Below are 144,179 nucleotides of genomic sequence, written 5' to 3'. Positions count from 1 at the left end.
GAAGTCCATGTAGAGGGACTTCACATGTCCTCCATAATATTTTCTTCATCCTGAACAGAGCTTGTGCCATGTTGATCTGGGGCAAATGTCTTCCCCAAAAGGAGGTTCAAACCTATATCACCTTTGAATCCCAGCAGCACGTCTGTAGCCCAAACAACTCGCCTCTGTTGCACCTTTTCTGGTTTTAATTACAGGCTGAGAAAAGTTCATGTTTGATGTGGATGGGTGGTTAAGAAGTACAGAAGAAGAGAAGGAGGCAGGGGAAGGAAGGGCTTGCTGTCGGAACTGGGTGACCAGTCTATTTGATGTCTACCAGACATTCAGGCTCTGTCACTCAGGCCAATTCAGGCTCCTTTCAGAGGCAGTCAACTTCAAAGAGGGGAACCAGTCTGTCTCTTGCAGTGGTCTTGTCCAAGCTCAGACCACCAGGTAGAAAATGCAGAGTGAGGAAAGAAGAAAAGATGGGGTCCCAGATTGGATGGCATGAAACAAGGATAGCACTATACTTACCATGCCATGAATAGAAACTATAACTCAGAGGACCACTTGAAGCAGGGATGGTGTTGGGATCATGAAACCTTGCAAGTCAAAACCTTAATAAGATCACATGACAGCATGTAGCAAAGTTAGACCCTGACGGGACCTGATCCATCCTCTTGTGGACCATAATACTACATGCAGTGTTTCCTATATTAAGCCTCTTGGCATCAGTGTGTTCACACACTGTAAATATTATACCAGAACCTTAGTGGCTATATAAAATTGACTTTCCATTTTGAATCTCTGATGTACGCTGACATGGACGCTCTCAGTATTCCAGTCTCCTGCGCTTCCTTCCCTTTTACACTGAAGACAGACTTTGTGTGTCCTGCTGAAGAGGCTTTTTCAGAGGCAAACAGAAAGAGGGAAAAATAAAAGTACATCCTGTAAGAGTTCACCCCAGTGTGTAAAACTGTTCTAATTTAGTTTTTTATCTTAGAATTGTTTCAAGAAAGTTAAAGTGTTGCATTGACTTGGTAAATAATTGGTCAAATGTCCAACTTTTGAGTTTGCATTATTTTAAATAGTGGTCACTACATTCCATTCAAGCCTCCTGAGCTCTGAGATGGGTGTCTACACTGAGGTGAAAGGAAAGGATTTACAGTGGTTTGAAAAAGCAGTTGCCACCTTGCTTATTTGTTAATGTGCATCCACTTAACGTCTTCCAGTGGCTTTCTAGTATAATAATGTGTCATGTCCCAATGCAATTTGTTCGGCAGATTTTATTCCCTCCCCAAACACGAGGTCCAAATCCAGAACTCCTCTGAGCTGTTGTACATGAGAGATCAGCAACATGATTTCAAACTCACGACATGATGAGCGGAATCCTGTCAAAACGGAGCAGAATCTCAAATTCATGCTCCTAAAATCCGTCACTTCAAGATTCAAAGATTCAAAGTGTTTATTGTCATGTGTCACAAGAGAAAAGGCATTTCTTTGTGCAATGAAATTCTTTCTTTGCTGTCCACCCACAGATGCCGATTAATATATACAATAGAAATAGAACATATAAATACAAATAGTACAAAATAAATAGCTGAAGACAGAAAAGGAGACAAAATATGGAGATTTCAAACAGATGTTTGCAAAAGAGCTATAGTTTAATATGCTGGCTTAATATGTAAGATGACCAGACATGCAAAAAAATTATTATTACTGTTCAAAATGGGTCAGCTGTTCAAGAGTCTGATGGCAGTGGGGAAGAAGGAGTTAGTGAGACTTGATGTTCTGGATTTCACACTTCTAAACCTTCGTCTCGAGGGCACAAGTGTGAACAGTCCGTGTTGGACTCTGCGATGGTAGATGCTCTGCAGAGAGTGCAGCGGAGTTCTGATGATCTTCTCCGCGGTTGTTATCACTTTCTGCAGGCGTTTGCGGTCCATACCAGTAGTGCTGCCGTACCATGCAGTGATGCAGCTGGTCAGGGTGCTCTCCATAATGCAGCTGCAGAACCTGCTGAGGGTCTTGGCCGACATACCAAATTTCCTCAGCCTCCTCAGGAAATACAGCCGCTGCTGAGTCTTCTTGACCAGCTGTGTGGTGTTCAGTGTCCAGGTGAGGTCCTCAGAGATGTAGACGCCCAGGTACCTAAAGCTGCTCACCCTCTCCACTTCAAGGCCCCGGATAGACAGCGGTGGGTGAGGCCTCCTCTTCTTTCTTGTGTCCACTATCATCTCCTTTGTCTTCTCAGTGTTGAGGGTGAGGTTGTTGTGCTCACTCCATGACACCAGACCGGTCACCTCTCTCCTATAAGCTGCTTCGTCCCCTCCAGTGATGCGACTGATTGCTGCAGTGTCGTCCGCGAACTTCAAAATGATGTTGTCTTTGTTGGAGGCGACACAGTGGTGGGTGTACAAGGTGTAGAGGATGGGGCTGAGGACGCAACCTTGTGGGACGCCAGTGTTTGTAATAATGCTGGCTGAAGTCCTGTTGCTGATCCTGACAGACTGGGGCCATGAACCAAGAGAAAGGAAAGGAGGCTAAAACTGTGTTATCATGTCATAGTGTAATATAATGCTGTTGCCATCTCTCTGTTACACAAATGGTTTGCCTTGGTGTCTGTGCCCTGACACACCAGCTGCAGCATTATTGGCTGCCTAAAGCCAACGAACCTTTTTCAGAGAGCTTCAGAGTCCTGCATCAGGAGGCTGGAGTGGGTGAAGCTGACAGCAAAGAGAATGTGGTTTACAACATTTTAGTTTGCTTTTCGTTTTTTTCTTATTTGTTCCTATTTTTACTTCCTGGTTTAGACATCAAAAGCTATTTTGCTAGGTTCAGGAAAATATGATGGTTTGTGTTCAAATACAGACGTTTTTAACTGTCGCGGTGCATGTCGACAAATGAGGAGTTGGGAGTGACAGACTCGTCTCACAAATGTCACAACCTGGCGCATCACACTCTGTTGCCGAAGGACAATTTGTGCGTCAGTAAGCCCTTCCAGCAGCTCTCACAAGACGATGTTGACGCCTCAGGAAAAAGAACACACAGGCTGTACAGGAACAGGTATGTACCTGGAATTAAAGTATGGAAACAATCTTTTTGCTCATTAAAAAAACAAAACACCAACAATCTCTCTGCTCCACTCTAATTTTTTCAGAGATAACCAACAGGGCGTCCTTTGAGCACTGAACCAAAGCGTCTGAAATCACAACAAGATAGCGATGTCTTCTCTTCCGAGACGGAAACTCAGCACCCGCCAACCGGGCACAGCTACACCCCTGTTTTTTAGAACAAACTACCTACACAATGGGAACCTTCTTTGGATGAAAGGACAGGCGGGGTTGGGAGGGGAAGGGTGTGTTTAAGGATTGGGGGTGAAGGCAGGACAAGGGGATGACAGTGCTGCACCGAGTGTGTGTCAGTTTTGGGAGTTAAGCAGAATTCGGAGGCAAGTTGGAGTGATGGGAGGGGTTGACGGGGAGGTACCGCTGGGAGACAGAGCAGAGGCCTGTGCGTCCGACACTTTGAATGCAGATTATGTTACACTGTACACGGCTCCCCCTGAGTTCAGAGGGAGCGGGTCATTTATTTTGTGGATATTATGAATGTCGGGTTTGTGTTTGAGTCAAACCGAACGAGGAAGTTTTCGCTTGTTTCTCCACACAGGGGCTGAGGGGTGGGCTTTTATTTTTCTCATATGGAAACCATAGGATTAATCACTCTGTAATGTAAAGCCTCCTGCAGTAGAAGTGTTTACACTAGCAGAGAGCGTTTAAAGCAAAGTTTCGGTGTGAAAAACACTAATGATAGGAACTTAAAAGCAGGATAAAGTGCTACGTGTGCACAGTTACAGTGCAATGTACACAATCTGGGAATTACAGAGGGGTTAAAAGCTTTTTCTCAGCTGACCTGTTGATCACAGGTCAGCAATAATAACCCAAGGCAGACTTTGCTTGATGAGGGAGGAAGATAAAGCCTCACATGGCAAAAGTAAGGCCTGGGCCAACACAACACTAACATTATTGGCCCTTTTCTTCCTCTCTCCCTTTCCTTTGGCTAAACAATGTCTGCATTCATTTTTCCTTCTTTTCTTTTTAAGCAATAACGATATGAGCGAGCGCTGAGACACATTCCAAGCAGAGAAGGCATTTTTCCACTAGAAGCATCGCCGAAAGAAAATCAAAAGCTTGGATTTATCGGGGGAGATACGGTCACATTCCACGACGTCTGTGTGTGTTGTTTTAACGCGCAGGCAGTGGAGGAGACCGAGAGAGACTGCTTGTTGGTTTTGCATCGATGGTGCATATTAAATATTTTCAGAGCGACTACTTAGATTTAGAGGTCGAACGAAGGGGTTTGATCACTTTTAGTGGAGTGGCTATTTTAATAAACTGAGCAAACAGGAGTTGGACAAACCGGCCTTTGTGTGGAAACGGCGCGGTTGTGAAAAATGTTTAATAATAACTCCTGCGACAGGCTGAGAACAGAAATGTGTGAGAGCATTTTGGGTGTGTGTGCATACTTGTGTGGGAAAGTTATGTCCCCAAAACGCTCACTCTGTTTTGTTTTTGTTTGTTTTTTTGCTCTAATCCTTAACTTTTCCTACACTGCGAAGATTTTTTGCCTTCTTTAGTATTATAATCCTATTTTCCACCTCAGTGTGATTTCCTCCCGCAACAGTATTCTTAATTAAACTGGCTCTGAGTCGGGTGGGGGGATTAGCACATATCACTTTTAATGCCAGCAAAAGAAATGACTGCCATTAACGACATCACAGCACCATCTCAGCAAGTCCCATCATGCTTCAAATGTACACTCAGTGGTTCTCCTATTCTTTTTCCAGCTTCTCGGACCTGGAAGACTCTTTTTGCTATTTAATCACAGGCAGGTATTTGCAAGGGTCACTGCTCGCCATATATGATGGATCTCTTGCTACTAATAACACAGTGCCCATTCAACAACCCCTGGTGGGTTTAGGCCTGAGGGAATGGTGTGCGTGTGTGTAAAGATGGACAGCAAAGCTTTAATATAAAATACTTTTAGTCTGCTTCTATTAAACATTAAAAATTGTAGGAAGATTTCACATCCAAATGTTCAGGCATTTTCTTTTGTTTGTCACCCTGACCTCACGTTAGGGGGCCCTCTCCCATTTCATTTTGACACCTTTGACAGCTAGAGAAAAGTCTTATTAAAAGACTGGGAAGGGCAGGGAGAGAGCTGGGGGGAGACCCCCTGCTTGTTAGCCTGGGAAGGTACTTTTTCCCCTATGAAACAACCCCAGCTGACTCTGTCACTCAGGAGCAAGCGTTTCACAGGGAGGTGTATGTGTGCGATAAGTGGATAAAGAGGGAGATGGAGTGTCAGCTGTACGAGCCCATATTGAAAGTGGGAACTCCCTATGGAGGGACTGCACAGACACGCTCAGCAGGATGATCACTGACGCCCAAAGTCTCAAAGCAGACTGAAGGTGGTGGAGCTGGGGAGGCAGTGGAGGGACAAGTACGTGGGTCAAAGGTCATCAGGACCTCTGAGTTTAAGGGGAACAGAGGGGCCCTGTAAAATATCTCTGCACACTGGGGGTCGACAGACTTTTAAAGAAGTCTTTAAACAATATAATAATATTTATGCTAATAAAAACATTTACATGTTTTAATAGATTAATTACATTTTAATGAGCCTGTTTTTTCTGTTACATTGTCCTACTAAATGTCTCTTAATTTCTTAGAAAGAAATACAAAATGTAATTACATCTGCAACAAGAGCAAAAATCGAAACAAAGAAAAATAAAACATTAATTAAAAATGACCAAAACAACCTATTTGCTCACTTTCTCTTGTTTTGTTTTTTTTCACAGTGGCAGTTATCAGCAGAAATCTTCAGTAAGAAAAAAAATAAGAACCCTTTTCTCAACATATCCAAGGATCGTGAAAATAACGTAACTAATTAAAAATGTTTAAATGTTTACCACATATATATTCATAAAACTGTTGAACTACTTTCCAGACAATTTGATTAATGCTTTATTTTGTCTCTATATAATGTAATGTTTTACAATGAATTTCAACAAATTTATGCTGATTCATTAAAATCACATCTTTTCAGTAGGGATGGACAGATCACATCACTGTTAACTGATAAATCACAAAAACAGAAGGTGGTCAGTGGCCAATAGTTTTGTCACATCAACTTACTAAATATTCACAAAACATATCATGAGTCATAAGTAACAAACCAGTTTAAAACACTTATAACTGGTTTGTTATTTTTTTTAAAAAAGAAAATAAAGCAAAAATCTTCAAAAGAAACTGCTACATTTTTGTTCTCTCACATATCTGAACACAACAGCCACCATTTTTCCCCATATAAGCCAAAAAGGAAGTCATTGTTTTGTGATTAATGCCTCAATTCCTGTTTTTTGCTGATAAATTGGCAAAAAAAAACTCTCTGTATGCTGACTTAAAAGAGCTCAATTTCCCCCTCCTCTGGCACTCGAGAAAAATCTTCTCTAAAGACTCATTTGTAATGTTGAGCCAAACACGCTCTCTGGACCTTCTAAATATAGCATCCCCTTTGGTTCCTTACTGAATGTCTAACTCTAAACTTACAGTGCTGTGTAATACAACTCCACTCTTTTCAGTTGACATTGTCAGATGCGTTCGACATTATCTGCACAGTGTGGAGCGGCTGAGAGCCGAGGGTGGATCAGCACGCAGTCACGCATGTGTTACCAGTTTTAAACACTGTCAGACACAGACACATATGCTGCACTTCTCACCCAAAACCAAACGGCACTCTTGGTGTTTCATCCCGTGTAAATCGTTTCAACTGTGCAAACAGGTTGACCAATTATGAAAGCATGAATCTATCAGCTGTCAGTACACAGCAACTGAAGGGAATTATCGCTATGCTTTATCTGTCGTCAAGAGACAAACAGGCCCAAGAGTTGAGGAGCTGGGGATCCAATGTTCTCACAAACTAGCCCTTTATTGTTTTTAAAACCTTCTTAAACATCACATTAGCTGCTGACTCCAGTTATGGCCTCAAATATTGAACTATGGCTGGAAAAAATAACTCTGTAACTTCTGTCGGTGCTGTGCTTTTGGAAACTGAATTTCCCAGAGGAACCCACCCGAGGGATTAATAAAGTTTTATCTTATCTTATCTTATCTTATCTTAAATCACCAGTAATACTCTTTATTGACCTGTGGACGGTGGTGCGCCACGAAATCTGGATGCCCATTATTTTTTATTCAGTTTTATTTATATAGTACCAAATCACAACAACAGTTCCTCAATTTGCTTTCGTGCATATTAACAAATGCATTAATAATTGATGCATTACAGCCCTCTACCTTTGTGTTTTGGTTTACTTTTTTAATTTAAGAAAGAGATTTTCCTGTATTTTTAATTCAATTTCATACTCATGTCAGTTTGTCAGTTTGTCACAGTGAAAGAGACAACGTTCCTCCAAGATCATGGTGCTACATATAACAGACAATCAGCACAGGACTACATGAAGTGCAATGTGCAAACATTGCAACAAAAACAAAACAAAGAGACACGAGACAGTGCAGACACAACAGTGCAATAGAAATGTGCAAAAGACTCAGCATTGTGCAAAAAGCAACTTGGTGTTTAATGGTGTGCATAGGATTCACTTCTGTGGATGGATGCAACATGAGAGGAGGAGCTGGTATGGAGGTGGAGGGGTTTCAAAACAGCTTGCAATAACTGGCAGACTAAAGCAGTTTGAATAGTCTGCCCTGTATTAGATAGCTAATAATAGTAGTAGTAGTGTATCAGTTGAGCCATCGGGCAATGTCGGCTGGCATTGAGATCAGCTGATCTGCTAAGGCGTGGAAGGAAAATCGGTGAGATTTTAGGTCCACAGTGTGAGCCCTGTTGCACGCATACAGCAAAGCAGAAAAGTTAAACAAAATAAAATGACAAAGTGAAAAAAGGTTTGCTTGAAATCCATGCAAATGAACTAAAAATAAAAAAACAAAAAATATAACAAGTACTCAAGTATTCACAATCTTTGCATGACACTCAAAAATGGGCTCAGGTGGATCCTGTTTCTACTGATCATCTGTCAGATGAGTCCACCTGTGGGGAAGTCAGCTGATTTGGACATAATTTGGAAAGGCACACACCTGTCTATATAAGATCCCGCAGTTGTCAGTGCATGACAGAGCACAGACCAAGAAGTCCAAGGAATTGTCTGTAAACTTCCGAGGCAAGATTGATTGATCTGTGGAGGGGTACAGAAACATTTCTACAACATTGAAAGTCCCTGTGAACACAGTGGCCTCTATCACCTGTAAATGGAAGAACCACCAGGACACTTTCTATAGCTGTCAGACCAGAGAGGCTCTGTGACCATGAAAAAATTCTCTGGTCTGTTGAAACAAAGAAGGCTTTGGCCTGAAGGCCAAGCATCGTTCATGTAGGAAACTAAAGTAGCCAAAATCATCCTAACAGTGAAACAAACAGTAGGGATGTTTTTAGCAGCAGGAACTGTGAGACTAGTCCAAGTTGAAGGAAAGATGAATGCAGCAATGCACAAAGACATCTTTGATGATAAACAGTTCCAGAGCGCTCAAAGCCAAGATAACACAGGAGTGGCTTGGACTTGAACCTGATTGAACAACTCTGGAGAGATCTGTAAATGGCTCTGCACCAACACTCTCCACCCAATTTAATGGAGCTTGAAGGGTTCTAAGAAAAGTGGGAGAATCTGCCCTAAAATAGTTGTGCCAACCTCGTAGCATCATACTCAAAAAGACTTGAGGCTGTAATTTCTGCCAAAGGTGTTTCCAGAAGGTATTGAGTGAAGGGTCTGAATAGTCATGTATGTGCATATAGACACACCTCCCATGGCTTTTACTGTAATAGCAGTAGACCTTCTTTGTCTCTTGACATTATAAAATGCTTACGTGGGTGCATGCGCGTGTGTTTTACAGTAACAAGCCCACCACCATGCTAACTGACTTGACCTGTAGTTCCACACTATACTTATCCAAACTGTTGTGGGGTCAGTTCTTGTGCAACAGCCTAACCTCAAAGCTTTAAATAACCTTGCCTTCACCTTGCTGAATCAGCAGCATCTGTGATGTCTCACAAACAAAGAGGCTTTATCTCCAAATAGCAACCCACTCTTTGGGTTTTAGACATGTTTCCCAAAAGTCCTGACTCGTTTCCTCCTCCGTGTTAATAAAGTCCATTACCGGGCCAAACGTCCTCCTCAAATCGCAGACACACGCCCAAATCGCACACAGTCTTGAGCTTTTAGTGCCCCTTTGGTTGAAAGAAAACAGGAAGCATGGAGACGCTGGGATGGGAAGGGATGGCTCCCCTGTCTCTGGATGTTTTAGTTGGATTCCTGTTTGGCCCTAAAATAAGCTTCACTCACTTTTCTCAAGACCTGATTTCATATTTTCATTAGATTTTAGAAATCCAAAAATACAACACAATGGTTCAGGCTTTGGGATATGAGAGAGGCAGTTGAGTTCGTTCCTGCCATGTTTTTAGTATCCCTCCATCCCCTCCCTCCTCCCCCTCAAGGGGTACCTTGACTTGTTGCTGTGTATTCCCAAGAATCTGCCTCATGAATCCTCATGGCTTTTTTTTGTCCCCTGCCATTCTTGCTACTTCCTCTGTGAGTTGTATAAGCTGGCCTCTATGAACAAAACCTCCGCTGTGCTTTTTTAATTCACAGCAGTTGAATTATGCTACGGTTTCCACCTGTAGCCATGTTTTCCTCTCGTTCCCAGCTGATTTTTATCATCACAATGAGGACCACTGTGTCTGTCTCTGATCGGAACTCCACTCCTAGGCCAGCTGTCAACATTGTATATGTAAAGTGTAGTGAATACTGTGTTGACTCTAGTGCCCAGGATGTGTTTAACAGGCACACCAATGACAAAAACAAACCCCCTGAGAGAGTTTGAATTGGACAGAGTTGCACGTGCCAGCTACGTTCAGATCACGGAAAGTACAACAGAATGTAAAAAATGTATTGGCAACATTTAATACATTCAGTCAGAAATATGTTTTTAATGTGAAACCACTGGCCCTTTGGCATTTTTTCTCACTTAGGCTTTAAGCATGTACTGACAAGTGGGATTTACATCAAAATCTGAAAAGTAAAAATCAGACGGGGCAAGGGATAACTAAGGGAAAATAGAATTCAGCTCAGATGAATGAATATGATTTTTTATTTTAGTGAAAATAAATATGAGTCTTCTAACATTATTGTGAAAATGTTTTGTTTTTGTTTTTTTACTAAAATTCAGTCTATTTTTTCATGTTAATGATAAAATTAAAAACATAAATTGCCGTCTGTAGCTTTTTTTTTAGCTCCATTTTCCAGATAATGTTTGATAACCACTAACTAAAAGACAGCCTGATTTGAGAACTTGCACAACAAGCAGCAAGTTTATCTACAATCAGTGATATCAAAATAAAACATAATACAGGCTAAAATATCGTGTAACACCAGCTCCTGTATAATGAACATCATTTGGATCACTGCTCCCGTCAAAACTGAAAGCCCAACCACCCCATCCAGTGCTCACGCTGCTTTTGGATGAATGTAGCTTCATATTTGCATAAATTCTTCTTCTTTCAAAATATAATTTTGCTTTAAACAAGCCTGGTAGGTTTTAAAACAAATCACCACCACTGATGGTGAGCACAGCTGACGTAATTCGCCAAACCTATTCATGTTCTCCTCAATATGATTTGGGCTTTGTAATAACTTTTAAGTTTCAGCACCAGTTTTTAATACTTTGGGTTATGACAAAATATTTGCTAAGCTAATGAGCCCCAGCTTACTTTTTCTTTTTTGCTAATTAGCATTGATGTGCTAGCATCTGAAATTACAAATCCATCCATCCGTTCACCCTGGATAGATTCCCAGTTCATCACAGGCCAAACAGTACAAATTAACCACGCTAAAGATTGCATCTGCAAGTATTCAAATTTAATTTGTGAAGTCCTCAAAAAACAAAAATAAAGAGCTGAGAAGTACACTAAATTAATCATGCTGAAATATTTTTGGATCTGGTGGACAGAGTGAATGACGTTTCTGGTTTTTCTTGGGAAAGAAGACAGTATAAATCCATCTCACTGGGACACGAGGGGGACGAACAGCCTCGCACAGACTCCAGTTGTTTGCGTGTATAAACGAGACAAACAGGCCTGTGTTTTTTTTAATTGTACATCTCCAAAGAGCATGAATGGAAGACAGCCTCCTCTGTTAGCGTGGCGTGACCCTCCTCACGCCTTAAGAAAAGGAAGAGCATTCTTAAGAGAGGTTATGACCCCAGCATAGAAAAGACACAGTGGTGAATGTGCCACACTGTTAGCTAAAGCCCAGCTAAGAGTGAGCAAAGGAGGGGGGATAAGCTAGTCAGAGGAAGAAAAAAAGAAGGGATTGAAGACCAAGGAATATCTGTGGTCTCACTGAGCTACATGCCAAACCTTACTCCGGATACCAACCAGCCCAGGATGCCATGTTCCTTCACTCACTCTTACCCTTTCCCCCCGTTTTTTTAAAGGACAAACAGACCTATGGAAAAAAGGAATGTATTAATTAAAAGTGTCCAGATGCAGGTGTGTGAGAGGTCAGCCAGGATACCTCCACTTTGGATTTGAGGCCAGCATGCTAATGAACTTGGGCCTTCATGTTGTGTGGTTAGGGCTACATTCACTGAGAAAAAACACAGGATGGAAATACCCCATGTTAAAAACATGGGGAAGAAGCCGAGACAAAATTTAGAACAATAATGATATCTCCCATAACTCTCACTGAGCCAAGCTTAGAGCGTTTTATTTCTGATACTTGCCTGGCCCCAAATTGAAAATGACAGCATTGATCCGCAGTCATAAACTTGAAAGCAAGGATTCAGATTTGAGTTGAATTTCTTATATAGTGTAATTGCTTCATGTGTTTATCATTTCCTCTTGGAAAATTATTATTCAGCGGGACTAAAAGAGCCTGGGAAAATAGCCCCCCGCCCCCCGCCCCCCATAGTTATTGTCATTGCTGTTGAAGCAGAGTAGGAAGTGCACGAAGCCATTTTCTGTTATGATTGTCGAAAAGCTTCAGCAGCCTCAGCGCTGTGCAGCTCTTCTGTGACTGAGGCTCAGACATGTAATTAGGAAAGATCTGAGGAGTTGTGGTTTGGCCTGGCTTTAGCCACAGGACAGGGATGGCACTGAAAGAGATGAGAGGGTGTGTAGACAGAGACAAATGGAAAACTAGCAAATTTTAGTTAGGAGGTTTTGATTGTATCCTGCTGAGTTGCCAGCTTTTTCTAGGATATCCTCACAAGCTAGAAAAATCTTTATAACCAATATGCCTCCATCCGGCACGGAGCATTTAAATATTAGTTTAGTTTCGAAGGGGAGTCACTCATAGTCTCTGTATAATATACAGATGATATAATACCATGAGCATCACCCCAACCGGTCGCAGTAGATGGCCCCGCCCCTCCCTGAACCTGCTTCTGCAGGAGGTTTCTTCCTGTTAAAAGGGAGTTTTTCCTTCCCACTGTCGCCAAAGTGCTTGCTCATAGGGGGTCATATGATTGTTGGGTTTTTCTCTGTATCTATTATTGTACGATCTACTGTACAATATAAAGCGCCTTGAGGTGACTGCTGTTGTGACTTGGCGCTATATAAATAAAATTGAATTGAACTGAATTGGTTCAGCTGGTCTAAGTTTAAGATATTGGTATATTTAGAATAATTTTTGACGATAGACTGAAACATTTTCTCACTGTCTTCAACACCACCAAACTCATTTCCTAACACGAGGTTGCAGTGCAGGGGAACGGCCACTCTAAGGCTGTCTCTGCTTTCCCTAGCTTTTAACCAGCCCTTAAAGGAGTGTCAATAAAAATAGCTCCATTCAATTATAATAGTTTTCCCAGAATTACCCGACGTTATCAACATTATGTGAGTGAGCACATATGATCCTATTTATACTGCAAGAATGTTTAGCAAGTCAGTACAGGAGTAAGTATGCCCTCGTCCAACAGGTTGGGAAGAAGAAATGAAGATGGAGAGAGGGTGGTGGAAAGCACTGCTTCATTCTTGTGAATTGGAGAATGAGTAAAGATTCCAGTGACACTTGGCACAAACAAGACAAGTGCACAGGTGTGGCTAGCTTGCTCTTTGTATCTGTGTGAACACAGAAAGTGAAAGTGACCGCAGGGAGTTTATCTCCAACTTCTAGCATGAGGAGAAAGATCCCACCAGAACTTGGTAGAGAGCCAGAGGCCAGTCAAACAGTTATCTGCATTCCCTGGGAGCAATGGATGGCAGAGAGAAGGATTATCCACATGCAACCTATGCAGACATACTTGTGTGCAGTCCTTTAAAGAGCCGACACTACGTAGCCAGATGGGGACGATGCCGTGTGTACGTTAAATGCTGACTGGTTGAAAAGTGGGCCTGAACAGCAGAGTTCACAAAGAATTGGTAGATGCCTAAAGAAATATTTTAGATCAATAAAACCACATGAAAAGCACAGACAGTGGCTGAGGTGCACATTTTTTATAGTTTTATCACTTCTCTGTTTCACTTCAGCTCTTTGCATGCTGTAACCATAGACAGTGTAAAAAACTGAGATAGCTACCATGATGTCATCCATTGATTTCTCAGGGCCTGTCTTGAAGCCTTGAGATGCTTGGTTTCAAAAAACTAAACATGATGAGGAGAAGTGGGTCTGACTGTCAGAACAAGTCATCATCCAATGAGAATGACATAGATAATCGTCTTTTTTGAAACACAATATGACCAAGATTTGCACAGAAGACTGGCATTTTTCTTCAGTGTGATGAAAAATAGGGATACGCTCCAGCCCCCGAGACCCTGGACTGGATAAGTGGAGGAAAATGGATGGATGACAGAAAATGAGTAAGCCCAGAAACTCATCATGTGTACAGAGTTCAAGAGAGAAAGCCATATTCCCACAGACTAATTATGTTTAATTAGAATATGCTAGAGACCTGTATGCTGTTATTATATTTAAGGTTTTCTATCAAATACCATCTGCTGAGTTAAAAAAAATGAAATATGCAAATGTTTTATAGCTATATAATCTTCTTTATATCATGTTAGCTATACATAGAGTTTTTTGTGAACTTGTATATTTCTATTGTAGCTGATCAGGTATAATGCAAAGTTTTCCTGTTATTGAATTCTTTGAGCAACTTGTCTTTCATATTGCACCACCCAGTGGCAGCAGGGCTCTCTTGACTCAGGTACACTTGTTAATAGGGTGTTGAGTTCTGTTAAGTGCAAAGAAAGTGGATGAAGCCAAAGCCAGCTCAGTTAGCACCATGGTTCAGAGCTCACCGTGCCGTTCATTCCACCTCTTTGGGAAAGAATTAGGACATTTTTTTCCGCACGTTGTTCAGTAAATCACACATTTTTGGTGTACTTAAAGTAAGCCCCCCGGCCCCGGCAAGCAGTATTCATTTATAACAGCAGGGTGGTGGAAAAGCGTTAGCCGTGTTTATACATTTCAGCTAAAGGAATAACATAAATCCTTAAGTAAACCTAATCTGTCTGTGATTGTAAACAGTCTGTCGCAGTAATGGCCCCAGGAACAAATGAGGACCTCATGGCGGGGCCTCAAGTAAAAGCCCTCCACATACCAAACCCGTTATCCATCCCTCCCTCCCTGTCTTGCATTTTACCACTTTCCATTTAAAACGTGCATCATACTCAGCATATATGTCTATTTTAAGAGGGAGGAGATGTTAGAAACTTCCTGCCGCTGCTTTAAACTCTTGGGGCACTGATTATGAAAATGGTAGGGCAATGCAGGGCCAACCCCTACTCTGTCTATCTCCATGGGAGGCTGGGGGGGGGGGGGGGGGCTCTGACACCAAAGCAGGCCAAGCCAGGATCTGTGCACGAGATAAGACAGGCAACAGGAAGGAGACAACCCAGAACCCCGTGCTCCCTGACGTGACAGAGCCACTATTCATTTTTCAGGAAGAAAGAAAGAAAAACAGCATCAACAATATCAGATGCAGCATAGAAGAGGAGAAGGGGGATAAAACGAGGAGAAGCAGGCGCCTAATGGGCAACTTAGGGAAAAAAAACATGTCTCTGTTTGTGTTGGCTTGCTAGAAACCGTTATTAACAAATAATTTAAAAATCACCATTTTTTTTCCAAGTCACCGAATAATCACACAATATGTCTCCACAAATTAAAGTTGCTGTGGCGTTAATGGCTCCGGGCTTCAGCCAGTTCCACAGGATAAAGAAATGCACTGGCGCCACAGCAGTCCAAACACTTGTTGTTGTCACTACACACATAAATCACTTCTTTCTCTTCATCGCTTCACAGGAGCTGTGAACAATAGCAGGTAAACAGAGATGACGTTGGAAGAAGAGCCTGTTAGCTCAGTGCTGTCCTCTCCCACACACATTCCTAACAGCCCGTGTGTGGAGTAAAGGTGCAGATAAACAGCCACGGTGCCCTATGTCAGCAAAACAAACATGCCAGGCAGAACAGGGGAGACAATTAGGATCACACACACACACACACACACACACACACACACACACACACACACACACACATGCAAATGAAAGAAACTGCTACATTTGTGTGTCAGAGAGCACGCAGAAAGCCCAAAGCAAGAAAAGACCCATGAATGTCATATACAGTGGCTTGCAAAAGTATTCGGCACCCTTGAACTTTCCCACATTGTGTCACATTACAGCCACAAACATGAATCAATTTTATTGGAATTTCACGTGAAAGACCAAAACAAAGTGGTGTACACGTGAGAAGTGGAACGAAAATCATACATGAGTCCAAACATAAACTGCTGTTCACAAACGCTGTCCATCTAATCTGACTGAGCTGGAGCTGTTTTACAAAGAAGAATGGGCAAAGATTTCAGTCTCTGGATGTGCAAAGCTGGTAGAGACAGACCCTAAAAGACTGGCAGCTGTAATTGCAGCAAAAGGTGGTTCTACAAAGTATTGACTCAGGGGGCTGAATAATTATGCACACCCCACTGTTCAGTTATTTATTTGTAAAAAATGTTTGGAATCATGTATGATTTTCGTTCCACTTCTCACATGTACACCACTTTGTTTTGGTCTTTCACGCAGAATTCCAATAAAATTGATTCATGTTTGTGGCTGTAATGTGACAAAATGTGGAAAAGTTCAAGGGGGCCGAATACTTTTGCAAGCCGCTGTAGCTGACTCACTGCTGGGTTGTGGAGATTTTAATGAAATGTTCATTCAACCATGTTTGCACACAAATGAGTTCACTTCAGCGATTTTGGTAAACGACACTGTGCAGACTGCATTATGTCATAGGTGACAACTTAAATCAGGGCTGTCGAACTCATTTGACATGCGGTGCCACAAACAGACTGCTTTGATCTTACGTTGGCCAGTCCAGTGAAAATACATAATAAATGTGTAGAATTACAGAAAATGTTTCTGTTGGTTCATTGTCGGAATGATAAAATATGTTTTCATTAATTCAAAGAAAATGTTTGTGTATCAAGTGTAAATTTATAAAGCAGATTTTGAATAAACAGGAACTTTCTGTCATTTAATTGTTCATCTATTACTTGATTGCGTTGGTGCAGTATGAATGGCAAATTATCAATACAGCTGTAAAACCTATCCTAACCTAATCCGTACACTCCTGCACATTTTCTAGAGCTGTCCAGTGGGCCAGATTGGAGTCTTTGTCTGGCCGATTCTGGTCCATGGGCCTTCTGTTTGACACCCCTGACCTAAATAAATACTGTTGCACCGTTCACTCCTTTGAGCTCAGCTAACAGAGCGCACTGGTTAGATAAAGGCTTCACTATAGCTTAATATTAAGGAGACATTTCAATTTCTGTCGTCACTGCTGCTAAATTGCTTTGATGTGAGTTTCTAATTTTGCAGCTTCACATATTTAAGTCATCAACAAGCTTTTATTATGCAGCAGAAGAAATGAGGTCTACATTCCATCACATTGCAAAACCTCTTAACTTAGAATTAAATATTTTAAGATTTTTATTTCCAGAAAGAACAGACTTTAGTTGTCCCAAAACACACCAAAAAGAATGACCCACAAGCAGTGAGCTTTGAAGTCATGCTTTGCCTGTATGTGCTGTCAGGCTGGTGGTCTCTGGAGTGGAGGATCAGCTCCTTGTCCTGCCTTCACAGTGGGAAGACAGAATGGCAACAGTGTGGACAGAGGCATGTGGATTGAGGAGTGGGAAGAGGAGGAGGACCAAGCTGGACTGGACTGGCAGCAGCAGCAGTTTGCCTAGGGAACAATTTGGACCCCATAAGTGTTTGGTTCACTGTTTCACTTTAAAGACGAAAAAAGAAAGAAAGAAAAAAGAAACACTTGGTGTCTGATCGAATGAAAAGGCACCATCTTGCTGTGAGGTTAAGGGTTGTTGTGGGTCTGAGTGCACGTTTATCTCAGACGGGGACATCGTAGAGGCAACTGCTTGTGGTGAAGTACTGATACATGTCAGTGATACATCATTTGGCCATATTCACTTTATCAGAGATGTACCTTATACAAAAATAGCACAACGTACAACAAATACAATTTTAAAAGCCTAATATATGCTTTACTTACATTGAAACATGCTTTTAAATAAAACTTACTAAAAACTATGTAAACCAATTATTTTATAGCCAATTAAAATTTATAACATGCTAAAAATACAGGAGTTACCTATCTGTTACGGTTACATGTTTGAGTTTTTTTATCCAATAAAACATACTGCTCTTCTGCTGGCCAGCTAATCCTAGACACATCTATATCTATTATTAATGATTTTTAAGAGAGCTTTTTGAATCTGCTTCCACACTCTTGCACATCCACAGATACTTTTTGAGGGGCTCGTTAGATATTAGCCTGATGACATACACTTCAATAGCAAAAACACCAGATACTGTCGCTCCGTAGGGACGTTCAAACTATTGGCATTGAATTTTCCAGTAACATACGAGTCTACTTTTATGGCTATGACGGTGTGATAAATGTAGAACTCGCACTTGCGTTTTTCACAAGACCAATCTCTTTTTTTAAAAACATTATTAAACAGTGAAAATATGTACAATGGTAGTGTGACGATGCTGAAGAATATCTCTCTCATTCTTTCTGTTTCACTCTCTTGATTTTCGGCAGATGGCCGCCCCTCCCTGAGCCTGGTTCTGCTGGGGTTTCTTCCTGTTAAAAGGGAGTTTTTCCTTCCCACTGTCGCCAAAGTGCTTGCTCATAGGGGGTCATATGATTGTTGGGTATTTCTCTGTATGTATTATTGTAGGGTGTACCTTACAATATAAAGCACATTGAGGCGACTGTTATTGTGATTTGACGCTGTATAAATAAAAGTGAATTGAATTGATTTATTGTTTACGGTTCTGAGGACGGTGGAAAGTGAATTGGACTCTCTCATTTGGCTTTAATGTAAATGTCATTGTTGTGTTTAAAAACTGTTTAAAGACTCCAGAATTAACTAATGCTGTCAACTGAATGAGTAGAAATAACTGCTACGTCCAAAATATCTATGCCGTTGAAGCGATATTAACTGATTTTAAACAAGTGCTGCGCTTTACTTTTATGTAATACAAATGTATACCACAAGATGGCGCAGTTAGTGAGCAGAACCTATATTTGATTAGAATAGTGGCCTGACAAAAGGATAGGTCTAATGGTTAAATGTGTGTAGAGCTAAAAAGAAATCAAAGGTTAAAGAGCAACGCTCATTAGCCATCTTAACGCACTTAGTTGCAAAGCACTGCACCCGTGGTGACATTTTTAGTCAATTTCTACAGAGAATAAATATAAAAAGTACTTTTAACAATGCAACTCTGTTTTGTACATTTTTTCTTACCTATTTTATAGAAATAATAATAAAAAAAATGTTAATTACATGAAAATTCAAACTACAACATGTAAATTTCATGCACTTTATTAGACTCTATTGCTTGCTTTTAGGTACGGTTTCAAGAAGGATTAAATGTTTGCTGTTTCATTTTCACTGAAATATACTGATTCAAAATGTGGATATTTGTTTCCCAAATATAAACACATCACTTAATCCAGTTGCAGTGTCAACGTGTGTTCCTGCCATATCCATTTCCAGTCCTGTTGGGAAGAACTAAGGGGATTTTGTGTAAGTTTTGAAGGCACAAGCAGAGATTACTCAGAGGCAACATATATGTACTGCAAACTTAAACTGGGATTTTTTCCCTTCTTTTCTTAGCATTAGGGGCCGCAGTGAGCACTGATATTACATGTTTTAAAAATGCCCCAGGCGCTATGTGTAATGATCTGTAATGTATACTGTGTGTTTAGACTCCATCTTCATGTTTCTCTGATCCCCAGCCTGCGTTTTACAGATGATAAATCTCTCCACAAGGAACAGAATAAACATTCTTATTGTTAATTCAGATTTAGTGCTTATATTAGCATTTGTTGGATGGTGTTTGAAAGCAGATGCGTGGCAAGTCTTATGCAATAAAGATTAACGTTAAATTGATACTAAAATAACTACTGCACGACCTGTTAAATCCAACCTATATTCCCCATTCCTTCAAGCAGATCCTTCTTTTCACTTGTATTTACACAGACATGAATTGCACTCCAGTTTATATAGTGAGGAACAGATAATGAGTTGGCTTGTTTGCTCTGTAACGACAGAAAACTACGAGGGAGTCAGAGAATTGTGAGGTTTGAATTTCAGAGAGGGACCCAAAGGAAGTCATAAAGTTAATTCTCTAAGACAAGACAGTGGATGATTAAAGCTAAACAAACAATATTGTTCAGTGCAGGGAAGTTTGACAGGATGTTTGGCCAAGTAACAGCACAGAATCACGTCCGCTGGAAGGCATGGTGAAGTTTCTGCTCGCATTACTGCCATGAGGTTGCATTCAGGAATTAATGGTTTTCAAAGTCATTATGGAAAACCTAGCAAACAGAAGCTTGTTTAGACGTGCATTACTATCACTGGCATTCACTTGGAGCCTAGGAGCCGATGTAAGTCATTTATCTTATGACTTACATAAGATAAATGACTTACATGACTTACCTCTTTATTTACATATAAATAGAACAATGCATAATTTTAGATTACTTTTAGTTATTCATCTATGTTATACAGCTCATCCAAGCCTCTTCTCATCTGTCTGTAGTACTTTCAGGTTATGACTCTTTAAAATGGGTACAGATTTGTTTAAATTCAGATCTATACTCTATGGACCAAACTGATATTAGCCATGTAAGCTCCGTCAATAAAACGTCCTTTTTTTCCCACCCTCCAAGTCACTAGTGTTAAACTTTTTTAAGGGGCCAAGACATTAAATGATCCTCTAAACACCTGCGATAAGCACTAATGTCAGGCTTTAAGTCTCTGGGCTTCTACAGTAGCATTATGTTAGAGTGTCCATTGTTAGTCACTGGTAGCTTACTGGCTTGTGCAGTATTAAACAACACAAACACAGAACAGGAACACCTTAATCACAGAGCAGCTAGGGCCAGTAATGTGATACAGAGTGATCCAAACTAGTGACCTAATGAGAGACATCTGTGATTTCTCTACTGTAGTCTAGCTGAAAATGTCACTCTCACACTTCAGCAGATTGGTTCTTTATAGTGAATGGAGGAAAATATATCTGACAATTGAACTCTAGGCTAAATGTACCCAACATGGACTTTATGAAAAGGTGTCTAGGTAAGGCTTGATAAAATATCATGAACAACTGGGAGTGATTTCTTTGAAGAGTCTTTGGTACAAAATCAAAATTGAGAAAGAACATGTATTGAGGACCACCTGGCATAACTGCGACGCATTCTGTGCTAGTTTCTGTGTAATCGGGCCAACTAACATGTGTGAGGTCTGAGAGACACAAAGGATTCATTTTTCTAATGAGTGCTGACATTAAACTAATGTAAACTACTGGCTTGCCAATGTGACAATCACACCGGTGTCACCAGATGGCTCTGTGAGAAACTACTGTACTTGAGATAGTACCAGTACAATTTTGCACATGGTGGCATGCAGAGTGGAAAGTCACCTAAAATCACAAAAGAAGGCTTTAAAGAGCTTTTGTGTTTTTGCTTTATTTGTGTCTGTGAATCTCACCCAGAGAAATACTCTGGAAACAGAGTTTGTTTTCTTGTATCTGAATGTTTTGGCTGTTTTTTCCTGCATTTCTCAAAGTGAAAGGGCATTGGAGTTCTGTTTGTAGGGTTGCTGTTCCCCCGGGTGTAAAGCCGTAGAGGCCATACCAGGATTGCTTCATCTGAAAACAAGCAGCCGTTCTTTGGTAAGCCCATGAAATCTAGGTTGTTTTGGTTCACTGTGTCTGTTTGCCTTCTCTTAGTCCTAATATTCCAACTCATCACACAGAGAGGGAACCTGGCATGTGTATTCTCTTGGGCTATAAGACTATTCTGGAATTTGATTTCATTTTCATGAAATGCAGATGTATAACTCACTTTGTAAATCTTTCTGAGTGTGCGATGAAAGCAGGTACGTGTGCACATTTTTAGCATGTTCAAGTGATATTTACAAGTTAATCAAACAGTCTTCAAGCAATGGCACAGGCGTTGATACCTGCCTACAGCCTCATGAATCATACAGCCTGTGTTTGGGTTTCTGTTAGGACAGTGTACGGAGAGGTTTTCACCCACTGCAAACATGGTCCCATGTGCATCGCTGAACATGGATGACAAATGCAATCGTGGAATACTAGTTGGTTGATAAGTCTACTGGAATAGGGAGGGGAGTGACAGTAGAGTTCACGAGGAATGGGATAAGTGTGAAAACAATCAAAGATAAAAAAAATACAGCATGAAAAGTACAGACAGTGGACCTTTTCCATTGTTTTTAACACTCAGTTTCACTTCAGCTCATTCTATGTTATGACTTCACACTTCTGACGGACCAACAACAGCATCAACAAGAGTAGTCCACAGACCGGTTGTAGCACATGTTTTTGATACTACCCCCATCTGGCAACAAACACTCTCTGCAGGTAGGCAATTATCAATCAGAGTTATTATAGTCAGAGTCAAAAGAGCAAACCAATTCATGCGAAAGCAAATAAAGTCAGAGAGGTTTGCAGTCCTCTGAAGGACACAACAACATGCAAAATTTGTTGCCAGTGTAAGTTCAAGTGATCATTTCAGTGAAGGAAAAGTCTCTTTGTGGAAAAACATCACATAAGCAGCTGCGGAAATTTCAGTTGCTCTAAATGATGCCGTTCCATCAGGGCCATGCAGTAAATGTGCCCGCTGGCTTGTTCGTGGTAGCACAGACAGAGCTTTGTCGGCTTGACAGAGGAGCCCTGGCTCTGCTAAGAGTCCATATTTGTATGTGATGATGGAGCAACACAGACTTGAAAGAATAAAAACTGCTTCTTTTGTTATTTGATTTCCATCAGATGCTTGAATAATTCAGTTTTGGAAGGATTTGTTTGCTCTGACTGTTCGCATGAAAGAAGAAGAAAATATCATTTCTGAATTATTGTCCTAAATAACTTGTGCAAGTTCAGGTTGGTGGCACATCCACACACAGCAGCTCTAGACTCTAAAGATCGATGCTTTGTTTGCACCCAAAGTTCGGTTGGCTGCACGCACCAGTGCTGACAAGCTTAGTTGACCCTAACACAGTCACTCAAATATGTGTGCTGCAGGTTATCCACACTGTGCAGAGACATAAATGTGCACAGTTAAGACTGGGTTTGCACACTGTACTGCCTTTCCATCACATGAGTTTTCACTTGCTGCTTCTGCACTCGACACAAAGACCTCATTGTGACCAGCGGGATTCCACTGCTATAGTCCTAAGTGAGATTATACAAACACACTTATATGTGTGCTCTACATCAGCTCTAAAACGATCTTACACCAACATATAAATACTTGCATTATAGATTTTTGTAATGTCTAAATGCACAGAGCCACACAAAGAGGGTGCATGCTGTTCATTAGAAATACTGCAGGTTGGATTCACATTGCCTCTGCAAGAATCAAAGCCAATATTGCCATCTTGTGGAGAAAGCCCCATACAACACATTAAAATTGTTTAGAGATACCAAGTACGTATGCTGTCATTTTTAAACAATAAATGTTTGAAATCTAGTTTGGCTTTACAGTTGAAAATAAAGTAATTTAGATTGTCCTTCTAAAAAAAGTTTAATTTCATACCCACAGTTGGTTCATCAAAACATTTCGCGGTAGCCTGTGTTAAATAAAAACACTGCCACATGTTTTATCTGGTCATTGTGCTTATTAGAAACTGTATATATTGAAAGCTGGCTTTTAAACAAGCATGAAATGATTACATTAAAAAAAAAACCCATCTCTTTAGTCCCAAACTGAAGGTGGCAATCCCACACATTCAGACGTAGTAGTAGATGGAATTATTGAAATTATTATTTTTATTGATAAGTACTCTATGTCTAATTTGGTTGTATTACAACTTTCTATGTTGTAAGTTATATTGGTTGCGAAGCCGTTAAGTATCAAATCTGTACCAACACTCTCCACATTATATCAAACAGTTGCATGTTTAGAAATGGAGCTGTTAGACAGAAAAACATCTACTGGTTTTCCAATATATTACTAATTGTCTTTAATCATACTTTAGACCAACCTGTTTTACTTCTCCTTTCATTTGTGCTTTGGCTTGGGGAAATTGTTTCTTGATAAATTATAAATTCACTTTCACAATATTGTGAATTATAGCAACATCATCTTCTGTACATTAAGTTCAGAATGTTATGATGATGATACCCAGCTCTACCTGTCTACCAAACTTACAACCATTAGTAAGGAAATTACAGGAAATCAATTTTCAATTGTCGCGCAATCTTCTCAAATTACACCCTCTGAGCCGAGTTGCCGAAAGCGGCAGGTCGAGGGGATGTAGCTCAGTGGTAGAGCGCATGCTTTGCATGTATGAGGCCCCGGGTTCAATCCCCGGCATCTCCATTTTCTTTGCCTGCAGTCCAGCGCACTGCTGCTGCTTTCCTAAATGACACAAAAGATGGGTAGGGGAAAAGATAAGAGAATATACGTCATGACACTAATCCCCTTAACAGCGTGACGCTGATTGTCCTCCGTGTTGAAAGAGCAATGTCTCATTGGAGAAACCAAACAGCCACTTCATAAACGCAAGGCACGACATAGAAGAGCCACCTCAACAGGACAAGACTCAGCTGTACATCTGTATCTGAAGACCAAAGGTCGCTCTTTTGTGAATGCCAGTGTCTACGATTTGGACAGAGAAGACAGATGGTTTGAAAAAGGAGGGAAAGAAGCCACCTATGTCCACTGTGAACATCTTTGAACAGAGGCGGTGGCTTTCCACACCAAGTGTCTGCCACCAATAATCCAGTTTTGAGATCCCTTCCCAGGCGCCTGAACGCCCACTCAAATCTTTGGCCATTTGACCTCAGTCATATGACAGAGCTAGGCAAGGTCTTCACCCGAAACCACTGTTGATAATGACCCACACCCATCCACGGGTTCTCGGATGAGTGTTGAAACGTCTTCAAGAAACTTAAAGATGTCCCGACGCTTTTGTTTCCAGGCTCATTAAACAATGTGCTTAAGTCGGACTACAAAATGCGCATCTTAAATTCACCACTGTGTGTTCTAACCCTGTTGAAACCCTGTTTTATGAAGGCAATTTAAAGGAGAACAGCATGTGAAAAATACCACTTCATTACAAAGGTTTGAATTCTTAAGCAAAAGGAACATTTAGCGCCACATTTATGATCAGATTCATTTCTGCAGCATCGCAAAGACTTCTTTTGACGTTAAAAAGCTGCTAGACTTCCTGAAAAGACTCAGAGTAAGTTCTGTGTCTGAAAGGCGTGGGGACCGCGGTAAAGTGAGCCGTCATTTGTGAGCCGCGGTCAAGCCAGCCGCCTCCTATCCGCCGCATAAATTTCCTTGCGCTTTTACACCAGTCTTTACCGTAGCGCCTTTTCGCTTTATATCCTGATTGAAAGCCTATACTCGCGCACACGTGCGCGCGCGCGAACAGTCACACGCACACGCGCGCACACAAATTACAATGGAACAGCCCAATACAGTCAATACAATTATGTCTATTTCAGAAATTCATTAAAAATCATCCTGCGTAGTTGAGGTCCAACTTTCAACACATCCCTCCTCTAGGACACCTACTGTACCTGTGTGCCAAGTTTCAGCTAGATTCACTGTAAAATTCCTCAGAAATTAATGGACATTTATATGCAATTCAATACAGCCAATACACTACAATTATGTCAATTTTCAAAAATTCATTAAAAATCATCCTGAGTAGTTGAGGTCCAACTTTCAACACATCCCTCCTCTAGTACACCTACTGTACCTGTTTGCCAAGTTTCAGCCAGATTCACTGTAAAATTCCTCAGAAATTAATGGAAACTTCTATTCAATCTAATACAGTCAATACAATAGAATTATGTCAATTTTCAAAAATTCATTAAAAATCATCCTGAGTAGTTGAGGTACAACTTTCAACACATTCCTTCTCTGGGACACCTACTCTACCTGTGTGCCAAGTTTCATCCAGATTTACTGGAAAATTCCTCAAAAATTAAAGGACATTTATATGCAATTCAATACAGCCAATACACTACAATTATGGAAATTTCAAAAATTCATTAAAAATCATCCATAATAGTTGATGTCCAACTTTCAACACTTTCTTACTCTGGGCGTCCTACCGTACCTCTGGGCCAAGTTACATCTCAATTCACTGTAATCTTTATCAAAAATTGAAAGAACAATTATATGTCAATGCTGGATGTGTGTCCTTTCAAAGTGACACTAAATAACAGAACTCAGGCACATCAGGGAATAATCCAAAAGGCGGATTTATTAAACAAAAACAACATACAAAATATCTCTAACCCATACTACATAACCTAAAAAGAAACAAAGGGACACTTAGAAGCACAAGAAAACAATACTGAAAGGGCAAGAGACACAGCCCAAACATAATCCACAACTAAAATGCCAAAAGAACAAGTCATCCCACATAGCAGACGGGTCTTGCCTGGATCTGGTGTCAAGCCGGCACTGCTGGCTGACTTCTGGCATGGTAAGATGGCACTGTTTATGTGATGGCATGCCACATTTGGCCTGAGTGGGTGAATGTGACATGTTGTATAGAGCACTTTGAGTAATATGGGTGAGTAAAAAAGCGCTGTATAAGAATCAGTCCATTCACTGTCTGAACAGAGTTTCGTCATGTTACTTTTGCACTATTATGTTCCAGCACATGTTGTTATTACATGGCTTACATGGCTAAGGTACACATTAGGCTGACATCTGGGGCCAGAGCTGAAACTGTTCTGGGCCAGCACAGGGCCAGCAGTGTGTCTGCAACTGGCCTTGTGCTGGCTCATGTGTGGGCCACCTCTGGTAAACCAGATCTGGGCCACCATAGGGCCGTCATTCTTTGCGGTACGCAGGCCATGTGTAAGCACATTGTGTGGGACAGATCCAGGCCATACCAATTTTGCTATGTGGGAGGAATTATGTAAAAATAGAAACATCATAAAAATGAAAATGAACATAAAGTAAAATGTACTGAAAAGAACATCAGTATGGCCATCATTATTTGCTTGGAAAGTCTAAAGTTCCATGGCTTTGAACAGCCAGAGAACACAATGCCCAGCTTAGAGTGACTAAAAGTAACTTCTTTTAACATTCTGTCATTCTGCCTCTATATCAAAAATCCACTAAAAATAGTCATTTGAAAAAAAATATTCGCCACTTTTCATCAGTTTGGGTTCCTCTGTTTATAGCAATTTTTTAGAAAAGAACCCAATACCTTTGTCACTATACAGTTGTACAGTGAGATACAGAGCATCTCCTACTCATTGCAAACATGCTGGGAGGGTGGCTCTATCTGCCTTAGTGCAGCTGCTGTACCATACTGTGATGCAGTAAGTTAGTAGGCTCTCAATGGGCGAGTGGTGGAAGGGTGAGCTGTAGTCCACAAAGAGCATTCTGGCGTAGCTCTGCCGCTGTTCTAGGTGACTCAGCACTGAGTGGAGGGTGATGGCATCTTCTGTGAATCTGTTTGCACGGTATGCAAACTGGTGGGGGTCGAATTCTGGGGGGAGGTAATCCTTGGTGTGCTGAAGGACTAGTCTCTCAAAGCATTTCATGATTACCGGTGTGAGGGCCACAGGGTAATAATAGTTCAGGCTGGTGATGGGAGACTTCTTTGGCACTGGGATGATTGTGGCTGATTTTAGACAGGATGGGATGGCTGCTTCATCCAGTGAGAGGTTGAAGATTCTGGTGGAGATGAGGGTGAGCTGGTGGGCACATGGTCTTAGCACTTTACCACGTATTCCGTCTGGACCGGCCGCCTTCCTGGGGTTCACTGCTAGGAACACACATCTGACATCGTGCTCCGTTACAGTGAATGGAGCGGTGCAGGAACCAGGTGAGGATGAGGATGGGAGCAGGGCTGAGGCAGATGAATGCTGCTGTTGTGGTGTTTCAAAGCGGGCGAAGAAGCTGTTTATTTCCTCTGCTAGCTGCACACTCAGGTTTTCTGTTTTCACAGTTCTGCCTCTGTGGTTTATGATGTCTATTATTCCATGCCACACCTCTCGTGTGTTGTTGCTGGACAGGTGGGACCCCTTTTCAGGTCAGCTCGAGCAGACCTGTACAGAGCTCTGTCAACAGACCTACAGGGAGTGCAGAATTATTAGGCAAGTTGTATTTGTGAGGAATAATTTTATTATTGAACAACAACCATGTTCTCAATGAACCCAAAAAACTCATTAATATCAAAGCTGAATGTTTTTGGAAGTAGTTTTTAGTTTGTTTTTAGTTTTAGTTATTTTAGGGGGATATCTGTGTGTGCATGTGACTATTACTGTGCATAATTATTAGGCAACTTAACAAAAAACAAATATATACCCATTTCAATTATTTATTTTTACCAGTGAAACCAATATAACATCTCCACATTCACAAATATACATTTCTGACATTCAAAAACAAAACAAAAACAAATCAGCGACCAATATAGCCACCTTTCTTTGCAAGGACACTCAAAAGCCTGCCATCCATGGATTCTGTCAGTGTTTTGATCTGTTCACCATCAACATTGCGTGCAGCAGCAACCACAGCCTCCCAGACACTGTTCAGAGAGGTGTACTGTTTTCCCTCCTTGTAAATCTCACATTTGATGATGGACCACAGGTTCTCAATGGGGTTCAGATCAGGTGAACAAGGTGGCCATGTCATTAGTTTTTCTTCTTTTATACCCTTTCTTGCCAGCCACGCTGTGGAGTACTTGGACGCGTGTGATGGAGCATTGTCCTGCATGAAAATCATGTTTTTCTTGAAGGATGCAGACTTCTTCCTGTACCACTGCTTGAAGAAGGTGTCTTCCAGAAACTGGCAGTAGGACTGGGAGTTGAGCTTGACTCCATCCTCAACCCGAAAAGGCCCCACAAGCTCATCTTTGATGATACCAGCCCAAACCAGTACTCCACCTCCACCTTGCTGGCGTCTGAGTCGGACTGGAGCTCTCTGCCCTTTACCAATCCAGCCACGGGCCCATCCATCTGGCCCATCAAGACTCACTCTCATTTCATCAGTCCATAAAACCTTAGAAAAATCAGTCTTGAGATATTTCTTGGCCCAGTCTTGACGTTTCAGCTTGTGTGTCTTGTTCAGTGGTGGTCGTCTTTCAGCCTTTCTTACCTTGGCCATGTCTCTGAGTATTGCACACCTTGTGCTTTTGGGCACTCCAGTGATGTTGCAGCTCTGAAATATGGCCAAACTGGTGGCAAGTGGCATCTTGGCAGCTGCACGCTTGACTTTTCTCAGTTCATGGGCAGTTATTTTGCGCCTTGGTTTTTCCACACGCTTCTTGCGACCCTGTTGACTATTTTGAATGAAACACTTGATTGTTCGATGATCACGCTTCAGAAGCTTTGCAATTTTGAGACTGCTGCATCCCTCTGCAAGATATCTCACTATTTTTGACTTTTCTGAGCCTGTCAAGTCCTTCTTTTGACCCATTTTGCCAAAGGAAAGGACGCTGCCTAATAATTATGCACACCTGATATAGGGTGTTGATGTCATTAGACCACACCCCTTCTCATTACAGAGATGCACATCACCTAATATGCTTAATTGGTAGTAGGCTTTCGAGCCTTTACAGCTTGGAGTAAGACAACATGCATGAAGAGGATGATGTGGACAAAATACTCATTTGCCTAATAATTCTGCACTCCCTGTAAAGTCAGCATTGTGGTGTTTGAGGAGTGTGCAGACGTCGCTGGTCATCCAGGGTTTTTGGTTTGGGAAAACCCGAATGCTTTTGTCCACAGTCACATTTGCAATACAGAACTTGATATAGTCCAGTACTGATCCTGTGAAAGTTTCTAATGCAATATATTATACTTTACCAATGTAACGCTGCATGCCAAATCAATTTTGAACATATCTGTGAATTTTGTATTGAAAAATGCAGGTATCTTTCAGATTTATTTTTATGTTATCAAAAATGTATTAAAAGTATAAGCATGAAAAATTACAAGAGTGCAATAAAAAATATAACCAAACAAGCTTAATTTACAGTTTGAAATACAGAAGATAATGAAAATATATAAATAACTACCTATTAATCCCCATATCCAAGTATCAAGACGTGTAAAAACAAATTACATTCTTTCCTCAGTTTCTATTAATAAGACTTAAATTTACATGAAATTATTCAAAATTATATACATTATTCATAAGGTGACAAAGAATTCAGAAACAACATGGAGAATGTCTTGATGCATGCTCAATCATCCAGGTAATTAAATCCCTAAAGGTTGATTCTGTTCATCTGGACGTAGCGTTTTCAATGGGAGAAAAGTTTTGTCACTCATCCAAGTGACTTCTGCAGTCTCAGCTGACTGCAGGTTTCCCTAATCTTATAATAATAATAATAATAATGGATTCCATTTATATAGTGCTTTTCGAGACCCTCAGAGCGCTTTACAAATCCACTATTCATTTACACACGGGTGGAGGCAGCTACAGTTGTAGCCACAGCTGCCCTGGGGCAGACTGACAGAAGTGAGGCTGCCATATCGCGCCATCGGCCCCTGTGGCTAACACCAGTAGGTTTTAGATGAAGTGTCTTGCCCAAGGACACAACGACCGAGACTGTGGGAGCCGGGGCTCAAACCGGCAACCTTCCAATTACAAGACGAACTGCCAACTCTCATTATGCAATGTACTTTTTAAAAGAAAAAAATTGTTTTTTTGCCTTGACAACATACATTCATCTTCATTTCAAATAAGTAGTTATTTTTCACACAGAGAGCAATACCATTCTCCAGCCTCTGCTGTCCAAAACTACTCTGTATTCATCTGGAGGCACTGTGTGTGAAACCACTTTAAATAGCTCTCATGCAGGAACAAAGCAATTGTATAAAATGAAGTGAGGGAATGGAGCTATAAATAGATTAATATAGATATATGAAAATAAACTTATATATAGACATAGGAGCACAAGTTTTAACATTAATGTTTCTGGGATATAATAAACAATATAAGCATACAGGTGTCTAAGCAAACATTGTGGCATACAAAGTGAGAGTGCAGTGAGTCATGTTTATTCCTGTTCAATATGTGTCTGACACAAGTGGATGAATTAAAAAGTCTGACAGCAGCAGCAACAACAGACTATGCCTTCCTAATGACTTTCTATCTGTTTACATCTTTGTCTTTAATGCCTGTATCCCAGCTTGAAGAGTCTTGGACCCTTTTTCTAGTCAGTGGGTGTGTGGGCAGACAACTCTGGCTTGTCACCCAGTTGGATTTCCTGGTATTTGTAAGATGGCACTATCTACAAATCAGGACACATTAACTATGATATTAAAAAATGACATGATGACATAGTTCTTGGTCAGTTTACCAAGCATTTCTCAGTTTTGTTCTTTATAGTTCTGTTCATCATATCATTGCTTGTGAGTCCTGGATTATTTGATGATATGTTTACATTATGTATTCTTTTGTTTTCAGTTCCATATTGCTTTTAAGTGTAGTTCTTCTTCAGCGTTCCACAAGTGGATGGAACACTTGTGAAAACACTCTAGTGTTAAAGCCAGTCTTGTCTTCATGTCTGTTTATGGTTTTGTCTGTGTCAAGCTCGTGTGTCTTAGTCTGTGTTTTAGTTTGGTGGCCTCTTGTCTCTTTCTTGTGTTGAGTCTTACTTCCACTGTCTTCTTATTCCCAATGTATCCCTGCTGTGTTACACAGCTGTCTCCAATTCCCCTAATCGCCATCCTATTTATACATTTTGCCAATCTCCCGGTCTGAAGTACATTATTCTATTCGATTCTATTCTATTCTATTTATACAGCACCAAATAGCAACCACAGTCACCTAAAGACACTTTATGTTGCTGGGTAAAAACACAACAATAATACAAAGAAAACCCCAACAATTTAAGTACCCCATATGAGCTAACATTTAGTGTGAGTGGGAAGGAAAAACTCCATTTGAAGAGGTAGAAACATCTGGCAGAAACAGGCTCAAGGAGAGACACCCATAGGACAACATATACACTGTGCAAGAGATACATACTGACTAATGATTAAATGCAGAGAGGTGTATAAACACAGAACGAGCAAAGAAGGAAAAAATTCATACATGATGGGAAGCCAGCAAGAGCCTAGGCTTATTGCAACACAAATAAGGGAAGATTCAGGGTCACCTGATCCACTATAACTGTGTTAATTGTCAAAACTGAGGGTTTTAATGCTAATCTCAAAAGCAGAGACAGGTGTTTGTCTTCTGAATTAATATAGAATAGAATAGAATAGAATTCAACTTTATTGTCATTGCACATGTCACAGGTACAAGGCAACGAAATGCAGTTTGCATCCATCAAGAAGCATATATTGTAATAGATGTATTACAATATATATTAGCAATAATATAGGTATGTAAGTATATTACAGAAATGGGTCTATTATGGTATGTTACAATGTACACGGTATGAAGTAAGTTATGAATATGCTATAACTATAAGTATGTACAGGCTGTAGTGAGTACAAGCTATGAACAGGATATAAATATGAAAAACTATACAGAATATGAAATAAAAAAAACTATACAGAAGTATGAGATATACAGCTATACAGAAATGTGAACTATGCAGGTTATAAACAGTTGCAGAATTAAAAATTATCGTTTTGTACAGCATGATGTGAGCTGCATCCACAGAAGAGAGGCCTGAGAGATGAAGACTCTGATTCCTTTTCAACATTAAAATTCTATGGGAACCACAAGTACACCTAATATTCCAAAATTAAAATCTGGATTTCAAAGCTAGTCAGTGAAGACTGTCTCTTTATAGTCCCTGTCATGACTCTCTCCGCAGCACTTTTGATCCATCAATATTAAACAATTATTGATGCAGCGGATTGAGATGAAACCTAGCCCAGAAGTACAGTAGGTGTCCCAGAAGAGAAATGTGTTGAAAGTTGAACCTCAACTATTCAGGATGATTTTTAATGAAAATTGACATAATTGTAGTGTATTGGCTGTATTGCATTGAATACAAGTACCCTTTAATTTTTGAGGAATTTTACAGTGAATCTGGCTGAAACTTGGCACACAGGTACAGTAGGTGTCCCTGAGGAGGAATGTGTTGAAAGTTGTACCTCAACTACTCAGGATGATTTTTAATGAATTTTTGAAAATTGACATAATTCTATTGTATTGACTGTATTGAATTGTATATAAATGTCCTTTAATTTCTGAGGAATTTTACAGTGAATCTGGCTGAAACTTGGCACACAGGTACAGTAGGTGTCCCAGAGAAGGAATGTGTTGAAAGTTGGACCTCAACTACTCAGGATGATTTTTAATGAATTTTTGAAAATTGACATAATTGTAGTGTATTGACTGTATTGGATTGAATAGAAGTTTCCATTAATTTCTGAGGAATTTTACAGTGAATCTGGCTGAAACTTGGCAAACAGGTACAGTAGGTGTACTAGAGGAGGGATGTGTTGAAAGTTGGACCTCAACTACTCAGGATGATTTTTAATGAATTTCTGACATTTCCATAATTGTATTGACTGTATTGGGCTGTTTCATTGTAATTTGTGTGCGCCCATGCGCGTGTGACTGTTCGCGCGCGTGCACGTGTGCGCGGGTCTAGGCTTTCAATCGGCATATAAAGCGAAAAGGCGCTACCGTAAAGACTGGTGTAAAAGCACAAGGAAATTTATGCGGCGGATAGGAGGCGGCTGGCTTGACCGCGGCTCACAAATGACGGCTCACTTTACCACGGTGCGTGGGGTGTTTAGGATTGTTGTAATTGCAATAAATAAATTCATTACTTGTTCCAGCATGTTACCTCCCTAAATCAACTGAACTATAGAGAACGGTAAACACACTTTGATCAGTTAATATAGATCATTAACTTTAAATCTATGTTCTTCATACAACAGCGATTCATTTCGGAGCTCAAAGGGGTTTCGCTCAGTTAGTGATTGATTTTCAGCGCATTCCATGCGATGGTGGTATAGTGGTTAGCATAGCTGCCTTCCAAGCAGTTGACCCGGGTTCGATTCCCGGCCATCGCAGCGCTGAATCTTTTGTGTCTATCCTTGGCGCAATGTTATGTTTTGTTTTGTTTTGTTTTGTTTTGTTTTGTTTTGTTTTGTTTTGTTTTGTTTTGTTTTGTTTTGTTTTGTGGGGGTGCTTTACTCTAATCTCATCACTGAATCAGTGTTACTGCAGTTAACTAAAACCAAAGTGATAACTAAAAGTAAATGTGAAAAACCGTTACCGTTTTTGAATGTTTTTATGCAGACTTTGAACGTCTACAAGCCTGTGAGTCTGTGTCTTGCCTCTGACATTATGCCCTCCATTCAAGAATAATTAATAAAGACAAAAACTGAAACTAAACTAAAACTAAACATCTACAAAAAATAGAAATTTTAGAAAATAGAAAACAGACTAAAAACTAAACTGAATTCAAATCAAAAAGTTAAAAGGAAATAAATATAAAAGCTAAGAAGAAAATACAAAACACCCTCTGAATTGTTTTGAAACTATTTAGCAGCTGTCTGTGTTAATCTGTTGGAAAATGTGTGGTTAACCTTCAGTATGAAAATGTATTTATTGATAAATGTCCTGACTTCCAAATAGAGTGAAAGTAGGAGCAAAAATTTTAATGCCAAAAAGTATGCATGATATGATGAGCATCAAGGTGAGGACATCCTGAGCACACTTAACCTCGTATTCCTGACAGCATAGTGCAGTCATAAAACCATGTGTCCAGCAGATGGTCCTCTTACTCTGTTCTGTCTCTGTCTGACTGTCTCAGGTTGCATAGGAAATGTTGTACATATCAATCACTTTGGTTTCAGATTGCCTAATATTTAGTAAGAACATCAGTTTGACAAAATCAAAGAGGATGCTGAACATAAAACCCTGCTAACCCTGCATGCAGTTAAAAAACAAACCGTATTGCAGTAAATAACACATAAGTACCATCTATTTTTCTTTTAATGTAGCCATGCTTTTATACCAAATTCTGCAATTCTCCAATCATGTGTTGTGCAAATTTGGTGAAGCCCGTGTGAAATGTAGCTACAGTTTCCTGTTCTTAGGTAACAGGCGTGACATCCAGTGGGGTCTTCTTCTGTCGACATTGTTTGAGGTTCTCAGAAATGCTCTTCTACGCTAACTGTACGGGCAGATCATTTGCATTTCTGTTGCCTTTCACTCAAAGCAGTCTGGCTGTTCGCCTGTGACCTCTGTCATTAACAAAGCAATGCTACATCCAAAGCCACTTAAATCGCCTTTACTGCTGCCATCTGATTGGCTGACTAGATATTTGCGTTTAAGCAGCTGAACAGGTTAATATATATTTGAGGTTTTTCTTTAAATAAAAAAATATAATCATCCACTAAAAGCTGTTTGTGTTGACTGTCACATGTATCTATCCATCCATTCGCTTCCGCTTATCCTTTCCAGGGTCGCTGGAGCCTATCCCAGCTGTCATAGGGCGAGAGGCGTGGTACACCCTGGATAGGTCGCCAGTCACACACAAAGACACAGACAACCATTCGCACTCACATTCACTCACAGATTTACACCTATGGGCAATTTAGATTAATCAATTAACCTATCCCCACTAACTGCATGTCTTTGGACTGTGGGAGGAAGCCGGAGTACCCGGGGAGAACATGCAAACTCCACACAGAAAGACCCCGGCCTGATGGTGGAATAGAATTCAGGACCTTCTTGCGGTGCGGCAACAGTGCTAACCACCGTGCCACCGTATTTATTTTAAACGTATATATTTTAGTTATAAAAGCCTAAAGCACATTTAAACAGCAGAATTTGAGCGCTTTAGAGCGCTTTAGAGACAGGCACATTTACATACCAGGTCTCCAAAGATTTCATTTTTAAATCCATAAAAAGCTGAAAGCTGTGTTTTGTGTTGAACTAATAATTATGGAAAGTAAAAGTCACAGTGATTTAAAACATGTTCAGAATTAGCAAATTGATGATGATTCATCTCATAAGTCCTGACACACTGCTCTCCCTTACATAAGCTGCCTTTTATAGGTTAAAGGTGTTGGTATCACTAGCCCCGTATTTACTTGGTATCACATTGAAATTAGCAGTATGGCACAGCACCACTGGCTTGCTTCTTGACGGATATTTCATTACATTAACACAATGCAAACAACCAGAAGCAAAATGTTTCATGCAAAGACTTTTATTTATGAACAGTCTGCAGTACTGTACAACAGCACAAACTTGTCTGTATTTCTGATCATTCTTAATGATCATAGCAAATATAGACAAATACTGTGCCTTCAAAAACAGTTCCCTTTTCACAATAATCTAAAAATACCTTGTTCTTTTTAAATATGTAGCTTAACTTTTGAAAATAAAATATACATTATATGAAATATAACAGTTGTTTATTGGATAGACTATATTGTACCAAATGCAATTATATGCAAATACACTTTCTCTCTGTGACTTCTTACGCATTACATGCACAAAAAAAGAGGAGGGGAAAAAAAGATGCAGCGCATACAAAAGAAGCTGTACATACCTCTGTATGAAAATAGAAAATATCAAAGCAAGATGTGCACCAATAGTCTAGATTATGTTACAAAGAACTCGCCGTACAAAAAGACCTACAGGAATGACCAGATAACACATTACCTGGAACACAGAGGTACGGGTACTGGGTTGTTTTAACAGAACAAAGACAAAACCTTGTTTTTAATGCCCTGCCGATGAATTCAGGGTCAGAGCCACATCCGAGAAAGTCTAAAACCAGATCCCAAATACAACTGGATCAAAGAGTGACAGGGTCATACAAGCAAACCAGGAGTTACAGTTTTAGCTTGGAATTTTGCCATTAAACCCAGTGAGTGTTGATGTCCAATGCATAGCACAAAGTTTGGTTTGGTTTGTGTTTAAATTTCTCGTATTGCTACCCCATAAGTGACGTGAGTCTGAACCAAATTGCCAGTTATGCCCACAACTTACAAAGCATTGATATGTCAGTGTTAAATTATTGAACATGTACAGATACTGTGATTAGTATTCCAACATCAATGTTCTGTACAGCATCGATATTAAGCGTCTCCGGCTTAAAATCATTATTATTGCCAAAACACCTTCATACGTCTCCAATCTCATTTAAAATAAAATGGATTTGCTCATGTCCAGTTTAAATAAGCACACAGAAAAAGTTCTCCACAAAGACAGCGTGTACCAGGCACACTGCTACATAGCTACATCTATCATTTCCTGCAAAAAAAAAAGCACTTCTGAAGTCACACATAAGGTAGGGTGTGAGCAAAAACAGCAAAGACTCCACAAATTCCAGGAAAAAATATATGTGTTGAGATTTCTTTAGGAACAACATGAGGATTAACGAAAGACAGTCCCGGTACATGTCTCGACTGCTGATGCTGAGACTCGAGCGGGGAGGGTGAGAAAAGCGAATCCCTCCCAGTATAATCTCTGAGTATTTGCAGAGATTATCAGGTGCTCATAGGTAACATAAAGCCAATAATCTCAGCTGTGCAAATCTAACGCTTGTACCAAAAGGTAGAGCCTTTAAAGCAAATGAGATCAGTGCCTTGAAATAGAGACTTGCTTCTGAAATCATTTCACAAACACCCCAGCGTGTGACAACTGTATTGCTCTGAGTGAAGCTATTCAAGGACCACAGTGTTTCTCTATGCAATCCTCTCTCGGTACATTCTCTATCACACAAATATAAGAATAAAGAGCAAGGGCTTTCCTTACCGGTAATACACCCAAACACTACAATCCCCCCAAAAATCTACTCTTTCATAACATACATAAGAAAATATACATTTCTTCAGCAATTAAATGTCTTAAATTGTTGTTGTTGTTTTTTAATATTCTTAATAAAATCTTATAACTCTTTCTTATTTACATTTGGTTAGGTTAATACTGATTGTAATGCAATACTGTCGCCTTCACGTGTGTCTGTATGTTTGTTTCTGTTACATTTCTTTTGTTTGTTTGTTGAGCAGAAGCACTTTTACATTCATATTTCAACACCAGAGCTTGCTGAGAAAGCCCCGAGTGCAGACGGGAATAATGACATGCATTCCTCCAAAAGCAAAATAAGACAACTTCAAAAGGAGGAAGTCCTCTTGCTCGAGCAAATAAACTAGCTGAGAGGTGGAGAGAGTGGAAGGATGACAATGACGAGACTGAAAAAGGCCTGGAGAGTTGGCACCCAGCAGTGCCTTTATTTGGCTGTAAAAAAAAAAGAAAGAAAGAAAGAAACTCTTGCAGCACCGGGACAGTCAGTTCTGTGAGAAGTCATGTGTGACATTACTGGAGGGGTCACAGCTGACTGAGCCAAGAGGTGAGATGAAAGCCTTTGTTGCTGGAAAAAGCTGTTAACTTGACAAAGACTGATTTCCACAGTGGTGAAGGCAGTGGTCAGAGGTTACACCCTCTCCACTCGACTGGGGTCGTAAGAGTCTGATGAAAAAAGAGAAGGAAGAAAAGATGAGACAACACCATCGAAAACAAGACATATCGGTATTATTTTCTCTCACCTCAGTGGACCTTAAAGGAATAGTTTGACATTTTGGGACTGTTATAGTGCGACTGTAACAAACACATTTATTCATGATTTCCTAAAGAGGAGTACGGTAATTGGAACTACGCAAGACACTTGTGAAATTTTGTAGGTGTCACTGACAAAATAATAACAGCCATGCTTGATGATTGTTGTGGGCCAAGAACTTGCTGCAGATTTATGCTTCAGGAGGAAATCTACGCCGTGACTTACGGCGTAACCGATCTCTGTAGAAACGTAACTGCGTGTTGGGTCGGTGCATCCTGCAACTACTGTAATTGGCCTGTTCATTGATTCCTCCTGTTTATTTCTGTCTACTTTTTAAATGTATCGGCCAGAGACCAACAACAATTACATCGTCTCAATATGAGGAAGAATAATCATAGCATCAATATAAGAGCTTGTAATGTTAGGAAATTCTTGAGGGGAGATTTGTTTGCAATGAAAAAACAAAACACTGACCACAACAAAGAGCGGGACCCACGGGAGGAAAATGACCTAGCATTTTATTTGTTTCTACAGGCTGGCACTGCATATAAAACACTGGGACACGAACACATGACAATTAACACATATTAAACCCAAACAAGCATAGATGACAGCAACAATGTCATTTATGGCTATGTCAGGCTACATCGCAGGGTCTACAAAGCCTCCCTAATGACTTATGTTAGTAGGCTAGTTCTTTCCAAGGCAGGTTAGCTATAGCAAAGCTCGATGTTTCTATGTATGTAAAACATGCTGTAAGCGTTATAGTGAGATATGAGATACACAAAGTATAAAGCTATAGCTATAAAACATCTTACAGGAAACAACTAGCCTGGCTTTGTTCAAATATAAAAAACAGTCTTAACATAACGGTGCAAACTTATGTCTTTCTGTGAACTCACATGCACTCCTGGCTACACTCTCGATGTGCTTAACTGCATCTTAACAGATATTTAATGGTTATAAAGCTTCTCTTCCAAAATCTTTCCCCCAGCCATTAACAGTAACATAATCAGCAGTGTACGTACTTGTAAATGGTTAATAATCACATGTGTATAGTACACTGAGGGTGCTTTATTCAGGAGGGAAAATAGGGATAGGAAAAGGTTGAATCTAGCCACTGACTTGAACCCACCTGAAATGGAGAGCATTTCCTCATCCTCCATATCTGAGGGGCCACAGGTCCCAACGCTGTAGTTAAGTGGCAGCGTTATTTCTCTCTTGGGAACACTGCGAGGTTTAGGAAGCAGAGGAGGCTTCTGGAGCCTAGTGCGCTGCTTTGGTTTGGGTAACTTTCGCCCGCCGGTATCTTGAGTTGTCTCCGCTCTGCTGACCCCTGCTGCATTCAGTTCGTCTTCCACCTTATCTTTAGAGTTTTCATTGTCTTCCTCCACAATTTTCAAAACCACTTCTTCTGGCTCTTCCTTTTTAACATCAGTTTCTACTTCTTTACTTCCTTCATGGTCTGCTGTTACCACAGTCTCAACATTAATCCCTTCAACCTCGTCTTCCTGTCTCGGCTCTTCCTTACACACCCCTTCATTCACTTCATTTGATCTGCAGTCTTCTTCAGAAACTTCCAACTTATCATGTTCACTTGGGTTTTTCTCCTCTTTTCCTTCTCTTGCCATTTCGTTCTCCTCCTTTTCTAATTGTTGCTCGACTACGTCTTCTTTTGTCTTCTCCTGAACTTCACATTCCTCTCTGTCTTCATTTATCTCTTGCGAGTACTCTTCTTCACCAGACCTGATGTCTTTGAGACTAAGGCGTCTTATTCGAGACACAGAGTCCAGTTCTTTCAGACGGGCCATTCTGTCTGTTGTTGACCTGTCCATACAAGTAGCAGATGAAGCTGCGGTAGAGTTCAGCTTATCTTGCAGGGATTCGATTAGTTTGCATGCTCCACCTCGCCCCTTTTTCTCCCAACTGCAAATGCTCAAGGACAGCTTCTCATCGGGGCTGATGGGCAGAGACAGGGGAAGCTTACTTGGTGGGAATTCGGGCAGGTCTAATACTAACTGAGTCTCTGTATCGTCATTGTCTCTGCCATCACTGTGATCATTGCTGTGCTGTTGCCTGTTATCTTCTTCTTGTACTTGTTTATCCATACCTGATGCTGTCTCTTTGAACTCTTCTTGATCTGTACCTCGGACAACCAAGGACTCCTCTTTCACTTGCTCACACTCTCGTTTCACTTGCTGTGTGTCATCAGTTGGGCTTTGTCGTTCCTCAGCTGCAGTAGTTTCTGCATCATCCTGGCTGTCATCAGACTGCCTGTCAGCCACGCCTAAAGCTTCCACTGGAACGGCTATACCCAGGATCCGCGCCGCCCTCTGTTCAATGGACTCATTTTCCGGGATTCCTTTTGCGCATTTGACCTCGTACAGGTTGCTGAGATCCTCTGCACGTAAAGCATTGGCTTTCTCTTGAATCAATAAGTTCTCTAGGTGCTTATCTGCTATTGTTGACTCATTCTTGTAGGTCAGTGGCTCCGACATGGCATATCTCATATCGCCATCATCATCCTCAAACACAAAAGAAACCTCCCTGGTCAACCTTGTGATATGTGGTGAACTGTCTTTCTGGGGTGATTTGCTGCTTTCACTCCTGGTCCTGCAGATGGTTAAATTCACGTCTCCCCTTAATGGTGGAACATTGTTTGATTCAGCCTTTCTTTTTGCATTCCCCTCGGTTTCAAGTTCATTATTTGAGTTGTGCTCAGGGCTACACCTATATTTAAGAATTGCTGTCCTCGTGTCCCAGGAGGGCTCTATCGACTGAGTAAAATCTTTCTGATCCAGCGGTGAGGGGACTGAGAGTGAGCGCTGCACTGGCTCCCCGGGACCACCGGGAGTTTCAGTGTACACAGTTAACCCCACATCTTTCAATAAAGACTCTTGAGGGACTGGGATATCTTGTCTATAGTGGCGGTTAGACTCATTATGAGGGGGGAGCGAGGACAAGTTGTCTCTGCAGTTTGAGTTTGTGTGAACTGAATGATCATTAGTAGCTGGTATGTTGTTGGCCTGTGATCTGGAAAAAAAACTCCTCATACTCATGGACTCTAGGTCAGCAGTAGATGCCAATGACTTTGATCTGACTTTTGTACTGTTGGGCTTTATATTGTGCAATGGTGGAAGACTGATTGCTTCCCTGCCTGGTTCTGGACCAGCAATAAAGTGTGCTCCTGCATTAAACCGAGCTAAACTCTTATTCATCCCATCAAGATCATCAATGCACTGAGCCACAATGGGCCTCTTGCTGATTGTGTCTTCCATTTCCTTATTGATGCTCTCCAGTTCACCAATAACATCACAGGGTCGTCGGTTCACTGGCTTTAGGAGAAACTGACCAAAGACGACTTGCTCTGCGGTCTCTGGGGTGCTGTTTTTTCTCGGAGATGATGGCTGCTCGTCTCCCTGATTTTGAACCTTGGGTGGAGAGGACGGGTCTTGCTGCGCGGGCTGAAGGGATAGCGGTTCTGTTGGGCTCAGGCTGAGGCGGGAAAAAGCGCTGTTGCTGGAGAGATGAAGGTTCTTCTGGCCTGCCATCGGATAGCCATAAGAGGAGCTGTTGTCTGTCACCACGCCAATATCCGTGGTTGTATTTGAGGCAGACTGAACAGGTCCCTGTCCACCCGGAGGGCTCTGGGGTTCTGGACTTTTTACCACTGTCAAAGGTGAGCCAGTCTGAGTTTCCTGATTACGGTACTGGTTTCCAGGCCAAGACCCAGCATAGCACAACTCTTTATCTTCATTGGCTTGAAGTGTCCAGGCATCTATTATCTCCTTCCTTAAAGGAGCTCTCTTGTAATTCCTCATTGAGGATGTGCTGCTGGTGTGAAAGCGAGAATAATGGGATTTAATAGGCATCTCGTTCACAGACTTGCTCCTAATATTGGGGCTCTCTTTGAGGCCTACAGCGAATGTCTCAGTGTTGGTGACGGTCAAGCTCGGTATTGTCTCATTGTTGTTCTGATCAGCTCCAAAGTCTTTGTTAATGTTAGTCGGTGTATGAACAGGGACAGACACAAGGCAGAAGATGGTCTCACTCACTCTTCTCTTGGTATTCCTATTGTTTTCTGGCCCTGAATCTGGGGCAATTTTCTTCACTTGGGTGATGGTTTCAGCAAAGACCTGGTCTGAGCTGGAGCCCTGACGAGAAGAAGATCTTGTTAACGGGGTTTGGAAGGCTGAAGAGGGCGAAGGAGGAGGGCGATGGTTTTTAGGATATCTGTTGTTGCAGTTTTGGTCAGGTGCTGGGAAGTTATCGACGGTCTGTTTGTGCAAATTGCTGTGCCACCTCTTATTGTCATTGTCAAAGTCGCTAGAAGATGTCTGGTTACCGTCATCGGCCAATTTGGTAGCGATGAAAGGCCCCAATGGCGGGGGCAAAAAGGCACTGTCGTCGGGTGCAGGTTCCGACACGGTGACGCTGGGAAGCTCATTACGAATGTGGCGAATCTTGTCAGCATCCGTCAAGGAGTTGCCACCCAGAGCTGAGGAAATATGGCGGATACGGGGATCATCAAAGGGGATATACTGGACCCCTCCACCAGGGTGCTCTTGGGTAGTATACACAGGGTAAAGTTGCTTCTGGCTCCTCTCTCTCTGGGGATCAGCCCACGGACCTACTGGATGTCTGGTGAACCAGTGAGACCCATCTGGAGCAACTTGAATGTGCTGGTACATCTCTCCTCTGTACCTACGAGTTAAAACAACAAAGTTAACCAATACGGAGATGAACATAAAAAAAAAACAACCTACTGGCTTCAATATAAATTTTTGAATAATTACTAAACTATTACTACATAGCTTTGCTCCAGCTTTTGTATAGCAGGTCAGAATTATGCATCACAAGGTAAATTAATTTAATATTTACCAAGTACCACCAAAGGGACAGAAATTGAGCCTTTTGACAGAAATAAAAAAGATGGAATTATCTTCTGGGTGTGAAAAGTGATACAAGTGTATGAAACAGAAACAACCCTTAGCGCCCTTGATTTATGACCTCAGTAAACACTTAATGAGTTTTTGGTTGCTTGTTTCAAGTCTTATTAAACACATTATAATACTCATTTTGTAAATTATGGTCCCCATTGGAGTCACAGACAAGTTTAAATTGGAATATGCTCATTGTCTAACGACTTGTAATTGACAAGTTGTTAGCTAATGATTGCTCAGTTTCTCAGTAAGATACAACTCTCATGTGACAAGTCTAATTTTATGACCCCAAGTTTGTGACAGTAAAAATTATCAGTTGAAGGCTTCATATTTGGGCTTCCCTAACCAACAAATGACGTTAGAGTGGCTACCTGCTTTTAGTCTATGCATAAAATGCATGTCCTACTTAAGAAAAATATGTATAGGAAGTGGTATCAGATATTTCCTTCTGACATTTTTTTTCTTACAAAAAATATCGACACATTTCGTCATGCTTGTTTTCTGATGTAGGGTACTTTACAGCGGGGAACATTACAGTAGGGAACATTAAAGCTTCTTATCATGTCCATACCTGTAGTCAACAGCAATTTCACCATATCCCCGCCGCCCTCCTCCCATTATAGGAGCTCTTTTATATGATGGGGGAGGGATGTATCCTGGAGGTCCAGAGTCCTGTGCAAAATAGTCCAGTTGGGGGTCACCTGGTCTTGATATGGGAATTGGCGTTCTGTCCCTGGACTGGGGAATGGTTGAGTCTCTGCCAGACAACACCTCACAGCTTCCCCTGATCTGCTGGTGCATCTCATAAGAGGGAGGTCTGGGGGGTCGGGTGAAGCGGGGCTTTGGTGTCATTGAGAGCTGGTTAGCGCTAGCTGGCCTGCCATTCTCTGGCCAGCGCGGTGCTCTGTAAAGGTCATGGTGTAAGAATGGGTGGCCATTGACCCGTCTGTACAGGTCCTGACCAGATGAAGGTATTTCCACAAACTGCAGACTTTCAGGCTGTAGCATCCTGGGCAGGGACTGGGATTTGGCTTTGGTCCTCGGGTGGACTACCATCCCCTCTGGTGTCCTGGCATGGAGCCGTTGTTGCTCCTGTGTCCAGCGCTCGCCCTCACTTTGTGACAGCTGGCTGCCAAAGTTCACAGCTGGACGCCACTCATCTGTCCCCAGGCTCTGGCATTTCCTCTCAGTCGCCATCCTCCACTGATGGAGAGCAGCCTCCCTGTCTCTGGATCGGGCCTGAGCCTGGGCTTGGGCCTGGACTTGGGCCTGAGCGTGGGCCTGAGCTTGGGCTTGGGCCGCCCATCGCTGCCTCTCCTGAGCTGCCCTCTGACGCTCCTCGGCAGAGAGCTCTTGGCCTCTTGCTTGTTGAGGCCTGTCTGGTCTGCTGTAGCCCCCTGGTCCCCCTCCATGGGGATCTCGGAAGTCAGCATAATCCAGCAGCACAGTGAAGTCCTGGCCTCTCCTCCGCCAGTAGGACACATCTTTGGACTGAGACTGAGGACCTCTGGTGCTATCACAAAACCTGTGACGAAACACACAAAGGCATCCATATGCTTCAAGTGAAATGCTTGTAGAAGAAGAAACAACCCATAGCACAATAAGGATGAAACTGGATGAAGAACTGGGACAGAAATAACAGATGAAGAATAGAAATAGAAGTTCTATGAAATTCATAAAATTCCCTTATCTGTCAGTGAAATTGTTTAGATAAGAAAACAGGAGATACTTCTGAACACCAGAGACTACTTCCTGTTTAAACTGCCAACGCTGGAGAACCTGCAGTGAAGCCAAAGCTAATGATGTTAAAACTTTTTTATTCATTCAAAATATTTAAAATGCTATAGTTAGTAGTCTTAATGAGATGTGTTTTAAAGGTAGAGGGTGTTATGTAGGGAAAAACCTCACACTGGCTTTAGCTAAGATCATATATATTATTTATAGAAAAACTAGTCCAATATTTAGGTACTAGGTAACCAAGATTTTAACTCTTTTTCTTTCCTCCTTTAAAGAAAGTGTCTCCCCAATATCTGGCTGTAGATGAAGTAGTTTAGTTATAGGGTAAGGCTCTCTTCATGATCCTTATCGTTATAGTTGATTTAGAGGTAGGCCAATGCAATACTGCATGACATACGCAGTGAATAAATCTCAGTAAAGCTGGGCACTAAAAAGTAAAATATAAGTGATATAAGTAGCAAATTTTTATTCACAATTTGAAGAGATTCAATTTAAAAAAAAGGAGCACATTTCCCACTAGATGGAGACAAATGACTATGAGTAATAATGGAGTGTTTGGTAATTGTGATTTTCTATGGGGCATAATGAAGATGTTACACAATGACAAGCTGTGGCTGTTAGTCCCGGACGTCCTCCGAAGCAGATCAAAATGTCGAGGATGTTTCACTGACAGTCTTTCTACAGCACTGCTCATTAGTCCTTAATCTAAGACAATGGGCACGGTCTAAATGCAACGACGGCTTCTGCTGTATCTCTGTGAAGATGTTTGATGACAGACCCAACAGACAACAAGCCGCATTTGGTCCCTACATGCAGCGGGATTGTTTCAGCCTATTTGTGGAGTGACAGACTGACTGACAATGTAAACAAGACGCAAGCGCATGTGTAGTCCCCCTCGAGGCCGAGGCCGCCGAGCGTCCTTGACATTTCCATCCGTGATCATCACTGGTCACAGACGTTGGCTTGAAAGAGAAGGAGGGGAGGGGAGACTAGCCGTGGCAGTCTGCTAAATTTGAGGGCATCTTGTGTAAGATGAGTTAACATCATTAGGCTAATTTGGTCTAAGTAGCACTGCTGAGTGGAAGTGCCAATAAAGGCCCGTTCCTTATCTAAAACAAAGCTGCCAGGCAAAACAGATTTGCATGAGGAGGAAGAAAAGAGGGATGAGCAAACAACGGACTGAAATCGCAGAACATATGTCTTTGCGATTCCCTCATTCCCAGCAGAATGCTCTGATAGCACTGGCAGAGCAGCGACATGAAAATGCGGATTACTCATCTCAAAGAATAACACCAAAAATGAAAAACAAAGAAAAATGCCACAAACACAACTGCTGACATTATTCAAGGTCATTTGACTATTTCGAGATGCTCCGTCACTGACTGCTGGCTAAAAAGGATTATGGGGAATCATCCAAGCAAAATGTAAGGAAAAAGGGGGTTGGGGAAGAGATCTGACAAGCCTGTCTAATTGTGTGGACAAGGGAACAGCTGTATTGACTTTGTCTCAGTTACAGCACACTAACCCCCAGAACTGGTGTAAATAGGCAAACTAAACAATCCTGTTTTCAGGGGGAAAAAACGGGCTGGCTGCAGCCTGGCGATATCTCCGGAAATATCATAGGTTCTAACAGACCTTACCCGAGAGGGTTTCACTTGCATAACTACTCCAGACTAAGCTAAATATAGCCTATGATCCATATACATATTAAAAAAAACTATATGAATACTTTATAATTGATGAGATATGCATTATGTAAGCAGGTTTAATGCCTTTAAAACAAGAGGAAGCCAGTAAAGTATACTTGATATGTACAACCTGGCATACAGAAGGGGGTATTCTGACAAGCCTGGCAACCTAAGTGTGTGCGTAAGACTGGGCATGCTCAAATGGGGCACATAGGTTTGGCCAAAAGCTGTTTTGATTACAACTCCAAGGCCCCATGTGGCAGATTAGACTCCAGCACACATTATCCCTCCTCCCCTCGCCCAAGACTTGATTGGAAAGAGGAGGCGAGAGGGAAATAGAGATGAAATGAGATGAAGTTACACACAGGGGAAAAACCGGCAGCGGTGTTAGTTCCATTGAATATGTACTGCAAAATCCCTGTGCAAAACTCTTTGATGACTTACGTCATTTTAGAAATCTCATCCAAGGAAACCACAACATCAAATGATAAACAGTCAGGACAAAAAGAATCAGTTCAGGGCATGCAGAAAGACATCTAGACAGCAGCACATCACGGGTCTGTAGCTTACCCACTGTCTGAGGTCAGTGACTCTCCCAAGGAGTGAGTGTCAGTTTGGCACCGGTTCTCGCCATCCCGTCTCGGCAGGCTCCTATCCCTGGACTCGTTGTTGTTGGGACAGCCCCCAGCATCGTATGCTTGGGGCTGCCTGGTTCCGCCACCATTCCCATAGGCCACTACGGGCCCTCTTTCATAGCCATTTACTGTCCTGGGGCCAGACCTGTTCTCTAGTATTTCATGGTGCTTGCTGTAGGATGGTGGTGAGGTTGAACGGGGTTGGTGGGATGAGGGAGCAGGGGCTGGGGTAGGGGTAGGGGTGGAGGACGTGGCATGCTTGGGCAGCTTATATCCATGAGAGATGAGGAGGTCCTCCACGCTGTACATGGTCGCATTTGTTAATGCTGGTGTGGTTTCGTTTTTCCTCTCTCTGCTTTTTTTTCTGAGAGAGAGGAAGGTAGGTCGGTTGTCAAGGCGTTTCTGCTTCTTCCCTACGTGCAGCGGCGGGATCACCGGCACAGCTGCGCAGCTGAGGCCATCACTGGGAAAAAAGAGAGAGAGAGGGGGACGGCATGAAGACACCAGAAGGAAGACAGAAAAAAAGAAGGTGACGATAAAACCATTATCCCCGCCACCCGTGTCCAGTTTTTGTTAGGGTTCCCGAGCTTTGTGAACATTTGAAGGCACAAAATGAAGAAAAAGAAAATGACCCCAAATTCTGAGTCGCCACGACAAAACCCAGCCCAGCCGCCTTCCCAACAGCCATTCCCTCCCACCTATCTTCTCCGGTCCCTCCTAGCAACAACCCTCTTTTCATTTCACTCAGACATCATCAGCACCGAACCGTCAATGCTCCAGAACTGATGGTGAACCGGGGCTACACGAACACCCTTAAAAACAAGCCGCAGTCGCATGTTCCTCAGCGGGAAGAGGAGTTTCAGGGGGCTGCTGGCGCTGCAGTGAAAATGCAAAATGTCACTGTTTACAGTAGGCTCCCTGCAGACTTCCATACAGTCACTGTAAGGTAGCTGTTAGCAGCCCCTTCCGCTGCTTCATGTTTTGCATCAATGAAGCAACTAGGGGATTGTATTCCTCTCTCTCTCTCTCTCTGCCCGCCTCCGCATCTTTTCTCTCCCCTGTCATCTCAAAAGTATTTTCTGGTTCTAGAAGAAGAGGACATGCTTTTAGACATGTGCCCTAAATAAATTTCCTAGTTGGGAGTAGTCATTTGTGTACTCCTAAGCTCTGTACAAAAATCATTAGAATTTCATATGATGTCAGATTTTCAGTCTATGATTATCCTGGCAAAAGAAATTCAAATCCATCAAGCACAAAGTGTGCTGTTTTTAGAGAAAAGCTACAACTTAATCTATCTTATTAGTTCAATTGTTATAGAAAAAAATTAAGCAGGGAAATTAAAAAAAACACAGGGAATTGTTATGACATGACACCAACTTATGTGCACTACTTAATGTGACTTACTCACTGCTACATGTTCATCAAGGTTCATTGGGATTCAGTGCTCTGTTGCTGGTATATATAAATTACTTAAATTAATCTGTCTTCATGCTGTAAATGTTAAATAAACTCCAGTATATCTCTCTGTTACTGTCCTCTCTCCTACCCTGTGCAGAGCTACACACCACGCAGTAAGTCTTATAGACGGTGCAGTATGTCGATAGCCCACATTACCCCACGTTTACTCGGTATGAGCATCACAACTGTAAGGCCAAACTGAAAAACCCCTGGCTGTATGGGTAAATTACAAATGGGACAGCCTCAAAACAGTGTGTATCAAAAAGTCGAATCAATCTTCAAAGAGCTTTGAAACACGTACCATTAGAAAAAGCAGATTCGTGAGTTTCACGTGTTTGCAGGTAGGTAGCATACCAACCTGCAATGACTCCAGACATGTTTGCATGGAAAACTTTATATTCAGCTTTGTATTTTAAAATTTACCGCCAGCTTCTCTGCCGAGTGAGCGAGTGATTCTTTCTGATACACCCTGAATAAAAAGTCTCCATATACTTGTAACCGGGTAACCAGGTAATACGCAAACAGAAAAAATACTGGTATCAGCTGTAGGCCAAATTTTTATTTTAAATATCAACATCAGCCCAAAATTTCACAACAGAAGCATCCCTCCTAAGTATAACAAATAAGCAGACGCTAATGATGCACAACATTTTTGCTAAAAACCAGTAAGGAAGCAACCCAGTAAGGAACTGCAGTGCTACATCCACTTTAGGCTAGCTAGACGAGCTCCCCCATAGAAGTACCATTCTCTGCAACCTTCTAAACAGGCAGCAGTGCGGGGACCCCCGGGGGAAGGTTGGATTTAACGTTTTAAGAATTGCTTTCTGCCCAGCAATCACTGTATCAGTATGATGGGCTGATGAAGAACTGAAATGATGATACCCAGTGTGCATCTGCTCGTGATGTAATGCCCTTGATGAAGTCATGTTTGCTGCCTTGTCAACAGGACAGATGCTGCTGCGGCCCACTCATTCAATACTTTCTGCTGGAACAGACTGCCAACAACCTGGCTGTCCTTAATAAGAAATGGCATACAGGAACAGCGCCGTGTGACTCGTTGCCAGAATCAAACGCCGTTCAGACGGTTTTAAGAGCCAATCACTTTATGATTGTTAAACGGCAGAGCCAAATTGCTTGTTTTCGCTTCTGAAAGACAGACGGCAATGCAGCCTTGCCGAAATGTATTCAGCTGCAAACACATTAGCATTTGTTTTGCTCCATAGAATTTGTTCAGCCATGATCGTCACAAAGAGATTAAAAAAAAAATCCTTCTATAAAAGGAGTCCTGACTCAGAGGACAGCGTCACCACCCCTTCTCCCGCCTTCTTGTACCTGAACTGTAGGAGAGCCTACTAGGTGATTAACAGGATCCAAGACCGTGAAATGCTGCTTTCTTTGTATGTCTGGCCCCCTAATACGATTATATTTTTCATTTAAAACCTTAAACCTGTTAGTTTTGGAGGATTGACTCTTGGCTCTTACCCAGTTATTACTTTTATTGACTTTAACTCTTTCCATTTGTGTTTTAGGGTAATCTTCTCAAGAAGGAGCTGGGTTTGGAGTTTTAGCTACTTGTGAGCAAGGTCAGTGAAAACGGGCTGGCAGTTTGCTTCATTTTCTTTCAAGCGAGCAATGTGGACCTAGAACTTTAATTCAACTTAAGCTTGGTACAGCTGTTGCAGAAATAGCATAAATGCCAGTAAAATGCACGCTAAGATGTTAATATTTATGACAGCTTGTCACTCATGTGATGGGCCTTTTCTTCTGTGCTTTAAATTAAGAATAACCACTATGCCTCCCCGCAGCCTTGCAAAGGCCCGTATCAGAATCCGCAATCTGATTGGTATCAGTACCCTTTCCTTCCTGCAGCTCAAGCCTATCCCTCCAACCAGGCAAAGGCTTAATTAATTAAAGCCTTAGGCCAAGGGCTAATATGATCATTCATTTTTTGCTATGATATCTGCATATCAACCAAGCTTAACTCAACATCCATATGCTCACTAATCTATCTTAATCCTCAATCTGAGGCTCTCGGTGTCAGCGCTAAATGAAGATTATCTGCATCCTCAGTAAAAGTGAGGATTTCCTACTGTAAAGTGAGCTGCATTCATTCAGTCCCTCTAACCGTCCCACCCCACCCCACCGTGTCACCAGCCCTGCTCCTTCCTTCCCTCCCATGATGGGCTCTGTTTAAATGCCACTAATTCTGTTACGCAATGGAATTACTGATTTTATGTCAAATAAAACCTTGGATTTGAGAACTGGTATGCAACAATGGGCAGCTTTCAACCCCCTAAACACAACAACATTGTGTTTCGCCACAATGCCTTCTTATGTGAAAAAGACATTGGTGTTGCAGCCTCTCGGATTTGGCAACTAGAAAAAAGGGCTGATCGGCTGTATTTTTAATGGCATGGCTCACTCACAGAGAGAAAATTAATGATATAGTTTATGGATAACATGTGCTGCTAAAGTAAGCTAAAAACAAGTGGAAACATATAGGGACTGGCATTCTCATACCACCCCTCATACTATAAACTACTACTGTAGCATCTTTTGTGAATGATAGAAGAGGTCAATTAACATACAGTTGGTGTCAGAAGTTCACATGCACTGAACATTTATTTGAAACGTTATTTTTCCAGGGTGGAATTATTGTGTAGTATACATCTTTAATGACTTTTCTAAATAAGAATTGTGTGTGTGAACAAATTTGAATTTATTTTTGATTATCTCTCATTCGCAGGGTCAAAATTATAAATACAGGCTCAAACATACACAAACGCTGACTCACACAAAAAGCAGTGGTGCTGAAGGTTCTACAATGTCAAGTCCAAGGCTTGTTCACGTCTCATTGATGATTATGATCAACTACAACTGGTAGTTTCTCTTTTTGCCAGCACTAAATGGATTGACCAGTGAGGCTGGATTGGATTGACGCAGTCAACAATGGGAAAGTCCATTGAAGGTTTGTTGGAGCCATTATTAAACAACTACTGATTCAGAGACCATCGGTTCAAACAATTGTACATAAGTACCAGTTATTTGGATGTCTCACCACTTTTCCAGGCGCTATACTGTCAACATCAGATGAGAGGAATGGTTGGGATGTTCAGAAACAATGCAGAAAAGCACTACAGCTCAAGCTTGCCTTTAAGTAGAAAACAGCAGCCACAGTAAAATAAGTTTTACATGAGCGAGTGCTGACTAAGAAAGAAACCGCTGCTCGAAAACCAAAACTTTCATGCTCAACTCAATTTTGCAGCTGCCACAAATGGTAAAGCCAAATGCCTTATAGAGAAAACTTTTATGGTCAAACGAGACGAAGATTGAGCTATTTGGCCACAAAGACGAGAGGTATGTTTGGAAGTATATCTGTGAGGCTTTCAAAAGTGAGATCAATGAACCAACTGTCAAGCTTGGTGGTGGAAGAATCATGCTCTGGGGCTGTTTTGCTGCCAGTTGTAGTGGTACATTGCACAGATTGGATGGAATAATGAAGAAAGACTACTTCCAAATACTTCACTTCAAATCAACAACTAAACAATTGAAACGTATTCACAACTAAGTCTTCCAATAAGACAATGATCCCCAAAACACACGAAAACTGGTTTTGGAAAGGATAAAGGAGGCTAACATTAAGCTTCTGGAAGAGCCTTCCCAAAGTCCGACTTCAACCTTATTAAAAATTTGTGGACTACACTTAGGTTCATGCCAAGAAAGCAAAGTAATTTAAATGAACTATACCAATTCTGCCCAGAAAAGTGGCAAATATCCAGGCAAAATAATCCCAGAAGCATGCTGATGGTCGCCAAAAGTGCCTGGTCAAGGTGCAAATTCTAACTTGTTCACCTATTTCTTGATTTTTAAAGTCATTAAAGATGCACGATAAACAATCATTCCACCCAGTTCAAAGAAATCATTAAAAGACCAAATTATACTCATCACTGTAAAGAATTTCTATGATGAGAGGGTGTAAACTTCTGACCACAACTGTACACTGTTATTGAAAACAGGTAGGAGCATTATTCTTTTAGTTGAGTGTGTGGTGGCTACATTGGGGCGGACTGCAGGGGCATGACGGCTTGCAGGTTGACAGTTTGGTGTCAGCTCCTTATTCATGGCCTAGCTAAGATGGGGCGGGGAGGGAAGAAGAGAGGGCACACAATGCAGGACGGAGACCTAAATCAGGCCTTGAGGTGCACAGAACTGCAGCGTTAGAGGGTGTGACTAAGCACCCCGGGATGCACGGATTACAAACCTAGCACGGTAAAAATTAGCAGAATAATTCAATCTAAAAAAAATAAACTTTACAGACAGTTTGCAGTTGAAGTCTGAAGTAGAAAAACAGAAGACTTTTCACATTGTGCTCAAAACCCACTGAGTAACAGTGATTAAAGTTAACACAGATGTGTTAAAATAGCACATTCCTGTTTAAAATGAAGCACTACAGACAAAAACAAATCTGGATTTAACAGGCTCCAGCATAAAGGCACCACAACAAAAGAAATCTCAAACACCAGGGCCTGGAACCAAAAAAAACGATAAGCCCGCTTCCTAAAATATTCCACAAGAGCCGCACCTCTCCAGCACATTGTTCCCAGTCTCCTTGGAACTATAACAACTGACCCGTGTGGGTGTGTTTTTGGCAAGTGTTTGGGCTGCATCTGTTAGGAGTGTGCATGCACAGGGGCTTCTCAGAGATGACGGCCGAACACATTCGGCAAACAGCAACGCCGTGCAGATTGTTTATCTATGTGACATCACCATGTCCAGCGGAGGGGCCGTCTCTCTTCCTGAGGAAGTGCGTTGAGTGTGAGTGTGTGTGTGAGGGGGGGTGGACGGACGGAGCAGAGCCAGCAGTGTCGCAAGTGTTTCCAATCAGGCGCTCGGCAGGCTCCTGTTTGTCCCAGGGAAAGAAGTTTGGAGGCGTTTTATTTTTTGGGCTGAGGCCGGAGGAATAAACAGCCCAAACGAGCCTGAGGCCACATTTTACCCACAGTGACCCGCAATGTTCCCCACATCAGGTAGGAGTGTAACTCAGCAACATGAAGTGTGGGCATATTATCCGGGGAGCTACGTGCCCTCTGGGCACTTGCTATCCTTTGGGAAAATCCCACTGGGCTCAGCAGCCACTAGAGTTTAGGGCAATTATTATCTTCTGCAAAAAAAAAAGAAAAATTACAGCTAAAAATGAACAAGTAAAGAAATGCTTGAAAGCAAGAAGATTATTACAAAACAAGAGCTCTTCACGACATTGCAACCCATGTGCTCTTTCCACAATGTACACCCTCCTAACAGAGAGGGAAGCAACAGGCTGGGTGCTAGAGGTGGGCGGAGCCATCCAATTATCGATAGTATCAATATCAGCGCTGGTATGGGTATCGGATTGACACGAGCATGATACTTTGTTTCTATTCGCTAACTTCAGTACTCGCCCACTTAAATTCTTCTAAATTAATTATTTTTATGGAAAACAAAAATAGAACTCAAACTATGAAAAATGTCTGAATCCCAGTGTGTTGTCATGTCTATTTTGTTTATAGCTTATAGCAGATTTAAAGAACAGAGGTTGGTCCAGTGTGCTTTAGAGACAGGCACATTTACATTCCGGGTCTCCAAAAGAACACTATTTCGGAAAATACATTTATTGGCCATTAAAACGTGTTTAGAATTTCCAAACTGATGATGATTCATGTCATAGGTCATGACACACTGTTCTCCCCTACTTAAGATGCCTTTAGAAGTTAAAAGTATCAGTATCGGCATCATGCAATACCGGCCCTGTATTTAGTTGGTATTGGATTGCAGTCTCGCACAGCACTACTGGGTGTGTTTACCCCAAGTCAATTATCTCACAAAGGAAAGGTTTTGCCAAAAAAAGCACAAAAAAAAACCCCAACCACTAGCATTATTTTGTTTAGCATATCCCATGGCAACAGTTGTTTTTGCTTTTGTGAATGGCAGCTCGCAGACAATAGCATGTGGACCGCTAAGATATTCCTGCTGCATCGCCGCGCTCCAAAACTTATTACAGTCAAACTCCGCTGGCAGAAAAATCAAAGGCAGGATGGGATGGAGAAGGGGAGTAGGAGGTTGGGAGAAAGGAGGGAGGACCAGGGGGAGGGTGGTGTTTTTGCTCCACCATATTCCAACGCATCGGTGGTATGGTTCTGATTCATTTCAGACGGTCAAGAAGTAGTCCAGCCAAACATTTGTTCAACCCAAAGACAACGTTCAACAACACTGGCTCAGGCACAAGAACAGCACAGCTGATGGCTCATTAATGTACGAGGCAAGTCGAAAGGCGCTGGTGATGTGACGGTTATTATGTCAGCGGACTCATTTTCCATTGTGCAGTGAGGCTTAGCGCAGTTCAGCTCAAATGCAGTGATTTGACGTCACAAGATTCTCCTCGTCTGAACGCATCCAACAGTGGTATGCAAAGGGAGATCCATGCCAGAGTCAGGAAATGATCATAATTTCATATGTGAGGAAAGAAGAGGAAAAAATAAGGATTTTATGCACGTTAATCCAGAAGGCTACACAGCAGGCTTCACCTGCACTGAGCTATTCCCAACTCATACTCATTCTAAGCCTTGCCAAACTGGCTTCATGGTAATTAGTGTCTGTCAATGTCCGGAGCTTGCTAGAGATGACAGTGGTTTGGTTTATCAGCCAGCAACACAGTGATCAAAGGGTTAGCATGCTCTGGCTTTCTGCTAATCAGATGTGGACTGTGCATGGCTCCTGCTCAGCATCACAGAGGGAGAGGTAGCGAGCAGTCCTGCATAAACAGAATCATCAGGAAAGTTTAAGCACATTGCGTGCGTGTCACATTTTAAGACAGCTGATAGAATTGTGTTGACAGGTGACTGTGATGCACATCACAGGTGGGATGAAAAAGGCTCTCCCACACAAACGGAAACAGGAGTGCTGTCACTGGTAAATGTGGAAAACTGCTATGTAAACACATGAAAATGAACAGTCAGGGTTATCTCAAGGGCTTCATTGGCATAAAACTGACAAAGAGAAATCACAAAGCAGACACAATCTCAGGCCATCTGCCAAACATATGGGCATTCACCGGCTAGCAGCCAGAACTTAGCAATATCTCTCTCTCTCTCTATACATATATATATATATATATATATATATATGTATAGAGAGAGAGAGAGAGAGAGAGAGAGAGCGCTTTCCAGATCATTTCATGCCTCTGATTCTCGCTCTGAGAGGCGTCCTGGCAGATGTCAGTATAGCTTTCACATGTTTCATGCAGGCTTCATCCACCAGCCTCCTTCCCCTCCCGCCTGCGTCACCTCTGCTCTGACATCACATGTGACATCAGGCGAGACCTCAGAGGGGATCCCTGTAGCCGGGCAAACATTAGATGGCTTTCAAAGGCTTCAGCTGCAGCCACCCAATAGCAGAAAAAAAAAGAAACAATAATTTTCTTGGCCTATAAAAGACGCTGGAGACCGACTGAGAGAGAGAGGGCAGGAGTTGCTACTGTTAAAGACACCACAAACAATCACACACACACTTACAGAAGCACACATACATACAGACAAGATTACTGAAAGAGAAGTTTGGATCAGTCCTGAGAGTTGAACTGCTACGACTCACTTCATAGCTATGGAGGGCCCCTTCCAGTTTTGCTGACCAAACCTTTCCTCTCACTGCTGGAGGGAATTAATGAGCTGCTTCCCTTCTTAATGCACTCCCTATCCCCCCCACCCCTCCACTCCACACACACATACACACACCCTCCTCAGGGCATCTATCACAGCCTCGCGTTCCCACACCATCTCAAATCTCAAGGATGTGCAAAAGACCTACCACATAACATTCATGCACCCACGCACGCAGCCTTTTCTTTCTTTTTTTGCAGTGTTTTGGCTTCTTATCTACAAATCCTGACACACTCTGAGGTCCAGGAAATGTCTTTTGCTGACATTTACTAACAGCTTTCGATGGAAACTCACTGACCTAAGAAAGACCTTGGCAAAAAAGAACAGATCACCCCTGCATAATGTTAATTAGCAGTTTGACAGCTGAAGTCAGGTCAGCTTAAATATGAGCGATTGGTGCGATAAATGCACTGTAATAACTAAACTGTAACAAAATCCTGAACTTGGACTGGTCAGGTAAAACAGTCTTGGCAATCTGGCCCCTAGAGGTCTCTAAGTGACAGGAGGAATTTATGTGAAAGCCATTCTAAAATTAAAGCGGCAGAGCCATTGCAAACACTGTGACATAATTTAAGATGTATGGTTAAGAGGCAAAACACAGGCCAGTGTTTTATACTTATCTAGCCTTGTGGGCTATTTAATGGATTTACTCAATGAAAAACATTTAAGATCAACATCAAACAGTGGACCCCAAATCGTGTTATTTCCCAGTCAAAGTGACAGCAGGGTGGCTGTTTTGACAGCGCGTTTCTGCAGAGGTTATAAGGCAGTGCGTGCAGGAAGCCTGCACGGTGGGAAGGAGAAGAGAGGTCAAGCAGCAGCGGCAGCCACCATCATGCAAACACGCTGCAGGTGTGACAAAGTGACAACAAGCAAACATCAAAGCCGCCTAAACTTGACAGACCATTTGTCAGAGGCTCATTGCGCCTGGCTTCCGTCGCAATTTGGCGCTCATCGTACGTACGACGGGCACCGAGAGCTACACGCGTTACCGGACCCGAGTGCTGTCACCGTGCTGTTCTCAGAAAATGATTGACGGGCTCGGCAGGATGCTGCTAGCCCCTCTGGTTCTGGTGCAGATTACTGTGTGCCGTAGCATTACTAGCCTAGCCCAGAAACGCGCAGTTTTACAGAGAAGAAAATTCAGCTTGTTTGGGGTTTAGTCATGTGAGCAACACACGAGTAGACGTTATAACATGACTTGAGACCTTACATGGATGAGTGGAACTCCTTGGCTGATTTCGGCGATCCACTATGCTGTCATCTTTTAATGGTAGCTCCGTTTTGTAAGTCGGGCTAATCACTAGGAAGGGGATACCAGCAGGGGGAAATTAGAGAAAAAGCAATTCTACAAGTTACAATTGCATATAAGTGACAGTTGTTTGGAGTAACGCGGGATGCCTCCCGAGCACCAGCCATGGCCTGCAGCGTTTTCGCTCAAGTCTTTAATTAGTGCTCCGGGCGATGGAAATGTCCGCGCGCGAGCTAGGACATTAAAAAATGCGTAATTTGGACGGAGTTTGGCCTCTGTTCCCCCAGCACGCGCGCAGAACGGCACATAGCGGGGCTAACGCTAGCCGGACTAGCTCCGTGAGCAGTCTTTAACCTTCAGCTGATAGGAGCGCGTCCGCAAACTGTGGCAGCCGCCACCGCAGACGCTCCAAGTTAAAAAAATAAATAAATAAATAACGAGCTCCATCCTCCCACTCCTTCACCTTCTAATGCCATATCCTCGAGGTGGCCCGGCCGTTTGTCCCGAACCTCCTATTCCACCAGAGGAGGCAGACAGAGCGCCGAGGCAGCTGGATCAAGTTGAGGGAGCGCTGGAAATGTTGAGGGCAGAGCAGATGCGACTCTCAGCCGCTGTCTACTGCCTCACAGCAGCAGCAGCAGCAGCAGCTCGCCTCCACAGCTGCCGCATGTGTTGTCAAAAAAATAGAAATCACAAAAAAATAAAAAGAAATAAAGAAAAAGCCACAACCAACAACGACCCCTGAGTCCAAAAGAATGCCTGGATGAAAGGCGCCCTGTGTCGCTCCACTTTTACCTGTGAAATGCGTCGTTGCGTTGCCGCCTAGTCCCCGGCGCTCACCCGTGCCGCTGCTCTGGACGGACTGAGCTGGGATCTGCTGAGGGAACAGCCCCTCTTCTCCACCAGCGCCGAGGAAACATCCCTCTTCTCTAGCAGGGAGGCAGCTGGAGACTGCTGAGCAGTAAGGTCACTTCACACTTAGGGTTTCAGGAGAAAAATAAAAGTGAATTCTCTTTTAAAGCTAAACATATCCATGCACATTAAACGTCACTGTGTCAGCCTCTGAAGGCGACTTGCAAACAGAAATATATGTGAGTTGACGAGCAACTCCATAAACTACAGGGGCGTTTCCAGGACTTATTTGATGAGGGGGAGGGGGGCATAGGGGGAACCAAGAAGAAGCGGGGAGGTTACAGGAAGCAGCTTTTATGGCATTATTTTTGTGCCACTATTCTGAGCGCACGTAAAAATAAAAATAAAAAATGAGCGCATGTAAAAAAAAAAAATGCAGGTGCAAGTGTTGCATTTTGAGGAGAAATTTATTTTGAGCGAAGAAAAGCTAAATTTGAGTGAACAAAATTCATTGCTGCCTGCAAAAAATGCATTTCAGTGTTTGCTATTATCCACACACACACACAACAGCAGCCCCTCTCGCTCAGTTTTTGCATTTGCGCTTGCTCGCAATGTGTTGCTCACGCTCTCAACATTTCTGCCCATGCGCTCAACTCTTTCTGTAAACCGTTATATTTGTGCCACAAAATCAGCCAATCACAGACTTGGATGCAAAAAAATCGGATTGGCTGTTTTGGTCTCCAATCAGCTCGAAATGACGAAATGCAATATCCCAGAATCCATTTTGTCCAAAACTCAAACGAGGCAGTGGTGGAGGAACACAGAGTGGCAGAGTTTGAAATATTACTCTTTCTGGGTCACAAAATAAACTTTTAAGATATTTTCATGCGAGAATGGTGCTGTGTAAACTTCTAATATCTGCTCGATTTATCAATACATCACATATTTGCATAAGTGCTCTAACGTTTTCGGAGCGCGCACGGACAGAAATGTTGAGAGCGCAAGCAACACATTGCGAGCGAGCGCAAATACAAAAACTGAGCGAGAGGGGCTGCTATTGTGTGTGTGTATGGATAATAGCAAACACTGAAATGCATTTTTTGCAGGTAGCAATGAATTTTGTTCACTCAAATTTAGCTTTTCTTCGCTCAAAATAAATTTCTCCTCAAAATGCAACACTTGCACCTGCAATTTCTTTTTATGTGCGCTCAATTTTTTTTAACATGCTCTCAGAATAGTGGCACAAAGATAACGCCATAGCTTTTGATCGGAAATAAATAGTGTAGAAACTTGGCTCTCTGTTACCCTCATACAAATGGTATTACATAAAAAGCAGCTGTGCATGAAAGCCTGGCAATTAAGTACTGAATAATTAATACCATATAGTCATACTACTAATACTTTTGATTTTTTTTAAGTTTAATTCAGTTTTATTTATATAGCACCAAATGACAACAACATTCACATCAAGGCTCTTTATATTGTAAACTAAAGACCCTACAATACTTAAGAGAAAACTCCAACGATGACCCCTTGTGAGTGAGCACTTGGTGACAGTGGGAAGGAAAAACTCCCTTTTAACAGGAAGAAACCTACAGCAGAACCAGGCTCAGGAAGGGGCAGCAATCATTTGGGAGCGAGGGGAGAGAGATAAAAGACACTGTGGAAGAGAGCCAGAGATTATTAACTAATAACTAATGGTTAAACACAGAGAGAGAAAAATGGTCAGTGAAGAAAGAAATCAAATTAATAATATGCAAGTTTTAATATCAAAGTATACCTATAGTAGCAAAGGTAAATGTGTTCATAATGCATCACATACAATATAATAATATTTGGATCATAAAAACGATTAATTAATATAATCCAACATTGGTACATGAAATAGTCACAGCATTTAATCTATCAATTTGTGTTACTTGACTCAAATATTTACATTTTTCTCGTTCTCAGACACAAATTTCCATCCCTTTGCCCAGAACATGATTTTTCATCACAAACATCTCACTCGTGTTTATTAAAATCAAAGTGCTATCACGGGACAGATTTTTACACTGTTATTACTGTTATTCGTTGTCATTAAAACTACTCAGGTTTATACTATAATAACTACTGGTCGATTTACTCTGTTTACTTGGTTGGTTGGATGATGCTTTCCTTCAATCAAAATATGCTTACCATTGTCAGACTTTAGCTTTAGAGTCACGCTGACAGACATGAAGAAACAAGAACATGGATGTCCATAGACAGGAACAAATCCACTGAGTTTTGTTTTTATTTCACGTTTTGCCATAAGAGCGGGCCGATGTATTACTTTAATGTTGCAGCAAAAGATTTATTCTAATTATTTGTATTTATAATAAGACAGTATAATAGATTTCTATTTTGAATTCTGCAAAATAGTGATGCTAACAAAAGTGAAGCTTTAGAAATAAATATTGTAGTATGATGTTTGCATCCAAAATATTTTGGACTACAAGGAGAAAGTAGCATAACATGAAGTACTGAAATACAATAAAATTACACTTCATTTCAAGTACTGAGTAAATATACTGTGCAGGCAACAGATTTCAGTGGGGGACGGTCACCACTGAACAAATCACTGCTGTAGGGTCTGTAACATGTAGCATACACAGGCTAGATGCCCAAACTTGCCTTGCTTCTATTAACATATGCAGAAATGTAATAAGTTGATTAATTACTGTGAAAACAGTAAACTATTATAATAACTGATTATTGTTTATGTAATTTTCAAGCCAGAAGCCCAACAGCTCTTTGGTCCTAGGCTGCTGTTTTTGAGAAGTGGCCATTCTTTTCCATTTTTTTAACTGTTTCAACAATGACTGAAAAATGATCATTAGCAGCAGCCCTTAGTTCTTGTGCCAAAGTAAACATATATCTACATAATTTGCTTCAGCAGGCCCATTTTCAACAAATTACTGTAGCTTACATATACCATAGTTAGTATAAAAAGTTATTTACAGCAGTTAATCAAACTTTTTTGTTCCCCCATCAAGTTTGCCAGCACCTCCTTTACACCCACCCGGCTCCAAGCCTTCAGAGCTGCAACTCCTTTTCCAGGCCTTAAAAAGAACAGAGGACCCTAAAGCCTCCATAATATTGACACAGATGTTGCGTATAACTGAATTCCCCTGAAAGGAAGGGAGGCTGGTAGACTCAGTGTCTTATCATTGACTTATTTGTAATTATTGCCTCGACTGTCCATTTACTTGATCACAGCTGTTAATATGTTCCCAACAAAAGCAGTCATGTTTACATAAAGTCAGCTTAACGTCGAATTACCTCCTTGATGATTATCTCTTCCCCTCCATTGTTCATAGTTGTTGACTCTACACGCCCTGGCTATAAGTGTATGAAGAAAAAAAACATACACAATTTTTTAACAGAGTCAAAAAGATAGAGATATTTAAGTTCCCTTCTGCACAATTGTTCTAGTGAATGAAGCAGTTAAGACAGCGGACATGATGACTCTGGCCTGCCTGACATGTTAAGAAAGTGAGTTGAACCTGAAAAAAACAAAAGGAACTAAATTTGTATGAGACGTTCTAGCTGCTGTTCTAGTTTGGATAAGATACAATGTTTCATTTGGCCTGTGTTGCTTTGGCATCTGCACATGCTCAGTGAAGGTCAACACCAGTGGTTTTCCCATGTGTTCAGGGAGTGCACGCCACACGTGAGCCGCACTGCACCCAACACACTGGCCTGCGTCTGTTTTCCATTGTGCTGTGCGTATGCAGCTCATATGCAGCGCACTGAAATGTGGTGCAGAGACACTGATGTCATTGCTCCGTTTGCCAGTTGTGGTTTTGAGGTTGAGCGTTTCTGAGCTCGGTGAGCAGCACTGCCCACTGTGGGCTGCTGCATTTGCCGCTCCCTGATTCCCCAGAACTCGGGTGTAACATCTTGACTCTCTAGGTGTGGGGAGGGGTTTTATATGAATACCTCCCTGTTCCTCTAATCATCCAGCAGCATCAACCAGGGAGAAAACTCTAACATGAATTCACGAATCTTAAGATTGATACTGTGTAGAGGACAATAAGCACATCTCTTACAGATTAGATTGCTTGTATCTGTGGCTGAAACATTGTGTATGACTGAAAACTAAACTCAAATATCATGGACCACTTGTTAAACTTAAAGGTCTTGAACACCCTTCTCTATCTCCTCCTCTGAGATTGTCCTTCCTGAGAAATTGCTGCAGGTTTCTTGTGTAAACTCTTATTATGAGCACTAGTTATAATTAGAAAGTTTTATGATAAGTGTGTAAAACCCGTGCTGCTGTTATCTCCTTTAGATGGGGCAGAACTTGGAATTCAGAAAACCCAGAGTTTTCTTCTTCTCAGATGGTAGAAACAGAGGAACTCTCCTTTAATTATTTTACTACTTGAAAAAAATCCTTATTCACAAGGGATCACCATACATTTGATTTGGCAGATTTTTACACCATTACACAGGATGCATTTCCCAACATGACCTATGGATCTTTTAGTTATTACAAAAATGTTTAAATGGAGCCCCTAGATTTCTCACTACATGATTATTGTAGCCAAACAAATAAATGATAATGATAAATAATAACATGATTAAAAAATGGTAAAAGCACCAAACTACAGTGGCTCAATCGGAACAAACTGTAGACACAACACCTCGGGGTCAAGACATACAGCAAAATAATGTAAGTTTAGGAAAAGTTTTGTTTATATACTTTGGTATATTAACTGATTCGGTTCAGTTTTATTTACAGCAACAGTCACCTCAAGGCGTTTTATAATGACCCCCTATGAGCAAGCACTTAGCCATGGTGGGAAGGAAAAACTCCCTTTTAACAGGAAGAAAACTCCAGCAGACCCAGGCTCAGGGAGGGACAGCCATCAACCGTGAACAGTTAGGCGAGGAGACAGGACAAAAGACATGCTGTGGAAGAGAACAAGACATAACTGATAATTAAATGGTCATCCAATCCAGAGTGGTATATATGTCATTGCTGACAAGATTTATCACTTGCATATGTCTTCATTAAATATTGACGACATCTAATAGACCGTTAGTGTAGTTAAGCATATAGACTGGAAAAATGGGGAAAAAACAAGCCTAGCTTAGTCTACAGATCCAAAGCCAATTACTGCACTTAGCCAGGAACTAGTTTAGCACACAACTCTCCATTAAACCACAACTTTTTATTCATTTTATTGTATAAATCAAACATGTTGATAAGAAAAATTGAGATGCTCTTGTTATTCTTGGCAAGATAACAAGAGCATCCCAAAAACATCTGTGCTACCGGTATCCCTCTGCTCCCAGTGTTTGTGCTAAGCTAACCTTCTTCTGGCCTAGCTAGGACTAGGTATCGTCCTTCCCAAAATAAGACTGAGAGCTAGGCTAGCTGTTTCGCCTGTTGTGATTCTTTGAACTAAATCCAAGTTTCCGGTCTGGCTTGAACTTGGTGAACTTCCTCCCATCTTCCCATAGTAACAAAGCTCGTGAGGCTCCTAGAACTTGGTTTCATTTCATCCAATCTTACCTTTTGTTCTGAATCATTTGGTCTCTGTTAAAAAGTTTCTAAAAGTTCATGCAAATATTTCAATATTCAATAAAAGTAATATGGGAAGTTGAAAAATCTACTTCAGGTTTTGGGCCCAGAAATGAGGAATCAAATTTACAACCTGGAAATAGGCTTGAGACAGCTTTAATAAAGAATAAATAAATTCTACTATGTGAACTCTAACTTGTAATTGCTAAACTTGTCAACTTACAGGAAAAGAGAAAGAAAAATATGAGCTGGATCTAAAAGACGTCTGTGTCTTGACTTGTAAATACACCTCTGACTGATTGTCATTATGTCCAATCAGTGGGTAAAGGGTTTTGTATAGGTTACCCCCGAGGTAAAGCTCACATCAAAGGTGCCTGGGGAAAGAGGCTCGCTACAGTAGCTTTAAATAGATCAGCAGGTAATAGGCTTTGGAAGGCTGTAATTGCAGCAATCCCAATGTAGCGAGTGCAACCACCTTTTAAAGCTTGGCATGGGCCAGACAGATTACCATCAAGGGGCTGTGGTGCCACCTGGCAAACACCGCTCTCTGTGATCAGTCTAATTTATGGCCACTGGTCATGCTGAAGCTGGCTCTTAGTCTCTTGTCTCAGCATTTGTTCTGAGTTCTGACAAATAGCTGATGATGATTTAGGCTTTCCTCCTGACAACAAAAAAGAAAAGTGGGGCATGTGAAACCTCTTCCAGACAGGTTTTATTTAACATCGCCCTGATGGCTCGCTCTCAAAGAGAATGCCAAAGAATGATTTTCTGCTGCTTCGAGTCCATCTAGCTGATTTCTTTTTTCTTTTTTAAAAAGCTTGATGTATTTTTTTTCATACACAAAGAATGTGCTAAACTTGGCTCAGCTATAATAACTGCACATTTGTGGGCCTCCTGGACCAAAATTGTCCATTTCCCATCAGAATCCATCTGCAGACCTGTAATTAGGATTATTTTAAGAACGCCAGAGTATCCAGTGGTCATTGCATCGACTGAATCTATCTGGCAGAACCACAGGAGCTGCCCTGAACCCAAACAATTGCACCACAGTGTAACATAAACACAAAACTGAGTGTGTGTTACATTCCTCTCTCCATCATCATCGCTTCCAATGAAACTGTGAATCAACAGCAGGGGAATACTTTCAACATTTGGAGTATTGTTGTGCAGTGATTATGAACATGTGTTCCATGTTTACTTCTCACTAACACTGTTGTCTTTTTGTCTGCAGCAGTATGTCTCAGAAACTCATTTAAAAACAAAACGTCTTAGTCACCCATCACATGATCAGATGTGATTACAATTTGAATAGACAGTGACAACGAGCGAGCTCGGTACATCACATCCCAGCACTGGTTATCTAATCTACTCAGTTCGTTCCTCCGGAAGGCTTTATTTTTCAAGGCCGCAAGCCCAAAGTGGGCGCTCGGCGACTAGCTGAAGTGGCAGAGAAATTTGAGAAAAAGCACCGATAATCCAAGCAAAAACAAAAACATGCACAGAATCCTCTCAAATATGATCTCAAGGCTTTTACCCGCGTAATACAGCCGTGATCAAACTGCCCCTCCACCAACAAAGTAAATCCCAAAACAGCTGGGATTTGACAGAATAAAGTGCCCTCTGTAACTAAAGACAGATGTGGAAAGGGCCTGACTGTAAGAGGTCTGAGCCCCCTTCGGCGGTATCACACCACCCAGAGGCTTCTGCTCAGGAGATCTGAGGAACCGGCTGGGCATTTTTTTGCGTGTTTTTGGTCCGGCTGTGGATTTTGATTATTGTTGTAAGGTAAAAGATCTGTGGGGAAGAGGGCACGCGGGCCACTCTCAACACATGAGGATCATGTAAAGCTGCCTCACCTCTGAACCAGTGGAGTGAACAGCTGCTATGTGTTGATGTAGAGATTTCCTTTGATCCACCTTGATCCGGATTCACGCAAACAGCCGTTTTTATATCATATAGGAGAGTTTCTTTTGGAAAGTGCATGATGTTCAGCTACCAGGTTTTATCTACATGTGTAAATGGAGCATTCTCCCACCAGGACCACATTAACCCATAGACATGCCATGGATTCAAAAATAAGCCCTGGGCCCCTGCTTAATTTGCACAAGCTAAATGTGATATATGGACAATATTAACGCATTTGAACAAAAAAGGAGGCCTGTACAGCTGCTTCCTGCTAACACTGAAAAAAAGCAGAGCATCGCATTTTATACATATAGGAAATTACCATTTCACAGTGAGTAACGGATGATTCAGTTTACTTCTAACTACCAAGTATACTTCTTCACTTTGCACTAATTAGAGTTATTTCAAAGACGCTAGGCTGCTAAAAAAAATAATGGCAGAATCAACTGGAACAAATTGTTGTAGGGCTAATCTTTAGCATATGGCGCAATATTGAAAATAAATAAATATGACACTTCTGAAGAACCTTAAGCATACCTTTGACATTTTTATATATTTGTGTCACTTCTTGGCCAGACCGACAAAAGGTCATATCTTAGATGCAAAACGGTTCAAAGTCAATCTCCGGATTCCCAACCTCATCTCACAATACTCCAAAAAGAGCTTTGTGCGATGCCAGGAATGGATGCATGACCTTCTTAGTCTTCTAATCATCAAATGTCCTGGCAAATGCTGAGAGGGACTGAGGTCAGGCAAAGTCCATGACAGCAATACTTAAGATGCCAGCATATCCTCTGCATTGGTCGTTTCATCACATGGTCAATTTTATTTATGCTCACCATTCAGGCACTATATTTCTGAACAATAGGTGTCACTGCTCAGACAATACTGCTAAGCCAAAATCAGAAGCAAATATATCACCGAGTGCTTTTCCTACACAGTCTGATGTGTTCAGACTGTTGCTTCCTCTGTATATGTTGATCTCAGCTTCTCTACTGATGTTTTGTTTAAGTGGCAATAACTGACACGATCGACCTAGTTGTGGTGGTGCCGGCACAACCTGCCAGGTTACAACAACTGAGAGGTGCACAACCAGTCGAAGCGGTACGAAATAGTAGCGCCCACCAGAGAATGTGACGTCAAATTCGTTTCCCAAGCGGTGAGCATAGAGCCACCCTTACTCCTCTTTGGTCTTCGAGTAGTTCTCTGAATGTTTGAGATGTGAAGCGCTCATTTTCCTGTACTGTAATCACAGTCTGCATCAGTGCAGTCTTTACAGTGTTTCACTGGATATTTTAGAAACGCAGCCAAGGACTGCAAAATCGTGAGCCATCTGACTGCAGACCTCCTTCAAGCCTTTCCTTTTTAATTGCTGAGATTTCATTTAATCTGGTTTAAGATACTTGTTTAAAAGTGGTGGAACAGTTGTTGGGAGGTAATGAAACATCCTTTTTCAACCTGAAATCATTGGTAAATAAAACGAACCCCCTCCTCATCCAGCTGTTGCCCGTTTGAGATCTCCTTGAGGATTCTGCACAGTAACTGGATCCTACTCAGGGAAAAATTAGCAATCAAGACTTTCTGGGATACACAGTGATCAGCACTTTAGTGCCTTTCCTCCAAGGCACAACATGACTGACACATCAGATCGGAGAACCGATAAAGCACAGGCACTTGTCTGCTGATCCCTATGGCACATCTCGTTATTTAAATGCAAAAGTGTGTGTATCTAAATTAGATAATATTTAGATGCTTTGTGAAGGCAGGACACGAGGTACCCATGGGCAAAATATTTGACCTCTGTCTGGTATATGAGTAATGCAGAGAAGTGCTTTCATGCAGCCATAGTGGCTAATTTGATATGTCCACACCGCGTGGGTCAGAAGTGACATTTAGTGCACTTCACAGAGACAGACTGATGCCTGCCATCTTCTGTGCCGTTACAGATGGAAAATCGGACGGGTGGTAGCGGAGTCATGGTGATCTACTTCACGTTAATTGTCTGCAGCCTGGATATGGAATCCCACTAAACAAAAACAGCCCTTAAATCATTACATTTGGTTCATTTCACAACACAGAATTTGAAGTCACATAGATCATTCTTTTGGGAAAGGCATGCCAGACTTGGTAGACAACTCAATGAATCACTCTGCATGTGTGTTTTGCCATCCCAGAGTCTTGTTTGTGCTCCTCCCTGTTCCTCCAAGTATCGCCAGGCTGTTAAGTGGCAAAACACACAGTCCCAGTAACACACGCACATGGTCGGAGTAATATAGGCTGTCTCGTGGGATCTGACTGGAGTGCAGCAGACGCACAGACAGGCCCAGCCAGCCAGACATGGAAAAGTGAGAGAAGGATGATGGTGGAGCGCCAGAGGGAAAATACAGGCTTATCGTGTAGACAGCCCAGTGTTTCCAATCTGCAGGAAGTTTTATAAGTTGGCAGTAATGTGTAATTGCACCGCAGCTAGCCTAATTACGTGTCTTGACAATGCAGAGAAAGTGCATTATTTGAGGGTGAAGTGGTGGATATTAGGGAGGAGACAGGCTGAGAGGTGTACGGTTCTTAAATAGTTCCCTCACGCAAAATGTACAGTTCACTCTTGGTTTTTTTTTTAGATTTTTGTAAAGGAATGATTTTTAAGAGCCGAGATAAGTTTTTTGGGGTAGAAAATGTGCGCAATAACACCTTTTCAACCGTTTCTTGTCTAATTCATATCTCAGAATTTGTTGGTAGTTTCAGTGCATTTTATTCAGCTTATTTTTCCAGCATTTTTGAACCATCATAGCTTCCCAAATAAAAGACCCACCAACAAGAAAATTTCAGGTCTGAAAAACAATTTTAACTGAACTCAGATCAGTTTTACACCCACTCCAAATGGCACAATATAAAGCCAATCTAAAATATTTTTAGATGGGGTTTTTTTCTATAACCGACATCAACAACTTGGGAAATGTCATTGTTTAGCAAAGAGCAAAACTGAACCAGTTTAATGTCTGTGACATTGAGGAACAGATACAAGCACTGCTACCCTGTATGTTTTAACTGCTTTTACTGGAGAAAACTTCAAAAAGTGCATTTTGGGTTAACTTTCAAAACAGTGATCAAAACCATTTTTAGAATATGCAAGACCTCCATGTCAACGAGCACGCTCAAGGAGGTTGTACAATGATACTTGTACAAGTCTGCAATCAAGAGACATCTTCATGAATGGAAAAAAACTGAGGGTCTGCAACATTGGTGCAAACCACTGGTTACACTCAAGGCTGTGATTAACAGCAAAGGAACTAACAGTTTCAAAGGTCTGGAACCAGGTAAGTGCCTCATCTGAATATCTGAATACCTTTGGCATATCAGAAAAGTTCACAAGTTCAAAAGCATCTTCCATGAGGTACTGAAATGTCTGTGAATTCTGTAAACATAGAGCGTGCTCGTTAGCGTCTTTCAGTAAAGCTCAGAAACAGGCTTGGGACTCCCACCGACTGAGCCACCTGACTTTCTGTTCGATGAACAGACTTGAAATTGAAAAGATATGAAATTCTTTTCAAGTGTCATGGGACTGAAGGGATCAAAGGTTTGTAACAATCAGAAAAATTAACTCTTTTATTTTATGGCAGTTTCTTTTGTAGTTAATGAGTACAATGATGAAGAAGGATTATTCATTATTAATCTCTGGCTCTCTTCCACAGCATTTCTTTGTCCTGTATTCCTTCCCTCAAACCCAGCTAGTCGCAGCAGATGGCTGCCCCTCCCTGAGCCTGGTTCCTGTTAAAAGGGAGTTTTTCCTCCCCACTGTCGGCAAAGTGCTTGCTCATCTGATTGTTTTTCTCTGATTATTGTAGAGTCTTTACTACAACATAAAACACCTTGAGGCAACTGTTGCTTCTATGAGGGGGGTTGGTGTCGTATCATGGAAATGTGGTTTGATCTTGCTGTTTTGTGGGCTTGAGGAAATAGACAGGTTAAAGACTGAACTGTGCTATATGCTGAGCAAGTATACAGATCAGTAGATGTGTACATCTGCATGCTGGAAGAATGATGCATTTCCTAGCCTGGCCAGTACCAGGCACCCATTTCTACCCACCAACTTATAGTTCACCCTCCTAGCTTACTCCCCTTAGTCCCCAAACACTTATAGCATGCTGGTCCACTGAGATGGGATGAGATAACTCACATCTGGAGCCACAAGCAGTGTCTCCATTCACTTTCACCTGAGTCACCGAGCTGCCAAGAGGATAAATACCCCTTGCTTGACTCAGAAGCTGTAAAGCTAATACTACTTCACAAAGCCTGCTACACTGGGCCTCTTTCCTTATTCATTGCTCAGTAAGTGCACAGTGGCTCAGTTAACAAGATGCAGAAAGGGAACACTGAAACTGACCAAAACCACAGGATTGCAGAACGTCTGTAAAGTCTTTCCTATCAAAACTGAAATGGAATTCCAAAGTAGCTGAGGGGGATGATAACATGTTTGTTGAACCAAACTGTTTTCGCGTAGGTCGCTTTTCACAGATGGCGCATATGAAAAAAGTTGTGATTTAGGAGAAAGTTCTCCATTATAACTGACACATCCAAGCCTCCCAGAGGAGACATTAGCAGTGCGATTCGCTCTGTGGGGGCCAACAGGCGTGAGAAATGGATGAGCGACAGGGTTTGATGGAGAGTATATACACACACACACACATAAATGCAGTACACATGGTTGAGATTCCTCTGCAGGTTCCCTCCCTCTCTTCACATGTTGCTGGGGGATAAGGAACTCTCTTCCTCCAGCCTGAGGACTTACAGCGGCCACTTTTCACAAAACTTTTCCGATGACTAATTATAGTGTCAGGCTATCTGCACCCATTCCTGCACCCTACTGTTCCAGAAAACTCCCTGTCCTTTGCCTGTAGCGAGGAAAACGTTACTCTTCCTCTATACAGGAAACAAGTCAAAGACTCACGTCTTCCGTTTTTACTTTATTTTAATGGACGCCTCTGCGGGAGTGGAGCTGGAGCCGACAGCACGAGAAGCACTTCCCATAATGTTCCACAAGGCCCATTGCACTTAAAAAAACAATTTACCTGTGTGTTCCCCTTTGAGGGGATGTTATGTGGACAATGCATTACGTCTACATTGCGGAGTAGAAATTTTACAGAAATGGAACCGTGGACCTAAAAAAGACACATGAAGGTACAGAGCTGAAGAGGAGTGAGTGGGAGAGGTGTGTGTAATGAGTGTATCAAACCGAAACCACCCAAGCACAGTTGAGTATTAAGTCAATTTGGGGTGAGGGAAATGTGACACGGTGTTATTTTTGCTGAGCTCCAATGGGAGCGCCCAAAAGAGGTAAGAGGACTGAGCGAAGAAGTTGAGCCAAGAGGACTAAAAGTGTTTGTTGTTTTTCTTCATGTAGAGCTGAGTGGAATCTAACCTCTCTGTGCTGTTGTGTTCTCCGCAATGGTGGAGGTCCGCGGCAGAAAGTCACTCAAAAACGAAGTTAAAGGTTCAATCTGCGACTCTCCGCAGCCCGTCTCTACCCCAGTATTTTGTCTCTGGCACTGCACGCTGCGGGACGAAGGGTGTCATCTGTGTTAGACTTATAATTCAATTTGTCTGGATGACTGCTTAGCTGCAGAAGTTTGAGTACGTGTAAACAGTGTGATACAGGGCAGGGGCGTTCAAATCTAGATGCTGTACTGTGGATCGAACCCCAGCTGATTAGCCCTGCTTCCAATCAGCAGCGTGCTGACCTACTGTGCTCGCAGTGCTCGACACGTTTCACCGACTTCCAGCAACTCATTTATTAACATTATCAGCAATTGCCCGGTTCAGCGCAAGTCCATCGATGCAGACTGGAGGCAGCACGCAGGGTCAAACACAGTGCAACACAGCTGAATCATTCTTCCAGAGTTTACTCCAAGCCAAAAGACTCGGGCTGCTGAATACAGATGTAGCTGTAGTAAAACTCTGCTGCTCAAACTGCTCCAATCTCGAAATGAGCTGGTCAACGACAGCTTTTCAAAGGGACCAGCAGTATAATATAGCACCGTGTAGCTACAACACCGTGGACAACATCATGTACAAGCACTCCAGCTGCCAACCTCACTTTACCTCCTAACTTTAATCACTGTGATATATTAACCACAACCTGTCAGCACCAGAGGTCATTAAATCAGCAAATTAATGCAATAAGCAGTACATATGTCCAAGCTAACAAATGTCACATGACCAACTCTAATGTAAATGCTTTGAGGAGGTACAGTATTCTTATTAGTATGCAAATGTATGCATCTAGGTGCTTCAGTGCAAGTTTATGTGCTCCACGGGGGAACGTGGGGAGTGTTTCTCACTCTAACATGATAGAGAGAAGCATAATTACAGGTGATTTCAACCATCAGTTTTTGACTGTTTTGCCAGAAAAGAGCATATCTGAATGAGAGGGAGACACATTACTTTATCGGCAGTAGCAAGTTAGGTTAGCAAGCTCCTTCCTTTAAGATGGGTGCAATGCAGAGACACAAACATCTCCTAATTAGTGCTGTAGTGATGTACCACAGAAAAGATATATATGTTGTCAGATAAAATACCATTAAAAATACTCCAAAAAGAATCAACTCAATACTCAGTTGAGACATCTAGTTTGGTCTATTAGCAGAGTGGAGGCCTAGCGGACAGCTATCAGCTACAGCCGCCCATATTAGTATGCATGTCAATCAAAAAGAAAAAAGAAAAAAAAAACATACATAGCTCTGTGTAGTCAATATGCAGGGGGAAATATACTATAAAGGCCAGAACATTTCTTTTCATCAAGCTGTAGTAATTGCTGAAGTTGGGCCATTTATCGTGGGAGTCCATGGCGATCAACTCAAGTGACCAGTCTAGGAATTGCAGTTTTTCTCATTAATTAATTAATAGATTTTCAGCCCTGTGGATTACTGCTTGGATTACACATATCATGTGATAACCACAATACAAGAAAACTGTGAAACTTGTTTGAGGCTTGCTGCAGTCACTTCCCATTCATTTTAAGGCAGAGACATTCAACTGGTTAAGGTTTGGCATGATGACTGATTGGACAAAGCTGGTCTTTCAGGTGGTGGTGATAGTTGGCAAATACAACCATTTGGTACAGGATATCTTAACATTCAAAAACTGAGCCTTCAGGTTTTTCTTTAATAGTTGCAGAAAATTATGTCAGAAACTCCTAGCATCACTTGTGAATCACCTGAAGAAACCGTAAATAAAAATAAATAAACCGCCTTAACGGAAGTTATATCCAGTTCCCTGTGTAAGCTCTGAAGTCACACATACTTCTTTGTCTGGGATCTCAGCCAAACTCTGTGCTGTTTTCTTCTGCTTTTGGCCTTTTCCATACAAATTTCACTGCATCTAAACATTACAAGCTGTTTCCGTCTGTGAAAGCCTACAAATCGGTTCAAGCTGGTAGAAACAGTGTTCAATTTGTCAACTTTAGATATGTTTCAGGAAGTCTTGAGCCATGTACCAAACTTTTTAAAAAAAAAAAAAAAACACAGTGAGACCTCAGAGCTCAGTCTGATTAAAATTTCACACATGAAAATCACAAAGTCACCACTGCCCACACACTTCGAGTCACAGGGTGGAAAGATCCCTCATTAAGAAAAGACAATTTTTGTAATACTTTTGCCAACAAAACTGGACAACTAAATAATTGTCACTTTTTAGGCGTAGTCTAATAAAACCTCTGAACCACAAAGCCCCCACCCTCCAGCTTCTCTTCCACTCTGCAGTTGTTAAAGGCATGTCTGGACTAGCTACAGCCTGCCCACACATGCCTGGGATGGAGGGATGCTGCAGTAAGGCCATGTGTTCAGACTGACAGTAGTGCAGGAAAATACACAGCTCATTGTTTCATTTAAATGCATAAAAGTACAAAAAGATGAAAAGAGAGAGAAATCCTTTTGCTACAATTCAATGAAGCATCAGCTAGCAGAGTTTGCAAAGTTAGCCTGATCAACACTAGACACAAGCAGCTTGTCTTGGTGCATTACTTCCTAATATGAAGTGTATTTACTAGTTCTCCTGTTTACCTCACAGGCATTTTTCTGTTAACTCTGACTTTTTACAGAGAATCAGAGGACACGCGTGTGAAGACATAGTAATGACATTGTTATGTTACCCTTTTAACTGACTGAAAAGGATAGGACAGTTTTAGATGTGTGTCGTGCTGCATGATTAGCTGCAGAAATATCAAGGGTAGCAGTGTTTCTTATTTGTGACAACAGACAGAGTGTAGCAGAAACCAAGTCTGGTGTTGATTTTTCAGACTAAATATATTGAATTCTGAAAAGGAAAATGATCAATGGCAAATCAAACCAAAGACACCAGAGAAGTGTGCAGAAAGTCTCAGTTCCTCTAACAGCCACTTGAAGCTGAAGAGTCAACCCTCATAGACTCCCAGGTTAAAGTGTCCAACTTTACAGCAACTAAAAAATGTTTACAGGCTAGTACAAAAATATTTATTGTCATTTCCGGACAGTTTCCCCCTTCATAACAAGTGTGTGTGGGTGAATGAATAACAAACATACCAAACATAAATTGAAGTTTTCACAGTGCAATTAAATATGAATTCTATGCAATGATGGAAAATTAAGGTAATTTGTGCACAGGGCAATGTGAATGGGGAAAATGTGTATACAATAAAATGGTGCGCTGTCACAAAAGACCAAAAAAGGAAGATTAAAAAGAACAAATATGTATATGTTACTGTAACTTGATTCCAGCTGTTGGTATCCTGTTAACTGTTTGCAAGTAACAAAATGGTTCAAAACACTAAATGCATTCATGTAAGTAAGCTGATAAAAGCTTTGCTTTTATGGGAGTGTTATATTTTCCATTTTCCATGTGAGTCTTAGATATGGTCCGAGTCATTTAAAAATTTACCATGAGAAGATGCACATAAGGCTTGGTGCAGATGTTCACATACTTTCCAGTGTTCCTGCTCACACGGACCTGCATATATACTAACTACATTACAAAGGGTCCAACTCTGTGTGCGCCCCCTGCAGCAGAATTAGAACAGAAAGGTGTTGTCTACAGCTGCTGGTAGGGATGTCTACAAAGGAGTGTAATCCCAAGCTTAAACAGCACACACCCTCAGACACGACCTGCCTGTGGAGTTTAAACACCTGCCTGTTTTCAGTCTGTGTCCCCTCTGAATGTTAGAACAGCAGTTTGGACCCATAATGATACACTGCACATTAAAAAGCAACCTAACTGCTAACACTGGTCCAGGACACAGTGCAAACCTACTCAAAGTTTGCAGCAGTAATGCAGTACATTACCAGAGCTTTACTGGATAGTAAGATATGCACTACCTACCTTTGGCTCACCAGTGCAGTGAAGTGTATGCTGATTAGAGCACAAATCAAGCAGCGGCATTTAAGATTTCATGTTGCAGGGCAGATCTGGGGCTGCTTGGCAGGCTCTGTTTTTGCTCTTTGTATGTGCACAACCTATGATCTCAAGCCAGCAAACAACTATGTAACCAGCCACTTCCACCACCTCTTTCCTGCTCTGCAAACAGCTGATTATCAGCAGATGCACCTCAGGGACAACGGTGGGATTCAGGGACACAAGGTAGCTGTGGAGGATCCAGCCAAATTGTCAATAACATATAATGTGGGTAATTAAAGGTATTAGTTTCACACAAATGTAGTGGGCCCACCCAGCAGCTGGAACTGTGTCAGATGTGATGCACAGGGCCTGCTTTAGTGCCATCAGAAGAAGAATAGTGGGACATATACATCAGGGTACTTTGCCACATTCAATACGTTACAGCATTCCACTTTTACTTGCTCCTTTTGCCATCCAAGAAAACCCTTCAAACTCTGACTAGACTGCGCCATAAAATGTGAAGCGAGGAGGACCACCAACATAGTGAAACCCTTTAGAGGGCTGGGTCGCTGGTAGTTTTTTACCCCCAACCTCCCACAGTTAGTGGATATTGCAGAGTTTTACAGTCCGGCCACATTAACCTTGTTGATGTCTGAGGAAATGAGACAAAGTAAAGCACAACTATGGAAATATTGAACCCAGTGGTTTGGTGTAGAGGTCAACACTGAGGTAGATTTTGTGATACTGCTTCTTCCTGGACAGTATTGTAGCTATTTTTTTATGTCAGACACTGACACATGCTTGGATATCCGAAAAGTAATAATTAAATCAAAGAAGAAAAAAACACCACCAAAAACTTTAAGGTTCTTACAAACATCCGCTGGTGATGTGACATTCATGTTTTGTTTTTTTGTCTTGCTGGCTAAAACTAAAACATTAGATAGAGACCACCATTTGACCCTGAAGCAAATGACAAGATGTCTTCTGGTGTGACTTTTCCATGCTGCGTGTCCTCCTTTTAGACGTGTCATTCAGGGTCATTGTCTTTGGGGACTGTGAGTGGTTTCGGCCACCAAGTCTTCAGTAGTTCTACCCATACATCGCAATTCTTACGCCTTATCTGCAACCGGTACAAGTCCCATTCATTTTCTCATCTCCATTCATGGTGCAGTCCCATAGGAGGCCTATTATCCATAGAAGCGTGCACATTTTCCACATTCAGTGGAAAGCATGTTTGTGCTTCATTCTAGCTGTCCAGGATGCCATGGAGGGCTGCTGGGAACATGATTTTCTTTCAAACCTTCAGTTGTGGACAAACGCAGTGTGGACAAAGGATGTCCACACTGCGTTCACCCAGGTGCTTATTTTGTGGATGGTGTCACCATCACTGGAAATGATGAATCCAGGATATTTGAACTCTATCACTCTGTTCTTCATGGCTTGTTTATTGGTAGTTATTGCCCCATTGACTTAAAATGTTCACAACACTGTCTCTGAAGTTGTCAGTGACCACAACAACACCATTGTGATTTGATTGATCACCCCTGTAAAACAGCTTGAATTGGCTCGCTGACTTTCCTCACAGCAGCCTATAGTGATGAACTGTAAGTACCATCAGCTACGTAAAGAGCATTTTGTGCTCTTTCAGCTCATTGTTTCACTTCTTATCTTTCTACTAACAAGCCTCTGATAAATCCACTGTACCCTCACTATGCACCACTATGCAGCAGAGGGGCATGGCTAGTTGCTATATAGCTGGTAAACAAAGTGAAACACTGAGGTACAGTGGCGACACGAATCTGGAACTCGGTGCATATCTTGGGTGGTGAAATAACAGAACCACTACTTTTAAGTCAATATACATTTAACCAGGACCACTCTAGTCAATTGGAGACTAATATTTCCATCTACAGTAATTGTTTTCTTTTGATAGCATGGCTCTACTCAAGGATCTCCCTGCCCTGCAACAAGCATATATGAAAAGAATAAGGCTGTGAGAGCAACAGTAAGACCTGAATATATAACACAGTACACATCAGTAACATGAGTAATTGATTAAGTCAGATACAGAGCATTGAGTTGGGGTGAAGGTGGACTGCAAAGTGGCTTGCAGAAGCGAAGCAATTTTATAGAGGCTAAAGCAGTTGTACTAATGTTGTGTCAAAAAAGAAAAAAATCATTATTTTTAAAATTCAATAAAATTTATTTCAAGCAGTAAAAAACATAAATTAAAACAATCCAAAAGAAATTGTTACTGATAAGTCAGGAGATTGCTGCTTAGGACATCAGTGTTCCGGTACTCCTAGGTACTTTTTTCAGGGATCTTCCTAAACTCACACTAAAGCTGTTCCTTTCTCCCATGACTCTTCTTTCCCCTCCCCATCTTTATCTCACATCCAGATGTCAGTGCCATTTCTTGATTTCTAGGCAAACTGTGATGTCTGCTGCATCTCTGCTGCCCCTGGACAGTGTCTCTGGTGGGAGTCAAGCCCCATCCTGTCTCTGTGGGAACCCAGCAAGTGGCGATCCGCATTCCAGGAGATAACTTCATGGGAAAACCGATAGCAGGTCTTTGTGATACAACTCCAAAACAAGTCTGATAACATATTGTAAATACGAGACTTCAAGACAGCTTGATTCCATCAACATGCAGTTTTTTTTACACTGACAGCCTCTCTGAAGAGGTACAGTAACCCAGGCATCCATCATAATTACAGCGCAAGCTTTTAAGTTTACACCCACGTGCTGATTGTTTATAGAGCAACGGCATTCCATTTGTCATGTCGGTTTAATAGGCTAGCATGTAGGTCGGAGGAGGCAGCGTGTTGTTTTTTGGCTGATGCAGTAATCGCCTTTCTTGGAATACACTTCCAAACATTACTCATACGCAGACTGACTTCAGGAGTTCACGATAAGTGCCGAGGCCAAGTTGGCAACAATTTGGTAAGGAAAAAAAAGTATTTCCGTAAACAGCTTACCAGTCCCCAAAAAGCCAATGGGTGGGCGGGGGCTGGATCATCCGCAGCTCCACTAAATTATGAAATGAAGGGAGTTTGTTGTCCCAGAGGTGGAGAGGAAATTGCACTAATAAACTGCTCTGGGACAAACAGAGCCGAGTCATGCCTCAAATGCAGCATGCTGGAGTAAACAGTAAAGTGCATCTCAGGGTAGCAATCTGAGGTGCAGTGTTTGGTCTAGCTGTAGCGTGAGCTTGAGTGTGTGTCTGTCTAACAAGCAGTCAGGGAGTCTGTCATCTGAATGGGGCTCTGTCTCGCTTCTCTGGGGGTTGAATGAAAGTCAGATATAAGTGAAGGTAGAGGTTGGGGGTTAATCTCCTAGGGCCAGGTGGTCACTTTTACGGGTCAAGGCTCAGAGTCTCTCCAGGCCTCAGGGGTGGTGGTGGTGGTGAGGAAGGACTCAGAGGGATCAGGGTCAATGGTTTGCATGCTTGTGCAATGCTGCACTTTAATCTGGGCATTAAAAAAAAACAAACAAACAAGAGCTCAAGAGAGAAATCCTTTTTCAATGCATTTTGTGCACTACAGATTTTAGGCAGAATCCTCCCCAGTGCAGATAAGAGAAAAAAGCTTAAATGGCAGCAGACTATACCTCCAAATGAAACCTGCCATCAGAGAGTTACATGTAGGAAACTAAATGCAGAGAGTGACATGGAAGGATATCATTAAGATGTGATTACACAGAGAAGGTATGGCAACCCCACACCGCCCCTGCAAACACACAGCAACCCCAGCCTCCACACACACACACACACACAGCCTCCACCATTGGTCTGAATCTACACATTGCTCACACATGCTTCTGGTTCCTGGCAGCCCGCCACTCGCTTCTCTCTCTTTCCCTAGCACAGGAAGCCCAGCAGGCAGGCCAGAGGAGAAGCCTGGCGAGTGCCTGCCGAGGCAGTCAGAGAGCACGGATCAGCAGAGCCAGTCTGGACAAAACCAGGGAAGTAACCCTGGCCTCCAAAAAACAACAATGTTTCGCACTGCATCCAGTCACAGAAGCTTCTGGGCCAGACTGTGAACAGTTGCCACATAACAAGATGAATTGTAGGGTCCAGTGAGGCGGAGTGCACGAAGACAAAAGTTCAGATTTGGGGAATGTTAGTTTTAGAAGTGGATGGAAATATTTGAGTGTTTAAGAGTCCCTTAATCCCAAACCCCATGGTTCCACTAAATCCAGTTACTTCTCCTCTGTCTGCTTGACCCATGCAATCTATCAATTTGTTCATTCAGTAACATACAAATGAAGCCTTCAGTTTTAAACCTGAGCAAACTAACAATTCTTCTTTTAAGGCAGAATAGGCTTACAAGGATTTGCAATTCAGACCAAGTCAGGTTTACTTATGGTATCTGAGCATTAAACTGTTGAAGGAAAGTAAGAAAAATACAATAACAAACAAGTTGGGACACATCTTAAATATAAATAAAACAGAATGCAATGATAAAAAAAAGTTCACAACAACAATTGTTTCAAGGCACTTCACACTGTAAAGTGAGGAGTCCTAACAGAGTCCGAGAACCCCTCAGATATGATCCCCTATCAATGAGCACGGCCTTTTAATGGGAAGAAACCTCTGGCAGAAACAGACTCAGGGAGGGGCGGCCATCTGCCTCAACGCATTTAGGGGTGAGAGGAAAGAGAAGCAAAAGGGGAAACCATAGGAATACAGGACAGGACACACACTGTGGGAGAGAGAAGACAAAATTTAATGATGTGTGGCAGTGGTGTATAAACACATGGGGAGTGAAAAGATGTGAGTGCAGAAGAAATACTAATAGTGCATCATAGGAAGTCTGTCAGCAGGCTGAGCCTACAGCAGCAAAAGTAAGGAATGCCTCGGGGCCACCTGATTGAGCTTCAACTGAAAGCTTTATCAAAAAAAGCAAAAAGAAAAGCCCGAGCCTAATCGTCTCTCTCTGCTTTTAGGAGCCTAATCTTAAAAGTAGACAGGGTATCAGTCCCAAATCCAAACTGGGAGCTGGTTCCACAGCAGAGGCCTCTGCCTCCCATTCTACTTTTAGAAACTCTAAGGACCACAAAAAACCCACAGCCTGAAAGCAAAGTGCTCTATTAGAGTAATATGCTGCAAGATATTTAAAATACTGTATGATGAGGATGATTATTTAGGAATTTGTATGTGAGAAGAAGGATTTTAAATTGAATTCTTCATTTAAGAGGAGGCCAAACGTAAGGTAAATATGACCTTGTTTCCTAGTTCCTTTCAGTACAATTGATGGCATCAATTCAATTTCCAGCTGCAGCATGTTCTAAAAGTGTCACAACCTGCCAAAGACCAAACAATAGTAAAAAAAAATAATAAAAAAATTAAAAACTAGCACATCAACTTAGTGAAACATTCAGCATCTTAAAATCCAGATGTTTCCCTCAGGAGTTGGTCACAATCAAGACAGATTCAATAGACTATGAAAAATAAAGGATGAGCACTGAATTTATCAGAAAATATAACGCAATACTATTGCATAAGATGTGTGTGACAGAACATTAGGCATTCAGGAGTAGACACAGGGTCCTACAACTAGAATAAGATGAGGAGTGGAGGGAAGTCGAAAGTACGCACACTGCAGCCACTAAATGACAATCCTACATAACATGCATTTTTAATGCTAGGAGCAGATCACATTAAAAACTTATGCTCAAGATGAAGCTTTATAAAGTCTTAAAAAATGTACGTCAGCAAGGTGCCCCACTCCGCCCCCTTCCCATCCAATAAAGCTATTTCAGTCTAAAAGTAGGCCATAGTTGATATAGCTTGACTTGCTTGACTTGCTTTTAATGCAGTCTTAAACTAATGTTAAACTAATCTTACACTAATGTACATAGTTTTCAGGCATCTGTATTAACTGATGGTCCCACTTTGGAACCAGCTCAACCCTGTAATCAATTGGAATTGACTCTTACAGCAGTACTGCATTTTGTATGTATGCATGTAGATGTTGAAACCAACACCACTGACATTGCATTTTATTTACTAGCAAACGCCTGCCCATAGCATGAGTGATAGGAAACACAGAAATATACTTACATATGCCATGATCATTATAGTATGTGAGTAAACTCAATTGGGTTCTCTTAAAATGTAAATTGGGCCATCCACTGCTTAAATCACTGTGGCTCTTTTGAACTATTATAATTCGTTATTCCCAAGTTGTTCCAAAAGTTCCTTTAAAAGACTTCAATTAGTCCAAAATGCCACAGTGAGAGTACTGTTAGGGACTAGAAAGAGAGAGCAGATTTCTCCCACATTAGTTTTGCTAGAATGGGAGACAGAACCTTCAGCTTTTAGGCCCCCTTACGTGGAACCAGCTCACACAGTTTGGTTTTGAGAGAGAAGACACAGTCTCTACTTTTAAGACTAGGCTTAAAACTTTTCTGTTTGATAAAACTTATAGTTAGAACCATCCCTTAGTTATGCTCCAATAGGCCTCCTGGGGGCTTCCAAAGGTGCAATGACGGTTTCTTCTTTTCCACAGTGTGTCTTTTATCCTGTCTTTGTCCCTTTACCACCAACTGGTTGTGGTAAATGACTGTCCCTTCCCTGAGCCTGGTTCAGTAGGAGTTTTCTTCCTGTTAAAAGGGATTTTTTTTCCTTCCTACTGTCACCAAATGGTTGCTCCTGATTGTTGGGGGTTTTCTCTGTAATGTTGTAAGGTCTTCCAACTGCAATTTACCGTAGTTTGAAAACCCTACTATAACTGTTGCCTCAGGTGCCTTGAACTGAAAGTTGTTTCTATTTGGCACTAAATTAAACTGACTGAAACTGACAGGGATAATATACCGAACGGGTGCAGTTCAGTGCAAATGAGCTATTAGCATTGTTTGGATGTTCTTGTTCTACCTATAAAATTTAAGTACACAATTAAACTTTCTCCTCATCAAGAACAGAAAAAGAGCAGGTTTCACACCCACTACCATCACACAAACATCCCCCATCCACTTCTCCTCCAGTGACGTCTAAAGCGGTTATTGATATTGACTGTTGAAGAGGGAGATGGCAGTGTCACCTCTATGTTTCTGAGTTCAGGGAGAGGACACAGACTCTCAATGAGCTGCTAGCTGACCCAGACAACCCGCTGTACCGCTGCTCACCTCTTCTTCCTGCAAACAGTATATCAGAAGTCTATTTCTTGACTCATCAAGTTTGTAACTATTTTCCCATTTCCCTTCCTTTCTCACTAACTCTCTCACAGTTTTTTCTTTTCTTTTTGTAGATATCCTCAATTGACAGAAAAGAGATGGCCAGTTCTTCCTCTGTTTTCCTCCTACTCCAGCGCACACCCTTTGCTTTCATTTGAAGCACAGGGTGGAGAGCAGGAGTTGGCTAGACTTTATGGGTGGGTTTCATGTAACTGAAACTGGTGCAAAGGGCTCAGAGTTGCACTCGTTTCAGTTCTGCTAATAGCTCATTGCAGCGTAGTCATGCATTTTCCCTGATACAGATGACAGAAAAATATGACTGACTTCCAAAGTTTTGCTGGACCCTGAGGATCCCATTCCTGTTTGTAATATATATATATAAAAGCCAGACAAGTGTTTTTTATAGATCTGAAATATTTTAGAGCTTTTCCAAGATTATAACCTGGACAAATGGAAACTAGACCAAGGCCTCAGCATAGCCTCTACTTCATATGATACTGATTTGCACAGAGTGAATGCTCTTTTTAGCAGTGCAGCTGGCTTTGTGCCATTAACTGAGAGAGACAAGAAGAAGAAGCTGGTCATTACATTCAATATCAATTAGTGTTTGAAAAGGAGGTTTTCAGATTTTGTGTGCGAGAGAAAAAGAAGCTCTGAAGTCACTTTGGAATAAAGCCTTTTCTGAACATCAGTGTGGTTATTATTCAGGAGAATGGGGATTTTTCTTCCTCTCCTCCCTATTGCAGCACTGAGAATAGGAGACTTGAATGTGTGCTCCCAGTTTTCAAAGTATCAAAGCGTTAGCATAATTACTATTTCAAGTAGAGGAGACCCAACTGTTTCCCCCACTCCTCTCCACAATTTCTCGCGGAAAACTTCAAAGGCCTTTCGTCAGTATTCTTTTTATAACCCAGTTTTTCCTTTGCCAGTTAGACAAAAGGAGCAGACACCAAACCGAGGATGTGAGTACAAAAACAGGCCAGGCGGTCAATCGCCGAGCCACGGATCTAACATATCTGTAAGATCCATCACACGGGCCCTGATTGGGTTACTCAGACCCCACAAATTCCCCCCGAGGAGGCCAAGTGAGACGGAAGAGGAGACGATTTAAAAATGTTGTCTTTTCCGTCTTTTATGTAACGGCGGTCACTACTCTGTCGGGGAGGGTTGGGAAGCGTATTGAAAGCCATGACTCAGTTCAGATTCAGTCCATCATGTGAAGGGTAACATTTTCTGAACGAGTGAGTTGAGAAAGTGAGATAACGAGCTGGGGTCAACGGGGCCAAGATAAATGTTCTTCCTCCCATCTTCTCTCAGTTCATTCTCAGAGCACGTGGACTTTTAGTGCCAAGGACAGCAGCGTTTATCCCCCTGTCACCTCCCACCCCCTAATCGTTATCTCTCCATCCTGCCTCTCTCGCTGGCACTGCCCGGTAAACACAGGCCCGAGCAAACAGAAGCAAGTGTTACCTTCGATTTCTCTCACGGACAGCCATCGCCCCCTTCTCCAATCCGATAATAAACCCCACTCCTCCTTTTGCTTAATTGCTTCTGGGCTCATGTCAGAGGCAAGAGTGGAAAATTCCACAGCGGTAAGATAACTTCACTCCTGAGCTGCGTCATTCCAAATTAAAGGCATGTGTGGAATTTTGTGCCAGAGCCCTGGGAAAGAAGTAGATGATGGAAGCAGAGGGTGAAGATGTCACAGCGAAGAAAGGAGAAGGAGTGACAAAAAGAAGCAGTTCACCGCCACTTGTCCCTGCGCTCCTGCTTTCCCTCCCTGACTCCTCTCTCACCTCGCCTTCCACCGCTTTCAATCCCCCGGCAAGTTCCTGGAGAATAAAGGCATTATAGAGTCTCAAACCCAACTGCACATGCCCCAAATGCCTATTTAATCAAAAGAAAATAAACGCAGCCAAACGCACACACTGGTGTCTGCATAAGTGAACCTGCCTCGCCGGTCGAAAAATCAAAACCTGCTGTTGGCGTGTGGAGGTTTCTGGCTCGTGTCTCTTTACCCTTACGTCTGCTACCTAAACACAGCAGAGGAAGGCACGCCCTGCTCCGACTTCAACTTTGAGAAAAATGGAACCAAAAGTAAATATCTCCCTCGAATCGAATTTTTATCATTTAAAATTTCGATTGTGTTACATAATGCCGCCTTGTTTCGCATTTATGCATTAAGATATTGAAATGTGATTTTAAAAAATCATCTGTTTTGGCTGCCTAAAATATGCTAAATGTTTCTCAGCACACTTCAGCTTCCCAGCGCAAATTGATTTTCCAAAGATTCCTGACTGCTACATTTGTACAAACCCTCCATCTCTGGCAACAATGACTTCTGGGGCATTCTTTGAACCACAGTGTGCCTCTTGATCCAGAGTTTTTGGGGCTAAATTTTTGTGGAGAACAGCCTCCATCGAGGAAAAAAGCATTAACATCGTGCTGCTCTCTGCCCATATGGCTTCTTCTTCTACTTTGCATTATCCCAGACAGGGCTATCATTTTACCAAATGAATCCCCTTAGAGGAAGGGTCTGTCTCTTGCGGGCCCCTAGTCAAGCTCAAGTCCCTCCTCTTACTTCTTTTCCAAGCCTGTCTCTCCTTTTTTTTTTCCAGCCACAGTAAACTCATAATGAACCTTCTTCATACAAATGGGAAGATGTGTCTTCATTTAAAAGACTACTGGGTCAGAAAGTATAATATTAGATATGCAAAGCGTAAACATCATTATGCTTAAGACTGAAATGACAAATAATAGGAGCTTGACCCTTTGTTGCAGCCTATTGACATTGCTATAGGGCAGGATACAAGAGCAAATCATGCATAAGCTTGATCACTGCTAATAAACCGAGACATGAAAGTATATTGACTTTATTGCAATTTTTAAGCGTTTAGAGTTATTACTCTTATTGCAATAAAGTCAATGATTATGTCTTAGTAATGAATCACTCCATGTTTTAGGTGCCTCAGTGTAATAACACTGAGGCACCTAAAACATGGAGTGATTCATTACTACGACATAATCATTAAACAGCAATGAGCCTACGCAACACATTTTAAAACTGCTCGTTATTGCGTGGCATCTTTCCCTAAAGACACTTAAAATGTTCAAAATTGTAAAAAAAAAAAAAAAAAAAAAAAAAGACAGAAAGAAAGAAAGAAAGAAAGAAAAGAAATGCAGTTAGACTGCAGAGTGTTACACTGCAGGGCCGCACTGTAGGTTGTAGTTTCTCAAGGGATGCTCATCAGTATTTTGTCACAGAAAGCCAAAGACAATAATGACAAGACTGATGAAAGTTTGCGTTCACGCTTCTGCATGGGACTGTTTAAAGTGTAGCTTATAAGTAGCTTCTGATACTTAGTTCTGATTGGAATGGATATCAATAAATGTGCACAGAAATATCACCAAATCTGTGTGTTAATGTGCGCCCCTCCTCCTGCACACAAAATATCTGTAACTGAACTTTTTTTTCTATCAAATTTGACAGAATTTACTGTCATTTTTAAAAACATGAAATACCAATAAAATTAGAAAAGTAGACTGCGAATTAACATGTCAAATGTATGTCTGCATTATTGTAGGGTCTACCTTACAATATAAAGAGCCTCAAGGTGACCGTTGTTGTGATTTGGCACTGTATAAATAAAACTGAATTGAATTGAAATGTAAAATAAAACCTCAGAAAGCCAGGGCGTCATCAAACTTGGAACATTTGCAGCTGAGAATTTAGTAAAGATTTATTTACCAAATATTTGGAACCATTAGAAATGCAGCAGGAATGTATAACTTAAAAAAAAGAAAGATAGAATGCCAAAGGCCCATCCTGCATGAGTTAATATCATCATTGATATATACTGTTAACTGTTCAAAATATTTTTTCTGTTATTTGTAAAGTTTTCTCTACCTCATACGTAGGCTTGTGATGGGTAGGCACTCCTAAATGTGATTTTGAGCAGTGTTCAACATTTAGCTCTGTTCTCAGTTTGTTTCCTAGAATACTTTAAGACTTTAAGAAGTTTGACCCTGTGGAAAAAAACAATATTCCATCTGCTCTGTGATATAAAGGATTTTCAGCCCATTTCTGCACTTTTGAATATATTGCAAAGCAATCGATTGTGGCGAAATTAAGCAGAACTTTAGATTAGGAACAGATACGGCTTTGAGAAATGGGTTAAAAATCCTTTTCATCACAAAGCCTGCAGACTATTTTATTATCCAGATGGCAGAGAAGGCTTGAGATATCTGGAAATAAGTGTTGACTATGTTTTAATATGTAACATATTTCAAGAAAGACCCTGTTTAACCCTGCTATCATCAAGGCTTTTCATTCTGTCCAAAAAATAATTCAAGATACAAGTTCATAAGCTGCCTAAGGCCGACACTTTTTTCCCCTCAGAGTCTTCTTTAATTTATTTCCAACTAAGTGTGAGTTCTTATCTGGTCCTGTCCTCTGGATTCTTACTAATGTTTAAATGTTTTAATTTACTGTCTTGGATCAAGAACCTTTGATTTTCCATATCAGGCCCTTAATTTCATGTCACAGAGGAAGTTTTTAGCTACCAAAATACCGTTGATCAAATAGGATAATTTTAATCAAACATGATAGGCCGGATCATCTTATTGTACTTCTCTAAACTTGCTGAATAACAGAGAGCTTAATAACTTCACACCATTCTGCGAAAACAAATTAGAAAAATGAGAACTGTTTGCTTTTTTTGTTTTGTTTTGTTTTTAACAAAAAAAAAAACAAGACTTCATCTCATCCTCAAATTCCCTCCATGTGGCGTTCTCCAGGATTCACTTCTTGGTACTATTTTATTCTTTATTCATACTCCCTGTTGGTCAGATGACCAGTGGGTAAAATACATATTTCCTCCATTTATCTGGCTTATCTTTCTCATATTAAATGCTGTGTATTGTACAGTTTTGACTTATTGAGTCCAAATTTTAGATCTTTTTATTCAGATACCCAAACATGAGTCAACGCTTGGACAAAAGTCTTGATAACCTGTGCTACAGTGTCAGCTTTATGTTGGCATACAAATCACCAGCGTGGTACATGATGCTTTCTCCAGCTCAGGAAATCAAAAAACCTTAAAATGTGTCAAAAAATTAAAGTGTGCCTGTAAAAGGCCTCTGGAGAACTTGGCTTAGCCAAAAGGACATCTCCTTCCAGCTTGTTCAAAACTATAATACATGCGATACTTTGTGTAGGATTTGAGTCTAATTTTGCTAAATAGCAGTAGGATCAACACCTCTAGATCAGTCCACTGATCCAAACAGGGACATTAGGAAATTACATTTCTGATTATTAACTGATTATAAAGATCGTGTGGTCTGCAAAATGTTTATCGTAATGGTTCTTTAATGCATTAGCATCAGCGTTATCTGGTTGTTGACCTTCTGCCTGACAAAACTGTTATTAGGATCCATCCCTCCATCCATCCCTGGTCACAGTCCACTAAAGGAATCAAAATTAAACAAAATACGTCAAAACAAAGTGGACAGATTAAACAAAGCATAGGTCAATCATTCTGGTCAGCCAGTTAGCCAGCCAGACTATCACCCAATCAGCCAGCCAGTCTCCCATGTCAGTGGGCTGTTACAGATGCTCACTAATGAGCTGGGAGTCTGTGATCCAGTGGGCCTTACTGCATTCCACTAGCTCTAATAAGACCTCGTCCTGCTTTGAGAGCTGATAGCGGCTTTATTAACCACACCATGAACCTGCACAGGAAGCCGATGGGGGGTTTTATTTGGATTTTATTACGCAATAGGAACTAGGGCCAGTTTAATTGGAGCCAACGAGGAAAGTGGGAGGAGGGGGAGAGGAGAGGCAGCAGTCCGTGTTTCATCTCTGCCTTTTTCCGCTGTTGCTCCTGATTTTGAAGAAATCAGAGGTGGAGGCGAATGGAGAGATGAATAAAAATATGCCTCAAAAATAGGATAATACTCCCGAGGATGACTTTCTGTTTGTTCCGTTTCTCTCATTCCTGCACAGCAAACCTCAATCTTGCTGTGCCGATGGCAGACATCACGAGCTGTTTCAGGCAAAAAGACTTGATGTGTGACACAAGCGGGCTCCTGTGGTACTTTTCAGATGTTTTAGGAATTTGGGTTGATTCTAAGTATGGATACCTCCAAAGTTAGTCAGGGCCTATATTTATCCAACCTCTTGGAGTAGACTTTTCATCACCTCAGAGTGCAAGAGGTGATACAAGATCTGCAGTTCTAATTTTAGCAGCAGAGATAAATGTGAGGTGACGGCTCTGTATCCAGATGCTAGCATTGATGCTGCGATGACAAAGATACAGTATTATTGTCCTAGTTTTGTACTCTCTCAGAATAAAAGATTGATTTCTGTCTCTTGATGCACACTCAACACATCTGGATAGGTTCATGTGACACTGTGGGGGTGTGACTTAATTCTGGGTCCCATGGACAATCCATAGACACAATACTGGTCTATGTGTAGCTGCCAGCAGAGCCACTCGGAGCTAAAGCTGAAATACAAAGCTGTCTTTGTGGCTTTCGCCCTCACATATTGTCCTGAACTGAGCCCACCGAGTTAAGTGCTTGTTTCCGTCTTTTTCTCGGAGCTTCTCCACCTTCCAGGGAAAATACTCTGATTTACAAAGTCACAATGTAGCAATTAGTCAAAATGTGATTAAGAACAGAAACTGATTTGGCATGCTGTATAAATATACAATTTCAATGAAATTACAAATCAGCAAAATACAGTGAAGCTAACGTAAGAGAGCATTTTGGATGGAATTATCTGACAAATATTAAGATTTGTTGTGTGTTCAACAAGTTTGTGCTTCAGTTTTGGTGAGTACAAATCTCTGGCTCTTCCACAGTGTGGCTTTTGTTCTGTCTCTCTCCCCTCTCCTCCCACTGGTCACGGCACATGGATGCCTCTCCCCAAAGCAAGTTCTGCCAGAGGTTTCTTCCTGTGAAAAGGGAGTTTTTCCTTGCCACTGTCACCAAAGTGCTTGCTCATAGGGGGTCGTCTGATTGTTGGGGTTTCTCTGTATTATTGTAGGGTCTTTACCTTACAATACTGACACCTTTGAGGTGACTGTTGTTGTGATTTGGCACTATATAAATAAATAATAACTATTCATAACTACTACTGCTAGTTTGCAAAAATTAGCAGATATCTGTTTCAGTTTGTCCAACTATTGCTTCCTAGTATTAGCTGATACTCCAACTTAACATAACACTCCACCCGCTTGTCCAAATATGGTATCTTCTGCCAACATCCCAAATTGATGGCCAGAACAATAACATTGAAGCGTAAAGATTCAGAATCCAAAAAGCAAGGTGAAAGGTTAGAGTTGGAATTTTGTTTTTGCTCAGGTTTTAAGTTAAAAAACAGTGTGCTTGCTTTCCTGTTTAATCCCCTATTTTCTGTACTTGAAATCTTTAAGTGTTTTTCAAAGAGACCACAAAATCCGAATTTTTCAGTACATTTTGTAGCTTTATAAACCACAAACGGGGATTTTTCTTAACATAAATAAAGATATGTGCCAAGTTAAATGTAAGTTTTCAAGCTTTCTGAAGATAAGATTGCATGGACCTCCAATCATGAATGGGAAAGCAACCTTAAAACGTCAAATGTAGCCTTAAATAGTCATTAGGTTCCGTGTGGCATCCGCATGGTTATCCTTCCTCTAATACCGGGGCCCTTCCCTACTCACAGTTCCTACCAGCAGCCTGATGGTGAGTTTGAACAAGCCTTTCTCTGTAGGGTGCTGGGACAAGCCTTGTTTTTAGTCTGTCTCATTTCATTTCCGTTGCTTTTTCTTAAGCACAGATCTCCAATTTGTTCTTACTGAAATACAGTGAGGCAGAAAGAAAAAAAAACACTCCAGTATTTCAAGAATTTACTAGCCACCTACCAGGGACATCTGAAGTTAATTGTGCATGAAGGAGTAGAATTTTAAAATGTTTTCCATAGAAGTGAGACACGCAGAAGCCTCGTGGTCTGTACTGCCAGAGTAATACCGCTTAAGGAAAACAATCTTTTTACAGTAAGAATGAATGAAATACAGAGCCTTTGATTGGAAAAACAATCGAAGAAAGAGGAGCCCCCAGTTTGAGATTATAAAAACAGAGCTGCTGAATTGTATCTTTATGATTTCCTGGAATGAATGCCATTATGTCTGAAGGTCTAGAATCCAGAGGAACCAAAAAAGGTTGAGAGTTTGACATGAAAAGCTTTTTAAGGGTTATAATATACTGTCTATTTAGGATTGTACATACAGATTTCTTTGTGTTCAGATTATTAAATTGTACTTTTGTGAATACACCCATTTGCTTCCAGATTTTTTTCCCCTCACCTCCCTAAAAGGTAGCAGCAGCTTTGCTGAAAGCAAATATTTCAAGAACAATACTGCTGCCCGGAAGTTAAGCCCAACCAATCTGTCACACAATCTGTTACTTACATCTAATGTTGCACCAAACAGTTAGCCTCAAGTAATAAGCAGTATCAATCTTGTGCTTTTATATGATTTTGTGCAGCTCCCTTTGGAGCCACGAGTCTTTATATAACTTTGTTCACACATATGCAACAGTCCTCCCAGCACCTGTAAACAGACTTTGATGTGTAAAATACGTTGCATTCCCCTTTATTGTTGATGCTGAGCATAGCTAAGCTGCTTCCATATTTTTTAAATGCCCAAAAACAAAGCTATTAAAAAGACGTGTGATTATTAGGCTATAAAGAATCACAAGCCTTAAACTGATCATGTTTCTTGAACTGATGCTGCAAATCGTTAAAGTGAAACTGATATAGTTTTGTTCTACAGCCTCATACTCGTAAGCTTTATAGACTGCTATTTAGATACTGCTATTGCTCTCAGAGTAAACCATGAGCTTGAACTTGTGACTGTATCTGTATGGAGTGTGTATCTATTCAGCCAGGTTTGACCAGTGAAACGGAGCCAAGGCCGAAGCGAACATGCCGGCCCTCTGATAAGGCCCTTGCTGGCTGTGGTACAGACTGTAGATTAAGCTCTTATAGGAAAGGAGGAGAAATGTGGCTCATGAGGACAAAACGGGGGTGGGGGGGGCTTTGTGATCACAGCAGCGGTCCAACATTATTATCTCCACAACCCCACCACTGTACTCTCAGTCCCATCTCCACTCCCACTATCTTTGGAATAGCTGTGTCTATACCCTCCTCTGGGGGCCACCCATAGCTGGCCAAACTATCTGGACAGAGTCCCAATGTTCAGTTCAGAGGAAATATCCCACACCAGGCTCTGCTGATGTGAAGATCCAGCATATTAATATATTTAAATTAAAACTGACAATTTATTTCACTTTGAATTTGTTTGTTTTTATTCAAACCACTAATAATTATTTCTTACAAGCTGTAGGCTAGTGATTGAAGAGACTTCAATATGGGTGTAAAGGATGTTAAACCTAGACTGATGATGTTGATAATTAAGACATAATCACAAAAAAATATTTAAATTGTTAAACTAGCATTTGGAATTCCCTGTTTTCTTTATAACTACAATAATATAGGGGACAGAAACAGCTATTACACATTGTTGCCACTCTTGGTAAATCTAAGAGCTACACGCCAGAGCAACACCACCCAGGTGTTTCATTCTGTATGCAGCAGCTCAACTGAAGATGAAAAACCTAAGGAAATATGACAGCCAAGTATTCCCATCACATCCAAGTCACTGACCTCATGTGCTCGTCTACAGTTGAGGCATATCTGCAAGCCACCTCCATGCTTCTGAGTATAAAATACTGCAGCTCAGTATTATGAATGCTGCAGGAATAACTAAAGTATATACCTCTAAATACAATTCTGCATTTAGTAACTTCTGCTCGAGCTTTTTCCTGACACAACAGCAAACATCATGTGATAAGCTCTGGGAACTTCACTGATCACATGTATTTTATGTGGCATCTCACACGCATTCTCCAGTCATGGGGCAAAGGCACCCAGGAGAGCCTAGTGGGTTGTGTTTCCATGGATGCCCGCCTATGTCCTGTTGCCATGCGTGCATTGTGTGTTTTGTGTACCCGCGCAACAATTCATTTTTGGTCATAGCATGCAGCCACTGATCCGACCACTGCTGAATGGATGTAGCCACTCTACTGTCCAGTGAGAGAAAGAATGTGCAAACAACCACGGTCTCTGACACTCAGAGGCTTCGGCTGCCAGAAACTCTGTGCCAGGCTCCAATTAGGCAGCCCTGTGTCCTGCACTCAAACAATGGTTGTGTTGGTGGGTACAGTAAGTCCCAGCCATTCCCATACACCGTAAAGACCAAACGTAGGTTACTCAGTTGGTGGCCAGTATTTTAACTCATATTATCAGTGTGGGTGATAGCTAGAGTGTACAGACAAAGTAGCAAAGTGCATTCCAGCGCTCCTTGCTCGCTCTCACCGTGTCCCATATGCAAAGCCATTCGTAGGGGTGCTGAGGAGTGCAAAAGCTGGGAGTAAAAGGGGGCTGCTAGAACACTCGTTCCTCGAACACGGAAACTGGTGTAATGGCTTCTCACAATGTTGCGGGGACAATTCATGGAACTGCGAGGGGAAGTGGTCTGGAGAGTACTTTCTCCACGAGTCTCCAAAGGCCCTTTGTGCAGACCGTGGAGGTAAGGGGAAGGAGTGGTGCAGTGACTCTGATGGCTTGATAAAATAACTTCTGAAAGTGCTCCGAGCGATAAGACTTCCACATCAAACAGCTTGCAGTAGCACTGTGTGTTTTGGGCCTTTTCCTCTTCCAGAACTCACTGGAAGGGGCTGCTCGAGATGTTTGAGGGGTATATATTAACCCTCCTCCTCACACAAGCATGTACACAACATACTTACTTACACTTGTATTTTTTAAACCCTCAAGACACTGTTTTACATTCTTTCAGGCCCTGAAGGTGCATTAGGAGCCAAGAAAAATGCAGCAACATAAACCCTGGCCAGCGCCCCGAGTACCTCAGGACTTCTTGTGACGGGGCCAATCCATCTTTGATTTTTCACAAGTTATCCTATTAAAGCAAAGCCCACCATGTGCCACTTGCAAAAGCCTCAGAGGAAGGTCACTGCTGGGCAGGTTACCCAAACACAGTCTCAGTCCTTTACAAGCCAAAGCAGTCTATTACAGGGAGATGGTCACATAAAACCTGTATTTTTTTGCTGGTTGGGATGAGAAAAAAATATGATTAACCTTGACAATGGCCCGTTACAACCTTTTGGCTAGTACCCACACCTTCTATCTATCCGTGTAATTACCTCATAAAGTGTTCAATAAATGGAGGGAGTGCCATCAAAGAGAGATCTATAAATTAGAAAAAACAGTACTGTGGGTTTTATACCACCATCTGCAAATCAGAATATCCATGGCACTGACATCACACTCCTTTAAAATGAACCCCACAACACCCAGCAGTCACATTTCATCAGATTCCCCCAAGCTGTTGATTTCCCCACCCCATGCTTTTCTGACTACCACATTTCATAACCACTCTGTTGCTCCACTAGAGCACATCCATCAGTCAGAAACTCACTCATGGAAATAAACAAACTCCTCAAACCTCAAAGAACTCTGCTAGTCTGTGAGGAGAGGAAAACAGATGACCGAGATAGAGAGAGGGAGGCGTGCTGAATTTGAAAGAGGAGGCAGGGACAATGAGTGGAGTTCAAAGCAGCTTTGCTCCTTTCCTCCTGTCCATCCCGTGCCCCCCAATGGTAAAAGGGTGGACTGGTGGCAGAAGGGGAGGGGGAGGTAGTTAAAAGTCCATCCGCTCACCCCTCCGACCTCAGACAGCAATGAGCAGAAAAACAGCTGTGGGCCACTCACTCCCCACTCCTCCAACCTTGTCCCATGGGCCCGAGACACACATATACAAACACAGTCAGGCACTCTCATAGGACGTGAACCTGTAGATGCACTCCTAACACATGCACCCTACAGCGTTTTCTCTTTCCTCAAACTCACTTACACACACTCAGGTTATATAATAAGAAAGAAATATATAAATTGTGAATAACATTTACCAATTCAAGCTTAGAAAACATTTCAAGGGATGTGATTGGCAGATGTGGCACTGTAAATGGAAAACCAAAGGAAATGTTTAAGTTTTATGTCTCTTTTTGGATATTTAGTATGACAAATCAGTCAGTGGGGTTTTAATCAAGGTCAATCTATTCAGCAGACCTCACCACAGAGCTGGCTGAGTTTAGCTCCAGTAAACTGGGGAACCAAGCTGGTGGGCTGTCTTGGACATCCCACGCTAGCACCACTATGCCACCGTTTTCATCTAAAATCTTTAATTTTGACAAACGTTTTAAGAAAAATGTGGTATTCTTTGTTCAATCGCAACCATAATTTCTATCTAAATAAACAGCTATATAGAGAGAACTAAAGTGAAACTTGGAATTTTCTGCGAGTATGAAAAAAAAATACTCCCAAATTGCCACTGGCTGTCTTAACTAAAATCAAAGCCTAAAAGTATGTATGCAATTCTTCAGCGGTATGTATTGTCTTTCAGTTTATCTTTACATTTATTTAGATTCTAAATACATTTTCCAATAGTTTTTCATTTTAGAAAATTAGTTTCTAGCATTAATTTATTACCTTTGTGCTTCCCATTAACTATGTATGGATGCTGATTCCACATCTCAAAAGTGAAGACAATGTTAAAGTGGCTCAAAGCTACTTCTTTCCAATGACCAGCAAGGGCCAGCTTCATTGTGTGCAGAAAAGTCTGATTATATAGATGCCCATGGGAAAAACAACCCTTTAGTTCCCGTGATCTATGACCTGAGTGAACACTCAGTGTCACTTCCATGTTTTTTAAAATAAAGTATAGCCCCTATTCGAGTTAAAATGCACAAGAAAGCAGGGGATGTTTCAGGGTGGGCCAAACTTGTCATTAATAAGTCACAATATGAGCCTATGGTATCAGTCAAAGCCAACCGCAGACTTTGAAACTGGGACCTCACTAATCATTGGGTGATGGGATTTTAGCCTAACCCCCAAGAACAAGGCTAATTTCTTCCCACACAGAAGAAGATACAGATAGAATAAAAGAAATTACTCTGACCAAATCAAGCCAGTGGTAATGACAATGGTGATTTTATTTATATAGCACACTTTGTTATATATAAACTCAATCGTCTTAACACAGATGACCAAATCATAAAAAGCTGTGTAGGTTCATTGCCTTAAGATAGCAAAATAAAAAAAAATTCAACATGTGAAACACAGGAACTGAAAATTTTATTACATGTCTCTATACATTTCATCCCAAACACAAAAAAGTACAACTTGTTCAATTTAATCAGATCTCTGTGGGATAAAACGAAGTGTAAAAATAAATATATATAGCCACCTATTATCCTTCAATCTCTGTTTAGTTGGTTAAAAATATCTATTACATTAACTGCTAGCAAGATGGATAAAAAAAGATCAACCACTCAATGTTCTCCAAATTATTTTACTTCCCAGATGTTTTGGTTTTAGCATAACTTTAGCTTACTGCAGCTGACTAGCTTGATGCTATCAATGGCAGCCATTGATAGCATTCAAGCTAACCAGCAATAAAGGCAATCACTGTACAGTCATTGATTAAAGCCATTAAATAATGCAGGTTATTGTAATCAATACATAAACTATACTACTTAGCTTCCCTGTGTGATCTCTCACAGCAGTAGATACTATGTTTTATCCAGCTAGCTTCCACAAAACTGTAGATAGCTATTGAGAAAATGCCCAAGTCAAGAAAAAACTCAACTAAATGCACATCACTACAAAATTGCAAAGATATCATATTAGAGTTCCATCGTAGTCTGTTATACATATGGAAAATGCATCCCATTTTTGTAGTTGTTTTACAATTCAGTTTTTAGCACTTCAAATCAAGTTGTGTAAAATCAAAAAATAAGTGAAAGAAAGACATAAAAGTTTTATAGAGGATTACGTTTTTATAGGTTAAGAACTGGTTAACTTACAGCTTTCCTGAAGTGGAAGTAGATTCAGGTTCCCCAACTTTTGCTGATTATGAAATTCTCTGTATGAAAGTGAGATCAAACTGTCCCTGAACTTCTTGTATAAACCACTCCAAAAAATGAAGGGAACCGTAGATAATCACAGTATTGAACAAAGGCCAAAGTTCTCTGGCGATGCTCTTCCTGTTCTTTCTCACAAAAAGCAGAAGATACTGGTTCTGCCAAGTTGACCTTGAATCCATCTTGCCTTATGCAACAGTCCATCTCTTGGTATGTTCTTCACACTCACACACTAAAATACCTGTTCCACCTGAATGGACTACAGGTATCGGGTCTTGCTAAAAGAACTTCATTAATCACATGAGACAAGGACAGCTGTCATCTGTGTGTGTGGGAAGATGCCATCCGGCAAACACGGCCCTTATTACCAAACAGAAACAGAAAAATTAGTCAGGAGGGATAAGAAGACAGCAATGGTCTGTAGTCACCACTTGCAGAACCATTCCCTTTTGGGGGATTGCCTTGTTGTTGCCTCTCGAGTGCACCTGTTGTCACTTTCACTTGCACCAAAGCAGATGAAACTGATTCACAGTGGGTTATGCTTCCTAACAGAACAGATTGATATCCCTTAAGTTTAAGTGACTTTGTGTTATACTGTGATAATTGAGGGTTCCTTTATATTTAAGCTGGGTGTCTTACGACAATACTGTCCTAAAAGTTGTGCTTTATGTTGCTGTCAGAATGACATAAAGTACACTTCAGTAACAACTCAAAGTTGAAGTGTTCCAAAATTGTGTTTACTGGTTATGTAGTGTTAGAGATAGAATAGCATGAACTTTTTTTTTAGCATTACCTGCAGTTACAAAGTAAATAGGAAGAACAGCTATTATTACTCAAGGGTTATTAGCTGTAATGCAATATTTGCAGTAAAAGCACACAAAGTAGATCAAATTTTACTGTTATAAATCTGTATCAGATAAATCGGATAGTTTTTAACCACTAAACCTGTAAAAATCAGATATAAAAGCTGTTTATATAAAGTTTATTCTTTCTCCAACTACCAATGGTACTACTTCTGTAACAGTTCTAACAGAGTCAAGTGTTTGTCCCACTTTGCTGCTTTAATTACACTTGAAATTATATATTTTCAGATAAAAACACACACACACACACACAAACACACACACACACACACCTCTTCTCATGTCTCAAAAAAAAAAAGAAAAAAAAAAAGATCATACTGCCTGGAAAAACTGAAATTTTAGAATTTATTTTATCAGACAATGATAATTTTAAAAAGTATGAAATTTCTTTCCATGGTTATTTAGAATTTATGATTCTGATGTATTTTGCTACACTTCTGCTGCCTTTACTCGTGTTGGGGCTCCATAAGTGTAACAAGTGTATACAGTTTTCAGTAAAACCTTAATTATTCCGTCCATATTGTAACTGTATGCATAATGATTTAGCCTGAAGTGTAAACAGATGGTGTCTGTGCTGATGCTGTTAACAGTGATGCACATGATAATGAATCAAATTAACCTGTTAAACACTGAGCTACGAAACGAGCATCAGGCCAGACTGAATTATACAGTATTGTCTTTAATCACAACAGAGTGGGAAAGTCTACACTCTACATGGCCAAGACTCCCTTATTTCAGGTCCCAAAACATATGCACTTATAGGTCTCACTAACACCCTCCAGTGTCCATGTTTGGAACTACAGTCCAGTTCCTGGAGCCTCTTCTCTCACCTTCACAGTGAAGCATCACACAGCAACACTGAGGAGGTTGAAGTCCTGACAAGAGAGTGGAGACATGGAAGAGTCCTTCTAGCTCTTCTTTAGTTGATTTTTATTTTTTAATGATTCTAGCAAGCCCTTGATCCTTTCACTGGCCGGCTCCCTCCTCCTTTTCTTGCGACTTTTGATCCCTGCGACCTGCGAAGGCAGAAGGAGGGTAGCGAGTCCCCAAGGTGTGGGTGCACCTTCGCCTCCCGCACCACCACCTCTTGGTGTGCTGGTTTCACTCTTCTGGAGCAGCCAGGCGCTCTCCTGACACAAAGCCACGAATCGGTCGAGTTGGCTGGCGTTGACGTTCTTGCTGACGTTTAAAGAGGTTTCAAACGGGTTCTGGATGTGCAGCGGGGCCACCTCTGGTTTGTTCTGCTCCTTGCCCTGGAGGGAGAGGGAAGGGGACAAGGCAGGTTGAAAACACATTCGTGAGCAGCAGCAGCTGTAGTGTAGACCTTCGTGTCCTGTGCGTCATGGTCCATCAATTTCGTTGGTCATGGACTCAGCCCTTTGCTGCTCTATCTGGGGCACACATAGCTGAGTAGAACACCTCTCTGCAGGGTAGCAGATGAAGAAGGGAAATGGACATGTCTTTTTTGACTTGGGGAAATGAGCAGAGCTTTTTGAATTTACCCAAAAAAAAGAAGGGAAAAAATTAGCTTAGCCTGAAATAAAAAAAACATACATGGTCTGTATCTGTCCAAATGCCGTGGCCATCAAATAAAGTATCAAAATGTGGGTCAGAGGGAAGTCAAGAAGCTTCCGTGGTACTTTGCATGCTGTATCCTGCATAATGCCTGACAGTAAAGGCACAGGGGGATAAAGGACGGGCAGGAAGGATTAAAGATGGCAACATAAAACCATCAGTCAGAAAAGGGGAGTGAAGCGGTGAATTGTAGCACAGTAAAGCAGATTTATGGTGGTTGCTCCACTGTTGAAAGCCGATAGGCAAGGGTCACAACCACAGTCTACCTGAAAGCTTCCTGTGCTGTAGGGAGGCTATGTCAAACTTCACATTAGTCTCATTTATTAAGCTGGGGTCTCTCTTTCCCACGGGTATCGATTCATTAAACTCTAAGCTCTAGCAAAATCCCTGCATCTCATATACTGTGCCATCAAAGCATGAAGTGCTACTTTATCAACAAAATTTCTACTGGGAAGAGTAATAGGGAGTAAGAGGCATATTATTCAGCACTGAACATTTTAAGCAGTAGGTTAATTAACTATCGCGTATAGACAGAGAGGAAAAATTAGCCCCAAAAACTCCCAACGATGAAACACTGTGACTTCCATCGAGGATGTTCCCTGGTTGCCAGTAGAAAGTATTACGCAGGCATAAACAGCCACATCAGGATAAATGTGGGTATAAAAAGAACAAATATGCATTTGTTTGCAGTTAATGTGACAGACCTCCTAATTGGGATCTAAAGCTCAAGGGCGCCAGGCTCCTGTGGGGCCGGCATCAATCACATGAGACGAGGACAGCTGTCATCTGTGTGTGTGGGAAGACGCCATCCAGCAAACACGGTCTTTATTACCAACAGATTTCCCTGCCGGAGCTCAGCTGGGTGCAAGAGTTGAAAGAAGACTGAACTTCTCTCTGTGTGCATTTTAAGTTTTATTCCAGTTCCTTAGGTGTGAGGATTTGGACTAACACAGACACTGGACTGACTTTAAAACCATATTAATTTTTTGTCACATTAGCATGTAGATGTGGGAATCCCCCGACATCACATGATATGATATTGTCAAAATACTTCACACACAATACAATATTATTGTATTGCAATAACTACAAATGATGCCCTTAAAGCTAAACTTTGTCACTATCTATTTTATCCACTAAGATACTCCTCTGCTTGGAGAATGCACTCCTACTGTGGTTATAACTACCCACTGACATGGTTTTTATGCTTTTGTGTTGAGAAAGAAGATAAAGAAGGACTCTGTAGCACAGTAGTAGAGATGAGGACTGCTGAAGAAGCATAGCCGTCTGTCTGATGGATGCATGCGTAGTGCATCAGTTGCTAAAACAAAACAACAAAAAACCAAAAACCGGCAGATGCTACAGAATTTACATCACAATCAGAAACTGAGATAATCACGGAAACTGTAACACTGGAATAAATGACTGCGAGGATGCACAGCTCAATTAAACGATGTTAAAACTACCTGCATACAGTTATGCCAAATGTGTATGTGTGTGTGTGTGTGTGTGCCCCACCATAACTCTGCAACGACTGTGCAGTACTGCAGAGGTCAGATCCACTAATAAATCCAAGCCCACACTGAAGGACCCCAGTTGAGCCTTTTTACGACATATGCAGCAATGCTGACAGTATATCAGAACACTCGGAGCCATCGCGGCTGTTTTTCAGTTTAACAGTCCAGCTCCGTTCAAACGTTCCTTTAGACAGGAGCCTCAGTGTGTTTAGAAAACTTGATTTGAAGTCTAAATGGCAGCTTTGAAGTAGAGGGCTATTTGCCTTGTCCGAAATGTTTTACAAGCGTTTGTCAGTCTACAAGTTTTGCTGTAGCTTTGACCGCTCTTTGCCGATTTTAGATTTTAAACTGGAGCTCCCACTTAATTCACATTTGCTCCCTTTTGAATGTGAGGAATTTTCGGGATATCTATTTATTTATTCATGTAGTTGGCATGGAGAGAAAAAAAGAGCACAGGAAGCGATTGTTGGTCTCATTATTATTTCATTAGCAGAGGGAGAAATCCTTTGTACTGACTGATACAACATGAGTAGAACTTCCTAAGCAACTCAAAAATCAGCTTGTTTGCAGCATTTCCAAAATTATGCTTATGATACTTTTCTCTTTGTAGAATATGGGTTTTTTTTCCAGCTCTCAGAAGTGGACATATACATGGATCTGTTATGCCTGCTAATCACTGGCCATTGGTGCAAACCCCTCAGATCCATCTTTGTCTGCCCCTCCCAGACAAGAGGTTTAAACATCAGGAGGCAGGGCTTGTTCTCCCAGATGACCATGTCATATCCACTCTCTATAAGACCACGCAGATCACACAGCAGAAAATCTGTGGTGCCAGTTGAATCTCCCTTCAACTGGCACCAAACTATGACCTGAGGCAATTCTGGATAATCATGCTCACCTTTCTGATATTTATGGACATCCGGCTGAATGGGAAGGTGGCGTAGAACTCGAAGAACTCACCCAGCAGTTGCTCTAAACCAAAGATAGAAAACTGGAATTAGCACAAAAGCCCGCTAACACAAATGTCACCGACATATCAAACTGTGGGGGGGCGGTCTCTTGTGCTCACCTAGCGTCTCTGTGTTGCTCTGAAGCTGGATCTTGTTGAAGTCGCTGACAAATGTGCAGTCGTTCCCCTCGATCACGCTCTTGTCCCCGGGGCCTTGTGGAGACGAGAGCAGGGATACAAGGTAAAACGTCTGCCTTTACACGCCTGCGACGGCCATAAACAACACACAGATGGATGGAGTCACGCGCTCGTGGCCAGAAAACAAGAAAGCAAGGGGAGAGCAGGCGCACGTGATAAACAAAAAAAGAACAAAGACAGCATGTATCATGTCCTTCCTTGGCTGGTTTACATCTTTAACCGCGCCCTTGTCGAGTCTCCTTCACCACCATGAGGCTGGTGTGTGTGTGTGTGTTAGTGTGTTATACTGCTGTTTAAATAACTGCCTGGAAGCGCACATGTGTGTGTGTGTGGCTAGAGGAGGTGGGTCATTGACCTTCCCAGAGTGATGGGCCTTTTATTGTCCTGTAAGCACTCTGTGTGATAGAGTCTGCGCTAAATGGTGTGCCGAGGAGGAAGAGGAAGGAGAGGAGGGGAGGAGGTGAGGTTAGATTGCTTTTGGAAGGCAATTATCAGGCAGCCAAGGTGACAGAAAGAGGGGCAGAGGGAGGCGAGTGGACTTGCGGGCAGATTGGTGTGACGGCAGTTCTATTAGAAAAGGACACTGGGTTAAACATTCCTAACACATATATACATGGTAATAAGATGGATGGCTGGAAGGCTTTCCCAGGATGCTGAGTATTAAATAAAACAAGTGAACAGTCTCCAGGGCTGTAGATGAAGGATGTGTGTTGTACTCAGTGTTGCAGGGTCACACCTGACATTGAAATGCTGCTCTTGGCTACAGTTAAATTTGAAAGTCATGGACACAGCAAAGGTGCATTGAACACAATTATGCTGCATGGCAATGGCACCTATGCTCATGCTGAGGACCCCACAAGGACAACGCCTCTCTTTATCTGAAGTGGGCACAGCAGGTGGACCAATACTTAACAAGTCATCAAGCTTGGTTTACCAGATCAACTTGATTGTGATATGGTTGTGCCCTGTCTGCTAAAGAATACATACATTAGCAGATAACTGGGCTTTGTCTATGACCTGGAAAACGCAAGTGTTTTAGCACGTCTTGCAAAGGCAGCTGCTGGTCCCTGCCAGGCCGAGGGGGCCTCTGCCATGGGAGAAGAGGCCCGGAAAGCAATGGGTCTGCATGCTGCAGAATCCAACACACACCTCAGTCACTGAAAGCAGCAGTAACAGGACACCATTAATTATCCCTCCACAAGTTCAAAAGGTCCAATCTAGACCACCGGGTGGCTTCACGAGTGTGAAAGCTGCAATAAAGATATTAGGACCCTCAGTGGTGAGTGGATGCCCGGATTACCACAAAGGCATAAAAACGTGTGGAAAGAAAAAATCGTTTGAATTGTTTGATGTCATTTAAAAGACACTGTTTAAACTGCAGTTGTTTCAACAACATCTCGTGTTGTTCATCACTTCTTTTGTAAATAGATGGTTCATTAGAGGTGAACAAATAGTCACTGGAGATGTTATGAGAGAAGGATCCGGAATTCCATGACAGCAAAAATGGTGCTAGAAGTACAACGTCCGTGAATGAAGTCAGTGAATTTTTCAAGCTGTTTTCATCCAATTTAACTGGAGATTCCATGTATGTATTTACAAATAAAGCTCAAAGTGTCCAGAGGTGCTTAAACATGGTTACAGACAGAAAGACTTTCCCCTTGCTTTCCCAGAGAAAATCACCCCAACCAGCTGTAAATGAGAATTCTTGTTACTTCCAAAATGTGTTATTTGCTTCCTGAATTCAGCAAAATTTTACAATTTGGTGCTTTTCTTGCTTTTATTTGCCAGGAAACACAATATTCATGGAGTGGGGACTGCTGCTCTTACTTTGTTCACCTCCTCCCTGCTGTGTGAATTTTACTCTGACTCAGTTAATTGGAACCTTTTCACACGTGCACTGGGACTGTCCTCAAAGCAGGTATCTTACACTGAAAATCTAACTTCCTTAACACCAAAAGTTTTTGTTGAATCATTTATGACATTTTTCATTTCTAAGTAACTAATTGACCAAGGTATATTTGTGAGTGTGACTACAGCTGTACAGAGAAAACCCCCACCCCACACTGCCGCTAGTGTACTCGGTGGTTGCATTTATATTTTAGGGAACAGTTAGTAAGCAACGTGTGAAGAAAAGAAAGGCATTATTAATTTATGAACTTCTTGTTTTTTGCCTGACACTTAAATAAGAAAAATGTTTTCTAGTGAACGCGTGTTTGCTTAAGATTGGAAAGTACACTGTTTTTGAAGCATGAAGAACGAGACTGTTGTGTTGGGCTGTGAAATGCTACGCTTAGAATGATTGTTAAGAATAGAAAAAAGCATAACTCTTAATGTTATTAACTAAAACACTACTGAAACTTTGAAACTTATTAACAAATTCTCAGAGGTCCACTGTGTGAGTGGTGGATGGTACCTGCGAGGTCCCGCAGGTGGTCCAGTGTGGGGATGATGGGAGGAGTCCTCTTCTGCAGGAAGAACAGCACCATGACAGTGAGGGAGAAGTTGGTGATCCAGGCCCCGGGGATGCTGCTGGTGACTCCGTGAGCTCGGGCCCAGCAGCGTACAGTGAACACCAGGCTGCGCACCCGAGGGTCCAGCTCTCCATACAGGTAGAGCAGCTCTGTGCTCTTCATCGCCACCCTGTGGAGAACAAAAAGAGTGACATCTGAGCATACGGTGCATCCAGATAGATGCAGTTTTCACAATCTGAGGTTCGGAGCGCTAGAGTAGGTTATCATCAAGGATGTGTCTGTGTATTTCTGCATTCATCCCTCCTTTGACCCAGATGAGTATCCCAGTTCCTGATCCTGGGAAACATCCCCACAATGATGCAGCCACCATCATGCTTCACTGTAGGGGTGATTTTGACTACTTTAGTTTACTCCAGACATGACGCTCGGTATTCAGGCCAGAGAGTCAGAGATCTGAGAGTCCTCTAGCTGATTTCTGGCAAACTCCAGGCGGGCTGTTTTGTACCTTTCACTGTCTGATTTTGGAGATTTCAAATGGAAATTTAGTAATATGGAATGGCTTTTGAAAATAAATGACACTATGTTCAATTATAAAATGCCTGCATTTTGCCTTAAATATAGAACTTGGAGATGTGTTAACAGCATTAACAGTTCAGAGAAATGGTGCAAGGGCCGACCATTACAGGTCAGAGAAACTAAATGTACCGCTGGAGAGCAGCATTCAGCTGACTCGGCTGCTGTTCGTCTGTTTTTCTTGAATGCACGCATTCACACCTCAGGCAGGAAGGTGCTATGCTTCAATGATCTGTGAGCACGATTTAAGAAAAGTCCCCCCTCTCACAGCCACCCACAGATGCTGGTTCAACTCCATTTCCTTAGAAACTGCAGAGTGGTTTTCTGTACGTTAGCAGGTGTGTGTGTGTGTGTGTGTGTGTGTGTGTGTGTGTGTGTGTGTGTGTGTGTGTGTACTTGTGTCACACACCAGCAGAGACCACAAGTCAATAACGTTGGAAGGAAAAGAAGTGAAACACAAACAAGCCCACACTTCGTGTTCAGTTTCACAGCGGAAAAATGCAAGACTGACCCATCGTAGCACTTCCTGCCAGAGTCTGGTTTCTGTCTGGGAGCTTTTATAATGCAAGCGTGGTCAAAAATGGTATTATGGGTAACGTAAAAAGAGCATTTACTGTGAAGCAAGAGAACTGTGACCAAGTCAAATCTGACATTTTACTCGTTCCACTGACGTCAGAACATCTGCGCTGACTGAGTACCTGTTGTTGGCTGTGAGGTCACACTGAAAGCCAGACGGCTGGTGGGCGAAACGGACCAGAGGGCACCGTGCGTTGAGAATTTTCTGTACCCCCACGCAGCCGGGCCCAAACTGGTCGACGCACTCCCCGATCACAAACAGGATGCTCTGAGTAACGGCTCGCTCTGAATTGGCCCGCTTCATCTGGTACTCCAGGGAGAGGCCTGACTTAGGCTGCACACACAGGGAGGAATATACAGAATAACAGATATATTTACAGTTTAATTTTTCAATTGTTTTGTCCTAAGAAACCATGAGGCATACAGTGGTTATTTTCATTTGATCCTATAGTATCTCCACACCTTTCTGTCTTATGACATGTAAATAAAATATTCACCTAATACATGTTTCAGGGTGACTCTCTTCTATGTCAAGTTGATATCTGTGGTCATTCTAGTTGAGCTGCCAGTTAACCGTTACATCACTGCAAGTGCATTCATAGCTTTCAAACAAACTAAAGACAGACACATGCACATCAGCTGTCTGAAAGTCAGACCAACACATCAGCATTTTTAGTTTGGAGATAGTGGGGATCTAGCAGATGGCAAAAAGAAAGAAGCAACCACTTTTGCACCACTTTGTTTGGTTTTATGCAAAGGATTTCTGGGTAGTGCGTCGCTGTGGGGTGATATCAGGAGATAAATCAATATGTGAGGGCAATTTTTATATACATGTATAGGTGGTTTCAAACATATGTGCCATGAGCCAAACATACCCTGCAAAAGGGTTCAATGCAGGCCACTGGATGCATTTTTAAGTAAGACCTACACAACAAGAACCCCTACTGCACAGAAGCATTCTTCTGGAATAAAAACAACCATAAAGAGGATAAACTGCGTCATATTTTTCAAATTGCTCCTACTTTTTATGAGCCATCTGTGATGTTTCATTATATGAATATACTTCAAAAAGTGCTTCACGGGAATTTTTTTTATATGCCGCTATTTAATGGGTTTACTGGTCTAGCTCATTTGAGATCAACTTGGACAGCATGTTGCCCATTAACTTAAATAAGTTTGATAACTCTGTCACATGTTTTATTGCTCCCTCAGTGCCACTGGATAATAAAATGAAATTGGTTCATGTGTGATTGTGGTGGAAAATCCGCAATTGCTGGCAGAGGCACTTAAAAAAAGTCTAAAAATACTAACCTAATTTCCTATAACGGTGAAGGTAGACAAGTGCAAATGCCTGCAGCCAAGCATTCAAAGCAATGGAAAGTGAACAAGAGAGGTGAAGAGCAGAGTACAGGCAGGGTGAGTGGGTGGAAATGAGTGTCAGGGGCGACTTATGACAGTAAGAAAGCAAGACTGAAAGGGAAGGTTTATGAGCGGGTCGTGAAACCATCTATGATGTGTGGCTTGAAGACAGTAGCACTGACAATAAACACAGAAGGCAGAGCTTACAGGTGGTGGAGATGGTGATGCTAAGATTTTCAATATATTAGAAATGAGTACATCAGAGAGACAGCTATGATTAAGCATTTTAGAGACAAAGTCAACAGAAAAAGAGAAAGACCACAGACAGGATTCATGGATGACAGAGGAGGACGTTAAGGTCACATAGAAGCGGATGATCTGCTGTGTCGACCCCCAAAGGGAGCCGAAAGAAGCAAAAGAAGAACGTGGTTCTTTCATATGCCTTTTTTTGTGTCAGAGACAACAAAACAAACCAAAGGAGTAGTTAGTTTAGATGCAGATAAAATGCTTAAAAGGAAAGCTACCTCACAACTCACAAGGAAATCACTGCAAACTGTTTGCCAATAAATCTAATATTTTCTAAAGAAACCTAGAAAGCCTCATTACCAGTTTCACATTGCGTCCAGTGATGCTGTCCAGATCCAGCAACATGTCCAGGTCACAGCCAAGCTTTCCAAAGCCATTCACTGATGAGCCAAAGGGTTTGATGGTGCATTCTGGAAAATAAGCGGTAGCAATATCCTTGAGCAGGGAACAGACGAGGAAACGCAGCCTGCTGTTCTCCTCTGTGAGTTGATAGGCTTCGGTCAAGGAGCTTATCTGCTTGTCTATCTGAGGGAAACCAGGAAATGGGAAACATCCAAATCAATCAACTTCAAACAAGACTTAAAATGTAAGTATAACTTTTGATGTGATAAGTCAACATACACTCTCTTCTCTGGAAAGTCTCTTTATTAGCTCATTGATGGGAATAGTGGTCTGAGGTTGGCACTGCCGGCCTGACAGTTGGTTTGATGAGTCCACTGAGCCGAGGTTTCTGAGTGACAACAGTCTGGATTTGAAAGGCACTGCGGATTCGTGGCTGCCACCAGGAATCGCCACCCCTTCAAGTAAAGACGTAACACTTTCCTGGTTGGCAAACTCCACTACAGCATACACTCCCTGGAGAATTACACAATATCATAATTGTAACATAATTCCAACAGGGTGGTGAGGTAGCAGTACTTGCTTATCAGAAGAGGTTGGTCTTTTACTCACATAGCTTTCATAAAAGAAGTATTTATTGATTTCTCCATGTTTTGATAAATACTTGAGGAACTTTTTCTCATTGGTACTGGACTGACAGCTGATGAGAACGGACCGCTCTGCTTGTTCTTGTCTCTCCATGTGGAGAGTGTGCAGAGACTTCCTTCCATTCTTTTCATCTGACAACAGAGAAGAAGCCATCCAACAAGTCAAGTTTTTTTCTCTGAGAGTAAGACATTTAAAACTGTGTAATAAGCACGCTGTTGTTAACAGACAGACGGGACAATATTAGCTGTATAAGACCTTTGGGACTGGTTGGGGGTGCACAAATATATGGGCCTAACATTAGTTTCAACTTGGGTGACTGATATCAGCTTACTGGGAAATAATATGACATTTACCGGTGACAGCAGGCAATAATTCTGTGGTGTGTCACGTCAGTTTTGCACTGATAAACGTTCAAAGACTGGGATGCACCAAATTGATAATAAAATGCAAAAAGTGTGATATATCGTCGGTTAAGTTCTAGTTTTCATTGTTCAATTGTCCCAGAACATGTCAACAAACCTCATTTAAAAAACTGTCAGTTTTACAGTGGGGCTTTCTATGTAAATATACAAGTCCCACAAATGACAGGTACAAGTTCTATATAATAAAATTTTAGCCGGAAAAGAGTTATCGCGTCGTTATCGTTAACAGTCACAGTGCCGAATTTTACGTATGACCCAGTGATTTCTTACAGGTCACATATTGTGTAAAACGCACAACGCACTCAGAGTTACGACCTTCACCAACAAAAATATAACGTTTCTCAGGGGAGTTTGGAATGGTGCTCACTCGACATCACACGGCGGTGTATTGGGGCTAGCCTAAAGGCCAGCTTCTCTTCTAGGCTTAATTACTAACCACTTTCGTCACTTCGAGTGGCCTCAGCTCGGGCAATAACGACGTCTGTTCCTATACTTCTGTGAAGAAACGCGTCGGTTTTCTGTAGGCACTTCGCGAGGCTGGCCCTTCCTCTCATATGTAACCTGCACACAGCAAAGGAGGACGCCATTGCTTTTCGGAATGAAGCGTAAATGCGCATGCGGTTGGTCCTGTCTACGGCAACCTAGAGATACCATAAAAGACACTTTCTAGTGTTTAAAAAAACTATCATCCGATTTCTTTGGGCTGACTCTGTAACGTCTTTTAAAGGTATCAAATTTGAAATTGAATTGAAATTTGTTTTTATTTTATTTACTACGAATAAGCTTCAGTGTTGGTGATATATTATGCATCGTACATTAAACGAGACACGTCTCCCGATAGGAAAGCACCCAACAGTCCTGAAAGCTTTTCGTTTTTTTTATTTTTTATTTTTTTGTTGTGTTTTTTCATTTGAGGAAACAAGAAAAGGGAAAACGAAACCTACAAAGACAGCGAGAGAGAGCTGCTGGCAGCTGACACTAAAGAGGTACTCCACCTCCACAGACACGCCACACTTCCTGTGTTTACTTCGTTCTAAACACAATCCACGAAGCTTCATACATCAGACAGTCTGCGGGGCGCCACAATGAAGACACGACGGTGCGCTTAAGCTTCCGACTCAATTTCATAAGGCAGGTAACGCGTGGTTTCTGTCACTCAAAGAAGTAACTCCTGTTATTCAGCGAAACTCTATTTTTCTTTAAGCAGCTGAATATTTGGCAGATAGCTAGTTATAGCTCTACAGCTACTGTTTTTTGTTTGTTTGTTTGTTTTATTTTTCTAGGCACCTATTCTAAATTTGCATGTTTGGATCGTAATACGGTTTATTTTTTATGTATTTATTTCAAATGTTGCATGGGGTTTGCATTAATGCACATGTGTATGATTTGCATCGAGTAATGTGAGCTGAACTCTTTATCGCAGCATCATAATGCTAATAATAGTTATAATAATGGGCAGTTGTTGTTTTATAAATGTATAATAAGGTTCAAGCTTTCCTGGGGGGGCTTCCCAGCTTTACTGCGAAACTCCCTTCTTTTGCTTGGAAAACAGCCCTGTGAAGCCCCTCCCAGCTGTGTGTTCAGCCAGCTGTATCAAAGCTTCACTTCTTAAGTGTAGTTTCACTGCACGTCCTGCTCCCCACGTGAACCTTCCCAGTCATGAACGATCCGCTTGCTTATACAATTCAAGTCAGCACGGAAACAGTCCCCACACTGACCTCCTGATGTTTGATTTTAGATGGAGCTGGACAAACGGTGCATTAACATGGATTACAAATATGACTCGGGAATAGAACTGCTCTTGACTCACATGAATTTAGAGGACATTATTAACGCTGCAGAGACTCTATATCGGCTCGAGGAAGAGGAGGAAGAAGAAATCTTGTCGTTAGAAGACGAAGAAGGACTTTCCCAGGAGGAGATGGATGAGAATGAGGAGGCAGGGGAGGTGGTGGTTTTGGGGAGTGAGCAGAAGGACTACGCTAATGGAGTTCGATATGGGACTGTGACAGAGGTCCTGTCCTTTGTCAACCTCCTGTCCAGCATGCAGACGGCAGCCTTGCCAAACCTGCCAGAGGAAATGGGAGTCCTCCTAAATAAGGTGAGAATCTTGTTGTTTTTTTCTTTTTTTTAATCTTCAACATAACCTGAATGTTTAGTTGATGTGGTCAGCCTAGAAAAACTTGCATAATTTTCTTTTTTTTTTTCCTTCCTAAAAACAAATAGAAGGACATGGCTGTGAAAAAAGGCCGCTACCAGATTAACATGGACGTTCTCCTGTTTCCATGGAAATTGACCTACAAGAATCATGGGTCTGGCCTCGTGCCTAAGGGCTCATTTGGGAAAGTCCACTTGGCTCAGGACATCACCACCAGGAAGAGAATGGCCTGCAAACTGGTGAGTCTTCCTGATCGGTGACTAGAAATCCCGCCTGTGCTTGACTTCTCGACAGCTCTTGACCTGCGTGCCAAATATTTAACCTGCCAAATACTGCTTGTTCGCAGTCCAATTACTCCTCTGTTTGTACAAAGATTGTTGGTGCCAGCGTGACATTTGCTATGTTTACTGAGTGAAAGAGGAACAGGGTTGCTGAATGAAGAACTATTTGTTCTTGTAACAAACTTACAACATGGGCTGGGATTAATGTAAGACTGGAATTTCAACAATAACTTCCCACAGCTCCTCTGGATGTTTGTGACAGGGTCAGATTCATTAAAGACACATGTAAAAACCACACATGCTGCTTCTATCTGGGCAGACCTATGCTTGAGAAAGAGGAGGGAGGGAGGCAGCGTGCTTACGCTGTTGTATGGAAAATATTGACAAATGAGGAAGGAGTACTTTCCTCTCTAGTCAGGTGTTATCGTCAGAATACTATGTTGACACAGTGCTGTTTTTTTCACGCTGCTGTGAAGGATTTACTGGAAATAGTTTGCAATAAGGGCTTGGAGTTAGGATGTCCTTATCTGCTTAAAACAATGCCATCATCAGATAATAATTACTGAGAAATTATTTCTTTAAAGAAACAACTTTAAAATTATCACTGACAAACTAATAACAATAGATTTCTTAAAGCACAAAAAACAGGATAACAGTATGTTACTATGTCAGCTAATCTGTTAAATACAGAAAGAGTCAGTGTCCTTGTGAAGTATGTATTAAATGTATATTTTATTTGCAGAACTAACTGAGCTGAACTACCCGATTAGGCTGTCAGGGTAAAAAAACAATAATTATAATAAAAATGAACCATTAATTGTAGTTCCTTAAATCGCCACTTGAGGCAGGGTCCAAAACTTCAGCATTTTATATGTAAGTAGCACATTTTGCTCTCACACTGTGTGGTGGTTAGCACTGTGGATTCCTGGGTTCAAATCCACCGGCCGGCTGGGGCCTTTCTGTGTGGAGTTGGGATGGGCTCCAGATAAACCACAATACAGAAGTGGAAGAAAATATATGGACAGATCTAAGTATGCATTTTACCGAGCTAGCTAGCTCTACCAATAACTGATAAATCCTCTGTGCACTGTTAAATAAAGCCACCCTTGCCAATAAAAATGCAAAATGTGAAAAGTCAGTTTGTTGTCACTGTAAGCAAACACGGATCCATTTGGCCAGCAGTCCCCAGGATGTCTCATTTAGCTCATTGGCTTCATATTTAACAGTCAAATGCAATGGTGTCACCGAGCCTTTTAACTCACTCCAAGAAATAAGATGAACATGTTTCCCAAAACGGTGGGCTATTTGTGATCATGTGTCTTATCTCCCTCGCTAGATCCCCATGGAGAACTTCAAAGCCGCTGATGTAGAGTTTCAGGCCCGCTTTCGCCATGAGAACATCGCCGAGCTGTACGGCGTTCTGCTCTGGAACCAGAGCATCCACCTGTTCATGGAGGCCGGCGAAGGCGGCTCTGTGCTGGAGAAACTGGACAGCTGCGGACCGATGAGAGAGTTCGAAATCATCTGGGTGACCAAGCAAGTCCTGCGGGGCTTGGAGTACCTGCACTCACACAACGTCATTCACCATGACATCAAACGTAAGCATAAAAGATGTGTGTCACTTACTCTTGATGGATGTGCTCCATGGTATTGAACAAGTACATAGGTTACAGGAAATTATGCAATTACAGTTTGTATCTTCTATGCGTCAAATTCAAGCCACAGACGGATATTGCTCTTGTAACTCAATAACTCAATTCGCTGAAAAGAATGAATCAGTGAACAGCCACAAACCAAGCAGATCATAGGAATCTGATAGATTGACTAATGCTTTTTCAGTAATTCTTCAAAGGTAGCCTGGTCACAGTGACTGGTAGCTATCATGACAGATCACACAAATACGCCCTGGTTACTGCAGGTGGAGCTCAGCTGAGGAACCACAGCGGTGCTGCTGGGATCAAAGCATTCTGCAGAGCTGTCTGTCAGCCTCACTGCTTAAAGGCTCGCTGGCTGTCTGGAAATTCCAGCCTGCTTCTCATGCTCAGTCAGGGTTACAATTATGGTCCAGAGAGGCAAGTGACTTATTAAAATGACCATTCTGGCCCTCTGACAAGCTGCGGTTCTTAGCATTTCCTGCCTGCAGTCAAAATATGTAATTAAACCTTGGTGACATTTTAGGGACAAGGATGAGTCTCTTCGTGGCAATTTCCTTTGTCAAAGCCTGTGACCTACTTATCGTTTTCATGCTTAAGATCAATACAGACTCAGTGGACCTGAAACTGAAATCTTATCAGTTCAAGCACCAACTTGAATCACACCTCCTTCCTTTTCATCTCTCCACAGCCAGCAACATTGTCCTGATGTCAGACAAAGCAGTCCTAGTGGACTTTGGGCTGACAGTGCAGATGACAGATGATGTATACATTCCCAGAGATCTGAGAGGAACAGAGGTAAGGAAATAAGCCGCTCCTCCTTAAAAGATGTAAGTGTAGCCCTGTAATGAATGCGGGCCTTCTGTTTTGAGTAATTGCTCTCTCCAATCAATGCTTGCTTTTCTTTTGCTGATCTGGAGCGTGTGTTGACACGTGACTCACACTAGACTTCCCTAGGGATTTTAGCAAATTAGTCCCACGACTTGTCAGCACTTGTGTGCTTTTCCAAAATGATTACAGAGTCAGTGACTGGCAAGCATTAATTTAGAGCAGTCAGTGCACTCATTGGCCTCACAGCCACTATTAATAGCTTGCTGATGCTCAGGGCTTTCAGCTCTTTAAGTTTTTTTTTTTTTTAGGATGAAGATTTTGCACACAACTTCTCACCCACTGGTCCTTGCTTTCCCATGCTTGTGTGTCAGTCTATATAGTTCTGTGTACATGCACCCCCGGGCCTCTCAAGTGCTTGTGGAAAGTCCCAGGGCAGACACCCAGGAGTAATAATAAGAGAGGCACAGCCTGTGCGTATTTACAGGCACAGCCTGTAAATATGCTGGGCTGCTCAGGGTTACATGAACATGGGAGTGCAAGCTGGAATTTCCAGCAGAAAGACACAAAGAGATGAACTCTGGTGTGTTTACCTTTCACCCTCCAAAGGCCAACACACTTCTGCACTTCCCTTACCTTTTTTCATGCGCAGCGTGGGTCTGCAGGTTGCTTGTTTGGTTGCAGGCAGAAAACCCCTTTTACACTAACAACAGGTCACTTCCTGTTTGTTGTGTCTCGCTGACACAGAGAATTTGACTGTCGCACTGAATAAAAAGGGAACTTGTTTCTCTCTCTCTCTCTCTCTCTCTCTGCCATTCTGATCTGCAGCCATGTTAAAAGTCACCCACTAAACATCCCCCGTCTTTCTTTCAGATGTATATGAGTCCAGAGTTGGTTCTGTGTCGAGGACACAGCACCAAGACAGACATCTACAGCCTGGGCACCACCATCATTCACATGCAGACCGGTAGTCCTCCCTGGGTCAGGAGATACCCACGCACTGCATATCCATCCTACCTGTACATTGTAAGTACTGCACATGAAAATCACATCATAGGGAAATGAACGCAACCAGAATGGTTGGTGCAGAGATTTGTGGTCCTCACAGGATGAATTTGTGATATTGGGAGGAAAAGGGCATGTTTGAATTTGCGCACCAGAGACGTCTGATGACCCTAAAGTTGGATGCTGATGTTTGCCTTATTTGGGAACGTCGGTATCTCTTAAGTTTCAGTGCTCTGATTTATGACCAAGTACTTTCCCATCAGCATGAGCTGACCTTTATGCTTAATGCTAGATTGCATGATAGTAAATCAGTTTGTAGATAAACTGCGAAAGGTTTCCCATGAAATAGTTATTACACAGCAAATTAGTACATCACTTAATTTTGTTTTTGTTTGTTTTCATTTCTTGATTTTTCTTTTTTCCTAAAATTGCTCTTAAAAAAACAACAACAACCCCACTGTATGCTACCTGCACCTCAGTGGCTGGTGCACACTGAATAGCATGAAAGCACTGAGTATGTTGGGCCAACACAGACCTAAAAGGAAAGAGACAATTAGAAAAAACAACTCCTTTAGTGTTAATGTTGCTCTTTCCTAGCTGCAGGTATAAATCCTCCTTGGTTACCAATTACCATTGGAGACATATGCCTCTGTTACATGCCTCAGCAGAGACAGTCCTGTGTTGTTAGTATCCTGCGAGTCAAATAGTGACACACTTACCGCACACAACATGCTCACGCCCTTCGCAGTCAAGATTGCCAGGCGATAAAGAGGATGTTTGCAGTGGGTGACCTGTGGCTTATTTAGTCATTCACCACTGTTTCGTCTAAAAGCGTTCCATTACATGGGCTCTTTCCATTTTAGCTAGTCCCATTTCTGTTTTTAAAATGATTATCAGCTTCTTTGCTCTGGCCGTTTACTCACTTCCACTTGAAACTGCCGTCATGGAGAAGTAGCATTACAGGGCCAAGTCACTTGTACGGGCTGAGCTTTGCAGCTGCTCCTTGTTCCTGTTTATTGTAACCATACTGCTTTTACAAACCACTGCTCACATGGCCACTGAAAAAAAAAGGGCAGCTTCGGTTCTGCATAGCTGTTTTTTTCTTGAGTTATTTGGAAGTACTAGCTTTGTTTTTCTCTTCTTTAATGACTGTCTTGTATTATCTGTCTCCAAACAGATCCACAAGCAGGCCCCTCCTTTGGAGGACATTGCGGAGGACTGCAGCCCAGTTATGCGGTCCTTCCTGGAGCGAGCCCTAGAGAGGAACCCTGCGCTGCGGAGCTCGGCATCTGAGCTACTAAAGGATGACGCCATCAACCCTCCTAGAGAGGATCAGCCGCGTTGCTGGAGTCTTGACTCGGCCCTGGAAGAGGCCACCCACACCTTGCTACGGCAGCAGAGCCAGCACCACGACACCACGCAGGGTAAAGCCTTTAGTGCCGAGTTCAGTTTGTTCTTTGTTATTAATAATAAGCTGGCTACTTAACGTTAACATGTACCTCGTCTTCTCTGCAGAATCCTCTCTGTACTCTGAAGGTTCTGGACACATCAGGAGGAAGGGCTCGCTGTACATTGACCTAGGGGCCTTGTCGGGTTACTCTAAACTGGTGACTGGGCCGCCTTCCTCAGAGTATGGCTAACAAATGACCAGACAACACCATTTATAAGGCTGAACTGTTCTTAAAGCCACATAAATGGCTGAGACTCGTGGACAGCTATAGCCAACATGACTCGTAATGATGTAAAACAGCAAGTGTGACTTGGAATGAATGGGTCCAGTTCGGCCTGAAATAGAAAACGCTGCAGGACAGTGTTTGGATGCATTGTGAATAAATAAGCATTATACTCTACATATAATTTCCCACACTTCTTTTGTGGGATGTTTGTACTTTATTTCAGTTTGGGTTCATGGTGATAAAGGCACGCTGTTTTCTTTTCTCCTAAAACCTTCTGAAAAAAGTTATTGTATCATTTGAGTTACTTAAAGTGTAAGCTGTGTCTTAAAGTATGTGTGTAAACATGTATGATGTGTAGTTCTTTTCGAACGTCCTCCTGTTAATTCCTGTGGAATATTCTTGGCAACACTGTGCTTTGCAAAATGAAGCTTCTGTGGAATGAATGCGATGAGTGATTTTGTTTTATGTTCTGTACATCCACTGAGATGAAGCATGCGCTGCTTTATACTGAAAGGAAAAAAAAGCAAGTGATTTATTTCTGTTTTCTTTTGTAATAAGTGTAAAAGTTACCCAGAGTTTTTAAAGTGTCATTCTGCAATAAATGCAATAAACTCAAAAATCCTATGGTCTGTATGTATGTCACTGCAGCCTTAGCTTTAGCAGCTATTCGTTTTTGAAATTGCTTGGGGAGATTCCTGGAAAGGAAACTGAAAACTTGAGTATATCACTATGTTTCACAAACATGCAATAAATTATACAGTTAAACATTCAACAATATGTGCAATACTAGTCCAGTCTTTTCAGTCTGGACCAAAATTGAGGTCAGGACTCTGTGCAGGCCAGTCAAGTTCTTCCACACCAACCCTTCTCATACATGTCTTTATGGAGCTTGCTGTGTGCACTGAAACAGTCATGTTGGAACAGGAAGCGGCCATCCCCAAACTGTTCCCACAAAGTTGGGAAATTCTCCAAAATGTCTCAGTATGCTGAAGTATTAATAGTTTCTTTCACTGGAAGTAAGGGACTGAGCCCAACTCCTTAAAAACAACCCAACACCATTATTCCCCTCCACCAAACTCTACACTTGGTGTTCTCCTGGCAATTGCCAAATCCAGGCCAAACCCAGGTTGGATTGCCAGATGAAGAAGTACGATGAAGTATGAAGAAGTACGATTCATCACTCCAGAGAACACATCTCCGCTGTTGGAGTGGCAGCGTGCTTTACACCAATGTATTGCTTTGCATTGCTTGGTGATATAAGGCTTGGATGCAGCTTCACTTCTCTTTTGAGATCCCAACTCTCAGAGAAAGCCCATATTTCATGCCTCGCTAAAACAAAAACATTATGCACCCTCAATGAACATGAAGCAGTCATTTTAAGTAAAATGCAACTGAAATTTGTCAAATCAAAGATTTATTTAATTTAATAATTCATCATAAAGGAAAATGTGAACAGTACAAATCAAATCTATATAAAGTAAACCAGACCAGATTCCACTGAATTTAATATTTTACATTGTAATTATGAAACAAAATTTACATGTAATTAAATAAGATAAACTCAGCATTTTGGGCACTTTACGAGTGTGTGTTTCTGCTGAAAGCAACAATAATTTACTTCTGTTTTCTTTAGTATTAAGTGTAGAAATTACCAAGAGTTTTCAAAATGTCATTCTGCAATAAATGCAATGAACTCAAAAATCCCAAATTGTCTGTGTATATGTCACTGCAGCCATAACTCTTTAGCTGCTATTCATTTTTGAACTCACTAAGGGAGATTCCTGGAAAGGTGAATGAAATTCAAAACTTGAGTATGTCAGTATGTTTCACATTCAGTCAGCTGACTGCCTCTACTTTCTTTTTCTTACAACCGTTAACCGTCACCAGTCCCACGTCTGCAGGAGCTCCTGGTGCTGGGCTGACAGTTTTTTTTAGAATGAGCAACAGACGGGAGGCATTACTGAGAATCAGTTTATTAAAATCATGACTGTTAGCGCTAACATTTGATACCTGAATGTTACCTGCATGTTACATCTGTACTAATGGAAAAATGCAAATAATCTGCAGAAAAAACACAAGCATTTCATCAGAGATGCAACAAATGATACAATGAAACATTTAACATCCAATGACATATATCCTTAGATCACTGTAATTAGTTCAAATATCAAGGTGGTCTACTGGAATCATGAATGTAATTCTGTTGCAACTTTTCTATTTGGCTTTTTGGGGGTAAGACAACCCATTTACCAGTGAAACCTAGATTCTGATTATACAACAGAGTTTAAATGGGGTCTAACAAACACTTCCCTCTCTTCTGCCATAGATTCTTCATGACGTTAGCAAAGTTTCGAATAATGACATCAGCATAACACATAACCCACGTGCAGAGAAGGGTAGTAACTAATTACATTTACGTAGCTACATTTACTTGAGTAACTTTTTAGAAAAAAATAACTTTTAGGAGTAATTTTACTACACTGTGCTTTTAACTGTTACTTGAGTAATATTCTTACTTGAGAAAAAATTCTGACGACTCTACTCAGTGTGAGTAACTTCAGGGAATGAATGATAAACACGTTTTAACCAAAAATGCATGAGACACAGACACAAACCTACAATCGTACATAAGGTTTGTTGTTTTAATGTTATTCTATCTGCTGAGCCTATTGTGCCATTTGGAGAAGTAAAGTAGCACCATAGGTAATACCTACTCTAAATATTAGTTTAATAATGATTTGGAAAAGTGTTTCTTCTGCTTAGATTTATTATTTTGTAATCATGTTATTTATAGTATTTAGTAGTATTTTTTTTGCTTTTAAAATACCCAAACAGGCACGAAACTACATTTTTGTCTGTCTGATTATCTCATTTTTAAACATTAAATCAGATGCTATGATCAGTTACTCAAGTAGCCTTTTTTACAAAAAACGTTTTTACTCTTCCATCCATCCATCCATCCATCCATCTTCATCCGCTTATCCGAGGTCGGGTCGCGGGGGTAGCAGCCTAAGCAAAGAGGTCCAGACCTCCCTCTCCCCAGCCACCTCCTCCAGCTTGTCCGGGGGAATACCAAGGCGTTCCCAGGCCAGCCGAGAGATATAATCTCTCCAGCGTGTCCTGGGTCTGCCCCGGGGCCTCCTCCCGGTGGGACATGCCTGGAACACCTCGCCCAGGAGGCGCCCAGGTCCATGTCCCTATTGCCAGTCTTGGCAGCCGGGGGTCGGTCCGCCAGGGCCTCCGCTCCTGGCCGCCACCCGGCTCACAATGCACCCGACCCCTATGGCGCCTCCTGCGGGTGGTGGGCCTGCGGGAGGATAAACGTTTTTACTCTTACTTAAGTAATTTCTTGGATGGCTGCTTTTTACTTTTACCTGAGTAAAACTACCATGAAGTAGTGCCACTATTACTTGATTACAATTTTGGCTACTCTACCCCCCTCTGCTCACGTGAGATGAAAGGTCAGAGTTCATACTGCTCTTGTTGAGGTTCCTGTATCCTTAGCTTTTGCTTTTTCTGTGCCTCTTATTGTGAATCATACATTTTTCTTGTAAATCCTCAGTTCTTGTTTTTCTGAGTGTTAGTCTTTATTCATGTGCCTCCTTTGTTCCCCGCTATCTGCTTCTTTCATTTTGAGTTTGCTCTTGGTCCCCCTTTAGGTTTACTTCCTGTTTTATTGTGAAGGTTATGTGGAGATATTATTACCTTTTCACCTGCTTTAGCAGAACGGCATTGAAAGACTGCCGACTCTACAGAACTCCCCGACCAGGCCTTTAACTAGAACAATTCCCGTTTCTGCATTTTGCACCAACTTCCAGCAAGTTTTAGACCAGATTTTAAGATCTTTAGAGCATTCACGTCCTGGGTCTCCAAAAGTCCCATGTTTGAAATACATGAACAACAAAACTCAGCTGGAAGGTGTGTTAGGGTCAACTGAAGGTCTATTACCTTATTATTGTGGAAAATAAAAACCAAAGTGATTTAGTGCTCTTTAAAATGTGTTCAGAATTAGCAAATTGGTGTTGATTTATCCCATAAATCATGACACAACGCTCTCCCTTATAAACACTACCTCTGTAGATCATCAGTATGGGTATCAGTGTTGGTATCAGCAATACTGACCTAGTATTTACTGGTTATCGGCTTGATACCAGCATTTGCACTATCCCACAGCACTAACATGCAAAACTTGTCCAAACCTTTCAGTCTGGACCAAAATTAAAAGGTGATTACAGAGTATGAAACATCAGCTTTCTCTCACTGAAACAACTCTTTTGAATTCCCAGTTGACTTTCTAACTCTCAGTTTTCCCACATTTCAGCAAATCTGATCAGATTTACCCAGCACTAATCACTCTACATGAATCACAACTGCATGACTAGAAAGGCTCATGCCGCATTTTCTACAATATTTCAGCAGTAAACAGCAATAAAAAAAAAAGTTTAAAAAAACCCAAACTAGCTTTTTCATTGGAAGCCTCTTCATGTGGGTTTTCCTGAATTCCCCAATCTAGCAGCTAGATCACAGAGATCAAACGTGAATCAAGTTGTAGCAAAGTTCGCCACTAGACAACTTTTGTTTGTTCATATTTAGTCATGGGCAGTATCTGCTACTGAATTTGCATCAGGGAAACCCGTGTGGTGTGAAGTGTTGTGTCCTATCTGCAGCCCGGGCCCACTCTTCCTCTTTCTATAAGCGTCACATGTGAGTGGGCGGTGAACTCAGCCCAGAGACGTGCCTGTCAAGCCGAAATGAAAGTTGCAGTATTTACTGTCACGGTCACGGTTTCCACTGAGCGTTGCAGACAGATACTGCCACCTGCCGGCAGCCTTCATAAGTACTAGAACGAGATCTCGACATGTGCTGCTGTAGGCTCACTGAACACTTAAAAAACAGGATTTCTTTCTCTTTGGTGCCCTCGTGTGCCTCCTGGTCTCGAGAACGTGTAATGCTGCAAGAAAGAAGCATAGACTTGATTTGCTGCCCTCTCCACGTCTGTTCCTCATATACACTGCAAAGCTTGCAGACTTATTAGAGTTCAGCGAGGGAGGAAAACTAGTCAGGACATGAAGTGGCAAAAAATATTATTGATCTGCACATAAGCATGGAAGCTTTTATGGCTTCTTCAAAGTTTTTAGAGAAAATGAAAACAAAAATGCTTTAAAAAGTGGTTAAGACTGTGATTAGATCTAATGTTTGTCTTCAAATATTTTACCTACCAGCGTACAAAGACGGCAGCACTACTGACTGTGGATACGTTGTTTTTACCTCCACACACCACACGTTTCACGTCTACGTGTACTACCTTACTGAGAATCCGACATGCTGCAAAGCAGCACTTTAAAAGTCTGGAGATGCCGGGGATTGAACCCGGGGCCTCATACATGCAAAGCATGCGCTCTACCACTGAGCTACATCCCCTGTTGCAAAACGACCGTGAGGCCAGCTGTTGAACGCATCCTGTGTATTAAAGAAATAATCATTAAAGTATACTTAAAGTGTGTTTTACACCAGCAGATATTTAACTTCATGTAATATGCTGTAATCGACTGTAATCTGCCACAGCGCTCTTCTTTTCAACGTCCTGTTTTGTGCCTTGCTCTTTTGAATAGTAACATAAACATATTTTACATATTTTAGTTACAGAACGTGAATCGCTCTCAGTCAGTGGCTGCTGCCTTGTCAGTTTTACCAGTGACAACGAGGGGTCGTAATATTATAAGCACAGTAACAGGCACTTAAATATGAAAATATATTTATAAAGAAAAAATAGTTTTAAGAATAAATTATCGAATAACTGCTTGAAATGACTCGACGGTGACATCTGTTAGTAAGATGAGGCAGTGCAACGAGTGTGAGTGTTACGGGGCTCCACGGCAGTCAGAACACTTTAGGTTTGTCATGCTCTACCGTAATTGGCTAAGACATTTAAACGATTTAAAAAGCAGTACGGCCTCCATTCCCAATCAAAGTATATATATCATTTAAAATGGCATTTCCTTTTTTTGTATTTGTCAAAATTGTCCACATATATTTTTGATAACATGTCCATGTTTTGTTTGTTTTGTTTTTAACTTAAGCAGTAATGTTACTTGTTTCCGTTAATGCTGACAACATTTAGCCTCTAGTGGCTCTAAATGGCTTTTATGATGCGTTCCTGAATAAGTCAGGAGTTCCCAGTCAGAATTTGATTCTGGAATGTCCCTTCAACTCAGATTTCCCACTCAGAAAGTTGTCAGCAACCCCCAGCAATAGTAAACAATAATAAAACTGTAAAATTTTAACCTATACTGCCACTGTTGTGTATTTGGGACTCACTAAACAAGCCGTACACAGAGGACTGACCAGGCTCTCTCCATGAATGTGCTGCATAGAGAAAGATAAGAAAGACAGGAGAGGAAGAAGAGAGGTTAGATTTAAGGTAAGGATGTTCAGTGGGATTTGATCAAAGGAAAGTGGGGGATGCTTTGTTGTTGAAATGTTGCCTGAAGATCCTCTGCAGGTTAGTGCAGGATAAACAGGTTAGTTTACTGTACTGTGATGGATTTAAAGTAAAGCACTGTGTTGAACTGGTGCACAGCAGCTGTGGTGTTCATGGTCATGGTTCATGTGATTCCAACTTGTCCATCAAGCGATGGTGGTATAGTGGTAAGCATAGCTGCCTTCCAAGCAGTTGACCCGGGTTCGATTCCCGGCCATCGCAGTTTCCTTTTTCCAAAGAATAATAATGGAAGAAAGGCAATTTATATCAGAGATAAGACAATATAATATATAGTGTGGAGTAAGTGGCTGTTACTTAGATCTCATGTACTACAGTTCTCATGTTATGTTTCTTTTGCTTACATATGCACTCAAAGTTACCCTTTACAAACAACTCCCTTTCTGTAGGCAAAACTAAACACTCTGCAAATTGACTGTTGAAAGAGTGGACTACAGCTTTGGAAGCAGGTATTTTCAGATTATAATAATATTAATAGTGGATTAAATGTTTGGAAAAGGGGGCTCAGTTGTCATCACAATGAAGAGAAAGAGACACGTATTAACTGATGCACTCTTTTCCTTCTCCTACCTTCTTTTAAACTCTCCTCTCTGCCCAGATGTAGTCGCACATGGAGGCCACACTGCTGAGTCAGCAGGCAAGTTTTAGATGTATTCAAAGCGGTGCCTGTATAGTGGCGAGCATAGCTGCCTTCCCAGTGTGTGATGTGGGTTTGTTTCCCAGCCAAGGAGAGAGCTTTGGAGAGAACACACCAAAATCATTAAGGGGATGTGTGGTAAGATGCACAATCTAGTGGATTTTAATAAAACTAGTTTTCATCTTTTCTTTTCTTGATGTAAACATCACTCAACACTTCACTTCTCTTCTCTTGCCTCGTTGGCTACTTTGCTCCTCCTATTTTCCAGTCTCCTCCTGTCTCAGCTGTTTAAAGACCTGGCTGAAACGCTGGCTGAAGAAAACCCTGATTCCAGACGTGCACTAGGCGATGGTGGTATAGTGGTAAGCATAGCTGCCTTCCAAGCAGTTGACCCGGGTTCGATTCCCGGCCATCGCAGCTCTCTTTTTTCAATTCACTTCAATTTTATTTATATAGCGCCAAATCACAACAAAAGTCGCCTCAAGGCGCTTCATAGATACAGAGAAAAACCCAACAATCATATGACCCCCTATGAGCAAGCACTTTGGCGACAGTGGGAAGGAAAAACTCCCTTTTAACAGGAAGAAACCTCCGGCAGAACCAGGCTCAGGGAGGGGCGGCCATCTGCTGCGACCGGTTGGGGTGAGAGAAGGAAGACAGGATAAAGACATGCTGTGGAAGAGAGACAGAGGTTAATAACAGATATAATTCAATGCAGAGAGGTCTATTAATACATAGTGAGTGAGAAAGGTGACTGGAAAGGAAAAACTCAATGCATCATGGGAATCCCCCGGCAGCCTACGTCTATTGCAGCATAACTAAGGGAGGATTCAGGGTCACCTGGTCCAGCCCTAACTATATGCTTAAGCAAAAAGGAAAGTTTTAAACCTAATCTTAAAAGTAGAGATAGTGTCTGTCTCCCGAATCCAAACTGGAAGCTGGTTCCACAGAAGAGGGGCCTGAAAACTGAAGGCTCTGCCTCTCATTCTACTTTTAAATACTCTAGGAACAACAAGTAGGCCTGCAGAGCGAGAGCGAAGTGCTCTAATAGGGTGATATGATACTACAAGGTCACTAAGATAAGATGGGGCCTGATTATTTAAGACCTTGTATGTGAGGAGCAGGATTTTGAATTCAATTCTGGATTTAACAGGAAGCCAATGAAGGGAAGCCAATACAGGAGAAATCTGCTCTCTCTTTCTAGTCCCTGTCAGGACTCTTGCTGCAGCATTTTGGATTAGCTGAAGGCTTTTCAGTGAGTTGTTTGGACATCCTGATAATATGAATTACAGTCGTCCAGCCTGGAAGTAATAAATGCATGAACTAGTTTTTCAGCGTCACTCTGAGACAGGATATTTCTAACTTTAGAGATGTTGCGCAAATGGAAGAAAGCAGTCTTACATATTTGTTTAATATGTGCGTTGAAGGACATGTCCTGGTCAAAAATGACTCCAAGGTTCCTCACAGCGTTACTGGAGGCCAAGGTAATGCCATCCAGAGTAAGAATCTGGTTCACACCTTGGTTCATGTAACAACTCAAGACCATCTCCAAAGGGCAAAGCGCCCCACTAGGAATTAAATACCTGGAACGTCCACAGACATCACAAGCAAAGTATAAAGACAGCATAATCAGTGTACTGTCAGTGTGGAGAACAGAAATCAGTCAAGACATATTTTTACTTTTTACTTTGAGTACATTTCAGAGGTGGTACATTTTCACTTTTACTTGAGTAAAGAAGTTCAATAGATACAATAGATTCAACTTTTAGCAGAGTGTTTTTAACACAGGTTACTGTACTTCTCCTAAGTAAAGAAAGACTACTTTTTCCACCTAGGCAGCTACTTTGGTGAGTGAGCACTTCAGGATTAGTAGGATGTGAGAGAAGATTTTGGTTTCTAACTGAAGCAAGCATCACTCAACACTTCACTTCTCTTCTCTTGCTTTGTTCCTCCTTTTTTCCACTCCCCTCCTCTCTCAGCTGTGTAAAGCCCCGGCTGAAATGCTGCCTGAACAGAAGCCTGATTCCAGATGTGCATCAGGCGATGGTGGTATAGTGGTAAGCATAGCTGCCTTCCAAGCAGTTGACCCGGGTTCGATTCCCGGCCATCGCAGCTCTCTTTTTCCAAAGAACAATAATGGAAGAAAGTCATTTTATATCAAAGATAAGACAATATGTGTAATAAGGGGATATTCCTTAAATCTAATTTCATAATCTTCTCCCATCATTACATCAGACCTTTATTACTTCAGAAATGCTTTTATTCTGATCACTCAAGCATGCTTATATGTCCCAGCCCCTCAAACAAGTTAAAGCTATGGCAGTCTGAATGTAACTCACCTGTATGAAGCTTTAGAGCTGCATATATATAATGCCAGAGAGAGCAGAACAGTTACTCTTATGCAAAACATTAAGTCACATGTCAGTCTGCAGGGGTCACAATCTACGAAAAGTGGTCCAAGGAAGGAACAGTGGTGAACCAGCAACAGGGTCATGGGTGGACAAAGCTTACTGATGCTCATGGGGACCCAAGGCTGGCCTCTGTGCTGTGATCCAACAAACAAGCTGCTAAAGGTCAAATTGCAGAAAAGTGTCATGGCAATTCTGATAGAAAAGAGTCAGAATACACAGTGCATCACAGTTTGTTAGTATGGGGCTGCATAGCTGCACAGCAGTCAGGGTTCCCATGGTGACTCATGTCCACCAACAGTAGCGCCAAAAATGGGCACGTGAATATGAGGACTGGACCACAGAGAAATGATGGACCAGGTGGCCTGGTCTAAAGAATCACTTTCTTTTTTACATCAACCTGGATGGTTGCACTGCTTACCTGGGGAACCCCTGGCACCAAGATGCACTAAAGGAGGCCAGCCATCAGGAGGCCAGCCTTGGGTCCTGTCAACCATATGGATTTTACTTTGACACCTACCAAACCATTGTTGCAGAGCACATACACCTTGCCATGGACACAGTATTCCCTGATGGCTGTGGTTTGAGGAGCACCACAATGAGTTTGAGGTGTTGACTCAGCCTCCAAATTCTCCACAGTTGAAATCCAATTGAGCATCTGTGGGATGTGCTGGACAAACAAGTCTGATCCACATAGGTCAGTGATCCCATCTCTCTTATTTGTTGTGCATCTTAAACTGCAGAAATGATGTGGCAGCTTATATGTTGGGTTCCTTTGACCCATGAACATAAGGAGAGTATCTAATGCAATACAATAAAAGATGAGAGGAAAACAGCAAGTGACATGATTACATTTCTCATTTGAGGCATAAGAAATGCATTGTGTTAGCTCTCATAACAGGAAGAAACTCTGAATCCATCACCAGCACACTGCTGTCATGAGAAAACTTGAGCACTTTATCAGCAGATCCCTTTGAGAAAGGATAGCCTCGACTGTATTCAGCAGATCTCAGGGACACATGGATGATCCATGTGTCCCTGAGATCTGCTAAATAATTTAACATTTCAGAATTCTGCTCCCTTGTAAATAGGAATTTTAGTGTCATGATTTCAAATAGTAAATAAATACTTTACACCTACTATGTACTGACACAACAACCTGAAATATGATTTAAAGAACAGGATGTGCCATTAAGGCTATACAGAAGAAAGCTAGCCTAGACCTTCTAAACAGATGACACACACAAACATATAGCCCAAATTTACAAATGAGTATGTTTATATTTCAATATATACACATACATTGGTTAGTCACTGGTGTTCATTTAATGTTTCAGCAGTGCCCTAATGCCCTTGCTGTTTTCTGATGTTCTCCTTCAAAGAAGAATAATTTCACTAAAAGACTCCTTCTCCTCAGGGCTGTGGACAATAAATGTTTTTAGGTATGTGGGAATCTACACAAAATGAATCCAGCTGGAATGATTTGCAGCTCTACCTAATCTTGTGGCTGCCATTCAGGAAAATACCTGATGTAAGCATAATACTGTGCAGCACCATTCAAGATATTTAGCACAGTAGCACAGGGAAAGTTCTGAATGTAGCTTTTTTGCAACAGACATGGCCGCCACCATAACGTAGTTTATGTAGATAAAGATCGGACAAAAACAGAGTCACGTTGTCGGCAGGATTCGAACCTGCGCGGGGAGACCCCAATGGATTTCTAGTCCATCGCCTTAACCACTCGGCCACGACAACTTATACTACGTCACCGTCGTGCATCGCTTGTTACCTCAGCCGAGCATTAGTTGCTAAGCCTCCGTATATCCTCTGTATATTTGATTGAACGTCTAATACTTTTTTAGATAAACATCATAAACAAACATATAATGAAATGATAATGGAAGATTAACTCCAGAGTTACTAACAAAAGTCTATATTTGTTTTCTTTTTCCTCCAAAGGTAAAACCTGATGGTTGCGGGGTTTTAACATTTTGTTAAAAGTATTTTTAATGTTTAGATTTATTTGACAACATTGTGGACTATGTATGTAGATAAATACGAAATAAAGAAAGCGCAGATTCCTTTGACTTCCAATACCACAAGATGGCAGTAATTCACATTTCTTAAAAGGTTCCTTTGAAGTACACACAGAACGTCAGATCAAGTATTTACACGTCTTCCAGAAATGTAAACCGGAGAGCTTTACAGTGTGAACATCTCTCTCATAAATACTACACATCAAGTCTACAGTCACTGTCCAAAAGTGTGTCAGTTAACTCTGAGATCACTTACCTGTTAGTTCTTTAAACGGATGTTTCAAGTTGTCCAGGAAGAACTTGCAGAATTTGTATAGTCCAGTGTCACATATAGAAGTTCAAAGGCTTCACAACCTTGATTTTGGTATCTAAACTGTCATTATATAATGCTGATTATTTTACACAGGTTGCGCTTCTTCTTACGTGTTGCTTTTGTCTATGTTGCCTGTTTTAATAAGTACACTGAGAACAATCCCAGTTCCTTGCATGTGTACACAGACAGGATTCTGGTTTTCATTCTGTTCTTATGTGTTTATACAACACTCTGCATTTAATCATTACTTTTTATTCATTTCTGGCTGTCTTCCACAGGGTGTCGTTTGTTCTGTCCTCGTGCCCTCACTCGCAACTGAATTCCACATTAGATAAGAGTAAGACCTTGAGATATGTAGAGTAGATGGTAAAGTGATTAATAATAATGCTGGCTGGCTGCTCAGAGCTGAGATTGGCAGTGTCAGATTTGAGTCCTAGTCCTGGATATCGGTGTTGAGTAAATGTCATAGGATTACGAGATGAGAGGGCATATGTGGGCTGTTTAAGTTGGGGATAGATTGCAAAAATGTATCCCCAACTTAAACCTCAGTAAAAGGTTTCAGAACAGAGATGTGTGAGCCTGCAGGTAAAGCTGAGCTCGGATTGCTGTTTCACATGGTTCAGTAATTACCACAATTTAGCAAGAATTCTGCCCAATAATTTTAATTTATGATCCACTTTTAGGAACTCGAAACACTGAGGTGGAAATGATCTTACCCTCTAATAGTGCAATCAAGCTTCATTCAGTCTCCAATAGGTGTAGAATGATAGCCTCCACCCTTCTAACTACACTGACATTTGTGGGGATGTTATTCCAGATGTAAATACAGCGCCTGGGAGGGTTGCGAAAATTAGCCATGGCGAGATGTGAGGATACACCATTTTCCTCCAAACCACGTGGACAGCAAACAGCTGGCTGCAAGCTCTGTTTTTACCGGGGGGAGCGGTGATGTGGAGGCTACCACAGGAAATCTGTATTCTTGTTGACAAAAGGATGATAGTTTTTATCCAGCTTTAATGAGCTAAGTGTCTCTTTGGTTTTTACACAATATGTGTCTGTCTGCACAGCGTTTCAGCTCCAGTGTGCGTCACTTGACCAAAAAGATCCAGCTGTTGTTAAACCGCTGCGGTCTATCCACAGAGGAATTTTACTGAATGTTTCCAGCGTCTCAGTAAGAAAGCTCAAAGATCCACTGCTCTAACTAACATCCTCCTCCTCCTCTACACCCTCTGTCTCTCCATTGTGACCAAAAATCAGAGAAAAAAAAGTAAGCATTGCAACACTAAGACTGTCGCTGTGGCAAGCAGTATTTTTTTATTTGCCGGACTGAAAGAGTAGAAAATCAAGGGTGAGAGGAACATCTGGCACAGATCAAGCGAAGAAACTGAAGAAAGGCTCTGTGTGAATTTTCTGGAATGAAAACTTCCAGAACAGCCTCACTTGAAATGACATTGCAAAATTATTTGAGAGTTTTGGGAGCACACAGTGAAAAACATGACTTCACTTTGGGGAAGGTACGCCCAGATGAGCATCATGAATGCTTGGCCAGCTGAGAGACTTTGTGCTTTGTACCATCACCAGCTGCTGCATTCATAAGTCCTGCATAACAGGCCATTATTTAGTAGGAAGCCTCCTTTTGCATCTGACCAATTATGTAAATTACCAAAGTATATACTGTATGGCAGTGGAAAGGAAAACTGCTTTTAATTATTCAGCCTGGATAACAGTTGGCCATAAACATTACAAGGCCTAACCATCAATTATGGATGAAGGTTAGAGACCTGAGTGGCACCAGAGCTGCTTTGAGGAGACGGAGTGCTGAAGGTTTATCCTGTCAAAACAACAGATAAACCTGTTATATATACACATGTAAAGGCCCATGTATTATGTTGAAAAGATATCAGCCTAAGTTTAACTGGGCTGAGTTTTACTTTTGTCGTTATACAGATATATACCATGATGGTGCAGCGATTCAGTGTAACCTTTGAAGTGAGGAAGATTTGTCTATTCCTGTGACAGAGGTGGCAAAAAGGACCCAAACACAGGACTCACAGACAAAAACAAAGTAAATGAAAACTAACATGTAATTAGGGTTGAAAATGAATGAATAAAAGTTGCAAAATCCACAGTGGCACATACAATATACTGCCAAAAGTATTGACTCATCCATCCGAATCTTTGAATTCAGGTGTTCCAGTCACTTCTGTGGCCACAGGTGTATAAAGCAAACAAGTCCAGACAAAGCTGATGAGTGTTCAGTGAGTCGATCTGGTCATGGGGCAATGCACAGGAGCATTTCTGTGGGTCAGCCTGAGCCAGGGAGCACTGAAGACCAGTTCAGAAGTTTGACCCAGAGGATGAGCTAGGTTGAAAAACCCTTCAGGCAGCAACCCACAGGCTGAGCATAGCAAACAGACCTCTCTGGAGGGAAAAGACCTCTGGGGCTGGCCCTGTTTCCAGGCAGCATCATTTCTGTCAGGCCAGGCAACTGCAAGGTTTGGTACTGAGTTACTGCTGCTCAGACGAGGCTTCGGTGCTGGACTGCCACAGCGACAAAGAGGAAAGTGGAATTTGCACAAAAGATAATAGAGCAGGGATGTAAAACTAATTTTACATCGTGGGCCACATGTGGGGCAGACTCCAATTTCTGTCAGGGTAAAGTTTAAATACACATTTAATCTCTGCAAAATTTTAATATAAGACAAAGAATTGCAACATCAATAGTATGTCTCAGTTTTTCTGCATGATAAAGAAATGGTAGTGTAGTAAATGAAAGAAAGCTGTCAGCACAGCTGACTGGGCTTAACTTGTATGTAAATGTGCAAAATGACAGAAATCTATCATTAGATTACTTTTTGATTGTTGTGGATGACCACAGGGGAGCGCTGTATCTATAGGAAAAGTTGGAAAACGTGAAAATACAGCTAAAAGTCCACAATTTATGTCTCCCTTACATTTTCCAAAGCCATCCAGTGGGCTGGACTGGAGTCTTTGCAGGGCTGATTATGGCTCCAGGCCTTTTGTTGCTACCTGAATATAAAAATAAATAGGAAGCAACAAACAGGATGCAAATACTAGAGACCACTGGGGAAGAGAAATAAATACAAACCAGTACTCCAAATGTGAACAGAATCAAGAGAAGAAAAGGATCCAAAGCTAAAGGCTAAAAATCCAAACGACTAAACTGAGAATACAAAACTCAAAACCCTGAGTCCAAGACACAGGACCATGACAACTCCTCAGTTATTGTTAATGAATAAGCTTCGAGGTAAAAGGTTAAAGAATTCATCCAGGCCTGCTGCGCGGCTACTGAATTCATTCAAATGAATTCATCTTGACAGTGTCCACATTTTTGCACGTACAGTATGTCCAGTGTGCACAGTAAGCTACTGTTGATGCGTATCATGTGTTCGTGTGGGCTGAACGCACTGGAAACTGAGCTCGACTGACCACAAGCAAATCCTTCAAGTTGTTGCCATGTGGTGATTAAACCTGGTCTTCTTTTCCACATAACTGGCCGATTACAGTCATCAGCAGGTTCATCACATGTCCTGAGTCTGCCTGCTGCACTCCAGAAGTCCTGTTCCTCTGAATCTACGAGGGTCGTGCGTATGAAACTGAAAATGCTGACTTTAGAAAAGAACTTTTATGGGGACATGAAGATCAGAGCAGGCAAAGAATTTATCTGAAAGCTTTCTAGCTGGCCTGCAGAGGACTGAAATGTTGTCTGTGCTGACCACAAAGTTAGTTTAATTAAGTTGCCATGACAACTGCAACCTCCCCCAGTATCCTCTTTGCCCAGGGAAGAGAGAAACCACAAGTTTGTAATCTTTCCCCCAAAGCCAAACCTTTCATTTACTTAAAATAATTTGTGTTCCCATTCCAGCCAGCTCACATTCCCAGGGTGTCAAATACTGCTGTTCTGGCTGTATCTCTGCTGTTTCTGAGGCATGTATTTGTATCTACATGTATCTGTTTTGACATCTGTGCCATAACTCACCAGATTATGGCACTCCAATCTAATGACTTGGCTTCTCGTGTAAACGCGCTGGGTAGCTTTACGCATCATTTTTTCACATCAAGGAAAAATTTTCCATTTGTTGAACAAGGACAACTGTGACACACGACAGCACGTCGGCATTAGAAATTCCAATTGTACAGAAGATAAACGATAAACTTCTTGAAAACCAAATGCCAAGCAAAGCCTGCCTTGTGTTACAGTTGATGGAGATAAATATTCAGTCCAGGAACAACAGTCATCTGCATCCTTCAACATCAAAAGAGCCACTTTAGTTCCTCCTACCAAACAACGGGAGAAAAAGAGAAGCACACGCAGGTGACAGGGGACATATAGCATGTATTACCCTAGTTCTAACCCATGGCAGGTTGCTGACCACTGAACTAGGACAATGCGTAAAAGCAATACCTGGAATCAAGTTACAATAAGATTTTCAGAGTTCGAGAGTGGCTGTAGCTCAGAAGGTAGAGTATGTTGTCTGCTAATCAGAAGCATGTTGGTTTGAGGCCTGGCTGCTCCAGTCTGCATACATAAGTTGCTCTCTGATGCATCCACCTGTGTGTAAATGTTAGATAGAAACCACTAAGGCATTGCAAAATGAGGTAAGCTAAGTAAAGTGCTTTTCTACTCAGAGTAGAAAAGCAGTAAAAAGAACACATAAAGCTACCAACAACTCAACAATCTGGTCTCCTTTCAAAAAAAATTGGAGACAATAACTCTATGAATTACGGCTTCAGCAGCTTCCAGCATCAGGCAGATTTTACACTTAAGTTAAAAACCTTTCCACTTGTGCAGACGTTTATTTGCCTCTATTTGCATGTCCCAGTGTGCATCAATTCATGATTCACATTTGGTTTGAAAAAAAAAAAAAAACACTTCCAAAGAACACTTGGCTGTCTGATAGCTGTGATACACATGCAAAATAAGTACTCTGGTATATTTACATTGACTATAAATAGGTTGTGATCAGTTGCACCACTCAAAGTCTACTACAAGTCTATGAAAATGTTTCTAAAGTACTTAGCCACATTTAGACTTATTATTCTTACAGTGTGGACACTGCTGTGTGTCATGACCAGAGAAGCTTTGTTATAAATGTATGGCAGCAGTGGGGTTGAGAAGAGGAGAGGATGGATGTACTGAGAGGTGGGAAGGAGTGAGGTAGTACTACTAAATCAACATAATCACGCTGACAACAGGGGCGGATGAGTTGGATGACTGCAGTTGTAGAGACCACCCTGGATCTGGCAACAGACAGAGTCAGTGACCGAGAGGCCGGGCTACTGCTGTGTCGCTGACAGAATCTGACAGTGACCGAGCAGCTGTGGTGCCACAGAGGTTGGGTTTCTGTTGAGACAAACACTCACGCGCATAGAAGCCGGGGAGACATAAACTAGGTCACACAAACAGGCAAAATAAGACACAAACAAAGGCACAAAATAGCTCCAGGCAAATAGATTAGTGCAACTATACACTATGTCTATGACTCTTTCATTTATACGAAAAAACACAAGAGCCAATCGGGGCTTGGGAAGCAGCAGATGATATTTCACTGTAAGGAGGTAACTGAGATTTATGTTTCCCCACAAGGTGTCACAAGTACAGACATGGTACTTCTTAATTCTCAGTTAGATACAGGCTAAACAGTCTACATTACCTTCCACCTTTAGTAGCATGTTCCCAAACATTTGGTCTGTTAGTTTGTCTCATTCAGGAATAATGCAGCACTTGTACAGTTTAATCAGTTATGCCAGATTTGTAACTGTTTATTTTGGGTACAATGCTTTACACTTGTGCCATATTTGACTATTTCAGACATCACAAGCTCTAAAAAGTATTTTATAAACACATTACGAACTCAGGATTTTTAATAATTATTTTAACTTGAGGAGAGGTGTAGATTGAAGTGATGATATGTTGCCTGGGGTTTAAAATTACACAGAAACATTTAAAGCATTTTGGAATTTTCAGTGAAGTAATCATGAAGAAGGAAATCAGTCATGAAACCAAAAGCATTTTTGTGCCAGGCTGCTGACATGTCTATTACCTCCGCCAAGGAGGTTGTGTTTTTGCTAGCATTTGTGTGCAGGCGTGTTATTCTTTCTGTCTGTAAACACAATAAAGTTATGAATAAATTCTGATAAAATTTTGTGGGGGTGTAGAGTCGGGGTCACGTTAACAATTTTGCCTTATATACACCAAGGTCCTCAAAAACTGAAAAGAAAAGCCTGATAACTTGGGAACTCTGAAACTCTAAAAGTGTTGGTGTGTATTGTCAACATATTTAAAATACTATAAGTATTTAAATATCATGTCACACTTGACCTCTGACCTTTCCTTCAGGGTCTAGATTGGAGGTCAAAGTACTAATAATGCTAGAAAGAGCTATTTAAAATTCAGTTCAATTCAATTTTATTTATATAGCGCCAAATCACAACAACAGTCGCCTCAAAGCGCTTTATGACAATAATAAAATGACAATAAGTTTTCACACTGACAAGAACATGCTGGCCTTGGATACTTTTCTCATTTGTATGAGTTTATGTGCGTTACAGTAATACTTCAAAAACCATACAGTAAAATGTGTTTCTGAATATTTATTTATGAAAAAAAACAAACTTGTGATCAAAAACCTTTTTCATTTATTATTTATTACTAAACATTTAAATGAATTATACTAAACAATGAAATGAATGCTAAACATGTACAGTATCCACATGAATGAAAAAATGAAGTATAATAAAATGGGTTTCAACAAAGCAAACAAAAAAGCCTGCCTCGAGTGGTCATTTGAGGAACTGCACTCATGTTATTAGCTCCATGTTGCGATACTGTATGTTATCTTGTGTTGGAGTTTGCTGCGAATTCCGCAAGACTGATGTTACAGTTTATTTACTAGGAACATTTGATGTTTCTTCTTAATTTCTGGTCATTTTCTGACTTAACACCTGCCTTACCTTTAGGCCCGCAAAAGAGAAAACAAAGCCTCTCATTTCACAGGCTTGGTCTTCACAACCATAGAAATACTGGATTACACACATGCAAACACGTTGTTTTGATAATCAGCTCATGCAGCTGTCTTTCACTTGTGTTTCCTCCCCGTTTTCCTGTTCTCATCTTGTTATCCTCTCCATTCCGTCATGTTTTCTGTTGTCCTCTGTCTCTTGCGTGCAAAGATTTACATCAACACAAGTCTCAGTTGTAAGCAACAGGAAAATTGTTTTCTGTTCCCTCTTTAATCTGCACAGCCCGCTGAGCTGTTGCATTATTTATATGTTTGTCATTATTCTCCCTTTGAGCCCCAGAGGCACACGCTTTTCTCAAATATTGTTCATTTTTCCATGTGACTCTGGCAAGAGAAGAATACCAGGCGTGGTTACACAGATACTGATTGACTGTGGCATGGAGAGTTACAAAGGCTGAAAAGGTTGTGTACAATGTAGCAACGGGACAGCTAATTAATGCCATCCACCCATTTGAATAGATCAGGCTGAGAGTGTATCCAGCTGCTACTCGTTAGTCTCCAAAAATGTACTTTAAAGGTAAAAACAAACACACTTTCTCATAACTTCTGTGCTTATGAAATCGATTGTGCTCTATTTGAGAATAGGCCTAATATAGTAGTTTTAACCGTGTATTGGTTAAACAAGGTCTTCTGCCGCAATCACCTCTCAAAAGTCTGTGATTATCCGTGAACCACGACCTTACTTAAAGTGACTGCACATTATATCATCCGCTCCTTCCAGCCCACATCCCAGCCATCTCACATAGTTTGTTGTTACTTCACAATAATCAGCTGCAGATGTGAAATTCTCATGGCCTGGCCTCATCGCAGGGTTGTAATCTTAGAAAAACACAACTTTAAGAAAAGCCCTATGACATACAGTTTCCTTAATTCGCTAGCACGTAGGACTCACAGTTTTTACACCTGTTTTTCATTTCTACCCACACTAAAGGATGACATATGCACTATGATTCGTCATGCTAACTCTGACGCAATACATCAAAGGGCTAACAATCATGTTTAACATAGTACAGGGTCTGTTATTAGCCAACTAAATAATTGTGAAAATCACAGTACTAGAGCAGCATTCAAAGCTGAATCAGTTTATTATTAATGCACACATGAAAAAACACAGTTATGTATCCATTCTGTTTAAGTCTTGGTCTTCACGTAATGCGTACAAAATGTAATCCAACAAATGCTATCGTATCAAATTCTTTCCTGTTTGAGTGAAATATTCCACACACAATTAGTTCAAATAGGACTATTTTAATGCCACTCAAACTTTTGATCTCACAGATTAACATGAAATGACCGCAACCTCTTTCAAACACGTTATGTGCTGGTGGCATGTATTGTTTTACAATTATGTTGGTACACCACAGAATAAAAGGCAGTCAGTTCACAGCATTGTTGTGGTGGATGCATGAATTCCCTGGTGGTGATGCAACATAATAAAAAACAGTTGTCAGTAAGAGGTGCAGCATGCAAATGCACGACTCACACCTTGGAGAACTGGGTCAAAATCCCTTCTGGGGACGTAATAATTAGGTGGAAGCAGTTTTTACTGTTGGGTTTGTAGAGGTTTGGGAAACAGAACCATTAAAGTGTGGTCATGTGAGTGAACTGATTTCCACAGCGCAGGCATGGAAGTGTGGTCTTTTCATGTATTTCTGAGAAAACAAAACATTTTTAGCAGATACTGCACATACTTATGCAGCTAGCAGCTAGTTAGCCTATAGTACTTTACCCTCTTGGCTGACTGGCCTCTTGATTGCATCACATGCTTTCATAATTTCTGAGCCTAATTTAATAAGGAGAAATGTGCTAAAGGAATAGCTAACAAGGATTGATACATTATTTTTTCACCATCAGCCTGTAACAGTGACAAACTGATTGATTAAAGACTAGGCTACCTAGCCTAAAGATCAAGCAGGTTTAGCTATCCAACAACTTTTTCTGCATATCGAGTCAGAGTCATGTATGGTCTGGAGCCTACCCTGTATATCATAGGCTGAGATGAAGGGCACAGCCTGGACACTGCATCTTTACCAGTCAATCACAGGACTAATTGAGAAAAAGAAAAGTTTTCATGCATAGATTTAGACTTAGACAGATTTAGGCCTTGAGAGAGCCTTCACAGGCACAGGAAGAAGAACATCACACAGAAACACCACAGCCACCTGGATTCAAACCCAAGACCTTGATATGAGGCATTAGTGCTAACCACCACTCTGCCATGCTGCCCAAAGTTAAACACTTTGCCTTAATCTGTCAAAGACGCATGACTCTTTCTTCAGCCGGCTGGTTGCTATCTCCTTTTCCCCCAAGGCTATGCTAATATAGCCCTGTGATATCTCCAGCTTCACATTAAAAGCACAGATACTATATAAGAAAGTTTGTGAGCTCCTATTAAAATCTCTACAGGAAAGTCATTTAAAGACTAAAAGTTAAAGGCCCAGAAAATCAAAATGATAGATGTTAAAAATATTTAGTAAAAGTTACTTTGGTGTAAGGGCCTCTTGCTTACACCAAAGTAGCGAATGCTCTCTCAGTCAGATTAATACCCGATCAACTGAACCATCTCTTTCAATATATATGTTAAACAGTTATGAAAACATGTTGGGAAATAAAGCATTTATGTTATAGTATTGGGTCAGTTTGATGCACTTTTATGTTTCAGTGCCACATTATTTACCTAATTTTCCATTAAAACAATTCTGAAAGTGACAAGTTGAATTGGATTTTTTTTTTCCTGCACCATCACCTCGAACCAGTACTGTTACCAAAGGCCATTGAAAGCATGCAGATGTAATTTGTAGGGCTTAATAAGTGGAACAAATTTATGGGGTCAGTCTGGAATTAAATCCTAACAGCCAGTGACTTACAATAGGTCACTTCCACCCCCTGCCTTTATCCTCCAGTCAGTGATATAAAGTGGGTACATTCAGAACCTTCATGGAAACAGTTAAGGAATCTAACAACATCCGCATGTATTCCAAAACTGTAAGTATTTTTCATGCTTAAATAATGTCAGATATGCAGGTTATTGGCTTTGATTTGATTAATGAGATTAGATTAGAGCTTTATGTTAAACTCTCTTTCTGTCCCAATTATTCTGCATAGTTCAGAGAACATAGTGAGTTCTCTAATCACTATAATCACTGTTTACAAGATCTGGGTCAACATCATGATAGGGTCATGACATTGTAAGGTCATAGTTTTAAAGCAAGTTCTCATGGAATTGCTAAACACATAAAATATCTTTATGAATAAATTATAAATTCACACAAATTTAAACAGTATGCCATACACAACTTTACACTGCTGACCAAAATATTAATAATAATAATAATAATAATAATAATAATAATCTCTCTTCATCACAGGGCCAGAGATTGTTAGTTTTGTTGCTGTTGTACATTTGAAGGTCTAAACTCCAAAAATGGAAATGGTTTGCTGACAGCATTTTGGCTGGAGTCCGTTTAACAAGCGCATCATTTATGTGAGAACTTATCGTCATATTAGCAACCAAGCTATCAAGCTAGCTGCAACCTAGATGGCCGTGTGTTAGCTTATCTGTATGTTATAAATATATAAATAAGTACATCACTTGAATAAATTGTGTGAACCAGTTAGAATGTAAACTTGCTATAATGTTAGAGCCAGGTTACTTGCTAGTGGGCTAGCCATTGGGAGCTAAAAGTCCATCCATTAAAAAAAAAGACTTCCATTTTCACCATAGGAATTTCATATATAGGAAGATTTATAGTACTGCTAAAGTCTTAAGGCACATAGATGTAATGATTTTTTTGGTATATGAACCAATTAAGCTCAATAAGAACTTTTGCCACTGATTTTGTGACTTGCAGAGCTTCCAAAGCAATGTGGTGCCTTTTGCAAGCTCAGGGCAAACAAGTTACATACAAAACCTTTTGCTTATTTTTATGTTTTAAAATACAATAAACATCTTAACCGTGGCAGATTCAAACCTTTTGATGATTTTTTAGGCACATATCAAAGTTAGGCTAAGTTCAGCTTGCTCAGTGTGTTTGTTCAGAGTTACACTATACTGCATACAGGCTGTGGCTGAGAGCTTGATATATTATTGCTGCGCAAAACTAAACTGTGAAAATGTGTTGTTCTTCTTCTAAAACATAAAGAAGGTCAACTGGAAGACAAAGTTCTGAGCTACACAATGTGGTGTGCAAACAAAGCTCCACTAAAGTCCAAGATGACACTCATTAGAGTACATCATTGGCCTTGAATAACATCTCATTTAGCCAACTTAGGCATCCACTATAATTTAAATGCAGAATATAGATTGCACTGGGTGAATTTGTTTAGCTTGAAAAAGGCAAAATGTTGTACCTAATGGTGGGATTTCTTCTCTCGTTAGGCCATTGCCTGCTCTCATGCCGATGGAGGTCCATCATCAGGCATACTGATGATGAAGAAAGTTTTCTTGAAATCTATTCCTTATACAATTTCTCTGTGATAACCATTATGAGTCCTAAATGCTGCATTTTTCTCCACAATAGGCACAAAAGCTTCTGCTCTCAATCGATATTGTCGGTGGAAATTAAAAGCAATAAAGGGTTAAGGCCTTTGAAAAAACATGGCTATAAGGTAAACAACACTGAGTCTAGTCCATCCAAAGATACAACAAAAGGGAATAAAAGAGGTCTTGTTAGTGTTTCTGAAGCTGCCAGAGTACATTGCTACTTTGACCTCATTACTGGGGGCTTACTAGTCACGGGGTTGATGAGGGGCAGAGCGGCACAGTTAAATGCCCAAGAATGCATACTCATTTACAATGCAGCAATGAGACAGACCCACGCAAACCCAGCTCGACCATTGCTCTGAAACCTCCCAAACATGACTATATACAGCAAGGGCCTGAAACATTACTGAATAACATGCAAGGCTATGAACATAAGAGCAAATACAGTCTTTGTATTTCAGGTGACTTGTTCAGATAAACTTTCAAACTATAAAGTGGCTGTTTAACTCATCACAGAGTTTTTACTGGTGGAAAAATGCACAGTGTTGGTGCATTAAGTCTGTAACCACATGTTATCATCAACATGATGGGAAAGACATCTCCTAACTGTGTCTCTGGAGTCACATTTGAAAACCTCGCATTACTCTACTCTTTGAAGCCTTCCCAGTTTGGTTGGATGTCCTGACATACATTCCAAAAGCCCAGTCTTATCATTTTTTCCATCGTAGCCCATGGTGGGCCTTTTTGAATTGGACTTATGCTTTCTGGTATTACATTAGGTGCAAAACTGTTCTTGTGTTTTTGCTTTTTTCACTTCTTTGAACCAATGGTCTGGAGGGCTTCAACCATGCACCCAAGCCTGCTTTAAACCATGAAGATGCAGAAGCCTGCTAGTGGAACCCTGCCTCTGCCCAAAAACCAAGAAAATACCCTGTTGTTCAAAAAAATCAATTTTTTCCTTAAATCCAAAAATAAAAGTGTTGCATCTTGTTCAGTGGTGCTTGTGTTTCAGCCTTCCTTACTTCGGCCATGTCCCTGGGTACTGAGCATCTTTGCTTCTGGAAGCTATTAGCTACTTCAAAAGACTGTTACAATTTTTGAGCTATCTGTGTCCATTATGTCCCCTTTTTGACCCATTTTGCCTGAAGTAAAGAAGCTGCCTAATAACAGTGCACACTTTGATATAAGATGTTCAGCATTCTGGGCCACATTACACAAATAAATATCACCGGAGAATGTTTAAATCCAACAAGTATTGCGGTTTATGTAGCTTGGAGTGAAAAAATATGCATAGAAATAAAGACGAGGTCAAAATACTCACTTAATAATTTTGCACAAAGTGTATATGCCATAAAAGCATTATGGCCCTGCCTTGCCTACTGTAATAACACAGAAATAGGTTATAGCCTCCATTAGCAACTTGGAGTTAGCGAGAATAGCCTTGAGGTACCTGCAGCATCAGAGACAGTTTAAGCCACCTGCAACAGATCAGATGTTTCTGTACAAGTGCAGTTATACAGCGTTTTTTTTTTTAAGATATTGCATCTAAGCAAATTTTTGTACCATTTCCTGACATTGCATTTCCCGGGAAATGGTCACAGTTGTATTTTCAGAGGATTAAATTTTCCAGGATTAATCCATATTGTGTCCAACTTGAAAAGCTCTGAAAGTTTCCTGTGAATTTGTGAACTTCTTAAGCATATCAATCTTTTCGACTGAAGGTATTTCCCTCAGTGACACTCTCAGGAAAGATGTATTTTTTAACTCCGTTGCTTGTAACACTCTAAGAATGGACAGAAAAAGATCATTGCTCTCTGCATCCGTTCATCCAACGCATGACAAATTTCAGGATGTAAAGAAATGACAGCCTGCAGGGACCACTAGAGGTGCTTTTGACTTTTAATTTTACTTAAGTTTACTTAAGTAACATCATGTCCGTTTGGTTTGTCTGATCTTTACAAAATCATAGAAAACTTCTTTGGTGGTAATTTTTTTTAAATCATAAATTGTTTCTTAATTCTTTTGCTTTGACAAGATTTTGACAAGATGTACAAGATGATGATGTTTTTCAGATGGCTTCTACTCAGCATGTCTCTGTTTTATGTAAAGGCTGAGAACATCGAGGTTACTCAGGCTGTTCAACAGATGTCAGAATCATGTGTGCAACATGACAGCCTCAAAGGTCAGCTGGAGCCACATGTGGATCTTGTGGAGTGAGTGCCAAATGGAATTGCCATCAAACCAGTCCTGAAGTGCTGGAGAACCTGGTTTTGCTTATAGACCATAACACTCTGTATTTCTGTCAGACTAAAGGGTTACAGTTAGAACAACAATATGGATCTCGTGATATGCTTTCCCACCATTAAAAAAGGTAAAATTAGTATTACTGGCCTTCATCTTTTTCCAAGAAACAGTGCTGGTAGAGTGCACACACATGCACACAAAGGTTCTCGCTTGAAATGCAATATGGCAAAAGGGAAAAGGGGGGGAAACATTACTGTAACCTAGATGTACTGTGATAATGTTTTGTGAAAACAGCTTCAAACCCTGGTGTAAACCTGGGGAGCTGGGGAAGGGGGAGAAAGAATTCCCGTGATGGTTGGTGGTCCTCTTACAGACAAAAATGGACCTGGTGGGTTGTTTTTCCCCTGAAGCTCTACTGACAGAAGGTAGGATTCTCATATTTGAACGACTTTGGTTTGTTAAAATTAAAAGTAAATACATTATTTTAAAAAGCAGACGTTTACACTGAATATTTCACTGAGAATATTTCACTTAATTTGCTGTGGCTAATTATTTCCCAACCCTCAGAAGTAGTAACACAAGTTTCTAACTTAAACTTTCTTACTTTATTACATTTTTTAAGGATTTTTTCAACAAGTGGAACCGATAAAGTACATAAATCATCTTCAGATTGTTTGATTTGATTTTAATCCAAGTTTATAATTAATGTTAGTTTAGAATTTTGATTGCTGTACCATTTATACCAATTTGGTATGTTTCTAAAGTCCCATCTAGTCTGAGATCAGGCTTAAGTATTGCTATAACTACCAGCTGGACTGACATAAAATATCCACCAATAAATGCTTTGCTGCTTTTAAAATGTTTGAACTAATGTTTTTTAGAGACCTCAGAGAATAAAATCCCAAACCCTTCATTTAGCAGCATTGTTTGGTCTAAATTTTAACCCTTTTGCCATCCAAATACCTGTTTTCCATTACGTTATTGCTAATTAGCATGTTAGTATAGCGCACATAACATGATATTTACATGTTATCATTGTTCTAAGCTTGTTAGCATTTAGCTAATAGCTGTGCGTACGAGTGAAAGCTGTTTGCTGGTCTAAAGTCTTGTGTCTTCTTTACCTTTTTAGGCCATTTTGAATACAAGACAGTAGTTCTTCTACAGTATTGGGTCCCTGGCACCCCCTTCAGGATAATATCACACTGTTTATGAAAGGTACTGGGTATAAATACTCGGTCTTTGCCAAGTCTTGCAAAGAATTTAAATTTATTACTAACCTAATCTGACACAGGAGCCATCTAACCAGACAAAATATATTATATCTTCTGAACAAGATATTAGAAATAAGGCATAGTCAGCATGAAGCATGTCTAGCTTATTAAGTTACATAACCATTTGCACAACTGCTTGATGGACCCTAGTCAACCTGTTTTGATTATCAGGTAAATGGCCTGTATTTGTATAGCGCTTTTACTAGTCCCCCCTAGGGACCCCAAAGCGCTTTACACACCCAGTCATCCACCCATTCACACACTGGTGGAGGCAGCTACAGTTGTAGCCACAGCTGCCCTGGGGCAGACTGACAGAAGCGAGGCTGCCATATCGCACCTTCTGGCCAACACCAGTAAGCGGTAGGTGAAGTGTTGTGCCCAAGGACACAGCGACCGAGACAGTCCAAGCCGGGGCTCGAACCGGCAACCTTCCGATTACAAGGCGAATTCCCAACTCTTGAGCCACTCATTCTTTCATCAATAATTAGAGAAATCATATAGGAACAGGTGCATGTACACAGACTTGCCTTACTGAATAAATAAATATCACAGCTTCACTAAAAGCTTTAAATTATATAATATTAATAAACTGTTTCCTAATAGTTTTTATATGGATGATACTGTAATATTAATATGTTTAATGTGTCCTCTCGCTCTTTCTCTCTCTCTCTCTCACACACACACAACACAGTTGTTGTTGTCCTCCTTTCCTTTTTTCCTTTTTTAAGCACCTCTTGTACCGTTTCTCTCTCGCTGTCTGTTACTCATACAGTGGGGCAAAAAAGTATTTAGTCAGCCACCGATTGTGCAAGTTCCCCCACTTAAGATGATGACAGAGGTCAGTAATTTGCACCAGAGGTACACTTCAACTGTGAGAGACAGAATGTGAAAAAAAAATCCATGAATTCACATGGTAGGATTTGTAAAGAATTTATTCGTAAATTAGGGTGGAAAATAAGTATTTGGTCACCTCAAACAAGGAAAATCTCTGGCTCTCACAGACCTGTAACGTCTTCTGTAAGAAGCTTTTCTGTCCCCCACTCGTTACCTGTATGAATGGCACCTGTTTGAACTCATCATCTGTATAAAAGACACCTGTCCACAGCCTCAAGCAGTCAGACTCCAAACTCCGCCATGGCCAAGACCAAAGAGCTTTCGAAGGACACCAGGAAAAGTATTGTAGACCTGCACCAGACTGGGAAGAGTGAATCTACAATAGGCAAGCAGCTTGGTGTGAAAAAATCAACTGTGGGAGCAATCATCAGAAAATGGAAGACATACAAGACCACTGATAATCTCCCTCGATCTGGGGCTCCATGCAAGATCTCATCCCGTGGGGTCAAAATGATCATGAGAACGGTGAGCAAAGATCCCAGAACCACACGGGGGGACCTGGTGAATGACCTGCAGAGAG

The 144,179-nt window shown here is 41.4% G+C and overlaps 3 protein-coding genes and 7 non-coding genes across 14 annotated transcripts; 6 read left to right on the top strand and 4 right to left on the bottom strand.

The window, feature by feature from the left end:
- The first annotated feature begins 23,911 nt into the window (after positions 1 to 23,911).
- Positions 23,912 to 23,983, top strand: trnaa-ugc. The gene has a single exon. It is a non-coding gene; the product is annotated as a tRNA-Ala (tRNA).
- Positions 23,984 to 33,564: 9,581 nt separating this feature from the next.
- trnag-ucc lies at positions 33,565 to 33,636 on the top strand. The gene has a single exon. It is a non-coding gene; the product is annotated as a tRNA-Gly (tRNA).
- Positions 33,637 to 35,770: 2,134 nt separating this feature from the next.
- On the bottom strand, positions 35,771 to 58,629 carry jcada (junctional cadherin 5 associated a). Of its 3 annotated transcripts, none has more exons than XM_040018772.1 (5): positions 58,012 to 58,629; positions 47,083 to 47,610; positions 43,659 to 44,612; positions 39,280 to 42,848; positions 35,771 to 38,056 (listed from the first exon to the last, which is right to left on the bottom strand). In XM_040018772.1, exons 2-5 carry the CDS (start codon positions 47,454 to 47,456, stop codon positions 38,022 to 38,024), a joined length of 4,932 nt encoding a protein of 1,643 aa, XP_039874706.1. In that variant the 5' UTR covers positions 47,457 to 47,610; positions 58,012 to 58,629; the 3' UTR covers positions 35,771 to 38,021. The 3 variants fall into 3 exon arrangements, with proteins under 3 accessions (XP_039874706.1, XP_039874705.1, XP_039874708.1); XM_040018771.1 differs by having other exon boundaries at positions 58,344 to 58,629; XM_040018774.1 differs by lacking the exon at positions 58,012 to 58,629 and adding an exon at positions 57,510 to 57,958.
- Positions 58,630 to 97,629: 39,000 nt separating this feature from the next.
- LOC120725748 (mitochondrial poly(A) polymerase) lies at positions 97,630 to 108,862 on the bottom strand. Of its 2 annotated transcripts, XM_040018788.1 has the most exons (9): positions 108,668 to 108,862; positions 107,774 to 107,940; positions 107,444 to 107,677; positions 107,123 to 107,347; positions 105,280 to 105,491; positions 103,951 to 104,177; positions 101,460 to 101,552; positions 101,289 to 101,362; positions 97,630 to 98,551 (listed from the first exon to the last, which is right to left on the bottom strand). In XM_040018788.1, the coding sequence occupies exons 1-9, from the start codon at positions 108,846 to 108,848 to the stop codon at positions 98,207 to 98,209; spliced, it is 1,758 nt and encodes a 585-aa protein (XP_039874722.1). In that variant the 5' UTR covers positions 108,849 to 108,862; the 3' UTR covers positions 97,630 to 98,206. The 2 variants fall into 2 exon arrangements, with proteins under 2 accessions (XP_039874722.1, XP_039874723.1); XM_040018789.1 differs by lacking the exon at positions 108,668 to 108,862 and having other exon boundaries at positions 107,774 to 107,962.
- A 323-nt stretch (positions 108,863 to 109,185) lies between these two features.
- map3k8 (mitogen-activated protein kinase kinase kinase 8) lies at positions 109,186 to 116,455 on the top strand. Of its 2 annotated transcripts, none has more exons than XM_040018797.1 (8): positions 109,186 to 109,362; positions 109,970 to 110,332; positions 110,458 to 110,628; positions 112,007 to 112,268; positions 113,014 to 113,120; positions 114,024 to 114,176; positions 115,333 to 115,579; positions 115,671 to 116,455. In XM_040018797.1, exons 2-8 carry the CDS (start codon positions 109,970 to 109,972, stop codon positions 115,793 to 115,795), a joined length of 1,428 nt encoding a protein of 475 aa, XP_039874731.1. In that variant the 5' UTR covers positions 109,186 to 109,362; the 3' UTR covers positions 115,796 to 116,455. The 2 variants fall into 2 exon arrangements, with proteins under 2 accessions (XP_039874731.1, XP_039874732.1); XM_040018798.1 differs by having other exon boundaries at positions 109,186 to 109,366.
- A 4,725-nt stretch (positions 116,456 to 121,180) lies between these two features.
- Positions 121,181 to 121,252, bottom strand: trnaa-ugc. The gene has a single exon. It is a non-coding gene; the product is annotated as a tRNA-Ala (tRNA).
- A 1,210-nt stretch (positions 121,253 to 122,462) lies between these two features.
- On the top strand, positions 122,463 to 122,534 carry trnag-ucc. The gene has a single exon. It is a non-coding gene; the product is annotated as a tRNA-Gly (tRNA).
- Positions 122,535 to 123,312: 778 nt separating this feature from the next.
- Positions 123,313 to 123,384, top strand: trnag-ucc. The gene has a single exon. It is a non-coding gene; the product is annotated as a tRNA-Gly (tRNA).
- A 1,623-nt stretch (positions 123,385 to 125,007) lies between these two features.
- trnag-ucc lies at positions 125,008 to 125,079 on the top strand. The gene has a single exon. It is a non-coding gene; the product is annotated as a tRNA-Gly (tRNA).
- A 1,969-nt stretch (positions 125,080 to 127,048) lies between these two features.
- Positions 127,049 to 127,130, bottom strand: trnas-aga. The gene has a single exon. It is a non-coding gene; the product is annotated as a tRNA-Ser (tRNA).
- Between the last annotated feature and the right edge of the window lie 17,049 nt (positions 127,131 to 144,179).

Source organism: Simochromis diagramma, unplaced genomic scaffold (genome assembly GCF_900408965.1).
Source record: "Simochromis diagramma unplaced genomic scaffold, fSimDia1.1 OVJJ01000717.1, whole genome shotgun sequence".
NCBI classification, from domain to species: Eukaryota; Metazoa; Chordata; class Actinopteri; order Cichliformes; family Cichlidae; genus Simochromis; species Simochromis diagramma.
This window is presented reverse-complemented; position numbering and strand designations above follow the sequence as displayed.

Coding starts and splice junctions, on each gene's coding strand:
- jcada (XM_040018772.1), bottom strand. CDS start 47,456: ATGTACAGCGTGGAGGACCTCCTCATCTCTCATGGATATAAGCTGCCC. Junction 44,613..47,082: donor TCACTGACCTCAGACAGTGG/GTAAGCTACAGA, acceptor GTTTCGTCACAG/GTTTTGTGATAGCACCAGAG. Junction 38,057..39,279: donor GGAAATGCTCTCCATTTCAG/GTGGGTTCAAGT, acceptor TTTTTTCATCAG/ACTCTTACGACCCCAGTCGA.
- LOC120725748 (XM_040018788.1), bottom strand. CDS start 108,848: ATGCGCATTTACGCTTCATTCCGAAAAGCAATGGCGTCCTCCTTTGCT. Junction 101,553..103,950: donor CCACCTGCGGGACCTCGCAG/GTACCATCCACC, acceptor CGTCTCCACAAG/GCCCCGGGGACAAGAGCGTG. Junction 101,363..101,459: donor GAGCAACACAGAGACGCTAG/GTGAGCACAAGA, acceptor TCTTTGGTTTAG/AGCAACTGCTGGGTGAGTTC.
- map3k8 (XM_040018797.1), top strand. CDS start 109,970: ATGGAGCTGGACAAACGGTGCATTAACATGGATTACAAATATGACTCG. Junction 110,333..110,457: donor TGGGAGTCCTCCTAAATAAG/GTGAGAATCTTG, acceptor AAAAACAAATAG/AAGGACATGGCTGTGAAAAA. Junction 112,269..113,013: donor CATTCACCATGACATCAAAC/GTAAGCATAAAA, acceptor ATCTCTCCACAG/CCAGCAACATTGTCCTGATG.